Source organism: Tenebrio molitor, chromosome 7, assembly GCF_963966145.1.
Source record: "Tenebrio molitor chromosome 7, icTenMoli1.1, whole genome shotgun sequence".
Classification (NCBI taxonomy): Eukaryota; Metazoa; Arthropoda; class Insecta; order Coleoptera; family Tenebrionidae; genus Tenebrio; species Tenebrio molitor.
Genome location: NC_091052.1, coordinates 19,291,982 through 19,436,160, shown reverse-complemented (window position 1 = coordinate 19,436,160; position 144,179 = coordinate 19,291,982). Strand labels below are relative to the sequence as shown.

The 144,179-nt window shown below is 35.3% G+C and overlaps 1 protein-coding gene across 24 annotated transcripts; it reads right to left on the bottom strand.

Annotated features, from left to right (window-relative positions):
* Window positions 1-36,262: 36,262 nt before the first annotated feature.
* pHCl-1 (pH-sensitive chloride channel 1) lies at window positions 36,263-142,646 on the bottom strand. Of its 24 annotated transcripts, none has more exons than XM_069053306.1 (17): window positions 142,415-142,646; window positions 85,971-86,136; window positions 72,576-72,704; window positions 51,699-51,785; window positions 51,541-51,629; window positions 48,949-49,032; window positions 45,596-45,660; window positions 45,252-45,472; window positions 45,097-45,179; window positions 44,901-45,041; window positions 44,455-44,526; window positions 44,015-44,167; window positions 43,410-43,624; window positions 41,774-41,824; window positions 40,071-40,124; window positions 39,781-39,888; window positions 36,263-38,488 (listed from the first exon to the last, which is right to left on the bottom strand). In XM_069053306.1, exons 4-17 carry the CDS (start codon window positions 51,773-51,775, stop codon window positions 38,324-38,326), a joined length of 1,578 nt encoding a protein of 525 aa, XP_068909407.1. In that variant the 5' UTR covers window positions 51,776-51,785; window positions 72,576-72,704; window positions 85,971-86,136; window positions 142,415-142,646; the 3' UTR covers window positions 36,263-38,323. The 24 variants fall into 24 exon arrangements, with proteins under 24 accessions (XP_068909407.1, XP_068909408.1, XP_068909406.1 ...); XM_069053307.1 differs by having other exon boundaries at window positions 85,999-86,136; XM_069053305.1 differs by lacking the exon at window positions 85,971-86,136.
* Window positions 142,647-144,179: the final 1,533 nt, after the last annotated feature.

Sequence of the window (144,179 nt, the reverse complement as noted above, 5' to 3'; positions counted from 1 at the left end):
TGGTTCTTGAAGGCCGCAACCAAAGGGCCCACGGGTCACAATAGGATAAAAATATCCTTTAGTTCAATATATTTTATTACTCTCATAACCATAAATAAAAAATTAAAAAAAAAACGTGTCCGGCTCTGGGGAGCGGCATTGTGTAGGTGTATTTCCCAAAGTATTACAATTAAATCTGAATTTACTAAGAACGATCCCTGTAATTGAGGAAATGACTGTTCGTTCGGAGTTTCTACCTGATTTGACAAGAATTATGAATGAGACAAAAATGACCCTTATGGTAAAAGATTTTTAAGGTAAAATTACAATGAAACGGTCGGTACCAACATCTTCATCTGGTGTCCCATCGGTTTGTTAGTCTGGCCTTCAGAGTCACATAAATATCCTAAAAGATGTTTGCAAATTTACGTTTTTAATTTTGATGCAACGCCAAGAAAACAATTTGCAGATCCTTTGACGGCTTTCAATTAGTAATTTCTGTGATGCCACTCGGCACCCGCACAAAGCTTCCGTATTTACATAGTTGCCTGTCTACCTATGACACTTATCGCTAATTAACACAGCTAATATGAAGTACGAGTAGGAGCAATTGTATTAGCTGTTCACGGTTGATTTAAACACGTAGCAGGCCAAGATATTTTTTTGTTAGTTCGGCGTCAGGTCTCGTCATATGATGTTTCGTTATTAAATATTCGTCTAGTTGTCAATTCCGCAACTGATTTAGTACAATTCAATTATAACCTAAAATAGATTTATTATGCCAAATTACAATATTGATTGCCAACTAAAATGTCAGATTTTCATAGACATTTCGAATTTGAAATAATTGTGAATGTTGTACAGGATTATTCTAAATGATTGTAGTCGAAGTAGGCCATGCCCATGTTATTACGTTTTTGCCGCTTTCATGTGTACTGTCAGTTGTGTCGCTGTCACTGTCATTTTTTAGGTGAAAAGTGCGGTGATGAGGATTTTATTTATTTTTGTTAAATTAACGATTGAATCCAGAAATATTGAGTTGTTCTACAATCAATTTTAAAAATATTGAGTTGTTTGCGCCCAATTTTTAACACATCATTTTGATGATTTTTTTATGTGGAGCGGCAACCATAAATTTTACATTTAGTTTTCACGCCCACTTCGACTACAATCATTTAGAATAACCCTGTATAATAAACTGTTGGCATATACCGGGACATTTTTTTAACATTGAACATAGCCCATACTTATTCCCTATGTTCAGTTTTAAAAAACACAGGTCAATGCATGTATGTAATCACGTAACCAAGGTAACGAAAATAAGTACTTGACAGTTTAACAAAAGGGCCAAGTTGTTTGAAGATAATGCAGTTATTCTATGCCAATCAGAGCATTAGAAATGTGCGTGACATTTCCAATGCAACACATGATAGACCAATTCCATCAATCGGAACAATTTTTAACATTATTTCAAAATCTCTGGTGTTCGGTATAGTTGGTTGCATAGCAACTCACAATGCATTGATCTGTGTTTTTTAAAATTGAACATAGGGAATAAGTATGGACTATGTTCAGAGTTAAAAAAATGTCCCGGTATACGACAGTGCATGTGAGATTTAAGTCATACATAACTTCACATTAGTACAATTTCCGACATTGTCGATATTATTGATGCAGTGTCGACGTTTTATCGACATTGTCGACATTGATGACATTTGATGACTTGATGACGTAATGTCGACAAATAAAGTCGACGCGTCGACGCCCATCCCCGCATGAGTGGGCCAATTTACACACGGACGGGTTGAATACAAAGTTTTTTTGTTCGACGAGCCCCTTAAAGGCTCTAAATCTTTAAAATTAGCTTGACGTTTCGTTTTGACAAGTTGTGACTTATCAAAATCTGTTCACACAGGAAAAAATTCTCAAATTCTGACAGTGTCGAACAAAAAATAATTTAGTTTTAAGACACAGTGAAAAAATCAATCGGTAAAGACGTGTTTCATATCCAGGGCACATTTTGTTAAAAAATTCTTTCACCCGATATATCCAATGACAGATTGTTGATAGAGTTAAAGAGATTAATAAACAAATGGACAGGTCGGTGCAATGTAGACTAGGAGAGAGAAAGTTGCCAACTGTTTTACCTCAAAGTCCCTAGTACTTATTTATGATGTTGTCTCGGGAAGTTTTTTGTTTTCATGTTATGAGTCTATAGTTGGAAAAAGTGGGTGCAATAAATTGAGCAAATCAAAATTTACAAATAGATAAGTCAAGACTTGTATATTTTGCAATTATGGGATTTTGGTATGTTTAAGCGCAGGTTTTATTATTGAAATTAAACTAATTATCGAGAACGAACTGATTTATTTGAAAGCAGCTATTCGACTAACTAAGAAAAACGACAAAAACGCATGATGTGACAAAAATAGAGAGTCACAAAAACTCACTCGCTTACATAAGTCACAATGGAAATAATACACATCCGTGACATTGAAAAACTGTACTTTTTGTACAATAATAATTCAATATTCTAACAGCAATTATATTAATTAGTTTTTTGTATTGACATGAAATTCAATTTTCAGATTATAAAATCAAAATGCAAAATTGCCGGTTGCCACTCGAATCATCCAGATGCGAAAGAAACGATTTGGAAAAATACTACTGCAAGGACTGCAATTTTGAAACCGATCTTGTGGTAATTTTAAAGAAACATTTCAGGGAATATCACAGAATGGACACCGATTGCGTGCATGATCAACCAAAAAATGAAACAATTGTAAAAAGCTACATTTGTCAGAAGTGCACTTTTGAAACATATTCCGTTTTAATGTGGATTAAACACTTCGATGGTTCATGTTTTAACACAAACGAAGAACGTGAGAACGTTAGTGAAGAGGAGTGGTACCGATACGAATGTTGTTCCTTTAAGGCAAAGGAGCCAACAGTTTCGGAAAAACACCAAGCAGTAAAGCAGTCACTTCACCACTTCCAATGGTATAGCTGTGATAAATGCGAATACAAAACGAAACATAACAGAAACATTAAAAAACATAAGAGAATTCATCTCCCAGCAGACGCGGTCCAGTGGTATAGCTGTGATAAGTGCAAATACAAAACGAAATATAAGGAAAATATTAAAAAACATAACATAATTCATCTCTCCGCAGATGCCATTCAGTGGTATAATTGTGGTAAATGCGAATACAAAACGAAATATGACCACACATTAAAGAACATGAAACAATTCACCATTCAGCAGATGCCATCTAGTGGTATAATTGTGCTAAATGCGAATTTAAAACAAAATGGAACACCTCTCTAAAACGACATAATACAATTCATCTCTCAGCAGATGCTGTCCAGTGGTTCAGCTGTGATACGTGCGAATTTAAAACGAAACGAAAAGACAAACTAAAAGAACATAAAAAACGTCTGCTTTGTCTAAAACCAAAAGTATGTACTACCTAAAAACAACGTTGAAGAAAGAGTCAAATGAGAACTGTTCATAGCACTTCCAAACAATATAGGGTCAGATGGTTTCAGTGTGACGAATATAAATTTAAAACAAAGTACAGAAAAATTTAAAATCATAAGATATGAAAATAATGATTTCAGTGTTTCAGTTGTCATATGTATAGATTCTATTTAATTTTTGTTAGCAGTGTTAGTGTAGAAAAACGGACTTCTGCGTTAGCAAAAGAATTGTACACCAACCCTGAAGTTTATCTAATAAATGGATTATTTTCTGTTTCTTTCTTTTTTGTTTTGTAGAGATTAACTCGTGGTAAATAAATTTCTGTTTTTAGGATTATGTTTACTTTACATAACCTTTAATTTACACACCCATTCATTTGACAGGACCTGCACAACAGTCAATGTTGCTAATCTAATTTAAAAATCATAGGCTCTATTAGGCATTCACGATCTTTTTGGGACAGAGTTGGCTATGATTTTCTCGTTTCATGTTGGACTAACTGACTCAGTGAGGCAACGGATGCAATTTTTTTTCTGTCAGTCTGTTCGACATTTTCTTGCCACCGTAAAAATAATTTTAATTTTCGTCAAAGGTACAGTCAAAATTGCCAAAATAATTTTATTACGATAATCAATTTCTATTAAACGATTTAATTTAATTTAAAAAGGACAGACCAGATTTAAGAGATCCGGCAACAATGTACCTATATATATATATATATATATATGTATGTAGAAAGGGACTTTCGGGGAGCTTTTTTATTCGTTGTCGTACGAAGGTGAGGATTTCACTAAAATTCATCTAATTTTTACCTGAAGCCATTTTTATAAAGAAAAGTAAAGAAAAGACAATTTTTGCAAAAAAAGTATGCAAAGATACTTATGGGGTGTTTTTTTTGGTTTGTAGCAAAGCTAGACGTTTGAAGGAATTTTGGGGAACCTTCAGGACTTTCGAGGAGTTTCGCAGCAAAATTGGTTGCCTAAAATTTCAGAACTTTTTATACTCTATTGGGACTTTCGAAGAACTTAAGTTTAAGCGAAAATAGTTGCCTAGCTTATGCAGTCTTAACTTCAAGAAAAAAATCAGCAGTATCAATTAGCCTCTGAATTAATTAAAAATACGTCAGGCAATTCTCTGCCTATACCGCATTACATTTCGGCCAACTTTATAAAAAAATATTCCTCTTTGTGAATTCACTTTAAAAAAAGATACTTTTGGGGAATTCGTGTTCTTCAAAAGTACACCTACGTGATATCAATTTTAAGGTTATATTCTATTGGAAATGATGTTACAGACTACGCTGGCCTATCTGAGATTTTTAAAAAGATCTAATTATTTTGGAGACAAAGCTGACATTAAATTGCTATCCACAGGAATCCCGCTGCAACCCCATTCTTAAAAATGTTAAATATGAAACGGAAACGGGTGACCCTTCTAGTACAATTTGGCGAAATATTTTTTACAACCGATTTTACTTGATTGGTTATTAAAAAATACTCAAAATTCCTTGAAATTGTCCCAAACACAAACAAATAAAAAAGCCAGATTCCGAATCATTTTTCAATTCCCGCAAAGGTACCTTTGGGGAATTCGTGTTCTTCAAAAGAACCTTTACGTGATATCAATTTTAAGGTTATGTTCTATTGGAAATTGTGTAACAGACTATGCTGGCCTTTCTGAACCTTTTTAAAAAGACCTAATTATTTTGAAGTCAAAGTTAACATTCAATTGTTATCAACAGGAATCCTGCTGCAACCCCACTCCTAAAAATGTAAAATATGAAACGGAATCGGGTGACCCCTCTAGTATTTGGCGAAATATTTTTACAACTGTTTTTACTTGATTGATAATTAAAAAATACTCAAAATTTCTTGAAATTATCCCAATCACAAACAAATAAACAAGCCGGATTCCGAATCATTCTTCAAATCCCGCAAAGGTACTTTTGGGGAATTCGTCTTCCTCAAAATTACCTTAACGTGATATCAATTTTAAGATTATGTTCTATTGGAAATGATGTTACAGACAATGCTGGCCTTTCTGAGCCTTTTTAAAAAGACCTAATTATTTTGAAGACAAAGTTGTCATTAAATTATTATCAATAGGAATCCCGCTGCAATCCCATTCGTAAATATGTAAAATATGAAACGGAATCGGATGACCCTTCTAGTTTTTGGCGAAATATTTTTACAACCGATTTTACTTGATTGGTGATTAAAAAATACTCAAAATTCCTTGAAATTATCCCAAACACAAATAAATAAAAAAGCCGGATTTCGAATCATTCTCCAATTCGCGCAAAGGTACTTTTGGGGAATTCGTGTTCCTCAAAAGTACCTTTACGTGATATCAATTTTAAGGTTATGTTCTATTGGAAATTGTGTAACAGACTATGCTGGCCTTTCTGAATCTTTTTAAAAAGACCTAATTATTTTGAAGTCAAAGTTAACATTGAATTTTTATCAACAGGAATCCTGCTGCAACCCCACTCCTAAAAATGTAAAATATGAGACGGAATCGGGTGACCCCTCTAATATTTGGCGAAATATTTTTACAACCGATTTTACTTGATTGATGATTAAAAAATACTCAAAATTCCTTGAAATTATCCCAATCACAAACGAACAAAAAGCCGGATTCCGGATCATTCTTCAATTCCCGCAAAGGTACTTTTGGGGAATTCGTGTTCCTCAAAAGTACCTTTACGTGATATCCGTTTTAGGAACATGTTTAATTGGAAATGATGTTACAGATTATCCTGGCCTTTCTAAGCCTTTTTAAAAAGACCTAATTATTTTGAAGACAAAGTTGTCATTAAATTATTATCAATAGAAATCCCACTGCAACCCCATTCGTAAATATGTAAAATATGAAACGGAATCGGATGACCCCTCTAGTATTTGGTGAAATATTTTTATAACCGATTTTACTTGATTGGTGATTAAAAAATACTCAAAATCCCTTAAAATTATCCCAGTCACAAACGAATAAACAAGCCGGATTCCGAATCATTCTTCAATTTCCGCAAAGGTACTTTTAGGGAATTTGTGTCCCTCAAAAGTACCTTTACGTGATATGCATTTTAGGGGTATGTTCAATTGGAAATGATGTTACAGACTATGCTGGCCTTTCAGAGCCTTTTTAAAAAGACCTAATTATTTTGAAGACAAATTTGTCATTAAATTATTACCAATAGGAATCCCGCTGCAACCCCACTCGTAAAAATGTAAAATATGAAACGGAATCGGGTGACCCATCTAGTATTTGTGGAAATATTTTTATAACCGATTTTACTTGATTGGTGATTAAAAAATACTCAAAATTTCTTAAAATTATCCCATTCACAAACGAATAAAAAAGTCGGATTCCGAATCATTCTTCAATTCCCGCAAAGGTACTTTTGGGGAATTCGTGTTCCTCAAAAGTACCTTTACGTGATATCAATTTTAAGGTTACGTTCTATCTAAAATGATGTAACAGGCAATGCTGGTTTTTCTGAGCCTTTTTAAAAAGACCTAATTATTTTGAAGACAAGTTTGTCATTAAATTATTATCAATAGGAATCCCACTGCAACCTCATTCGTAAAAATGTAAAATATGAAACGGAATCGGGTGACCCCTCTAGTATTTGGCGAAATATTTTTATAACCGATTTTACTTGATTGGTGATTAAAAAATACTCAAAATTCCTTGAAATTATCCCAAACACAAATAAATAAAAAAGCCGGATTCCGAATCATTCTCCAATTCCCGCAAAGGTACTTTTGGGGAATTCGTGTTCCTCAAAAGTACCTTTACGTGATATCAATTTTAAGGTTATGTTCTATTGGAATTGATGTTACAGACAATGCTGGCCTTTCTGAGCCTTTTTAAAAAGCCCTAATTATTTTGAAGACAAAGTTGTCATTAAATTATTATCAATAGGAATCCCGCTGCAACCCCATTCGTAAATGTGTAAAATATGAAACGGAATCGGATGACCCCTCTAGTATTTGGCGAAATATTTTTATAACAGATTTTACTTGATTGGTGTTTAAAAAATACTCAAAATCCCTTAAAATTATCCCAGTCACAAACGAATAAACAAGCCGGATTCCGAATCATTCTTCAATTCCCGCAAAGGTACTTTTAGGGAATTCGTGTTCCTCAAAAGTACCTTTACGTGATATCAATTTTAAGGTTATGTTCTATTGGAATTGATGTTACAGACAATGCTGGCCTTTCTGAGCCTTTTTCAAAAGACCTAATTATTTTGTAGACAAAGTTGTCATTAAATGACAATAGGAATCCCGCTGCAACCCCATTCGTAAAAATGTAAAATATGAAACGGAATCAGGAGACCCCTCTAGTATTTGGCGAAATATTTTTATAACCGATTTTACTTGATTGGTGATTAAAAAATACTCATAATTCCTTGAAATTATCCCAATCACAAACGAATAAAAAAGCCGAATTCCGAATCATTCTTCAATTCCCGCAAAGTTACATTTGGGGAATTCGTGTTCCTCAAAAGTACCTTTACGTGATATGCGTTTTAGGAGTATCTTCAATTGGAAATGATGTTACAGATTCTCCTGGCCCTTCTGAGCCTTTTTAAAAAGACCTAATTATTTTGAAGACAAAGTTGTCATTAAATAATTATCAATAGGAATCCCGCTGCAACCCCATTCGTAAAAATGTAAAATATGAAACGGAATCGGGAGACCCCTCTAGTATTTGGCGAAATATTTTTATAACCGATTTTACTTGATTGGTGATTAAAAAATACTCAAAATTCTATGCAATTATCCCAATCACAAACGAATAAACAAGCCGGATTCCGATTCATTTTCCAATTTCCGCAAAGGTACCTTTGGGGAATTCGTGTTCTTCAAAAGTACCTTTACGTGATATAAATTTTAAGGTTATGTTCTATTGGAAATTGTGTAACAGACCATGCAGGCCTTTCTAAGCCTTTTTAAAAAGGCCTAATTATTTTGAAGACAAAGTTGTCATTAAATTATTATCAATAGGAATCCCACTGCAACCCCATTCGTAAATATGTGAAATATGAAACGGAATCGGATGACCCCTCTAGTTTTTGGCGAAATATTTTTATAACCAATTTTACTTGATTGGTGATTAAAGAATACTCAAAATTCCTTGAAATTATCCCAAAAACAAATAAATAAAAAAGCCGGATTCCGAATCATTCTCCAATTCCCGCAAAGGTACTTTTGGGGAATTCGTGTTCCTCAAAAGTACCTTTACGTGATATCAATTTTAAGGTTATGTTCTATTGGAATTGATGTTACAGACAATGCTGGCCTTTCTGAGCCTTTTTAAAAAGACCTAATTATTTTGAAGAACAAGTTGTCATTAAATTATTATCAATAGGAATCCCGCTGCAACCCCATTCGTAAATATGTAAAATATGAAACGGAATCGGGTGACCCATCTAGTATTTGTGGAAATATTTTTATAACCGATTTTACTTGATTGGTGATTAAAAAATACTCAAAATTTCTTAAAATTATCCCATTCACAAACGAATAAAAAAGTCGGATTCCGAATCATTCTTCAATTCCCGCAAAGGTACTTTTGGGGAATTCGTGTTCCTCAAAAGTACCTTTACGTGATATCAATTTTAAGGTTACGTTCTATCTAAAATGATGTAACAGGCAATGCTGGTTTTTCTGAGCCTTTTTAAAAAGACCTAATTATTTTGAAGACAAGTTTGTCATTAAATTATTACCAATAGGAATCCCGCTGCAACCCCACTCGTAAAAATGTAAAATATGAAACGGAATCGGGTGACCCATCTAGTATTTGTGGAAATATTTTTATAACCGATTTTACTTGATTGGTGATTAAAAAATACTCAAAATTTCTTAAAATTATCCCATTCACAAACGAATAAAAAAGTCGGATTCCGAATCATTCTTCAATTCCCGCAAAGGTACTTTTGGGGAATTCGTGTTCCTCAAAAGTACCTTTACGTGATATCAATTTTAAAGTTACGTTCTATCTAAAATGATGTAACAGGCAATGCTGGTTTTTCTGAGCCTTTTTAAAAAGGCCTAATTATTTTGAAGACAAAGTTGTCATTAAATTATTATCAATAGGAATCCCGCTTCAACCCCACTCTTAAAAATGTAAAATATGAGACGGAATCGGGTGACCCCTCTAGTATTTGGCGAAATATTTTTACAACCGATTTTACTTGATTGGTGATTAAAAAATACTCAAAATTCCTTGAAATTATCCCAAACACAAATAAATAAAAAAGCCGGATTCCGAATCATTCTCCAATTCCCGCAAAGGTACTTTTGGGGAATTCGTGTTCCTAAAAAGTACCTTTACGTGATATCCGTTTTAGGAACATGTTTAATTGGAAATGATGTTACAGATTATCCTGGCCTTTCTAAGTCTTTTTAAAAAGACCTAATTATTTTGAAGACAAAGTTGTCATTAAATTATTATCAATAGTGATCCCACTGCAACCCCATTCGTAAATATGTGAAATATGAAACGGAATCGGATGACCCCTCTAGTTTTTGGCGAAATATTTTTATAACCGATTTTACTTGATTGGTGATTAAAGAATACTCATAATTCCTTGAAATTATCCCAAAAGCAAATAAATAAAAAAGCCGGATTCCGAATCATTCTCCAATTCCCGCAAAGGTACTTTTGGGGAATTTGTGTTCCTCAAAAGTACCTTTACGTGATATGCGTTTTAGGAGTATGTTCAATTGGAAATGATGTTACAGACTATGCTGGCCTTTCTGAACCTTTTTAAAAAGACCTAATTATTTTGAAGTCAAAGTTAACATTGAATTGTTATCAACAGGAATCCTGCTGCAACCCCACTCTTAAAAATGAAAATATGAGACGGAATCGGGTGACCCCTCTAGTATTTGGCGAAATATTTTTACAACCGATTTTACTTGATTGGTGATTAAAAAATACTCAAGATTCCTTGAAATTATCCCAAACACAAATAAATAAAAAAGCCGGATTCCGAATCATTCTCCAATTCCCGCAAAGGTACTTTTGGGGAATTCGTGTTCCTCAAAAGTACCTTTACGTGATATCCGTTTTAGGAACATGTTTAATTGGAAATGATGTTACAGATTATCCTGGCCTTTCTAAGCCTTTTTAAAAAGACCTAATTATTATGAAGACAAAGTTGTCATTAAATTATTATCAATAGGAATCCCACTGCAACCCCATTCGTAAATATGTGAAATATGAAACAGAATCGGATGACCCCTCTAGTTTTTGGCGAAATATTTTTATAACCGATTTTACTTGATTGGTGATTAAAAAATACTCAAAATTCCTTGAAATTATCCCAAGCACAAATAAATAAAAAAGCCGGATTCCGAATCATTCTCCAATTCCCGCAAAGGTACTTTTGGGGAATTCGTGTTCCTCAAAAGTACCTTTACGTGATATCAATTTTAAGGTTATGTTCTATTGGAAATTGTGTAACAGACTATGCTGGCCTTTCTGAACCTTTTTAAAAAGACCTAATTATTTTGAAGTCAAAGTTAAAATTGAATTGTTATCAACAGGAATCCTGCTGCAACCCCACTCCTAAAAATGTAAAATACGAAACGGAATCGGGTGACCCCTCTAGTATTTGGCGAAATATTTTTACAACTGATTTTACTTGATTGATGATTAAAAAATACTCAAAATTCCTTGAAATTATCCCCAAAACAAATAAATAAAAAAGCCGGATTCCGAATCATTCTCCAATTCCCGCAAAGGTACTTTTGGGGAATTCGTGTTCCTCAAAAGTACCTTTACGTGATATCCGTTTTAGGAACATGTTTAATTGGAAATGATGTTACAGATTATCCTGGCCTTTCTAAGCCTTTTTAAAAAGACCTAATTATTATGAAGACAATGTTGTCATTAAATTATTATCAATAGGAATCCCACTGCAACCCCATTCGTAAATATGTGAAATATGAAACGGAATCGGATGACCCCTCTAGTTTTTGGCGAAATATTTTTATAACCGATTTTACTTGATTGGTGATTAAAAAATACTCAAAATTCCTTGAAATTATCCCAAACACAAATAAATAAAAAAGCCGGATTCCGAATCATTCTTCAATTCCCGCAAAGGTACTTTTGGGGAATTCGTGTTCCTCAAAAGTACATTTACGTGATATCAATTTTAAGGTTATGTTCTATTGGAAATGATGTTACAGACAATGCTGGCCTCTCTGAGCCTTTTTAAAAAGACCTAATCATTTTGAAGACAAAGTTGTCATTAAATTATTATCAATAGGAATCCCGCTGCAACCCCATTCGTAAATATGTAAAATATGAAACGGAATCGGATGACCCTTCTAGTTTTTGGCGAAATATTTTTATAACCGATTTTACTTGATTGGTGATTAAAAAATACTCAAAATTCCTTGAAATTATCCCAAACACAAATAAATAAAAAAGCCGGATTCCGAATCATTCTCCAATTCGCGCAAAGGTACTTTTGGGGAATTCGTGTTCCTCAAAAGTACCTTTACGTGATATCAATTTTAAGGTTATGTTCTATTGGAAATTGTGTAACAGACTATGCTGGTTTTTCTGAACCTTTTTAAAAAGACCTAATTATTTTGAAGTCAAAGTTAAAATTGAATTGTTATCAACAGGAATCCTGCTGCAACCCCACTCCTAAAAATGTAAAATATGAAACGAAATCGGGTGACCCCTCTAGTATTTGGCGAAATATTTTTACAACTGTTTTACTTGATTGATGATTAAAAAATACTCAAAATTCCTTGAAATTATCCCAATCACAAACAAATAAACAAGCCGGATTCCGAATCATTCTTCAATTCCCGCAAAGGTACTTTTGGGGAATTCGTGTTCCTCAAAAGTACCTTTACGTGATATCAATTTTAAGGTTATGTTCTATTGGAAATGATGTTACAGACAATGCTGGCCTCTCTGAGCCTTTTTAAAAAGACCTAATCATTTTGAAGACAAAGTTGTCATTAAATTATTATCAATAGGAATCCCGCTGCAACCCCATTCGTAAATATGTAAAATATGAAACGGAATCGGATGACCCTTCTAGTTTTTGGCGAGATATTTTTATAACCGATTTTACTTGATTGGTGATTAAAAAATACTCAAAATTCCTTGAAATTATCCCAAACACAAATAAATAAAAAAGCCGGATTCCGAATCATTCTCCAATTCCCGCAAAGGTACTTTTGGGGAATTCGTGTTCCTCAAAAGTACCTTTACGTGATATGCGGTTTAGGAGTATGTTCAATTGGAAATGATGTTACAGATTATCCTGGCCCTTCTGAGCCTTTTTAAAAAGACCTAACTATTTTGAAGACAAAGTTGTCATTAAATTATTATCAATAGGAATCCCGCTGCAACCCCATTCGTAAATATGTGAAATATGAAACAGAATCGGATGACCCCTCTAGTTTTTGGCGAAATATTTTTATAACCGATTTTACTTGATTGGTGATTAAAAAATACTCAAAATTCCTTGAAATTATCCCAAACACAAATAAATAAAAAAGCCGGATTCCGAATCATTGTCCAATTCCCGCAAAGGTACTTTTGGGGAATTTGTGTTCCTCAAAAGTACCTTTACGTGATATGCGTTTTAGGGGTATGTTCAATTGGAAATGATGTTACAGACTATGCTGGCCTTTCAGAGCCTTTTTAAAAAGACCTAATTATTTTGAAGACAAATTTGTCATTAAATTATTACCAATAGGAATCCCGCTGCAACCCCACTCGTAAAAATGTAAAATATGAAACGGAATCGGGTGACCCATCTAGTATTTGTGGAAATATTTTTATAACCGATTTTACTTGATTGGTGATTAAAAAATACTCAAAATTTCTTAAAATTATCCCATTCACAAACGAATAAAAAAGTCGGATTCCGAATCATTCTTCAATTCCCGCAAAGGTACTTTTGGGGAATTCGTGTTCCTCAAAAGTACCTTTACGTGATATGCGGTTTAGGAGTATGTTCAATTGGAAATGATGTTACAGATTATCCTGGCCCTTCTGAGCCTTTTTAAAAAGACCTAACTATTTTGAAGACAAAGTTGTCATTAAATTATTATCAATAGGAATCCCGCTGCAACCCCATTCGTAAATATGTAAAATATGAAACGGAATCGGATGACCCTTCTAGTTTTTGGCGAGATATTTTTATAACCGATTTTACTTGATTGGTGATTAAAAAATACTCAAAATTCCTTGAAATTATCCCAAACACAAATAAATAAAAAAGCCGGATTCCGAATCATTCTCCAATTCCCGCAAAGGTACTTTTGGGGAATTCGTGTTCCTCAAAAGTACCTTTACGTGATATGCGGTTTAGGAGTATGTTCAATTGGAAATGATGTTACAGATTATCCTGGCCCTTCTGAGCCTTTTTAAAAAGACCTAACTATTTTGAAGACAAAGTTGTCATTAAATTATTATCAATAGGAATCCCGCTGCAACCCCATTCGTAAATATGTGAAATATGAAACAGAATCGGATGACCCCTCTAGTTTTTGGCGAAATATTTTTATAACCGATTTTACTTGATTGGTGATTAAAAAATACTCAAAATTCCTTGAAATTATCCCAAACACAAATAAATAAAAAAGCCGGATTCCGAATCATTGTCCAATTCCCGCAAAGGTACTTTTGGGGAATTTGTGTTCCTCAAAAGTACCTTTACGTGATATGCGTTTTAGGGGTATGTTCAATTGGAAATGATGTTACAGACTATGCTGGCCTTTCAGAGCCTTTTTAAAAAGACCTAATTATTTTGAAGACAAATTTGTCATTAAATTATTACCAATAGGAATCCCGCTGCAACCCCACTCGTAAAAATGTAAAATATGAAACGGAATCGGGTGACCCATCTAGTATTTGTGGAAATATTTTTAGAACCGATTTTACTTGATTGGTGATTAAAAAATACTCAAAATTCCTTGAAATTATCCCAAGCACAAATAAATAAAAAAGCCGGATTCCGAATCATTCTCCAATTCCCGCAAAGGTACTTTTGGGGAATTCGTGTTCCTCAAAAGTACCTTTACGTGATATCCGTTTTAGGAACATGTTTAATTGGAAATGATGTTACAGATTATCCTGGCCTTTCTAAGCCTTTTTAAAAAGACCTAATTATTATGAAGACAAAGTTGTCTTTAAATTATTATCAATAGGAATCCCACTGCAACCCCATTCGTAAATATGTGAAATATGAAACGGAATCGGAGGACCCCTCTAGTTTTTGGCGAAATATTTTTATAACCGATTTTACTTGATTGGTGATTAAAAAATACTCAAAATTCCTTGAAATTATCCCAAACACAAATAAATAAAAAAGCCGGATTCCGAATCATTCTCCAATTCCCGCAAAGGTACTTTTGGGGAATTTGTGTTCCTCAAAAGTACCTTTACGTGATATGCGTTTTAGGGGTATGTTCAATTGGAAATGATGTTACAGACTATGCTGGCCTTTCAGAGCCTTTTTAAAAAGACCTAATTATTTTGAAGACAAATTTGTCATTAAATTATTACCAATAGGAATCCCGCTGCAACCCCACTCGTAAAAATGTAAAATATGAAACGGAATCGGGTGACCCATCTAGTATTTGTGGAAATATTTTTATAACCGATTTTACTTGATTGGTGATTAAAAAATACTCAAAATTTCTTAAAATTATCCCATTCACAAACGAATAAAAAAGTCGGATTCCGAATCATTCTTCAATTCCCGCAAAGGTACTTTTGGGGAATTCGTGTTCCTCAAAAGTACCTTTACGTGATATGCGGTTTAGGAGTATGTTCAATTGGAAATGATGTTACAGATTATCCTGGCCCTTCTGAGCCTTTTTAAAAAGACCTAACTATTTTGAAGACAAAGTTGTCATTAAATTATTATCAATAGGAATCCCGCTGCAACCCCATTCGTAAATATGTAAAATATGAAACGGAATCGGATGACCCCTCTAGTTTTTGGCGAAATATTTTTATAACCGATTTTATTTGATTGGTGTTTAAAAAATACTCAAAATCCCTTAAAATTATCCCAGTCACAAACGAATAAACAAGCCGGATTCCGAATCATTCTTCAATTCCCGCAAAGGTACTTTTAGGGAATTCGTGTTCCTCAAAAGTACCTTTACGTGATATCAATTTTAAGGTTATGTTCTATTGGAATTGATGTTACAGACAATGCTGGCCTTTCTGAGCCTTTTTAAAAAGACCTAATTATTTTGAAGACAAAGTTGTCATTAAATTATTATCAATAGGAATCCCGCTGCAACCCCATTCGTAAAAATGTAAAATATGAAACGGAATCGTGTGACCCCTCTAGTATTTGGCGAAATATTTTTACAACCGATTTTACTTGATTGGTGATTAAAAAATACTCAAATTTCCTTGAAATTATCGCAATCACAAACGGATAAACCATTCTTCAGTTCTCGCAAAGGTACTTTTGGGAAATTCGTGTTCTTCGAATGTACCTACCTTTACGTGATATCAAATTTGAGGTTATGTTGTATTGGAAATTATGTTACAGAGTATGTTGCCCTTTCTGACCCTTTTTATATAGACCTAATTATCTTGAGGACATAGTTGACAATAAATTATTATCAGCATGAATCCCGCTGCAGCCCCATTCTTAAAATTGAATGAACGAATGGGAATCTGATTGGAATAGCATAAACATAACCGGCATAACCAAAAATCTTTTTGATGTCATCTCAAGTTAAAAAATTTGGTCATTGCCAATTACGAGACAAAAAAACACCAGTGCTTTTCAATTGTTTTATTGCCAACAGACTCTGTCATTGTTCATCACGTGAAAATAGAAATTGATGTGTCTGAAGATTTTATTCACAAATTGTTTGTTTACAATTTATGGAATTTAATCCACGGTTAATGGGTGCAGTTTACGTCCAAAGGAGTCCAGGGGTTCTTTTTTCTCAACAGTACCAGTCTGAATGTGCATTTCAACACCTTACTGTACTTTATATAAAATAACACACCGATACGTTTTAATTATTATTATTTAAATAAAACAAAATGCATATTTTATTTTCAGTAAACAATCAACTGCTTGTTAGAAATACTGCTCAAAACCTAAAAAATTAACATTTATTTCATCAGAGTACAAGATCGTTCCTAAAAATCTTGCCCGACTTACTCCTCCTTACAGCACCTAATTAGGCCCCACATTTTAAACAAAGGATACATTACATTTCGATTCTAAATCTATAAATAGTTCATTCTCTCGAAATTAGGGTCAAGAACCGATCAGGTGTTCAACATCGCCGTCCTTGCAATGGCTTGCAATAAAAAATATTATGGTTATTTACAAATTACTACAGCAAAAATATACAGCATGTTTGTTAAATATTCCGCCACATTATGTTAATGCAAAATACAATCAATTTTTCCTCAATCATTTTTGCCTTAAACCTGAATTTCATTCTCTATTAAAAAAATGTTTGCAAACAACTGATTTTTTTTGCTTATGACTCACATTAAGCCGGAAGCCAAGTATCAGTTTTACAATTCTTGAGGTCATATAGGTATGTTCTACTGGAAATGATGTTACAGACTAGGCTGGCCTTTCTGAGCCATTTTAAAAAGACCTAATTTTTTTGAAGACAAAGTTGACATTAAATTGTTATCAACAGTAATCCCGCTGCAACCCCATTCTATAAAATGTTAAATGTGAAACGGAATCGGGTGACCCTTCTAGTATTTGGGTAAATATTTTTTACAACCGATTTTACTTGATTGGTGATTAAAAAATACTCAAAATTCTTTGAAATTATCCCAATCAGAAACGAATAAAAAGCCGGATTCCGGATCATTCTTCAATCCCCGCAAAGGTACTTTTGGGGAATTCGTGTTCTTCAAAAGTACCTTTACGTGATATCACTTTTAAGGTTATGTTCTGTTGGAAATGATGTTACAGAGAATCCTGGCATTTCTGAGCTTTCTAAAAAAAGCCTAAAATATTGTAATTAGCATGTACAACATCTCTTCGGTGCAGGCGACGTTTTTTTTTTTTTTTTTTCATTGTGTGGATGACAGACAATGCTTTTTTTTTCTTTATCCTCGAACGCTACACTTCCGGATTTGCAATTTTTCAAGTTCGTACATTGTCAAAGTGAAATCCGTTAATTCGATAATTAAATACATAGGCTGCTGCAGTTCCGGATATTTTAATCATTTTACGGAAATATTCAATAAAATTCTGGAAGTGCCGCGTTCACGAAGACAAAGTTAACATTAAATTATTATCAACAGGAATTTCGCTGAAACCCCATTCTTAAAATTATTAAATATGAAAGAAAATCGGGTGACCCCTAATTTAAAATATCCTTTCAATGGTTAATTATAAGAGAATGCATGTTTTTTGTAACAGCTATTGGCTCCCATTTGCTATTTAAATTCTTTAAAATGAGGGTTGCCAATTGCTTCCTAATGACATGTTAAGGTCAACTTTCTCATTAAAATATGTCTTCTAGAAAATAGAATTTGATCTGTCCGAAGATTGTTTTTCAAAAATTGTTTGTTGGCATTTTTTCGAAATTAATCCACCTTTTATGGGCGCACTATACATCCAACGATACTTTCAAGGAGTTCTTGTTTCTCAACAGTACCAATCTGTATCTAGGGGTTGCGCAACAAATTTCGAAAATATAATTTTATGTAAAATTTAATATTTTATAAATTGACGGAGAATGGGGTGTGGAACGTGTGCGGTGGAAGTCCTAAAATACTTTTCATTTTGTTCATGTCATCTCCAATTAGACAGTTTATAAGCGTAGTACAAAAATAAATCAACAATGCTACATCAACGGGAGTGGTAAGAATAGCGTAAACATCGGGAAAGGCTCCATTTCAAGCATTCCCACAGCGAAACAAAAAAATCGCGCGGGAAAGTTTTACAACTTCGGCGAAAACTGATCGTTTGATTTAATGACGCTGGCTATACAATATGCACTTATCAGGCCTGGAATGAAGATTACGTTTTTAAGATAAACAGAAAACACGATCTTAATATTACTTGAAGAGCCGATTCTATGCACTAATATTTTTGTCGAATTAATTTAATTAAAAATAAATAAATTAATCCAAACACATTAAAACACAATCTTGTCCGCGTTAATTATACAACTAGTAATACTTCTTATAATAATGAATTAATAATTAATTGAGAACGAAAGACCAACAATCCCACAATTTCAGAAGAATTGGGATAATATCAATACCAAACGAATAATTGCCAATGACTTAATCTTTAAATCACCTAGAGACTTGGCTCGTTATAAGGCTTTGCAATGCTGAAAATCTTGGTTACATGCAATACCTTCTCCTAATATTGGTACTCTTTTAGATAACACTTCCTTCCAAGTTTGTATTCGTTTAATATTGGGTTGTAATCTTTGTACACCTCATATTTGCAAATGCAATACGAAAGTTGACTAAATTGGCATCCACGGTCTAAGTTGTTCAAAAAGCAGTGGTAGATTTTCCAGACACACTGAAATTAATTCTATTATCAACTGGGCTTTGCCTTCTATTCATGTTAATTCAACTTTAGAACCAAACGGACTGTCTCGAGATGATGGAAAATGCCCAGATGGGATGACTTTAGTACCGTGGATTAAAGGGCAACCTTTGGTTTGGGACGTTACTGTTGTAAATACACTTGCAGATAGTTACGTTTTGAAAACTTCTGAAGTTTCAGGTTTTACAACTGAAATGGCTTGCAAACGCAAACATAGCAAATATAGTTCAATTATTTCATCACATTACGTATTTAAAGGTTTAACCTTTGAAACCTTAGACCCTTGGTGCAAAGAAGCCATCGATTTCATTAATGTCATCGGAATCCGCAAAGGTACTTTTGGGGAATTCGTATTCTTCAAAAGTACCTTTACGAGATATCAATTTTAAGGTTATGTTCTATTGGAAATGATGTTACAGAGTATGTTGGCCTTTCTGAACCTTTTTATAAAGACCTAATTATCTTGAAGACAAATTTGTCATTAAATTATTACCAATAGGAATCCCGCTGCAACCCCACTCGTAAAAATGTAAAATATGAAACGGAATCGGGTGACCCATCTAGTATTTGTGGAAATATTTTTATAACCGATTTTACTTGATTGGTGATTAAAAAATACTCAAAATTTCTTAAAATTATCCCATTCACAAACGAATAAAAAAGTCGGATTCCGAATCATTCTTCAATTCCCGCAAAGGTACTTTTGGGGAATTCCTGTTCCTCAAAAGTACCTTTACGTGATATCAATTTTAAGGTTACGTTCTATCTAAAATGATGTTACAGGCAATGCTGGTTTTTCTGAGCCTTTTTAAAAAGACCTAATTATTTTGAAGACAAGTTTGTCATTAAATTATTATCAATAGGAATCCCACTGCAACCTCATTCGTAAAAATGTAAAATATGAAACGGAATCGGGTGACCCCTCTAGTATTTGGCGAAATATTTTTATAACCGATTTTACTTGATTGGTGATTAAAAAATACTCAAAATTCCCTGAAATTATCCCAAACACAAATAAATAGAAAAGCCGGATTCCGAACCATTCTCCAATTCCCGCAAAGGTACTTTTGGGGAATTTGTGTTCCTCAAAAGTACCTTTACGTGATATGCGTTTTAGGAGTATGTTCAATTGGAAATGATGTTGCAGACTATGCTGGCCTTTCTGAACCTTTTTAAAAAGACCTAATTATTTTGAAGTCAAAGTTAACATTGAATTGTTATCAACAGGAATCCTGCTGCAACCCCACTCTTAAAAATGTAAAATATGAGACGGGATCGGGTGACCCCTCTAGTATTTTCCGAAATATTTTTACAACCGATTTTACTTGATTGGTGATTAAAAAATACTCAAAATTCCTTGAAATTATCCCAAACACAAATAAATAAAAAAGCCGGATTCCGAATCATTCTCCAATTCCCGCAAAGGTACTTTTGGGGAATTCGTGTTCCTCAAAAGTACCTTTACGTGATATGCGTTTTAGGAGTATGTTCAATTGGAAATGATGTTACAGATTATCCTGGCCCTTCTGAGCCTTTTTAAAAAGACCTAACTATTTTGAAGACAAAGTTGTCATTAAATTATTATCAATAGGAATCCCGCTGCAACCCCATTCGTAAATATGTGAAATATGAAACAGAATCGGATGACCCCTCTAGTTTTTGGCGAAATATTTTTATAACCGATTTTACTTGATTGGTGATTAAAAAATACTCAAAATTCCTTGAAATTATCCCAAACACAAATAAATAAAAAAGCCGGATTCCGAATCATTGTCCAATTCCCGCAAAGGTACTGTTGGGGAATTTGTGTTCCTCAAAAGTACCTTTACGTGATATGCGTTTTAGGGGTATGTTCAATTGGAAATGATGTTACAGACTATGCTGGCCTTTCAGAGCCTTTTTAAAAAGACCTAATTATTTTGAAGACAAATTTGTCATTAAATTATTACCAATAGGAATCCCGCTGCAACCCCACTCGTAAAAATGTAAAATATGAAACGGAATCGGGTGACCCATCTAGTATTTGTGGAAATATTTTTATAACCGATTTTACTTGATTGGTGATTAAAAAATACTCAAAATTTCTTAAAATTATCCGATTCACAAACGAATAAAAAAGTCGGATTCCGAATCATTCTTCAATTCCCGCAAAGGTACTTTTGGGGAATTCGTGTTCCTCAAAAGTACCTTTACGTGATATCAATTTTAAGGTTACGTTCTATCTAAAATGATGTTACAGGCAATGCTGGTTTTTCTGAGCCTTTTTAAAAAGACCTAATTATTTTGAAGACAAGTTTGTCATTAAATTATTATCAATAGGAATCCCACTGCAACCTCATTCGTAAAAATGTAAAATATGAAACGGAATCGGGTGACCCCTCTAGTATTTGGCGAAATATTTTTATAACCGATTTTACTTGATTGGTGATTAAAAAATACTCAAAATTCCTTGAAATTATCCCAAACACAAATAAATAAAAAAGCCGGATTCCGAATCATTCTCCAATTCCCGCAAAGGTACTTTTGGGGAATTTGTGTTCCTCAAAAGTACCTTTACGTGATATGCATTTTAGGAGTATGTTCAATTGGAAATGATGTTACAGATTATCCTGGCCCTTCTGAGCCTTTTTAAAAAGACCTAATTATTTTGAAGACAAAGTTGTCATTAAATTATTATCAATAGGGAACCACGCGCAACCCCATTCGTAAATATGTAAAATATGAAACGGAATCGGATGACCCCTCTGGTTTTTGGCGAAATATTTTTATAACCGATTTTACTTGATTGGTGATTAAAAAATACTCAAAATTCCTTGAAATTATCCCAAAAACAAATAAATAAAAAAGCCGGATTCCGAATCATTCTCCAATTCCCGCAAAGGTACTTTTGGGGAATTTGTGTTCCTCAAAAGTACCTTTACGTGATATGCGTTTTAGGAGTATGTTCAATTGGAAATGATGTTACAGACTATGCTGGCCTTTCTGAACCTTTTTAAAAAGACCTAATTATTTTGAAGTCAAAGTTAACATTGAATTGTTATCAACAGGAATCCTGCTGCAACCCCACTCCTAAAAATGTAAAATATGAAACGGAATCGGGTGACCCCACTAGTATTTGGCGAAATATTTTTACAACCCATTTTTCTTGACTGATGATTAAAAAATACTCAAAATTCCTTGAAATTCTCCCAATCACAAACGAATAAAGAAGCCGGATTCCGAATCATTCTTCAATTCTCGCAAAGGTACTTTTGGGGAATTTACGTTCTTCAAAAGTACCTTTACGTGATATCAATTTTATCGTAATCACAAACGAACAAAAAAGCCGGATTCCGAATCATTCTTCAATTCTCGCAAAGGTACTTTTGGGGAATTCGTGTTTTTCCAAAGTACCTTTACGTGGTGTCAATTTTGAGGTTATATAGGTATGTTCTACTGGAAATGATGTTACAGAGTAGGTATGTCCGCCTCTCTGAGTTTTTTATAAAGACCTAATTATTTTGAAGTCCAAGTTGACATTAAATTATTATCAACAGGAATGCCGCTGCAACCCCATTCTTAAAAATATTAAATATGACAGGGAATCGGGTGACCCTTTAGTATTTGAGAAATGTTTTTACAACGGATGTTAATTGATTAGTGAAAAGAAAAATACTTGAAATTATCCCAATCACAAACGAATTAAAAAGTCGGATTCCGAATCATTCTTCAATTCTCGCAAAGGTACTTTTGGGGAATTTATGTTCTTCAAAAGTACCTTTACGTCATATCAATTTTGAGGTTATATAGGTATGTTCTACTGGAAATGATGTTACAGAGTATGTCGGCCTCTCTGAGCCTTTTTAAAAAGACCTAATTATCTTGAAGGCAAAGTTGACATTAAATTATTATCAACAGTAATCCCGCAGTAACCCCATTTAAAAAAAATATTAAATATGAAATGGAATCGAGTGACTCTTCTAGTATTTGGCGAAATATTTTTTACATCCGATTTTACTTTATTAGTGATTATTAAACAGTACTAAAAATACTTGCAATTGTCCAAATCACAAACGAATTAAAAAGCACTGATTCCGAATATACCTTCGATTCTCGTAAAGGTACTTTTGGGGAATTCGTGTTCTTCAAAAGTATCTTTACGTGATATCAATTTTTTAAGGTTATGTTCTATTCGAAATGATGTTACATAAACATGAATTTATATTATTAAAAAAACAAATCTTGAAGACAAAATTGACCCTAAAATGATATTAGAAACTAAAAATTATAAATAGAAAATGGAGTCGACTAACCTTTCGTTTAAAAAGTCTTTTCAAAGTTTTTGATTCAAATCTTTTTTCTAAGTATAGACCACCTGGAGTCTCCTTGACATAGATTAAAGATTGCAAAAGTGGATAAAGTGTCTCTCAATAATTGAAATTTATTTTAATTCTTTACTTGCAATTTTTATTTTCTTAACAGTTTTCACAAAAATAATTTTTAATTTTACAAAATTTACAAAGGGAGTAGTTTTTTAAATAGTTGAACGCAAAACGACAAAAAAATATCCTTTCCCGTAAGGGAACAGAAACTCCTTGAAAGTATCATTAGATACAGTCAATGAAGATTATGTACCTAATGAAACTTTCAGGGAGTTTCTGTTTCTCAAAAGTGCCAATTCGTATGTAGGGGGTTGCGGCACAGATTAGTAAGCCAGTTATGAGGAAAACAAAATTTTTGATTAGCCATTAATGTTGTGACAGTTTTTAAGATGATCGCATCATTTTAAAAAACTTCTACGAGATTTTGGATTTTGAAAAAAAAAGTGGGGGGTGAAACTTGAAAAAAAGTTACTGTTTGTTCGTCATCTGAAATTAGACAGTTAAGGTTTGTAGTATTTTGCTTTTTTGTACATAAAAAAGTTTGGGGGTTGAAAAGGGGTGGGAGGGTATTTTCTTGTCACACTGTTAACATTAAAACTAAGAATTCTTAGTGTGAACAATCAATGCTAAAAAACAAAAAAATTATGGGAGCAAATTTACAAAAGGGGGTAGTTTTTCAAAGGGTTGAGCGTAAAACAACAAAAAAATATCATTGCCCTTGATAATAGAGTTTATGTATCTAATGATACTTTCAAGGAGTCACGGTTTCTCAAAAGTACCAATTCGTGTGTAGGGGGTTGCGGCACAGATTTGTAAATAAGCCAGTTATGAGCAAAACAAAATTTTTGATTAGCCATTAGTGTTGTGACAGTTTTTAAGATGATCACAACACTTTAAAAGTTTTACGACATTTAGGAATTGTGAAAGTAAACGCAGGAGGTGAGAATTAAAAAAAATACCGTTGATCATTATCCGAAATTATTTAAAGGCAGTTTTTTATTATGCCAAAATAAGGATTGAAAAGCTAATTTAGAGTAATAATAATAATTTATAAACATTTTGTCAATTAAAATAAGGGTTGAAAACGAGTTTTATGGCAATGAAATTGCTGTCCATATTTGAAAATAATTTCGTAATGTATTTCACCATCTAGGGGACAATAGTCTAGTTAAACTCATTACAGTGTCGATACAGTGTTAGTTCATGTAGTGGGCAGCACATCCCAATGAGATCTTGATACCTCAAAGGTACCTTTCCGTTGCATGGAATTTCGAGGAGCTCCTCGAAATTCCCAAATTCTCCTCGAAAGTACCATTCCGTGCTACAAATCTCCTCAAAAGTATCTTTCCCCATACATATATATATATATAACCTTAAACTGAAAACAACCTAACCTAATACAAAAAGAGTCAATTTCCTCTTGGGGAATTTACTTATCACCGAGGTACTGCCAACAAAATCACTAGATAGTCATAACCAACTCGGTCCCAAAAAATCGTGAATGCCTAATAGTCGTTGATCAAAATAAAATGGGACAAAGCAAATTTCCATTGTGTAATTCGATATTTTTGTGAAATCCGTCAAAAATAAATTACTCCCTAGGATTTATGGATATTCGTTACTAGGTTGCCATAAATTTAGTTAGGTTGGAGGCTATGTGGTTTCTGGTGACAAACAAAAGATATCGTAACCGTAACGCTCGCTAAATGGCAGATGTTTTTTCGTTCCACAATCAATTTTGGTTTCTGGCGGCATATTTGGCAAATTTTAAATTTACCATCAAAGCTTCATTTTTGTAATAGCATAAACATAACCGGCATAACTAAAAATGTTTTTAATGTCGTCTCAAGTTAAAAAATTCAGTCAGTACGAATTACGAGACAAAAAACACCAGTATTTTTCAATTGTTTCATTGCCAACAGACTCATTGTTGGTCACGCTGTAGTTACACACAACATGAAAAACGTTATTTCCCTGCAAGTTCGAATTCTAGGGAGTAACACACAATAGTTATTTACATAATTAGTGGGATAATAAAAGCAATATTACAGGACTCGAGTGTGAAGATTGCAGATGACGAGGGCGTTAGCCCGAGTTCATCTGTAATCACACGAGTTTCCTGTAATATGCTTTAGCCCACATGTTATGTACAAAATTTTATCTAAGACCGCCCCAAATTAAAAAAATAAATCTTATCTATTAATTTTCGCCAGTGAAATAAATGAGTTTCATTACCGCACTCAGTGGGATAAGAATGTACTTATCCCATTGAGTGAGGTAATGAAACTCATTTATCCCACTGAGTGCGGTAATGAAAATCATTACCTCACTGAGTGAGATAATGAAAATGCGTGAGGTAATGAAGTCCTTATCCCACTCAAAATTAGTGGGATAAGTATCATTTATGCTACGGGATTAGATAAAGTTAGTTATAAGTTATAACATAAGGCCAGTCACAAAGAAAATCATATCGAATCATAGGCCGTCATTCAGAATAGAACGGTGTCTATTTTCATGTGAGTTTTTGAATGATTGTCGATAATATCATGAATCTACTTAACTCACATTTGAGTTTTGAGGTTATACCAAAATTCGCGGAACAACTCATTGGGTCAATGTCAACTCATGTTAGAAAATAATGAGAAAAATAATTTAAAAAATTCTATACCTACCTCTTAGATTTGAAGATATGGGGGCTCAAAAGGTGCAGATTTGATTTCATTTATTTTAAATATTAAAAAAGATTTTTTCTACTTCGGTGTCACAATGAGCATTTTCTTGTTCGACACTGTCAGAATTTGAGAATTTTCTCCTATGTGAACGGATTTTGATAAATATCACCACTTGTCAAAACGAAACGTCAAGCTAATTTTAAAGATTTTAAGCGATTCGGAGCCTTTAAGGGGCTCGTCGAACAAAAAAACGTTGTATTCAACTCGTTCGTAGGTCAATTGGGCTTTTTTGGCACTCGTAGGCCTTTAAAACGCTCGTTTCACTCGCGTTTTAAACTGGCCCACTCGTGCCAAAAAACCCCAATTTACACAAGAACTCGTCAAATAAACTACTATTGTGACACCGAAAACAGTTTCACAAAGATCAATTTTATAGCATCGTTTCTAGTGGTAATTGAATTTGGGATTGGTATTGAAAGTAAATTTCAGTGTTAAATGTGATGTCATTTGAACCTGAATTCATGTTTTGGATCAAAATCAACTATTAAGGGGGTAGATTACACAGGAGAACACTGATTCTGCGGCGTGGATTTTGAAAGTCGATATTGGGTAATTTTAATCTTGTGAATACGAATAGTCCATCATATCGGCCGAATTGACTCTAATTTTTGAGATAAAGGCAACCCTCTTATGATGAACATAGAATAAAATAAAAATATTGGATATGTTTTAAAACTTTAATTTTACAACGGCAGCAGCGTTATAAATAATAATTTAAATAGAATTAATTTAAATAAACAACAAAAGCAAGCATATCTTTTAGATATAGCTGTTCCAAATTCACACAATATAACACAGACATACAGGGCAAGTCACATAAGGCTTATTTCTTAATTTATTTTGTACGCAACCAAAAATACTAATGACGCTGACTACTTGATACCATTTATAATGTGATTTAATTTAGTAATCAACGTAGGTATGTAATTTGGCTAAAAATGTCACAATGACGTTTTCCTGTTCTGATTAATGAAATCAAAAATTAAATTCATCAACTGTCATTTTGACATTTTTAGCCAAATTACATACCTACGTGGATTACTAAATAAAATCACATTATAAATGGTATCAAGTGGTCAGCGTAATTAGTATTCTTGGTTGCCTACAAAATAAATTCAGAAATAAACCTTATGTGACTTGCCCTGTATAATACAAAAATTAATAAATATTTAGAACTCTCTGTTGCTATGAGAAATCTTTGGTGTTTAGAAAAAATTTCGATTTTACCATTTATAATTTCAGCAACAGGAATAGTACCGCAATCTCTTTTTAAAAATTTAAAAATTTTGGACTTAGAGAACACATTGGTGGTTGAAATTCAAAAAGGTATATTACTATACTCATGTCACATCGTGAGGAAATTCCTTAACATTGACACAGAACATAAAACACAAAAAAGTCAAAATGTGGAGGCCAGACGCCGGTAATTATGTTGACAAGCACTGCACTATTACTTGATAGTATTATCCGCTCCCATTTGAAAAAATTTTTTTGACAGTTTACCCTTGAAGCCCATAGGGCTGTACTCGAATTTATTAGGCCATTTTGTAGCCTATTAACAACCATTTAATTTGGTGTATAGATAATTAAAATCTTCCGATAAATAAGGGAGCTACGGACTCGTCTTTTTTTTTGGGGACACCCTGAATTAAAAAAATTAAATGAATATAGCCGAAGTAGAAAAAATAGCATGTTACACTTGTTGCACAAGACATGTTGTCGAACTCGTTCCTTTAGAACACTCCTCACTGCGTTCGTCGTGTTCTAAACCCTCGCATTCGGCAATAGACAACTCGTATAACAATATACTATTAACCATTTGTCTTTACTAGTCAGTGGCATAATAATTCTGAACGATTGTGATCACTGATCAGGTTTGCAATTATTTTCTTCATTATTTCCACCATTTAAGCATCATTATTTTGACTTTTAAGTGAGTTGGTATAAAATTTGTTCTATCTACATTTTTACTTGCTGACGGTCGGATCGTCTATTTTCCCATTTAAAACAATATAAAAAAAAATTGTTTCACAGTCTAGGACTGGTTTACAAATCTATGAGGGGCATGATGACCAACTCAATAGACCGGGACCAATGGCTTAACGTGACTTGCGAATCACGAGATAAAATATAGCTTTTTTTTTTAAATTTCGCCCTTGTCGGAATCGAACCCGCAACCCTCGCGTCCCTGAGCCGAAACGGACTTCCTGAGGCTATATTCTGCCTAAGGGTTTTTTTAGAGTTCGTGAACCAGAATGGTTTGACGTTAATTTTCTTCCAAATCGTTAAATCTAACTATCACTCAAAACGCTGTCGCTAGCTTGTGACAATCTAAGCGATCTCTAAGCTATTGAATCAATTTACAGAATACGAAATATAAAAAAACTCACTAAATACCGACCGACTTTGTTTTACCGATGTAGTCAGCTAGCGATATGCGATACAGAATCGACCTAATTGTGTTTTGGTATTTAAAAATTAAATCAAGAATCCAAGAAGGTATTCTATTAGTTTGAAAGGTGTATCTGTCATTGCATTTTTCGTTCATATTGAGAATTGGATAGTGTTTTCGAATGATGACAGAACCAATATGATCCTACTTACCCATTACTTTTGTGATTTGTAATTGCTTATAAATGTTATTAAATCATACTTTGTTGAGAGAGGTATTTTTCTGTCAGAACTTAACATTCATTTTTCATATTTTATAGTTTTGTGAAATCATGTTTCATTATAAAAAAAAAGATTAAGGGCCGATTGCACCAACGCCAGTTAAAGTTAACTATAGGTTAAAATGCTTCCTTACTTTAGTTACCTATTGTTATAACAATGTTTTCGTATATTTTATCTGTAGTTAAATTTAACTCATGTTGGTGCAACCGGCCCCTAATCATATGTAATCAAAATTTTTTTTTTAATTCATATTAAAATTGTTTTTTGTTCGACACTGTCAAAATTTGAGAATTTTCTCCTGTGTGACCGGATTTTGATAAATTTGACAACTTGTCAAAACGAAACGTCAAGCTGATTTTAAAGATTTTTAGCGATTTGGAGCCTTTAAGGGGCTCGTCGAACAAAAAAACGTTGTATTCAACTCGTTTTTGTGTAATTTGGGCTTTTTTTGGCACTCGTGGACCTTTAAAACTCTCGTTGCACTCGAGTTTTAAACTGGTCCACTCATGCCAAAAAAAGCCAAAATTACACACGAACTCGTTAAATAAATAACTATTAAACAAAATAGATAATTACTTTTCAATACTTCCACTTGTCACAAATTTATCAGCTACTTTTTCAGCATATTTGTTTCGCCGATGTTTTCATCCGGAAATTTTCTTAGGATACCATTTCGGTAATGCGGGTAATGTCACATCATTATGAACGTGTTTTGTTCTAGTATTAAAACCATTGCAGTTTCCTGAAAATATTGCTTACTTATAACTTTCTTCTGGGTTCCGAATAATACATTTCTTACCTTTACGACTTCATAACTTGTGTTTTAGTAAAACTGACGCGAGTTTCGACGGCGAAGCTGTCATCATCAGAGCGACGATTCATAAACTAACTTTAGTTTAGTGATAAAATGTATTTGATATAACGGAATCAATAAAGTGCTAGTTGTGTAATGCATCAGTGATATGTCAGGCATTTTGTGAACAAATCTCACAAATCATTATTTCAAGTTAGGCAATACTAGGTTTCGTTTATCGTAATTGTAACAAGATGGGTTTTTATCTGCCAAGAGGTTTATAACCATCAAATAGTCTTGAACAGTTTCGATTATACAAGGTGTGGCACAACTCACGCCCCAGAGGAAACTGACTTCTGCCGACAGCAATGGTTGTCATCGTATAGCCCGCAACTACAGGGTCTCCCAAAAATTGGGTACTAACGGTGCATTGCGGTGTAGAAGAAATTACAGTAAACGCCAGAAAAATGTTAAAAAAATTCTATTGGACTTATTTGCTAATTAGGCGGTCTTTAAAAGTGGCATTTAACAGGTCAATTATTTTGAAATACGCTGCCGCTCAAAAAATTCCGGACACTTTTTTAAATTTAAAGTACTTAATTTATTTTTTGCGAAAATTTAAGTCAAGTAATCAATTAACTAATGCTTTAGCAGGGTTTTTAAAGAAACAACACCAGCATTAAGTCATTTCCCCACTTTATGCGTATCTAAAACTATTCATTTACAAAGTTGCTTTATGTTTGGATTGTGGTTTTTTTTATCAAAGCTACATTTCAGATGACAGATTTAACTCATTTGTGTACCATGTTACCTGAAATTGCTGCCCAAATTGTAGCTTTAAACAACGATGGCCGAAGAGTGAGGTACATTGCACAACACCTCAATATACCGCGAAATATTGTGCAAGACATACTCTCTCGGTTCCGTGAAACACATGGATACACGAGAAGGCCCGCATCTGGTCGTAGTCGGACAAACTGATCGAGATTACCTTTTTCTGTGTCTTTCTGTGTTGCTGGACAATTAGTAGATGCTCGTGGAGTTATGATTTCAGTCCCAACTGTCCCAAAGAGACTGAAGGAAAGAGGTTTGTCTGCGAAAACACCACCTACAGGCCCTAGATTAACGGTAGAACATCGAAGAGCACGACTTGAGTTTGCACACCAGTATGTGAAGTGGGGCGACAACGAATGGAAGAACGTGCTCTTTACGGATGAATCTAGATTTAGTCCTAGATCACCAGGGGGTCGTGAGAAGGCGTGGCAAAGACCAGGGGAGCGATACAGTCAATGCTGCATATCTCCCAGAACTAGATATGAGGCGGTATAATGATCTGGGCTGGTATATCTTTTGAGGCCCACACCGATTTGGTGTTTGTCGATAACGGCGCAATGACGGCACATAGGTACATCCTGGAATGTATAGAACCTTATGTGGTTCCCAATGCGCCATTTATTGGCGATAATTTTCTTTTTATGGATAACAATACTCGCCCGCACATGGCGAGAATTGTCGTTCGATATTTGGAACAAGTTGGTATACGACGTCTTCCGTGGTCAGCCAATAGTCCCGACTTGAATCCAATAGAGCTCGTCTGGGATTTTCTTGCCAAAAGAGTGAGACGTCGCCAACCCCGATCGGACACGTTGAATGGCTTAAGAGTGGCTCTGCAGGAAGAATGGGCTCAAATACCTCAAGATTACATTGCCACTCACATTCAAAGCATACCAAATCGTTTAAGAGACGTTATAAGAGTTCGAGGTGGTAACACCCGTTATTAATGTTGAATTAGTAGTGTTATTTTAGGTCTTCATTGCATGTTAATTTATTAAATATTCCATTATTTTTGTTAATTTATCTTTTCTGCATTTTGTTTTTTCATTCCAAAGATGGTATTCCTTATTTAAGCACAATTTAAGAGATTTCATGATTTTTCATATATCACAACAACAATTTTGTAGGAATTTTTTGAACGGCAGTATGTATGTATGAAATTGTCATGACAGCTACGTCTAATCGTACATATTACCACAAAGTACAAGATCACTCACTACCAATATCTAATCCTGCGTAATAGAGAATTTAGAAGCTTTGGAAATCGAAAAAATTATTTCAAATCCTCTACGGCTACGGTAACATTGCAAGGTAATAATGTATGAATATATCTTTGTTTACATTGTAATATCGTTAATAATAATAATAAAAATAATTAATTTTATTCTCGTATCCCACCTCCACCCGGCGGCACGGCAATTTTGCCGGAGTACATACACTATTACGGATATTACTATCAAGTAAAGCTCGATTTATAGATTGACGTCCGTACGTACGACGCAACCGCTGACGCTACCGCCGGGACATGAACCAGCGGAAACGAATTGGACCGTTTATAAATCGACGTATACGTTTTCCGTAAACGTCGTCCCGTAAGCGTACGCGAGAAAGTTGGCCATGTTTCAACTTTGGCGTCAACGTCTTGCGTCAGCAGTTCAATTCGACCAATCACAAGCCAGAAACTGCACACAACCGGACCTGCGTACTCACAAACAGAAGTTGACAGATGACAGAAGTGTTTTTTTTGGTCGTTGGTCGTGTTATAGGCGTTTTCCACCGTCTTGTCCTTCTTATGTTTGTTCCAGCAAAATGAGCTGCACCTAATCGACAATTATTCAGATCAAAGAAGGGGTTGAAACCTTGACCGTGTGTTGACAGGGATGGAAGTATTTCTGGTTGCGTATACCCGTTACAATTTAAATTTCGATTTTTTTTCTGAATCTCGGCCAAACAGGCAATAGCGCTGTATGTCTATTCTTCGTTATTGAAAACACCATTACGAAAGTAAAATTAATCTTTTAAGTCCTGAAGTAGTGACAGTTATTTGACGTTTATTAGCTGAGTTAGCAAAGATACGAAAAATCTGACACTGTCAAAGTCATAACCGCCCGTTATCTAAGTAATTGTTGATTGCACCGTATGAGCAAACTTGTAGCTGCTACGAGTAATAATAATTAATAAACAATAAATAACAAATTTGTGTCTTGGGCGGCCATCACTGATTTTTTGACTTTTGCGCTTGCGTACCGAATGCGACAGGCCAATTTATAAAATGGTCTGTCGTCGACTATGACACGTCAACGTCAGCGGTACCGTCAACGTTTGCGTCATACGTACGGACGTCAATCTATAAATCAAGCTTAATAGTGCAGTGCTTATCAACATAATTACCGGCGTCTCGCCTCCGCATTTTGACTTCGTTGTGTATTATGTTCTGTGTCAATGTTAAGGAACTTCCTCACGATGTGACATGAGTATAATAATATACCTTTTTGAATTTCAACTACCTATGTGTTATCTAAATCCAGAATTTTTAAATTTTTAAAAAGAGATTGCGGTACTATTCCTGTTGCTGAAATTACAAGTGGTAAAATCGAATTTTTTTCTAAACACCAAAGATTTCTCATAGCAACGGAGAGCTCTAAATATTTATTAATTTTTGTGTTATATGTATGTCTGTGTTATATTATGTGAATTTGGAACAGCTATATCTAAAAGATATGCTTGCTTTTGTTGTTTATTTAAAATTATAAATGCGTCAACTGTTTATTTATTGTATAAAAAGTATCAATTAATTGTTTATACTATTACAAAAATTAATAACATAATTACATAAACATTTTTGTTTTATAATACAAAAATTTCCGATAATATTGCGGAATCTGGAAAAGTGCCCCGAATGCTTGCAGCGTTTCCACGTTGAATGGCAAGGGAAATCCTCTCGAAAAGGAATTTCTTTGATTTTGAATCGCCTGATTCCGCGATAAGTCGGTTTCCGATGACATTAATGAAATCGATGGCTTCTTTGCATATATAATATAAATATATTATATAAATTATATAATAATTTAATTATATTATAAATTGTATAATAATTTAAAATAAAAATAATTAATTTTTTTGTCGGAAACATTTTTTCCATATTTTTTTCATGTACATTAAAACATCCTCGATAAGGTAGTAAGTAGTTTGTACGCCATTTTTGGGACAGCCTGTATATTAATACAAATTTATTATTGAGCGGAAGTCGTAAATCAAACAACAAATGGTGGTTCTAAAAAGAACCGAGTTTAACAGAATGAAAGCAAATAATAAAGCGAAACACAAACAAAACTCAAAAAAAGAAGAATTAAAGGAGATGCTCAAAATGTCCACCATTCATTTCGAGACATAGTTGTGCACGCCGTAATTTAGAGGCCCTGACCATTTCAGGTGTAATTGTTCCAAAAGCTTCTTGTAATCTGTTTCGAAGATCCTCCTCGTTATGCATGGGTCGGTTGTAAATGACGTTTTTCACTTGCCCCCATAAGAAAAAAATCCAGAGGATTGAAGTCCGGAGATCGTGCAGGCCAGTGGCGTAGACCACCTCGTCCGATCCAGCGATTAGGATATATTTAATTTAAAATACCTTGCACATTACGCCTGAAATTGGGTGTTGCCCCGTCATGTTGGAACCACTGATTTATGAGAAAAATCAATGGAACATCTTCAAGTAAATGAGGCAGTTCCATGTTTAAAAAGTTTGCATACACTGCTCCTGTTAAACGCATAGGGAATTCAAAAGGTCAGATCTGAAAATAAAGAATACCTAAAGAAGCTTTCTTTATTTTTTACAATCTTGACTTACCATTGAATCTCCCACTAGTTCTGACCACAAATTTACGGAAAATCGACGCTGAAATGCACGCGGATAAGTAGCCCTTGGATTATCGTACGACCAGACATGCAAATTTCGAGGGTTGAAACATCCCTGACGACCAAAACTTGATTAGTCCGAAAACAAGATCCGCGAAATAAAATTTTCATCTTCTGCCTCTTTATTAAGCAACCAAACACAAAAATTTCTTCGAACAGGGTAATCTTCTAGTTCGAGGTGTTGCACACGACTATAGTGGAAAGAGGATGACTGTTCTCGTTCAAAACGCGATGTACCGATCTGCTGGAGATATCTAACTCTTGGGCAATTTCTCTTATACTCCTAGTATCATCTTCCTCAACGAAATTCAGTATTGCTTTTGCATTAGGCAAGGTTCGTGCCGTTCGTACATGTCCGCCAATTTCATTCCGATTTGGCAAAACATTCCCTGTTTCTTGAGCCCTACCAAGTACTCTCAAAATTGTTTTGTGGTCAGGAGAAGGTCGCTCAGGGAAACGATCAGAGAAAACTCATGCTGCCTCCCTAGCGTTCCGCCCGCATTTTCCAAAGATAATAATCAATATCTCAACATAAGCGGCAGCTCAATACATTTCGGCAAAGTTTTGCAACACGATTTCAGATTTTGATAAAACACAATGACAATGTTTAAATTGTCAAGATGACACAAACGTCTGTCAAAAAAAGCAGTGGTCCAATTGATTATAAAAAGTTTCGCGCGGGTCGGTAATGCTCGATTGCGTAGCGACCAATTAAGTCCTCGATGGTATTCTCGTCTGATTGGCCAATTTCGCAATGTCTTTTCTCGCTTATTTTGAGAGTAAAAAAAATATAGTTCTTAATTTACATTTCAGCGTAATCCCACGAATTTGCCAGTCTTCTGTGGGGCGTCAGTTCTGCCATTCCCTGTATGTGGCTGGAGTCCGAAGAATCTTTAATTCCATCTTTGTTCAGGATCCTCCAAAATATTAAGTATCAATTGTCTTCGTTTTCTAAGGCGAATATCATATTTTCTTTCCAAAACCGATAAGAGGAATTACCTTATACAGGCTATTTCACAAGTGATAATGAACCCGACGGAATAGAAAATGCAACCCACAATACATCAGTAGAAAGAACCGGATATTTATCGCCTCCATGTCCAGGTTTACGTCTCAGTGTATTGTGGGTTGCATTTTCTATTCCGCCGGGCTCATTATCACTCGTGAATTACCCTGTACACTAATTTTACAAGCCTTTGAATTTAGAAATGCATTTTGGACAGTGTTCAACGATGATCTATAATATTATATCTTGCTGCAGTGGAGAAATTTTTTACGTGTCAATAAAGTGTCAAAAAATTGAGAAAAAAATGACAATTAATGTCATCTAACATGATGATATGTTAATGATATTTACGACTGTTTTACAATGGAGCATTTTCGATTGCTTCAAAGAAAGACCTTGACGACCAAAATTTATTGCTCGCGACTGTACAGTTAATTTCAAAATGATCGAGTACACCTCAAAAATCAAGAAGTCGATTTATTACAGTTTTTTCCACATGTAAAGATCCCTTTTGAAATTTGAGCGTCATATTTTTTATATAGGTTAGGTAAGTTTGACAACATAAAATGTCGCTGATACTTTTGAACACCATAACATTGTCTGTTGTATTCTCTGCACGGTGTTCTTCGCGATGTTATAATACTGTGCTACCCTCCGGATCGACTACCCTTCTTCTAATTTGGAAAGAATGATCACTTTCGCGTTTTTGGTTAGATTGGGCATTTTGTTTGTCAAAATTGGCATTGATCATTGACAAAAAATGTAAGTGCATTTCACACTGTAGAAAATTAGGTGTACTCTATAATTTCGAAATTAACTGTACCTATGTATTTATTTAATCTAATCCAAAATTCAACATGTCATTGCTATTGAATGGTACTTAATTCCTAGGTGAGAATAAAGACTAGTTTGTTGCAGATGAAAATATTTATTGTATAATGTAACGAATTAGAACATACATTGTGTTTTAATTTAAAATTCGATGTATGTACATTATAGGAAATATGTACAATAAAGTCGAGTCAACATTAGCTACAAAATTTATTTTGAGGGTTTCTTTTTTGTTGATAACAGGATTAAATGATTATGGTGCATTATAGTGAAGGCAATAAAGCCAAAGGTCTAACAATGTTGGCTCTAACGGTACAGAATGGTAAAATCTGACTATATAGATAGATGAGGTCACTTTAAAGCCGCTGTTAGCTGTGGCAATGGCTATTTGAAAAACAAAATCGGAAAACAGCATATTCCATAAAAATGATAATCGCCATCGGTAACATCGTATGGAATATGATGGGCAACATTTGAGCATGGAATTTTTTTTTAGAATTTCATTTTGTAAAATTACGACAGTTAGACTATGTACAGAATAGATAGAGGAAAACGGTGCATTTCTTAAAAGTCGTGAAGTCACACAAAATTCCATGCTAACAGGAAAATCAGAAATTGAACAACTTTCATTTGGGAAAAGCAGAAATGATAAAAAAAACTGTCTACTAGGAGCCGAAAGGTCATTAGTGGATAACCAGTTCTCGGCACGGAAGTGATTCTCTCTTAATTACCTTTGGGCGTTGTCAACAATGAATGACTAGAATATCTTGTAATAATTAGATAATTATTAAAATTGGTTCAAAGCTGTTCAGTCTGTCATCACAGTGTCTGCTCTATCGTGCATGTTGGCATGCTACGTACTATTCTAATCGATTACGATTATAAATACTTAGATTACAAAACACAATTTTTGATCCTTATATTATTTACAATATACATTGAAATTCATCGAGTCGACGTTAAATAAATAAATAAACTTCCGGATAGAACTAGATAATAATAGACAACAAAAAATTCAACAATAATCACTTTCTATCCATTATACAAAACTGAGCTTTTTGCATTATAAAATCTCTTGGAATGTGAATTAAATTCATTGAAAATGGACAACTGCCAAAATCGATAACACACCATTAAATATTTTATTTGAAATGTCCTCACTTGTCTTAACAAAACATTCAACAACCCGTCAGTTACGACATATAAATAAAAGAATCTGTTCTCGATTAAAACTAACATTTAATATAAGACAGCAGTGTGAAATGTAAGTGGCTTAGAATGTAATCCAACTTTCAATACGGCGTGTCCGAATAACATACAAATTAGGACACCCTGTACAAGTGCTGAAATTTTCAGGTACGCTTTACACAAATATCAATAATCACAGAGGTGGTATGCAACACATTTAAATTGCAATTAAATTAATAATAATTATGCTTAAAATGGCACGAATTTTTTGGTCACAGTTGGTAGTAAGATTCCAGTACACGTGGTTGCCGATTTGGTCCATAATCATAACGATTATTGCTATTTTTGATTCTGATCTTTTTAAACTTACAACTGCAGATTTTTCGGTACGGAGGGGTAATGTGTGTACCAGAGGTAAGCATGAAATTAACTAAATGTTGCTTAATACGTTAATAATATATAAAAATATGAATCCTCGACCCGTTCCTGATGTAATCTCCACAAATAATGGTGCATTCTGATGAACGTTATAATTGTTGTATGTCTCTAAACATTAACGAACAGTTCAACTATTTAAATAACAAAACTCACCGCGTCGTGTAATATCACAATATGTAATGCACAAATTGATTGAAAAAATGTGTGTAATGTGTGTGTGTGTGGTGTATCGTGTGTGTAAGTGAGTGTGTGTATCTGTATACATTACAATTATCTGTCAAAATATCAATGATTCTCAAATATACTATGTACAGTGCTTTTGCAGCTACACGTTTTGCGAACCTTCATGTTATAAATTGCAACAAATTGTTATAGTAGAAGTAGATAAATATAATTATGAAATCAACCACACTAAGTCGTCAGCACAGTTCTCCATATTCTTCCTGATCACACTGTATTTTAAAATGCTTGATATGTACCTCGTATTAATGTCACACGTCCTTCCGCGATCGTTGCCCATTTCATGTGTGCTCGTCAGAGTGGGTGTAACTGCTGTAGTGGTAGAAGAAGAATATTAAAAAAACTGCAAAGGCGGTCGGGAAAGTAATCCGAGCTATAACGTCTATAGTCTTTGCCACTCGTATCGGATGCGGAGGTTCCTTTTTTCGCACCTGCAATAAACAAGACTACTCCAGGTTAGACTATTGTGGAGAGAAATCTGACGACACAAAGCTCTAGTGCTAGCAAGCCCTTCGCAATTGCAACGGCCCTTTCCGTGGACACGCGACTTTTCACTTACTCAACTTATCGCACCTTCGCGTGTGCAGTCGAAGCCACCGAAAATTATAACATTGCGAGATGGATTAGAAAACTTTCGACGAGCATGAAAGAAATTTTTGCACGACGCGAGCTTGTGGATTTTTCATTTTCATTAAGCGATTCTTGTTATCTTTACTTATTAGCGAAACAGCGGCCGTCACACTTTCGATCTTTATTACATTACAATAATCGGATTTTGCAAGTTGTTTGACGTTTGCCTAAACCGATAAGAAAATTCCTTGCGGATGAAATCCATATCGTTGAGTTTCTAGTTCGTTACTCAACCAAAAAATCATCGCTATTCCGCAGGATTGAAGGCGAAACACTCTCCCCCCAAAACTACCAAGTTCTTATCTCTTGTATTATTTGATGCGAATGTTGGCAAAGTTACGTAGAGACAGGTCCCGTATATCGGATATCTTTCACATTTTCGAAAGTTCGAATGTACTTTAATAAGCAACAGATGCGAGGTACGCGTCATCTTATCTGAAATTAATTGACACAATTTGGAACTCAGTTGTGTATCAACATTTTTGTTTAATAGTTATTTGTATATCAAGGCCGCGAAACCATTCTTTAACGTACCGAGAGAAAAATTGTCGCCGAGGCCACTTGCGGCCGAGGCAGCCCAATCTCGAGGATGTTAAAGGATTTCGCGGCCAAGGTGTACACAACATTTTTTGTTCGACCGAAAATTTGTAATTATTATAGAAACCCAAACGGTTTCCCCCCCTTTATCCAATCCAAATAAATGCGGTTCAAAATGAAATTAAAATACATGTGACCACAATCTAGATCTGTGATTGCGTAAATTAGCGCTTGCTATTTAACCCTCGGCTAAAATTTAAATATTTTATGAGAGAAATGTGCAAATTACATGTATAAATTTCAATGATACAGTTTTTTATTGCCTCTTACGTGTTCAACTCTTCGACACGTATGAAACTTATAAAATCTGGAGGTTACGAGGTAAAATGTATCAAGGTAAAGTCGTGTAAAATATTTATGCGAATGTTAAATTCAGTACAATTGCGCAAATCCATTCGACCGGATTTTGTGGAGGATCCGCTACGAGAGTTCCAGGGAAGAGCCCTGCAATTGCAATCAAGTTTATTTCTAGTTGCAGCGACACAAATCGAGAACTTTGTGTAAATTTTACCTCTGCTGCACAGCCGTTGTTGGCCGTGTGAGTGCAAGGATTTGGTCCACAATTGGTGCAGGAAACGATTTCATTCGCTACCCCCGTCGAATCTCTTTTTTTATCTCCCTAGGGAACAAATATATTTGCCACATAAATACAACTGGATAACGCAATTTTGGGTTGTTTATATATTTATATAGCATTGTACAAAAGAAAAACCACAAATAAGAAAATTTCTTTTCAACAAAAACAAAACCAAAACTAATGAAATAACTGCGTATGTTTTATAATTCCATCTGTAAACTTACTCTATATTGAGGACTTTCACAGAATGTGGAATAATATTCTTGTTCGGCTGTTTCCTAACAATTAAAATAAAAACAATAATGAAATAAAGCAAATCAAAATAATCAAGTAATTGTAATCGTTATCAAGCCAACAAACTGCTGATTATTAAAAATTATTTTATATTTGATGTGAAATTATAAAACTTATAGTCAAAGACGGTTAGGAGACATGTTTAGTTTTCGATTTATCATATTAGTCTTTTATTATTGATACTTTTTGTGCAGTCTATTCTAACATAACAGAGACATGCATAAGCAGTGTTTTACGTTTTACATATTTCAAAAAATATTCGCATGTACTGCCTTTTCCTCAATCGGATAGCATGAGGGGACAGAATAGCATGGACAAGGACAACGATGTAATGAAAATGATTTCTTATTGTACAGGCGCATTATGCTAAACTTACTTACCACATTTTGCTAGGCGTAAAATATTTCTACTGAAACAAATCAAACAATTTTCTTTCCAATATATAAAAATTTGTCAAAAAGTAATGAACAGATGATTTTCAAATAAATCATTTTTATCGATTTTCTAGTTGTATAATTTTATCATAAAATAATTTGTAAGTTTGTTCCTAAAAAGCTGTGAAGAAATGAAGACTCAGTGTTGGGCGCTTGATATATTTTACGCCAACAATGTAAACAATGTATGACACAAATTGCTGTCAACTAAATTAAATAAACAAAGAGCTCTCTTTTGCCGTAACCTTTTCTACTTACTTTTGCCTGATCGCATCCTCCATCTGCCAATTCAATTAGGTGAAATCTAAAACTCTTCTTTTGAAACCTTTGCCGTAAAGGGACTACATCCATATGTTAATTTTTCTAAAACTTCTTCCGTGTCTAAAATCCGATCTGCCTGAAATTTTAGCTAAAACCAGCACAAAACGTGTTCGTTATTGTCGAATTTTTATATGGAAACGTTCAATCGACAGATGACGAAACCAGCCAATTATTAAGAATGTTTCAAATTTCAGTGGACATTACTGCTAGAGATAAAAGAGAAAAAATCAAGAAGATGCTTGGATTTGGTCTTGATATCTAAAGCCCAAAATAGATCACTTGCATCTACAAGAAATATATTTGTTGAATATTTTGTAGAAGATTTAGAGTTTTTGAAGATTATTCAACTCTTTGCGAGCTTTGTTTACATTGTTGCCGCCTATAACTCGGTGTATGACCGTGAACTCCCAGCACTGAAGAAATGTATGAGAGTCGAATGCTTTGTTATTGCTTAAGTAACGTTATCGAGTTAGTGGTCGTACAAATGAAAAATGTGTTCGGTTCCATGCACAGAAATTAGAAGCTATAGCTTCCAATTTTTGTGAAAAGAACTGCAGCGATGCGAAGCTGTCGGTGATGATAAAAATTAGTGTTGTTACACTTGTAGGTAGTGTTCGAAAGAGATGTATGTCGTAAATAGAAGATAGAATGATAGAAAGTCAGAGAAGAGAGATAGATAGATAGAGAGAGAGAGAGGCTTGTTGTAGATTATTATCTGGAGGACCTAGAAGCTGTCGAATTAAGACACATATAGCTGGTTCCTGTCTTTTGGAATCATGCGCATGAACATACCACATGCGCATGCAGGGCGGGTCTGTCGCAAGTGCACAGTGAATTAGGCTAGGAGGGGTATTTTAGCTAAAGTATCCTAGGCTTACCAAGGGACTGGCCAGAATAATGCCTATCCTGCTGAGAACAGCGGGCAGTCGCTGCAACATGACAGACCAAACAACGTACAATCTTATGAGGAGCCACTGGTAAAAGCGCGGGCCATTTCTGCCCTTAATAATCAAAAACAAATTTAGAACATCATGCTCGATTAGACGCCAATTCATGTTAATTGTAGCTAGTAGTAGTCGTTTTATTTCTTGCGTTCAAAATAAATACAATGTTACAGTGTATTTGACATACTCTCTTAGTTCCTGCACGCTGTTATAGTATTGCCTTGCATAACAACACCAAACAAAGTGAAGGAAAAACTAGATACGTGTCTCGATCCGAATATACCTAAAAATGTATGACAGGGGTAACAACTTGTACGCTAACTAACTAGTTCTAGTTTCTTCTCTCGACTAAACCTGACAAACTCCTTCGAGTTTACCATGCCTGGAAGCGCAGCCGACTTCCAAGTTCCGTGGTTTTGAATCACCACTCTTTTTACAACTGGTGTGCATTTAGCTATAAAGTAATTGATCTGTTTTCCATCGGCGAATTTGCTCAAAGACTAATTTTCGAACTTTCAGAAATATCCTTGGCATTTTCTTTGCTTAAAAGATTTAGCGAGGAAAATTGAACTGCGCAAACTTGAACCAACATTTAATTAATGACAAGTCTCAGAGTTTTCGGCTCGTTTCTCTTTTCTTACATGGAAACTTTATTTTCATTTTCCTAACAAACATTTTGCAATAGAATTATCAACTGATGTAGTCTACGGCGAATGAGTTAGATAGTTTTAAAAACTTTCCCATGTCAAAATTAGTTATGTATGACGTGAACGAACACATAATTATGTTATAATGGAGTAGATGTTAGCCTTTCAGTAAATTCGCCTTTATTTGGTTATGTAATAATAATCCTGAAAGCATCGAAACAGTTAGTTTTAATTGTAACAGTGGGAGTAACCAGAAAAGGACAATGCTGATTTGATAAGTTTTTATCTGGAAGATACACATCACATGCTATAACACATTTCCAATTGCGTAATCCGATTGGTGCGAGTTAGTGTTACGTTTAAAGCTTCTCTCCCTCTGTTTTTGGTTTAAACTGAAACCGCATTTGTAGCAATTTACTTGATATACGAAGCAACAACTTCTTTAGTTTTAATTAAAACGATGAATAATTGTGCAACGTTTACAGTTTGGGAAGTCGTGTGTTGTTACATCATAGAATTTTTAGGTATATTGAAATAACAAGCATGCACTTTCTAATTATACATGCAGAATAGAAGAGAAGAAAGTAGAATGTAGAAAATTGCAAGAATATGAGTGTATTAAACAAACACTGTCACACAAACTGACACAAAAAGTGATAAATTTCCGCTTTAGACAATTTTAAACGTATGTACATTATTGTTGTTTTTTTATTTGTAAAGAAATATTTATTCCACATATATGTATATATGATCTTTCTGTACACAGATTTTGGGGCCATACAAAATTATACAATAAGAAAAAATTAAAAACAAAACAAAACGAAAAACAGCGACAATCTGAAATCATAGCGTTCTTTCGTTTCTTTGTCAATTTAGTAATAATAATTCTGGCTCAGCAGCTCTAATAAGATTATAAGACTGACCTGTATTACGGGATTTTCCCCGGGTCGATAGACGACGTTATGAAGGGGTCGCTTTCTTCCTACGTAATTCACACATACGAATTCTAATAAGGACGCGTAAATGAAACACATGCACACACCATCCCACACATTCATGGCAGTCAGGTTCGATACCACCGGCAACGTTGAACGGAATCCGTTTGAGGTTGTGAAAAAGTTGAGCATTGTTGTCACACCTGCGAACAAAAGGAGTGAGCACAACTTTCCACATCGAAACCACACGATTCATGTCTAGATGCTGGGCCTGAACCCGCCCGAATGCATACTGGAATCCGAAACAGCACCTTGGTGGTGGATTTTCTCGTGGGCTATGGGTCATATCTGCGCATATCGGTCTCAAGTAGGCGCTACAAACCGACCGAAAAACATCGTCATCATTTGAAAGTACGCGACGTTTTCTGTTTTCATTTACAGATTTTTCGCTCCGCCTTCGCGCAGATATTTCCAAGGTCACAGCCCATGAGAGAATCCAGCACCTCACCTCCACTCGCATTAAAAATGTTGTTTTCGTGATTCGGAGTGGTTCAGTTGCAGCATACAGACATGTTTTCTTTTTCTGTGCTTACCTATCATTACACGGGCGGGCACTGCATTCCACTCTAACCAAAATGTGATAAACGATGACGTTACTAGTATAATTCCGGGTATGAATACTGTAGTGAAGTAGAACGCTCGATCCCGTGTAAATATTAGTTTAACCCCCAGGCAACTGTAGTTTCCTAAATTTCAGAATAACTAAATTAAAACCGTTGCGGTGCACTCGAGAACTGTGAATGTGTACAGTGAATTTTAAAGAATGAATTGATGGAACTTAAATTTGAACTAGATGAGGTGAAACAGGCAATTAGTATAGTTTTTCGCTGTTTAGAGAGAGAATGAGTGAGAATTTTGGCAAGTGTATGTATATACCTACAATTTAAGACTGCAAATCAAATAAGAGAATTAAAGCAGCGTTACGTAATGCAGTAAACACGATGCACAACTCAAAGTAGATGTGGACTAATACCTTTGAATTGATTTTGACAGACGTCACAACCACGGTCCTCATCATTGATTGCCGTTACGTTGCCATCTTCTGCTGCAACACATACATTCTAACCAGCTACTCGTAACCAAGCCAAGACCAAAGCTGCTAAAGCTCATGAGAAAATTGTTAAATAAAGTTTCACAACATAGATTGGTAAAGAATAAAATTCTGACCGGGGCCAGCTGGGTTATGAACATACAAAGATGTATCTACATGGAGTTGTGCATGTTTGTGCTTAATAATCCTTGATTAAAACGAGTTTAAACGAATACAAGATGTCTGTATCGTGCAAATTGATTACGAAAGGACTGATGTCAATGGTGACGATAATGGTGCTGGAACGGGCGAATAAATTGTATAATGTAAATGTGTTGCTATGCGAAGTAAAAACGTTCAATACTTAAAAACGTGCAGTTGAGACTTACCCCTCCAGTTATTGTTCCAATTACATTCTAACGTTTGATTCTTAATTAAATAAGCATTGAGTGTGGCCAGACTTGCCGACTTCTTTAACACATCCTCGTCGTTTTTCCACACATACTTAATACTCTTCATTTCATAAGAAACTGAAATGGAATCATTGTTCAAGCAACCGGACGAAGTGTTCATCCTTCGACTTACTACTTTCCAAGGAAAACGAACATTCGGGATCATCGAAGGGGAAAATATTTAAATGACCCTGACAGGACAAGATGAGGTGTCTCCTAAAATTGAAAACTTGGTATTCTCCTAAAAACGGCTCAACACTCATGAGATAAACCTCGACAATTACATACCGCATCGAATAAAAAACCGTTCCGTTACGATAGATTCGTAGAGAAAAGTGCATGGGTATGAGGGGGTCTTTGAAGTCACCGTGCATTATAAAGTAGGTGTCAGGCAACCAAATGTCATTGTGATGGTGGATGGCGTTGAGGAAATCGTATCGACTCTGGTTTGAATATTTCAACCGAGGATCGAACCATTGCTGCTGCAGGAGGAACTCTACTTCGTATTTCTGAAATGGGAAATTATTTAAACTTTCCTTCCAACAACCGGAAAAATTATTGCACCGAACTGATTTCGTTTGATTTGATAATGCTAAGTATCGATTTTGTTACCAGTCAAATGATACACTTACCAAGCTGGATTCGTCCGGAGAGGCTAAACTAAGCAATAAGACGCTAACGTCTACCTTGACGGTCTCTGAAAATAAAGTATGTCCTTATAATAGAGGCAAAGACGTCGGGAAGCAGACACTCTACATTTTGCTATGTGCACAACTGGAGAAGCTAAATCTAATTTTGAAAGGTGGAAATTAAATTAAATTCGGTTGGACCCTACTTTGACCAGTCGATGCTAGTATTTTTCACTTTCACGGGGTACACATACATGCTAGTAATACAATAGGGAAAAACAGGCCACCATTAACTTATGTCATCTATGTAGTTTCCTCTACTTAGGTACATTAAAACTCAAAACTCTCATTTTTGTTTGGGTGCATTTCTTCTACGAGATCAGCGACCTATTAAAATGATCTTTTTCTTTTTTTCCTCGACCACCATAAAAAGATGCATTTTTCTCATGGTTTACACGACGATAAAATTCATAATTGCCCCCAGCGTGCTGAAGTGGGCGTTGGCACAATTTACCACTCTGCGCATGCGAATTTCGTGCGTGTCAAGTGACAAATTAATCTGAATTATCATTTTTATTGGTTATGCTGATTTAAACATAAATCCACATTTACTTTATCAGTCATTTAAGTGGTTGTAGGGAAAGTATGGTTTGCAATACGTGCGAAAAAGCCTAACACTCACTCGTGTGATTACAACACTTGACGTTATCTCATTCGTCACACTCGTGAGAAATTGGCACATTTCCGCACTTATTACACAATATACTAGGGTCATTTGAGCAGAATATTAGAAGTTTATTTCATAAGACGTATCAAAGTTATTTTACTAAATCCACATAACTTAATAAATTCATAAAGATATAAAATTTTATACTACGAGTTTACGACTGCGGTCTAGGTCTGCCGAGATATTTTACTGGTGATCTTTACTGTTTTCACCGTAAGTTTTCCTTTATAACCACCAAAAAGTTAACGAATAATACCGAACATATAAAATTTCTACACTGGTTGAAAAAATCTGTTCGATTATCTTGTTAATTTTGTTTAAAAGCTAGATATTGATCGCTCTGTAATAATTCATGACACGTTTTTTTACATCCATCAGTTAAATTTGTCTATCACGCTAGTCTAATTATAATTGTCATTATTAATTCATTATTGCCAAAGGAACAACTGACATTTCCATTTAGTAATACTTAATATTTTAGTTCTTGAAAATCCTACAGAGAATGTTTTATGTACAAATACGTGATCTCATGCAATAACACACGAGGCATGCAGAAACAAATTCGTGCAAAATCTTTCCTTTGTAAAAATTGTATTTAACAAAATGTGTACAATTGAAAAACTGAATTTCGAAAAACCACATTCATTCAAATGTGTTTTTATTTATAAAATGAAAAATCCTAGGACCATTTAATTGCTTCAAAATTCTTGATTTCTTGTAAATTAATTACATACCCTTCTGTTAGAACAAAAATATTTCCGTTCTATTTGAGTCCAGCTTGTAATTACTTATTGTTTAAGTTTTCTAATGATGTTGATATTTATTGATTTGTGCTGGAGGCCTTGACCCCAAAAACAAGCTTTGAATTGCACCACTGCCTTAAATAATGATCTTATCGATTTATATGTTTATTGTACAAATGTACATTAAATTCGTATTAGTGTAAACAGTCCTAGCTTTCGTTATACAAAAGAGAAGATCTGGATTCATCACATGATGTATTAATACAGCCATGGAAACCTGTATACTAGGCAAACTACAGTACAGTGTACACTGTATGAAATTAACAACAACATTCTCAACAACAAGAAAATACTATATGATGGAACGCAATGCACATAAAGCATTCAGAAGAATATTAACCGAACTACAGAGTTAGGACCGTGACTACTAAAATCGAAAATTGTTTGATATACAGGGCATATTCAAGGAGTGTCAGAGGACACAGTGTGTTTGTAAGGATGGCTTTTTTGGAATGTTTTTACAAAACTTAACCATCACATGAGTAAATGGGGTGAACAGATTGTTAAAATTGGAACATTTTGTCAAAATTCGAACATGACATGCCGCCGAAAATTGATAATACAGATTGTCTATAAAAGAATGTAGGGTGGCAGATGGCTCTGGAATTTAATAATACAGATGTTACAAGAAGATGTTCGGTTCAGAGCAAAATGGACGACACTTTGAGCCATTTCTTTAATTTTCATTGTTACTTTTTTAACTGAATCACTGATGTTATTTACCTTCTTTATCTGTACAATAAATACGTAATTTGTTGAGTGTTGAGACGTATCAGTAATGCATTTCATTATTTTATTTTTATTTCATTTTCTTTGTAAAGCACCAATTTTGTCAAGCTAGACAACCAGTAAAACCAATTTGTTCTGAGGGTTGCATATCGTAGATCATACTAACTTTATTCGATTTCTGGTGAAAAGGTCGGCAAACTTTCAACGCTTACTGGGATCCCACATTAATTTATAGACACTCTGTATAATGAAAGTGGGCATGCAAAGAATGAAACTGCGAAAAACCAGTAGAAAATTCTTTCAATCAGATTTCCTTGTCAAAGAAATTGTTCTTTGGTTGCCTAGGTTTATTTTTACAGTTGGCAACCTTGTCTCTAGTGCAATCAACTTAATTAACACAAGTCTACTTTTGAGTGAATTAAAAGTAGAAAATGCGAAGAGAGGTTTTGTTGACAATAAAATTTCATTGAAGCTCTTGTTGAATTTGAGTTGCAGAGAACTGGAGAAGGATCGTAAGTACCATCATAAAATAAATATGTACGTGTGTATTTGTAAACAGGTGATGATGACACTTGAATAAGACCAGAAAAACAGAATGCATTTTGGGAAATTTCTGCAAGTAAAGTTTACGTTGTACCAACACACGGTATATAGCTTAAAGCTAATTCCAGTTAATGTAATAATGCATGACAATTCCAATCGTCTAATGGATTATCGATCACGTTCTTAAGAGATTGCTATTAAAATTCAGTTTGGCGCTTGGGTTGATTCCAACATTAGACGTACGACAATGTGGAGCTAGCCTTGAATTAAAATTAGAAAAATATCGTTGTTGCCACAACAAAAATAACAAAACAAACTAAATTATGGATGTGGTGGGATGCGATAAGTTGCCCGTTTGGCAACTGATGATAGATGTTCTTTAATATCCATCGATTGTCATGATAGATCGTCGTGCTAAAAAAACTACCGTGGAATACCCTGCATAACATCGGAATAATTTTGCAAGAGCTCTGTAGTTCTTTAATTTAAGCGGAAGATAGAGAAAAATGTAATTTTAGTGAATTTTCTAACGGTGAAAGAGACAAATAACGGACCACGCTGTTTGCTGCTTGACGGGATGTTGTGAATTTCAAGCTTGGCATCCTCGGGTGACTGCAGGCCACAGCAGAAGTCCGCATCTGTAACAGCAACAGCCACATGACAAATGTGCAATGGTCTCGTATTACGAAAAAACTGTCATTGAAACGGACGATCTTCCACAAGAATATCCTTCATAAATTTACTGAAAGATGCGGTTTGATTGAACTCTCTGAGGAATCCCCAAACAACAGCAAACTTGCACCGGAACGTTAATGCTCTGAACCATCAAACGGATCCGACTGAAGTACATTTTTAACTGCCTCACTCTTATGATCCCAACGAAACAAAAAATATGTCATCAGTAAATGCGAGCTTTTTCGCAGTTTAAAGCACCCGGAACGTTAATTAAATCAGAACGAGTCACAAGACTAATTTAAAATTATTTCTATAAATTATGTCTTGGAAAGTGAGTGGAACAGGACCCGAGAAAAAATGGGCAATGTTATAGCACTTGTAATCTAATCTTTTCCAGCATAATGAATAACAATTAGATGTAATGGAAATTCAGCTAAAACCGATCTCTTATTTGCATTAGCTGGAGGTTGTTTCATATTTCGTTTGAGCAAAATGCACAACGACACTCATTAGCTTCGTACAAATACGATTTCGATGCATTCCTCATTTAATACTGTTTTCATCCTGAAAATGAACCTATTGTTTGTTCCTCCCAATATATTTACTTTGTGGCCGTCCATTCTACTTCACAATTTCTTTGTTCCAGTGTGCCGTTTATTGATCTATCTTCTCTTAATCGTCAGGTTCCGGTACGTTGCCGCCTCATATTGTTCTTTTAAATGGGCACTACCCTTATAAATTGAAACAACGTCTTGTGGGTGCTCGCGTTATCTCGTTCGCTAACGATATTTTTTGTTTGTCTTTTAAGAGAATTTGTAAAACCAGCAACAAAGCCATCAGCACGCTTTACAACATCTTTTTTAGCAATTGACGATATCTACAAAAACTTTGTTCTAAGAGAAAATTGGCCGTTAAAAACTTTTTTATTTTATTTATCGAATCAGTTTGCTGAGGCTTGGGGTAAGACAACGAACATGATTTTAAGAATCGAGTTTCTCAACTTCACTTCGTTCAACAAAATTATTGCCTTTCCACCTTGTCTTTTGACACAGCTGTCTCTAAAATACCATTGCGTGAATTCAAGCTGTTAATAAACATCTTATAGTCTCTGATTTATTACACCAACTGTTTTATGCACATACTTGATTTTCATGTTCTCTGATAGTTCTAGCTTTTGTTTTTAAGCTGTCTTGTGACACTATCACAACATAATACATAAAAGAAGACATCCCCCTATTTCATAAAACTCTGTTATATTTATAGAAAACCTTGAAATGGTAGTATGTACAAGAAAATTACAGAACATTTGAATCTTGCTCTGGTAATAATAGTGTACATTCCTTTTCTTTACTTTACATGAAATAAATTAATATGATTTTTTTTTAATACTTAGAACAGACATCTGCGCGTTTTAGAGTTAACAAAGAATTTAAAGAATCCAGAATAGCAGTTAACGGTTTTCATTTTCTTTCATACGTTTGAATGATATTTACATTTGATATTTGATGAACAATCTGAAATAAATTTTGCTAGTTGCGATGCATCTCTTGAGTGAAGTTGGTTTTGATATTAACTGCTTTCTGGAAGATTCTTGAACTTCCTCGCAAACAATCAAGGGTCGTAGGAAAATCCGTCTTTTGTCGACATGAGCTTCAAATTAAGTAATCTTTGTTTCGTCTAATGCCTTTCCGTCTTTAACACCGCAAAGCTTCTTGTGAATGTATAGTTTCAACGTTGTGTGGTTTTTTAACGCGTTCTTCAGCCCCGGATTGCGTCGATGGCTGTCGTAAAATAGAACCGGATTGAGGAACGATGTAAAAACGGTCCAGAGGCATTAAACCTAATCTGTAAATTTAGTCGGCGTTTTATTTAATGTGGAAGGTCTTTACGGGTTGGTATATGCATATGGTAAATTTATCTAATCCGCGTTCCGACTAAGTACCAGTCCCTATATCGTTTCATTGGTTATTACGTGAAAATATATTTATCAGCCTCGTTCGCGATTCCAGGATTTATGTTGGTAATAACACTTTCGTTGGATAAAAAAAAACCTGCGCTATAATCTGTTTCAGATATATTTTCTTTCAGATATTCTAGTAGTAGAGGTAAAATTGTTTTTTTAGTTCTATTTTTTTAGATAGAATATCGATTTGCTAAACGTGATACCATCGCATTCCTCATCGCGGCCCTTATCTATGTAAATCTCTCCCGAAATGGAGGATTCCGGTCGGATTCCGGGATGGCATGTCTCGAACAATCCCAATGGTTGCCTTCTCCTCCTCCTGTTAGTTTAGGTGACGATACACACAGTTTCATAATAAAGAAGCGAATTTTAATTACGGGTGAAATTGCAGGTACACGAAGATAAGAGAAAGGAACAGCAAAAATTCATTATGTAATTACACAAGCATTAAGCTTTCTAAGTCTGAAAGTAAGCAAAAAATCGTGCAAGTGAATAATTCTCCACTTACCTTGCACAGGAGGCAATAGCCTCTTGTCGTACCGGGTAGCCCGCAAGAGATTATCCAGGATTTCCTTGTCGGATTTTCCGTCTTCAAAGCTGTAACAGATGTCAAAAGCGGACGTCCACATCCTGGCAGAATTGAATTTTTATATTCAAACAACTTACATGTCGGACAGGGCCAGTGTTTGCCTTGTCACGAGTAGTATAGCAGCCGCGCGAACTAGCATCCAAGGCTGACCCATATTAGGACATCTGGAAAGAATATCAAGAAGTTAGAGGTGCTAGACGGAGACGTGTCTCGAAATCTTAACGCCATCACCGATTCAGTTCGGAAGAAGAACGCTCACGTGGATCACGTCGGGCTTGTAACGACAAAATACATTCCGGTAAGTGAAAGGTTCACGTTGAAAATATGTACGAGTATTTTTGCAATGTTTCAACGTTTTTTGCAGAAGAAAACTAGCATCAAATATCAAATTGCAATGTAAAATGCATTCACGTTGTTTTTGGATACTGGAAATTTTGCATTAAATTTGATAGTAAAGCTGTCTATTGAATTAGGTTAGGTATGTTTTTCTAAGACTGAGGTTATAAATAGCGTCAATGTCTAGTTCATTGTTGTCAGTTTTACTAGTTTGCGATAGACAAATACTCAGACATGTTATGTTCATTTTGATAGGTCCTCATGTCAAACACTTTAGTGTGTTCAACGTTAAAAAAATAAATCACAGCCTCCCATTATACCAAAACAACGTGAACGGTGTTTACTTAAAATTTTTGGAAAATATTATCTAAATGTGCTGAACCCCTTGATTAAACTATGAATATGTTTTATTAATAAGGTGACCAACCGTCCTGATTTAGTAAGGACAGGTTTAGATTTTGTCTGCTCTGTCCTGTTTTACGTTCATGTTCTGATTTGTCCTGATTTGAACGTTCATATCCTGATTTGTCTTGATTTTAAATTTGCCGCGAAAATGTGCCTCTCAAATAACAAATTTCACTACAGTTTTTATGGTTAAGTTAGTACTATTGCGGCCAAAAAATTTCGTCCACCCTTTTCCTGTCATTTCACAAAAATTGGGTGTGGTTTAACCTTTATTGTCATTTTTATTGACGTTTTCAAATTAAAGTTTGAAATTTATTACTGTCACCCATAAGAACATTGACACAATATGCCAACATGTGAAGTGAGGTTATTCGTTCCTAAAGGCTGATTTAGAGCATACGTGAGTGGAATGACAGTTGTGGACGAAATTGTTTGGCCGCAATAGTACAGGGTGAGCGAAACTCGATGTCTCAGCTCTATTAAAAGAAAAGGAAAGACGATGGAAAAAATCTGAAAAGAGGTTCTTAAATGGGATTGAGTAAGGTCCATTTTAAACCAAATTTGCATTTTTTCCATATTTGGAAACTGAAGTAAAGACGGCATCGATTTTTTTCCCAGAAACACCTAAATTTTGGCATATTTAAAAATAGCTAATTTTTCTAAACAAATTTTGTAAAGAAAAAAAAATTGCTATCTTCCGTTAAAAAATTATAAGCAAATTTCTAAAAAAAAGTATTATCAAAAATCGTCACGATTTAATCATCGCCATCACCAGACAATGTCCTGATTTTCAATTTGTTGAATTTGGTACCTTATTTATTAATCGTAAAATTCACGTGAAAAATACACGTAATACAAGGTGATTCAGGAGTATAATGAGCCCGACGGAAATGAAAATGCAAGCAACAATACATATGGAACGTAAAGATGGATATGGACGCGGTAAATACTCAGGTAATCATTCGATTTATTGACTTTTAATAGTTGGGTAATTTACGTTATTTTTATCGTAAGTCATAAGAACAGTTAAATCTATCGCTTGCGTAATAAGAACGAGCTCTGTAGTTGACAGACCAGAGACCCATTTCGTCCTATTCGAATATCTACACCTAAATACATAAAAATATTTAAAATTAAAGCGGAAGTAAGGAAGATGGGGAGATATCCGCAAAAACAAAACAAAAAGTGAAGGTGGGAGAGAAAGAAGGTGAATGCTTTGAGACGACAAAGGGGTGAGACAGGGCTGCCCGCTTAGCCCCTTGTTATTTACAATATATGTGGCAGATATACAGGTTGTTTCCTAAAAAACACCGCAAGCCATATCTCCGTTATTTATGGCTCGATTTAAATCAAACAAAAACTGTAATAAATCACTTTAAAAACACTATACTTAAGCACAACATTAGGATTGTTTTCCATAGTATACTTGATTTTTTTCGAAGAAAAATTTCCAATAATGCTATTTTATTTATTTATTTTCGCGGTTATAGCCTGTAACATGTGGCATATCGTTGGATTCAGAAAAATAATCTCTTTCAAAATCGGAATAAAAAAATATACCAAGCTATTTGAAAAAACAAAATTGATTATCATCTGACCTTGAATGACTTTTTGAAAAAAAAATCTATGTTGTGCTTATACAGGGTCATTATAAATGATTGTCCTATCGTAGTTGGGGTTGAAAACCCACACAAATTTGGGATGTGCCGCTAGCTTCGCAACGTTAGACAAACTAGTAGACAAATTTACACTACCGCCAGCAGCGCTACCTATCGGCGATGCTAGTCTCACTCATGTTATAAAGCTTGCGGCACATTCAAGTACGTCATCAACGTCTGCTGCGATGAGACAATCATTTATAATGACCCCGTAGTATTTTTAAGGTGATTTATTACAGTTGTTGTTTTATTTAAATCGAACCATAAATAACGGAGATATGGCTTGCGACGTTTTTTAGGAAACAGCCTGTATATGAAACGTTAAAGACAGCACAAGCGGATGGGCGGGGGAATGTGGTAGGTAGAGAGAAAGTTTGGAACGTAGCGTTTGCGAATAATTTGGTAATAGTGGCAAAGAGTGGAAGAGAAATGAAAGAAATGATGAAGAGCCTGGGAAAGTATGTGAGGAAGAGAAAGCTGGAAGTGAATGTTGAAAACACGAAAATGATAGTGTTCAATAAGAGAAAGAGGAAGAGTGAAGAGAATGAATGGAACTGGGAAGGAACGAAAATAGAACGAGTAAACGAGTACAAATACTTGGGTTACACATTCAAAGAAAGAGCCACGGATAAGGCACATATCAGAGAGATAGTGAGGAAAGCAAATAAGGTAGTGGGATGTTTTTGGCAAATAGGAGAGAGAAAGTGGGGAGATGATTTCAGGAGAAGAATGATGATGTTTGAGAGCATGATATTGATATACGGGGCAGAGATCTGGGGATGGAAGGAACAAGAAGACGTAGAAAAAGTGCAAGAAAAATATTTGCTAGGAGTGGACAGAGAAACGCCAGGTTACATGGTAAGGAAGGAATGTAAGAGGAATAGGCTGAGAGTGAAAACGGGAAAGCAAGCGGCAAACTTTGAAGACAAAATGGATGGAAGGGAACAATGCAAGATAAGAACCGCATGCTGGAGAGAAAAGAAAAAAAAACACGGAGAAGAAGGAGAGAGAGAAATAATATCAGAGAAACGGGCAGTGAAGGAGTGGAACGATTAAGAGCAAGAAGAAAATGGATGAATGTAAGGCTGAGTGAAAGGGACAAACACACAGAAAACAAGAAAGAAGGGAAAGAATAAAAAAATCCACATACAGCAGAAAGTATGAAAGCTGTATGCTAGAGGAAATTCTGGAGCACCTGGGGATAGAGAGCGCAAGAGAAGAAAAATAGTAGCCAGATTTAAATGTGAGAAGGAGGAGAGAGAAAACAGGTATTGGCTGGAAGAATAGGAAAGAAGGTGCAGAGAATGTGCTATGAGGAGAGAGAGACAATTGAGAACATGTGGAATTGATGTAGGTAGCGAAATGAGAGAGAGGGAGAGAAAGGAACGGGAAGAAATACTGAATGAAAATGGAAGGGAGATAAAATGGATGAAGGGGATATGGAAGATGAGGGAAAGAACAGAAAAAGAAAGGAGTGGGGGATAGCATATCCATCTATTTAATTAAAAAATTTTCACTGAAAAGCTGGACCTTACTTTCGAAGCTTGCCGTAATAAAAAGTTTCAGCGAAAGCATGACCGAAACTCTTGGCTCGCTCCACGCTTTGCGGTTTTTTATTCAAACCACAAAGCTCCACTAAACTGACTTATGGAACCTTATAAGTGGCAATTACATCGAGGTTACGGCCCACTTTTGTTAAACATTGAATTAATTATAACAATAACAAAGCGAGCCGTTAAGTTTGATTAAATCCAAGAACATTAAGTTCAGACCCACTGAGGTAAATAAACGGTTCAATTATTCCAGTAGATTTGGGTAACTTTTCTTTTAAGCAGCCGACATTACAGGCTTTATAGCACTGAGAAACTTTCAGAATGGCATTAAGTACAGTGGATAAGATAAATTCTTCAACAACAACAGTGCATAATGCGTGAAAGATGGAAATTCACCCATAAGGATGTCACTGATCATTTATTTTCGTCTTACTTGACAGGGTTATATTTATTATTTCTAGACGTCTCCCAAGGAATGTAAATTCTTATTTATTCTATTTTCTGTAATACAAGAACGGTTATATCCTCGACAACGCATCGATTTTTGCCGCAGGTCCAAACGATGATATTAAAGAAACTGAATTTTCGTCTTTCGCCATTGCGCGCATGAATTTTTATTACTCCTATATTGCTCGAACCAAAATCACCGTTTCCTTTGCCAAAAGTCGCGTCGAATTGCACGTATTTGGTGTATAAACTTTGAGACTTTTTACAACACTATAAAACCAAGTAAGGAAGATAATTTCTTTTGAAGCGACTGAATTGGTAATGTATTTCACGCGATTCGTCCACATTTCCCCCACTCTTTTTTAATCCTCCATAAACTGCTGGAATAATAGTACATTTATGAGCCGAATCTGTAGCTTTCATTTCTGATCGATTCCGTGATAGACAGGCAATTAATTCTGCTTGACATTTAAAAAACCGTACGCGTATAGGTCGAAGCTCACACAGTTGCCACCAGAGCAAATGATAAAATTTGACGAACCTGAAAAAGCTAAGTGAAAACGTCACCAGAAGTAGATCGCTAAAAAAATGCTCAGAGCTGAAGATACACGGTGATTCACGAATGTGAATAATGAGCCTAACAATTAAAATACATATGTATATATTTTTTAAACCACATAATCGGTGCAAATGTAATGTTGGCTGCATCACAAATTTCGTTAGGTTCATTATTACCCGCGAATCACCCTGTATGTATTCTTCACTCTTATTTAACTATTCTGTTTTTACTATTCGGGTCAGGACTTATGTAGGAAAGGTCACCAATCTGCTGAAACTGAAACTATTAATTCAACCCCGGTGACATTTCAGTATTTGTATTTAATTTCAGAACGCAGTGTGGTGATTTGTGTAATGAAATTCGTATTTTTGGTATGGGATTATTTCGATCTGAATACCAAATAATCGTTCTGGTGTTCAGTCCCCTTTCCATTTCCGGTAATTTTCTGCTTTGGATAAATCGATAAAAGCTGCTCTAAATCATTACCTGGACAGGGATGCCCTGTTGGTTTCAGACTAATAAAAACAGGTATTTTTACTACTGTTTTTTTATTAAGGAAGATCCTTTGTGCTTATAAATTGCGTTTTCAGTTAAATATTAAACGCTGGAGATAAAGTTCGAACCAGATGTATAGGCTGTTCCGAAAATATACTTTATTGTATTCGAGATACGAATGCTAACCGGGATGCTTCGATTTGTTTATCGGCAGTTAATAAGCAAAAAATTATTTAGCGAAGACAAAGTAGGTCCTACAACTGTAACTGGTCAGACTTCTTCATCGCCATTCGGCTCATTTAATTTCTGGAGTCTCCAAGAAAGTTAAAAATAATCATGAAGCCACTAAGCTAATTGGGGCGGCATCGCATTAACCTTTCTTTACTTAATATCTGGAGTGGAAGTTAGCAACCGTTTCTGGAACAAACGTCGAGGTCAGGTTGCGGTCGGAGGGAAATCGTCCGCGACACAAGACAAAAATCTCAGATCTGTACGTTTCCCAACCTTGACTGTCGTCATTTTGTGCGTGGACGGAAGGATCGGTCGCCATCACTAATCGAATTAGTCCTTCCAGCAGGAAATGGCCGAGATTTGACGACGGAGATAATGCAATTCCGATTGGAATTAAGCTTCACAGGGTACGAGACCAAATTGTATTATGTCAAAACTGCATGTGCTAACGACAGGGTGCTTAAGGAGTTTCGCTTGTTTCAAGTTAAATAAGACGCGAGATTTGTATCTCCTAAGTACTGCGAGGGAATTAGCAAAGTTTCTTATTTGGTGGTGGATTTTTAAAAGCAACCGAGACTAATCATTATCCATGTATCACAGTTAAATTTCTTTGCAGTTAACTTTAAGGTCTTCGAAAATTTCGAAATAGAAAAGATTTTCCTACAGACACGCAGAACTGTACGAAACTTTAAAAATAATTTTAGAATTAATAGATTTTCGCAAGTGTTCCTATTACGAATTTGAATCGGTAGATGATGGTGTCAACCGCTTGTAAGGGGGACTATTAAAATTTTCACTTGGAGTTGGCTTTGAACGAGTTTACTTTAGACACACGCAAGAACGAACGACAAATGTCAGTCAGTATTATCTCTGGTCAGTACAATTAAAACATAACCAAGTTAAGAGAAAAAACATTTATTGAAATGTCAAACTTGTCAGTGTCTAAGGTGCAAAGGAAAACAAAGAATGATCCATAGCCAACCCTAAGTGAAAATTTTAATAATCACCCGTTAGTAAAAAGTAAGCGTCACCCGACACAACAAAAGAAATTCTTGGTTAATAATGGTAGAAAAATTTATTAAGACGTTTGGAACAAGTCCAAATAACCTGCAAAATATGTGTCTTGTGTTTACATGGATATTGGCTAGCTTCTAGGTAATAAACCTGCATTAAAAACTAATTTTGTTGCTGAGTTTTCCTTAAAATGGCACCCACCGAGACAAATATAATAGATATAGGGTTCAGAGACACATTAAATATTTTAAGCTAATTAGGTCAACCTTTGACATCAAAAGTAATGATTTTAACTAGACTCAAACTTTTAACTCATAATTAAAATGTACGCTTGTATCGGGTGTTAATTTAAATATATCCTCAAAGTTGTCAGAGTCGATTATGAACGCAACACCAGATTACTAGATACTGTCGCGAGCAAAAAATGCTGGTCGTCAATGTCATTTCAAAGTTTGGTTAGATTGTCACAAATTAAAAAAAAGTTCCCCGCCTGATTATGCCCATGTTAAAAAGTGTCAAAATATGAGAAAAAATTACAATCATTTTGACGACCAGTTTTTTTCTGCTCGCGACAGTAGATACTATTGGGAGCACGGAATTTCGGGCAGACTTTAAATTTGACTAACATAAGATGTGAAATAGGCTTTAGGTTCTAGACGTATTAATAACCTCATTGTCACATATCATTTTGACAAATTGCATTCATCGATCCTAAAAAGTTGCGCAAGTGATTTGATGTGATTTTCCGAAAACTAAACAGTCTTCGATTAAACTTTGGAATTCAATAACTAAAATGTAAAATAATTGTGATAGTTTATTTTGAAGTTCAGTCAAAATTAATTAATTATGATTTATGACATTTATGACAATAAAGCTTAGACTACAACGGGTTTTTTTTGCTGCCCGGAATTCCATGCTCTCAATAGTATCTACTCTGATCAGCTTTTTAAATCTAACCTCACTTTTTGCGTTATTTGTGTTTTTAATTTGCAATTTGAAAAATCAGTGTTTTTAAGACGAGTGGTTCATTCATAATCGACTCTTCAATGTCAACTTCGACGCTAAATTTTAAAAAACACCCTTTACAGTCTAGCGCTATTCTGTGTGAAACTGAACAGATGTAGATACAGTCTAGAGATAAGCACTAGCTTTTTATACCTCCCAGTTTCAGAAGAAAATTCTTGAAAGCTGAATACAATCCTTAGATGCCACAAAAACAGAAGTAAGAATGGCGTTACGATGAACTTTTACTATTTGTACAATATTCTGTTTTTTTTGCCAGTATATCTAATCTGGATTTCAGTACATTGCACTGTTCATTTTAAAATATTTAATCTAGAAATGTAAATTATGTCTCTCACATGTTGGCATTCTCACATAAAATGAATTCATTGCTTCTTAAGAGAAATTTAAATTTTGGGACTTATCTAGGATGTGCCGTAATTTGTATTGTGAAAGTTCACACTTGAGACGTTGTTCAAGGTAAATTATGTATGAAGCTTATCACAGGAGTTTAATATAAATGTATGAGAAACACTTCGCAGATGTCGTCTGTGAGATCGCGGTGACGATATAAGCTCCTCGTCTATTTTTTTCGACAGTTCAAACCGTCTGCACCGAAGACTTCACAATTAAATGGAATGTTAACCTGTTTTCCTGTTTTCCCCTCATACCACTAAATTAAATGCAGCCGATTACAACCCATCGACGTCTTTCTTGTACTTTCTCAGAAATGAAATTCATTGTCTGCACGCCTTGCTTTCAACCCCCACACCTTTTAATTTTTAATTTCAGAAGTACTATGCAACCGATGGTACACCAACGTATTGTGACTTGTATGTCTGAGACATGTTTGGATTAATTTCGCATTCATTTATTATTTCGCTGCCAAACTGGCTGCGTCGAAGTGAAGGCATTAATTCTCTTTTTCGGGATAATTAAGCGAACGGTTAATTCTAACCGGAAACGCTTAATATCCTAAACTGCGCTCGGGTCCTGGTTCGTCGGTGACTTTTCTCGGCCCCCAAACCGGCGTTATGTAAAAACGTCTCCGAGACGAGGTCTTATGTCATTTGCGCGAATTGCCAAAGTTTCGTTAGATTTAATGCGAACAGTCTCTGGTGTATGAATTTAGGTGCAGAGCCAAGTCGTGGTTGTTTGCCCCTCGGCGGCGTGTATAGTCGCGACCGACCTGATCAATAGTGTGCTGCGGAACACCACATGTCTGCATAGACAACATTGTTAACTAGAATTCTTTGTCGATTGACCCCGAATTACCGTCTGGCACACCTCCTAGATCGTCCCTTTTGGAATTATGCAGTATATAATAAATTCGGGGGGATTAACGCAGCCAGGAAATATTGTTAAATCTGCGCTGCGAATTAAAAACATGCAGACGTATGTATGTCGTTAAAAATATTAATTGCATCCGGAAATGTATCGTTACGTATGGCAAATTACGTTTTGCGATAATTCATCAATGTGTGGAAAGATGGAAAGATTTTTGTCACGGGAATTATCCAGATTCGACCGATTTTCTTCACTTTGCATATTTAACTAGCCCTTAATAATGTAGGAGAAGAGCAGGACGACAGTTTCTGTTTCATGTCTTCGCTCACACCTGACTTCACAATTTAGCTAAGTGAACGGAGAAAAATTTGATTTGATTCTTGTTACTTATTTACAAATTCAGTGAAATATTGCAATTTTACACCGGATACAAATTTGATGTTATTGAGATATTGCTGTAAGCAATCAACAAAAACCAATAGGTATGTTTTATAATACTGTTGTAAAACCAATAAACCATTTATACAAGGTAATCAACAAGAAAACAAATCAAGAGTGCTACCTCATCTTTTGCTTTATTGAAATGTCTGTCTTAGCTTGATCGTACACATATGTATACTTGCTATGCACAGCCGTTTTATTGATTGAGGTTTCTTTGACAGTTCACCGCAAAATCTGCTTAGCACTGGCGTCGCGTTTGGGAATAAAGCTGGTAAATTATTCTACCCATTCTTATGAATATAAAATGTTGCTCTTGTTTATTTTATAATTTTTCCCCATTACCAGATAATAATAATAAAATACACAATTATAATTCCAAAGTGTGAAATACATGAGGTATGATTTATTGTAAAGTAGGTAGCGTTTGAGACCACAAATTGTCTACGCCCATGCGTTGAACGGTTAAATTTGCATATTATTCCGCTATGACATGATAATTAGCAACCCCTGTTCTGATTTGTTTTCTCTTTGATCACTTTGAAGTCGTATTGTGAAAAATGAATAATGAAAATTAAATAACGCACATTTTGTTATGCGTATATGATCTATTAAACAAATTTACATAAAATCATACATTCAAACCTACACAGCAGTTACCTCCCAAAGCAGCACTCTGTTATCAGCTTCTGTATCAGTTCTGGGCTTCTAGTATTTTAACCCTTTCGCAACTGTTTCAAGGTTTTCCACCAACTCAAAATGGAAACCTCTAATAGATTTCAAAAATCGTTTATTCGGTTTTTCACTTAATATAACTTCCAGCAAATTTTACTTTATAACATTTGTTATTTCTAACTCCCACTCCTACTTTTTTTTATCCCTTCCGTTCTCCTCCTTATCTCTTTCATCCATCTTATCTCCTCCTCTCTCATTTCGCTACATTCATTTCACATGTGCTCAATTATCTCTCTCTCTCTCTCTCTCTCTCTCTCTCTCTCTCTCTCTCCTCATAACACATTCTGCACCTTCTTTCCTCTCCATCCGTCCAACACCTGTTTTCGTTCCCACATTTAAATCCCGCCAACATTTTTCTTTCTTTTGCACTCTCTCTCCCCAGGTACTCGGAATTTCCTCTGTCATCTCTCATACTTTCTGTTGTATCTAGATTCTTTAATTCTTTCCCTTCTTTCTTGCTTGTCTGTGTGTTGTCCCTTTCACTCAGCTCTACATTCATCCATCTTCCTTTTGCTCTTAATCCACTTCTTCATTGGCATACCCGTTTCTCTGATAGTATTTCTCTATCTCCCTCCTTCTTTCCCGTGTTTTTTTTTCTTTCTCTCCAGCATTCCGTTAGTATCATGCACTTTTCCCTTCCATACATTTTGTCATCAAACTTTGCAACTCTTTTTCCCGCTTTCACTGTCAGCCTATTCCCTTACACTCTGCCGTCACTATGTGACCTGGTCTTTCTCTGTCCACTCTTAGCACCCCTCTCAAATATTTTTTTCTCTACCTCTTCTCGTTTCTTCTATCCCCATTTCTCTGCCCCCTACATCAATATACTCTCTATCATGCTCTCTCTCAAACATCATCATTCTCCTTGTGTGTCTCCAGGGCACTTATATCAACCGATTGTTGATTATAAGCCTACCTAAGCGAAGAGCTGTGTTACGGGATTCGCGATTCAATAAATTCAAAAACGACTTACCGTTGGGGCTGGAAGTCTGAATTTCGTTCGTGTCTCTGTGCGCGGTGGAACTCACTTCGTGGTCGAGATGATTGAGTTTTGTAGTTACCGACGAACGAACTGAGACTGACTACTTTCTTCTTTTTTTTTGGCCTCCCCGAGAGGGAGGGTTTTATGGTCGTTTTCGAACAGACGAATCGTGAATCGAAAAACGCGCCAATGATACACGATGGTAGAGTGCAACCACTTTCAATGAAACTAAATGCTAAGATCTAATAGATAATAGAACTAAACTGACTAAAATGTAATGAAACAACAAAAGAAAAAGTAAAGAAAGAAAAAAGGAAAAAAGATCGACTATGTACAAATTCAAACACTCCTCCTAAAATCACCTCCCCACTTTCTCTCTCCTATTCCCAAACATATCCCACTACCTTATTTGCTTTCCTCAAAGACATCACAATTCCTTCTATTTATTCTTATTAAACTTTTCTGGTTGCCAATAATGCAATCGACGAGTGACACACAATCTTACTACCGTGAGATTATTTAAATTTATAATTAAAGGAGGCTATGACTTTAAAATTATATTGGCAACACCGCTGACACCTAGATTTGAATTGTCAAAATGAGGCTTTAAAATTCAATATAAAATATGAAACGGCGATTTAACAGTTGTATCCAAGTCAGGTGTTTGATACAACTGTTAATTCGCAGTTTCATATCATCGATGGATTTTAAAAGCTGGGACAAGATGACAATTGAATGAAGTCAAAAATTACAAAATTTGTATCGGTTAAATTTGGTTTTTTACGAAAAGGTTATAAAAATTATGACAGGGTGAATGACGTTTATTTCTCAAAACCATCAAGTTAAAGTTCAGTTTGTTTTATATTGAATGATATTATTTATTGTCCCGATTAAATAGTTGGTAATTATTCACAGAATCGGTTTTTTGGTGGTCAAAGGAGGTAGGTATAATTTGTTTCAAAATCAAAAACCCACCAACAGTGCATTCTACCTCAAAAATACAACCGACAACGTCGCCGACTTTTGTTTTTAGTGTGTCTGCAAGTGTCAGAAAAAAGTGGGTTTATGAAAGAAAACTGTTGGACAGTCGTTTTGGCCGTAGTTCATCGTGTTTTTCATTCTCATTTTATTTCAATCAAAAAGTATGATATGGTAGCTAAAACCTTTTTGTACATAATATGTAATTATTTTGTTTTTCATAAATAAACTAAACAGTTCAATGTCAAATTTTGGCGGGAGGTTGAGCCAACCCAAAAAAATTAAACTTTTTCTAGGGATTTCTTTTTTTATGCCAACATAATTCAACAGGTGGTGAATTTTTGATTTTGAAACAGATTATAGGTAACAAAAAACCATGAAACTCGACGGGGTAAGAATTGATTTCAAAGATGTTATGTCAATGTGATAATAATGAATGTTTGATACACAATGAAAACTTTTTGGATGTCCTACCTTTTAATGTCCACCGATGGAACAGTTACGGCCACGGAATTTCGTTAGTTATCTTACTGACAATTCGAAAAAACTTGTGTAGCCTAAGCTTTATTGTCATTATGACTGACATTCAAAATTTTTGTGACAGAAATTCAGAAATTCTGTCACGCACAATAAAAATCAAAATGCCATCAGTAGCATCCTTTGCATCCATGTCAAAAATCCAATGTGAGGTTAGAAATATATAAAACCTGGTTTACAGCTAATGTCAGTTGAATGACAACGACTGACGAAATTCCGTGGCCGTAACTGTACATACATTCTAATATTTAAGATTGAATTTTGGTAAAAAACTAATAATTCTTTCAAATTTGCTTTGCAAATATCGCGTGTGAAGGTGCCATATTTTTGACAAGAATAATTTAAAATTGTCATGTACACTGACATTAATACTTGATTTACATTTGAAGTATCAAAAACTGACGACCAATGTATTTTGGCCGCGATAGTAAATGCACAACTCATCAGTCTGCAGGGTAAAAACATAAACAATGCAAAAAGTGAAGTTAGATTTAAACAGCTGATCCGTGGTGTGTTCACAATCGACTCTGCAACGCCAACTTTGAGGATAAATTTAAATGAACAGCCGATATAATACATTTATACTCCACGGAAAGCTGAAGTTTTATGTAACCCTTACAGATAAATAATAGTAGATTACATACCGAGGTGGGAAATGTTTCATTCCTGTCGAGAGCTGAGATAGTTTACCAAGGCGTAGCCGAGACAGGAATGAAACACATTCCCACCGAGGTTTGTATACTATTTTATTCGGAATCATTACATTTTTAGCAAATAAACAATTAATTTGATGCAGTTTCATTTCTACTGTTTTTCGACTTTTAGTAAGCACGCCACTGGAAAAACCTTATTATAGGGCGGAAAGTGGCCTATTACTGACCAAGAGAGGGGGGAAGTAAAGATAAAAAGAAATGATTAACTTCCCGCCCTCGTATAAGGTTAGGAATGTGCATATTACAATACGATTCCGAATAAATCTTATATCTATCTTATACAGGTGTCCCTAAAAAAGAAGACGAGTCCATAGCTCCCTTATTTATCGGACGATTTTAATTATCTATGCACCATATTAAATGGTTGTAAATAGGCTACAAGATGACCTACTAAATTTACGTATAGCAGCAAGGGCTTCAAGGTTAAACTATCAAAAAAATTTTTTTCAAATGGGAACATATTCTTTTTTTTAGAAATTCTGATAGAGATTTTTATTCTGAAAACAACAGTGTATCACAAGTATAACTTCGCATAAAAAAATAACACTAACTTTTCAAACAAATGACAAGCACCAAGCGGGAAGCTATCAAAATGCATTGCGTTACAGTGTAATAACAAAATTAAGTTAGCTCTATTCATAGCACATGTTAGTATCGATATATGCAATATCTCTCTATAGCTTAACCTATTACTTAAATAAAGGTTGAATACAATATCTCTCTATTAATATTGGGATTGCGCAAAGATTGCCAATGTTTAGCGCAAAATCGAGCGCACAGACGATAGTAGCGTTTTTTAAAAAAAATTTTTTGTATTTTTGTTATGTAAGTGTACTTGTGATACATTGTTATTTTCAGAATAAAAATTTATATCAGAATTACTAAAAAAAGTATTTGTTAGCATTTGAAAATTTTTTTCTGACAGTTTACCATTGAAGCCCTTGGGGCTAAACATGAATTTATTAGGCCTTTTTGTAGCCTATTCACAACCATTTAATTTGGTGTATAAATAGTTAAAATCCTCCTATGAATAAGGGAGTTACAGACTCGTCTTCTTTTTTGGGGACACCTGTATATTCAAGGAATTTGTACTGTAGTTTTTTCAATTTCGTCCCAACATGTATCAGTGTAAGTCCATTCGTTACTGGGAATAAATACATTGAATGTCTCATCGTGCAGGTTTAATATTTTAACTTTAGCATTTGAACTTTCTTTGGACGTTCGCCACGTTCTTACATCCAGTGTTTACTTTACTTTTCGATCTTTGAAACCGCGATTATCTACAGGGTGTTTGAAAATTGCTAGTACAAAAAAAAACTGTGGCATCTGGAAGCCCTAAGAAATCCAAGAAACCAATTTTTAATTTTTTAAAACAAAATGGATAAAGTAACCCTATCCCTGCATATTCTACGCCTCAGGCGGGGCAATATTTTTTAAACCTTGGTAACCAAGCGTGATAACGAAGGACTATACAACAATATGAAAAATTTATATTTTTTTGCAAGATCTTGGCAACCACAGATTGACAGTTTAAGAACATCAAATTTTTTATTTCATTATTGCTAAACAACATGAAGTATCTTTTTAAGATACCTTAACTCAGTGCCGCACTAACAATTTTAACCCAATTTTTAGTCATTTTTATCTCGAAAACTAGAGGATTTTTATTAGAATTTTTTTTTGCCGATGACTTCAACTCACCATCACCAATTACCAGTTTTTTTTTGTACTAGCAATTTTCAAACAGCCTGTATATCGTAAAACTCTCGCACTATTTCTACTTAAATTTGATCACAGTTTTCTAGACGTGATTCAATTATTATTCTATCGAAAAATAACAAATATATGAATATGAACTTGTTACAGACATACCTAGTTTTCATGCAACAAAAAAAATCTTCATTCATTGTCAGCAAGCCCTATATACCATTTACGATTGTTTCAAATTCGGACTATCTATGAAAATCTGACATTTTAGTTAGCAGTATTGTGATTTGTCATAATAAATCTATTTCAGGTTATAATTCAATCGAACACTGCTCCCAGGTTGTTACATTTATTAAATAATTGAACGCATTAGGAACAATAATCGTAAAATTTTAATTGAAATGAAACATACATATTTGTAGGGCAGTTCTGGGTAAATTCTTATTAACTAAATTAATGACGGAATTGACGACAATGCGAATATTTAAAAACGAAACGTCATATGACAGGACCTGACGCCAATCTAACAAAAAAATATCTTGGCTGCTGCGTGTTTAAAACAATCGTGAACGGCTTACATATCCGTTTTGTTCAATTAACAATTAACAGTTGTCGTTAAAAATATTTGGTCAACCTTAATTACTTGTTATGCCGGGTGACTGACGAAAAACCTTTGACGCTGTATCTCGCTTATTTTTTTTATCGGATTTGACACATCAGATGAAATACTTCAACATTATCTGATTCGATATTTTTTTAGATATTTATTTTTTGACAGACGATAGTCAACTTTTTCTTTTCAAATTACACTGTACATATTATTCTATTATTTCTTATAGGGAACTTTCTTCTGAATATCTGTACATTAAAAGAAAGTACAGAAACAAATTTATTTTAATTAAAAAAAAATGAAAAATCAAAAATCAAGTAACCAAATTTATAAATAATAAAGAATCTATTCTAATCACTCAAAATTGCCACCCTGCTGTTCCAGACACTGTCGATACCTTCTCGAAACGTTACAATCGGTAAAAAATTTTGGGGTATTTCCTCAGAGACTTGCACTGTCCTTCTTCTTAACTCTTACGGGTGAGAAGAGTTACGTGGGGTCATCTCGAATGTAACCCCATAGAGAGAAATCCAATGTTTTCAAATCTGTGGGTCTAGGGGAGCATCGAATAGGTCCGTAAATACCGATCCATCGATCATCAAAATGATTATTTAAAAATGCAACATTAATACGTGCATTATGTAGTGTGACGCCGTCCTGACGAAACGACTCTGTTCAACACTGCTAATGGAATGGCATTTCACCAGAAAGTTCCTTATTTTCTTTGATAATAGAGCATGATATCTTGCTTGATTAAGACTGCCATTAATAAAAAAGGTCCCACTAGTCCAATTTATCTCCAAAAATACCACACTATACGTATGTACGTTAACACTAAATCATCTTTGTAAATTTTCTTCCACAATAACATTATTATTATTACAAACTGTTGTGACAAATGGCGTGACTGACAAATAACCAGAGCTCACTTAATTATTTCGCGCATTTAGAATAAACTTTTCTCTGGTTTATTTTGGTCACTTGATTTTTAAATATTTTACATTAACTCCTTGACTTTGTTTAATGTATGGGTACAGTTCTTTGCATTTTTATATACAGAAAAAAATTTCTGTAATATTGAATACAAAAAATGTACTGTGCTATTTGAAAAAAAGAAGTTGATGTTTATCTGTTAAAAACTGGATGCAAGAAAAAATTCATTTAATTGGTATTGAAATCTTTTGAAAATTATTTCATTTGATGTGTCATTTATTCAAATTGGATAAAAAATAATAAAGGTTTTTCATCAGTCACCCGCTATATTTTTTGCAACATTTCGATACTCATTCAAATCTTCAAGAAAACTCTAATCTGGGACTTTTAATTCTATTCAGGCTAATATTAGGCATAAATCAATATTTCAAAAGAAAATATCACTCTCTCGTATTGATTATATCGAGCGATCAAATTAATTTGTAATCGAGTCATCGACAGATTTGAATCCGTATGTCTTTTGCGATTGATATGTCTAGATCTAACCTGTGTTTCAAACGTGTTTATTGGAGCGTGAAGTTCAAGTAATAACATACGATTTCCGATTCATGGATAACTCGATTACATATGAATTTATTTTTTTTTTTTTTTAATGCCATTCCCGTTTTTTGCCATACGGCTTTTATGGTACCTTTTCGGTCGGCGGTTTTTCCTTTCCAATTCCTTTTTTTTGCCTATCCTCTCCTTCCTTCAGGTGGTGCGACGGGGCTCCGGGGCACTTTCCCCGGCCACCCACGCCCATTCCACCTCACATTCACAGACATACACAACACTTATACACCCATGGGCGCCTTTTCCCGACGGTACTCGAACCCGTGCTGACCTCGCTGTGGTGGTCGAAAGAGTGTCGCTCTTCCTTCCACCACCCTACCGTCAGCCCCTAATAGACATACACACACATCCATGGCTCGGTGGAGGTTCCTTCCTTCGAAAAAATCCTCCCCCTTCGGTGGGATTCGAACCCATTAGCGCCGGGACCGCGACTTCGGAGCACATATTAATTTAATTGCTCGATATTTAATCTCACATTACTAAACACAATAAAATATTTCGAAATATGCATTGCACTTTATTATCAAAATTATTCTGTTCCCTACACATTGGTCGTTTATTTATAAATAATGTTTTTTGCATTTTGTATAAATTATAATTATTATTATTTTTATTTATAGATGTGCATGTATGTTTCAGCTGAAGTATCGACTTCAGTATGATTTAAAGTGTGAATCCGAGAAAAGTTACAAATTACATATGTCCGTTTCAAGTTCAAATGTCAACCGAATTTTTCTACGCCTACTTATTTCCCACAGTAGCGACATTTATTTTTAAACTGGTAGTATAAACTGAATTTTTAGATCGTCTGAGACTACAACTAAATTTTTAGAATCATCTGATCACCAATCTGCGAGCCAGGTTTTTAAAATTCCAAATTGTTTTTACAAGGACGAACTAAGTGATGTCAATTAACCAGATCTGTTAAACCTTCACGTTTTAAAAGTAAATGATAATTTCCTTTGATCGGCCGTTTCCGTTGATATTTAAATAATATTGAAGTGTTTTTAATTTTAAGCAATTTAAACTTAAGCGATTTATAACGTGACATTAGTTTATTCGTTAAAATCTTAAATGACCGACATAGTTTCAGTTTTAAGTTAAACTTTCAGTTAGAGAGGTGTTCTACTGCTTATAGTGTAAATATTGTTTTTAAGGGTGGACTGACGTCCCGATTCTCAGCGTGTTTCTCATGTTGTGCTCTCTCGCAAATTTATTTTCTACTCGAATTGAATGCAAACATTGATGGAACACCAAAGCTAATAAATTAGCAGGTACACACAAGCAATAAAAAACAATGCCTGTTTATCGTATAAACAGATCTTAAATGTATGTGCTGTCTGCTTCTTCAGTTCGTATTTTCAGAGGCGATGCACCAAATTGCAACGAATTATTTTTTGTGCAACCGTACGCGAAACGAGCACTTCGCGTACCTAGTAAAACTGACCGCGAAATCCAACTTTGCGGCCGTTGATTTTAACGACGGCCGTTAAAGTAAACGTCATTTTAACATTTGATACAAATCAAGTTTCCATGTATGACCGGCGTTTAGATTTTTCGGGTATGAAATTAGAAATCGCAGAATCTATAGTACGTACTTTTTAACTCTAAAGGAGTACCCACACGAAACGGAAACATCACTTTCACTACAATTTTCTTCCTAAATTTTTACGATTATGTAAATGTCGTGTACACCTTAGCCGCGAATTCTTTAATATCCTTGAGATTGTCTGCCTCGGCCGCAAGCGGCCTCAACGACAGTTTTGCTCCCGGTACGTTAAAGAATGATTTCCCGGCCTTGATATACATATAACTATTTCAAACACTAAACATAAAGCGACTAAACATGACACGATCAGATTAAACTCTTCTGAAATGCAAAACTATAATTTTATAAATTCTCCATCTTCTCTGTAACATTTGTCTCAATTTAATCAGACATAAATCAGTCGTCTCTGTGGGATACAATGCATGTATATAAACAGAGCTATTCTCGAAATAGCGATCAGTATCAAAAGGTGTTATTATTTTGACAGGCTATTATAACATTCAGTTCCCTATATTCCCCGAGGAAAGTTGTTATTAGAGATACGGAACAAAGCCATTATTTCTAATTTTCAACTTGGTCTCCTTTACGAAACACCAATAATAATAGCATCAACTCGATCGGTAGCGATATTCAGAATGATTTCAGTTATCTGATGACGTTGCAACGAACGCAACGTCAGCTCGTTTATTGCATAATCACGGGTTAAACGTTAGTATTGAAAGGTTCGTTCCATAAATGTTTGCAGAACTATAAATCACAAGCAATTATTTTTTTATTAAAGCAATAAAAATTCACCATTTCTCGTTGTTCACGGTCAAAAGCGTTCGTGGTGGACGTTAAAGCATGGCCCGACTATTCGGAATAGATATCGATTATTTTTGTATTTGGAAACAAAACTAAACAGTGTCAAGGTGCAGCTGGAAGCGACACCAACTTCAAGAGGGATGACAATGTATTATTGTAAATTAGCATTAAGTGAGTCTGGCTGAGTGTTAATTAAACGGTTTCAGGATGCTGACAATGTAATAAACGAAATTAATTTGTACATTATTTGTCTTCTTGGCTGTTTGATTAGTATCCACATTAATGCAGGTAGTTCTATAACCCAAAGCAGGGGCGTTTGATGTGTTGATTAATATTACCCTCCTGAATCAAAGGGAAATCTCTAACAATTAACATGTCCTACGTTTGACACCGCTGCATGCGCTATGATACAGTCAATTGGGATGTTATTACTTATAAATTGCCTCGACATTGATCACGCCGCCTGTAACAGCAGATATTTTAGCCATTAGCAAAATGCAGGTTGTGCTGCGCCAACCCGAAGAAAAGTACCGAGGTAATAAATTTATCAAAAATTTTCATCTAACTACGCTTTTATAATAATTGCACGATTTTACGTTCGTGTAGATTGTTCAAACGTAATTTGCATACAACGAAGGCTGATATGAAATAAATTTTGGCCTAATTTTCGTCATAACATAATTTATTGGTATAATCAGTCCCTTGAAAACTGCGGCTTGCCGTTAATGACTTTTTCAAATGCCTCCACCCTGATCATAAATTGATATCTATTTAACTTGACAGGTATTTAATTTAACTGCGTGTTGATGTACATTCAATAATAATTTTACTAGGATGTCGATATGTTCAGAATATAAATAATAGAAAATTCAGTAATAACTAGTTTTAGTGTTGTTAAAAAAGCTTTATCCCGGCGCATCCACCATTTCGCATGAATTTGCAGATTTCTCTGTCCCACAACAAGCAAATAAATCGTGACGCTCACTCAAAAAATGCACAGCTGTGAACAATGTTGAACCGCTTTTGCCCAATTTACAATTTACAATTTACAACATCCCACAATTAGTCGTTTTCGGAGCGCCACGAATCCGTACGAAGTTGAAATTCCATTTGTTCATATTACTCGAACAGGATCATTTCCTTTGGTTTATTTTTCTTCGAGATAGCATTCCGACTCCGGAATCGTTGTTGTTTCATCCGGTCGGAAGTTTTTGCAAAAATAAAATGCGGATAACGTTGCGTTCCTGCACAATTTTAGCTTCTCGTTTTCAGTGAAACAATAAATTCCCTAATGGAGTGTGTTGGTTTTTTTCTCGACGGCAACATGCTAAAGATGATATGGAATAATCTAATATGATAACTTTGTTACCTTTCCAGAGATATGGCGGCGCTGAGTGCGGTAAGCTCAGCCCACGTGACTGGCGTCTTTCAGCATCTCACCGCCTTCCCAAGAACGACACCTCCTGCATTCCATCAAGCCGGTCCAACGCCATAAACCCTGAAAATTACAGAACACAAACTTAATTAATCGTCCGGTCAATTCTCATTCCGCTCACAGCCGGCAAGGATTAATCGCGAATCAAATTTGAATTTAATAAGTAAGGTGAGGGGTAACGGGCGTGAGGTGATGACATATCACGTGATCCAAAAACGGCGTCGGCGCGATAACAAGCAACATAATAGTTAAGAGAAACAAGTTTTTGGAAAAGTTGAGAACTGAAAAGCTTGAACCTACAACGTGGTTCTTTTACTTCAAAACATTTAATCATGCATGTTCAACTAATGTGTATATTTAATTTACAAGAAAATCTACTGTACCGTTGTTTGTATTTTTACACGAGTGGTCCGTTCACAATCCACTCTTCAATGTCAACTTTGACCGGAAATTTGGCCTTGAAGAGTTGATTGTGAACGCACCACAGATTACGGATTACAGATCACGGATCAGCTGTTTAAATCTAACCTCACTCTTTGCTTTGTTTGTGTTTTTACGCTACAGACTGACGAGTGGTACGTTCACAATTGACTCCTCAACGGCAACTTTGACGGGAAATTTAAATGAACACCCGATATATTCATGATAACTGAGTGGCGTCAGAATAAAAATAAACAAAAAAAACCATATTGGACTAAACGCTTTTATTTTGAGATAGAATCATAGAAACATGAAAATTTATAAATGTAATAATCGGTTAGACCCATATCCACAATGGTTACTTTATATAGCTTACTTGACTGAATCGTGAAAGAAATTCAGTAAATTCTATGGGATTTAATGCTAGTGGTTAGGTTTTCTACGATTTGATGTTACTATCACTGGCATAAACCTTCCTTGAAAGTCATTTCGAAAGGTTTCAAACTGCTTTAAAGCAAAGGAAAAGTTAAGCTACTCCTAAATTGATTTTGTAACTTACCGAAAACATTCAGAGAAAACTAACGAAAATATGTAAATACGAGTATGTATTACGCAGTAGATAAACTATGTACATTTTTAATAAAAAGATACATACAGGTGTTCCAGAATGAACCAGTATCATTTTAACCACGAGCTGGCTTCATCTAGATCTCGGAAAAAATATTTAAAAAATTCTGTCAAAAAATAAAATGACATTTAATTTTTGAGGTACAATTTTTTTTTTAATTGCTTTTAGTCTTCTACGTTGTCCCACAACCTCGTAGGTAAAAAGGAAACCGTATTGGTGTACATTTTATAAAATATGATATACAAGGGTGTATTTTTAAAATGTGCCGAAATTTTACCTACAAAGTTGTAGGAGAACGTAGAAGACTAAAAGCAAGTAAAAAAAATTCAACAAAATTAAGTTTTACTTCTTTGTGAAGATCATTAACGATGGTTTCCTTCTGCCAACGTAATCCCTTAGATGCTCACATATTTCCTCATTGTAAAACATGTTACAAATAACAACCCTCAAACAGAATCATTCTTCTTACTATTTTGTTTATCGTTTTTTAAGTCTTTCTCATATTTTTGTCCATATTAGCCTACATCCTTTGCAAAATCCTTTTTCCTGTAAGGATTTAATTTTACCTTCTTCGACAATATTCAGTGCTTCACTTCTTTCTTTCCAATGGGAATCATAAGAAAACAAATATCACCACTACATCATCTTCTGTCAATGTATTAACTGATTGATTGATGTCACCAATTAATATACAGGGTGTTTCTGAAATACGTGTGTTAATTTTAACCAGTGGAAGAACGCGCCAAATCATGGAACTTTTCTCTATAACATTTTTACGAAAAAGCAATACAAATTGATTTAAAATTTGGAATAAATTAACCATCAAAGTGTATACAATTTTCTGTTGTGATAGAAACAGAGCTTTGTTAAAAAGTTCCATTGTTATAGAAAAAAATAAATAATCAAAATTTAGATTCTCATGGTTACAAAAAATAGAAACTAGTTAATCACACAAAACGACTCGTTTGGTAAAAATTGTGGGGCAATTGTGGTTAAAATTAACACACGTATTTCAGAAACACTCTATATAAGGTGCTGAAGTGCTATACATTTTTTTCTCTTATAATTCCTTATAACTAATTTTATTAATTAATGTTGACTAGCAGCCAGCAATCACTTACGAACTTACGTGATACATAACGCACGCGTACTATAAATAACTATTAAATCGATGATTTAATAGTTATTTATGGTACGAGTGTGTTATGCTGAATATAAGCACGCGAGAAAAAGTATAATTTTCTCAATAATTGCAATAATTGGAAATAAATGTAAATGTAACTCAACAGTTAGTTATAGTTATAATTTACACGTGAGTTATGACTTATAACACACGCGTAACTTATAGATCACTTTACTGGTCTGAAATGAGAACAATTATGACTCAAGTGGCAGGTGTTGGATAAAACAATGGATGCAAAAGTTTCTTGGCAATTCAAAATCTTCATCATAACAAAAGTCAAGTACTCGCTTAGGATCATATAAAATGTTTCAATTTCTTTATGAATTTTTTACTATACTTTGTATTGCAACTTATAATACCACGAGCAGGCAAAGTTATGTCGATAATTTTTGTGGTGCTGTCACGAATGTCACCCACGCTTGAATTTGAATACCACGAGTGCGCAGCACGAGTGGTATTTTCAAGCGTGGGAGACATTCATATCCCTTTGCGTTTTAAGGGAAAAGATCGCATCGAAGATTAGTCTTTCTATGACAATACTTGAAGAAGGCAATTTTTAAAATTGTCAAAATCAACGTGCAATGATAAATGATAAAAAAAAATCAAATGTACGCTTATAAAATGTCATACAAATGTCAGCTGTACCCCACCCACACAGTTGGCACATAAATTTTCGTACGTAGTTGCCATATTTATCCACAATCATTTTGAATGACCCAATACATCACTATATTACAGTAAAATGAGCATTTTTCTAAGAAATTACCTTTTTTCATGAATTCTCCAATTATCCGAATATTTGATTATCCGAATCGGGTCAAGTCCCAATTGATTCAGATAATCGGAGTTCTACCGTATTTTGTATCCACAACTGTTTTTCCGACTTTGTATAGTCAAACGTGGTGGTTTTTTTGTGTAAAGTAGTAAATTTGTCTGTTAGCTGTCAATATTAGTCAATACTCATTGTTACAAGCAATCATAATAAATTTGGACTAAACGTCAAAAACCTGCATAGAGTTACCAACATGTGAACATCGAAAAGCTCTCCGTGTTCATGCTCCTATTTTTAATAATAAATAAAAAATAAACCAACGGGAAATAGAAAAAATAGTATATTAAAGTATAAGTGAATATTAAGGTCTTTAAAACACGCGCGAATCTATTGCTAGATTCTAGTTAAATAATCCTAGAAATAGTAGATTGCTAAATTATAAGGTAACCATCAGTCTATTAGTTAGCTACAACTTGTAAAACTAGAAAAATAAATCATTCTTAGTTAACTTTAAGTTTATATTTAACTAGGTACCTAGCTATTGAAAATCTGGCCTAAAATGGCAAATAGGTATATGTTGTTCACGTTAAGTTGACAATTTCAAGGTCAAATAATTTTATTTTTTGGCTCTGTAATTATGTTTCGTAAATAGTGACATGCAGGTAAACACCGTTCACGTTGGGTCAAGCATTGCTAAATCGCATTATGTTGATTAGCTGCATGTCACTATTTACAAAACATAATTACAGAGCCAAAAAATTAAATAATTTGACCTTGAAATGTTCAACTCAACGTGAACAAGGTTTACTATCGAATTCATGAAAAACTAGTACAGCAAAATGTTGTTGGAGTAAATTGGGCTACATGAAAATGTCAAATGTAAACGTTTGTCATTATGACATTTCGAATTTAGCAATGCTCAATCCACCGTCAAACGTATTTTAGGTTATCTACTTGACATGTTGGACATTAGTAACCAGTTAACATAAAGTACGTAGAAACGTTACACTACAACATTTTCGAAAAGTTGACATAACTACGACGTTTTGCAGTGCTAGTTTTTCATGAATTCGATAGTACATCATTAACATCGTGTAAAAAGTAGAATCTTCCAGCAAGGTGACGACAAAATAACCCACCATCTACTAATTTTCTTATTATTGTTCTTAGAGTTATTCCCACAGCACCGAACTCTTCTAATTTTCCAAGAAGAAACTTTGTTAACGACGAGAGCGATGGCACCTAAGATAAAATGTGAAACTGACGTAATTTTCGTATAGCTTTCCGTGGTTTCTTTGAAACTGCCTTGATGAAATGTTTCACTGAAATGAAACCTTTGTGGTGCAAGTTCGGATTGTTTTTCATCAATTCACATTTCTAACTTGCGTGAGTGTTGTGTTGACTTTGTTAAATTATAAATAAAGGGTATTGTTGCCACCAACACTTTGAGTTTCGGATTGGCACACTTCAAAAAATATAGATAAGATACTTACTTGCAACTTGACATAATACAGGGTATCTATAAATGATTGTCGGGTCAAGCCAGGTTTGGAAAAAAAATATTATTATGCCCAATTTTAATTTATTATTAACTGTCACTTCTAACATTAATGGCATTTTATTCGCTCTTTTCAATCCAGTTTTCGTTCCTGATATTCGTTTTATCACAGTTAATAAATACCAAAAATCTGTATTTTTCAATACAAAATATGACCGGTTTTAGAGCTAAACAAAATTAAATATAAAGCGGCATATTCAAAATTTGACAAGTTTTCATAGAAAGCTGAACCAGACAATCAATTATAGATACCCTGTATTTACAAAAATAAAATTCTTATTGCCTTTTAAAATATCATGACACACTGCAACATTTATCTTATTTTTCTGGAAAATTATTTTACCGTCGTAACGTATATTGTGAGTTGTTCTACCTACTATCCGTTTATTAAACTCCCGCAGATCAGTTCTTTTTTTTTTGGAGTGTACCTATGGTGACATACCTTTTCAGCTGCCTGTACACAAAATCAAGTTATAAAAACGTCAACAAGAAAAGTTTGGTTATATTAATGGAGTGAATTCTCTTCTTTCCAAACAATAATTAACAATACCCTGCTTCTCTTTCGCATTTCATATCTTCTTCTTGTTCAGCCATTTCGTGTAAGTAATTCTTTGAATGAAAGAAAGCGAATTTATTAAACTTCAAATTTGAAATTTGAAATTTTTGCGTCAACTTTAAAGTAAAAATTACTAGCCTCAGAACGGCAGTGCGGCAACTTACAAACACTTTGACAGTGCGGGAGTTTAGTAAATGGATAGTAATATGAAATCGGTTTAACCTTTTCAGGGTATGATTCTTTTGAATAATTGTTATCCAGTACAGAAAATCAGGTTTTTTGCTTGTTCTAAGTGAAACGAAAAGAACACCTGTAATAAACGTCAGTTCGAAACATTCAAGACCACTTGAAAAGTTTTTCAACCATTCCGAAAGAGAAAAACAGCGAATATTTTACTTGCTCCGTCACAGTTGAACTGGATTCATCGTGATAATGCACGCGCAGACAAATTTTTGACAGGAACATAAATTATGGTCCTGGTCTGGCTCCTTGCCATTTTTCTTTGTCCCGAGGAATAAAAATTTATATGGAGAAAACTTGTTTTGCATCGATAACATCATTCTGTGAACTTCTGGTTTCATAAACAAAGACACGTTCTTGGTTCAGAAATTATTTAAGCAGAAATCGTGACGATTCGTAAATAATTGAGGAACAAGCTTTGCTATTTTATTATGAGCGAGAGAGCAGATTTTTCTTCTGGTTTATAACCAAAACGTGTTGCCACGAAATAGTACTTTATATCGAATAAAACGAAATCAATGCTCCATAATTGCAGTAAATGTTCTAAATGACACTTTAGTAGCATTAAAGCTACCCAGCATTTGTAGATCTAAATTTTAGCCGCTCACTGGTCAAGAACGAGAGCTGAACAGAATAATTCAGTCCTGATTGGCTCCGAATGTACAAAGTCATTGAATTTTCCGATTGAAATAAGGGGAAAGTTCCAGTGACGTGCATTGTTCAGTTCGATCATGCTCAAGAGCTAACTTGCGGTCAAGTTAATTAAGTTCCGAAGACAATTCAGTGGTATCGGTTTCCAACGTCGCGGTCATAAATAATTCATTCATGGTCTATCGACTTCAAAAGCTAACTTGAGAGGGTTGTGACAGTCTGAACGGTATTGAATATGAGCCGACGTAAAATTTCAATAAGATATCGTCGGCGAGAATGGCTTGTAAAATCCGCCAATACATTATGTTGGAATCAGTAACCGGTCCATACATGTAGACGTCTACACAGTATATGCTTTTACAAAATTGATAAGGTCTACTTGAGAATTACATTTCCTCGGAGAGCCATGGGAAACGTCAACTACTGTTTTATGTAGCCGTGATACGGCTACTCTTTTATTTATGGTAAAAAGCGTCCGCTCATGAACAGGAAAGCAGACAACTCTTCATTTTTTATGAATACTGGAAATGAATAAAAATTCTGTTAATGAACAGGATTTTAAAACCGAGTTTTTCAAAGACTTGCAAATTATCTTCCAGTGGTCAATTAAGAGATTCGATGTGACGGTGGTCTTGAAAGGATGAGGTTATGCTCCCGCATAACAGAGATAATATGTGCGCGTTAATTCACAGGGCGTATCTGTTTGGGGTAGTTTAATAATTTCTCAAGAATCTGTTTCTGCATGCGGCGGCGTCTGGAATACCCATTCTGAAAATTAATAATGCAGACACCGGAAAAACGCAACGCCGCGGCATTTAACACAGTATGCAATTGTACAAACATGAATTCTGCACTCAAGATGGCCGAATTAATTCGTTCATTATTATTCAGGGAACATTAGAACGAGGAAAATTTAAACTTACATCAGACGGTCGTCCTTGTTTTGAATATTTAATGGGGAAATAATCTAAAGAGCGACTGGAAACCACCCAACAATCCCCCTTTAGAGTTAATGGCCACTATACCGACCGAATTTTCAAACATCCCTCCGCATTAACCCCGCTTGTTCGACTGTGAGAATTGACTCGAATCGATCGGATAAACACTCTTTTAACGGCCGTCTAACACGTGTCTGTTTTGATGAGACGAAGAGTTCTTTGATTTGGCGAGCAGTCTCGCTTCGGGTATCAGGGGAAATTTAATTCAATGCGTTTTTCCCCGAGAAAAGTCTCACAAGAAAAAGTTGTCGTTTTAATGTTAACATGTGGACCGGAGGGGCTTTCCGAATTAGTTGAGACTTTGAAATTAATAAATTGATGGTCGTAACACCACTTAAACTGCAGTTGCGGAAGTTGTTCGGGACAAAATTTCGAATTAGCAACATCAAACAGCCAATTTGGAATTGGTTCTCTGGCCTTGTTTCAAGTCTAGGACGCTTGGAAAATCAATAGCGGGGCAACTAGCGCAGACATTTGGGCATTTTGAACCGGGTAGGGGTTTTTTCGCGGTCGGAGGGCGCACGTTGCTTTGCGGCGCTTTAACTACCCCAACAGATGTCTCCGCCAAAAACGATCACTCACGGCGGATTTATGCTGTTCACTTTTTAGGTGTAAAGCAACAGTCCTTTTTTTTTCAAAAATGGAACAAAACTTACACCATTAACTTATACAGGGTTATCATAAATATTTCTAACAACGTAGCTGGCAAAGAAAACCACATACATTTGGATGTGCCGCTATTCTCGTAACAGACAGACTAGAATAATTGCAGATAGATAGCGGAATTGGCGGTACTTTTTACCTGTCAATGTGTCAATCTGTCATGTAGGAATGTATGTGTATAAAGCGACACACCTAAAATTAATCGTCAAGCAAACTACGATATTAGAAACGTTTATAATAACCCTGTACTTTTCTAACTACATAATTTATTAAATCAAACACAAACAATACAATTGCGGTTAAATACTAAATAATAACCTCAAAACCACTAAATACTTAATGCCCAGTTATTTGGGGTTTGGCAGAGATGAAATAACTAGGAAGTTCTAGTCACGTACTATTGCGGGCAAAAAAAGTGGGACATTAACGTCATTGTCTTGACTTTTAATGTGAAATAACCCTTATCTGATTCTAACCCTACTTTGAATTGATTGACATTGTCATTAAGTATTGTAGGTTGCAGGGAATTTTTCAAAACTGACAGAAATTTGATGCCCCACATATTTTGCCCGCAATAGTACCATTACGACCATTAAATTTTGGACATCATTTTTCTGTCACATCAAAAAAATTACCATAAATCATGCTTTACTGAAATTGTCACATGAATGATGAAATTGTTGTCAAATTTGTCTACAATTTGTCAATATGCCACCCGTTTAAAGTATTAAGGTTTTCATTTTTATTTATTTATTTTATATATTTTAATTTTGCTTTGTGCCTAATGTAGCGAGGTATCAGTAAATCGTACGACTTCGATTTTATGCAAGGTGTATCCGAATTCGACTGACAAACTTTCAGGGCAGATTCTATGATCAAAAATAAGCATAAAACTCTTAATACATATGAGGTCAAAAACGCTTAGTTTGCGAGATAATCAACAAAAACGTAAAAACAATTACGACCTGAATTCCTTGGATTTTATGGGGTTATCAGTGCATTGAACAAGGGAGCGAAATTTTGACAATTTTTGTAAATTGTACATAGCTCCTTTTTATTTTTGTACTTACGTTTCATCAAAAAATTCCACCCGATTCCTTTTGTTGCTGGTAGAACTTTTTAGTCGATTATCTCGTAAACTAAACATTTTTGACCCCATATGTATTAAGAGTTTTATGCTTATTTTTGATCATAGAATCTGCTCTGAAAGTTTGTCGGTCGAATTCGGATACACACTGTATACTACGAAAGTCTTTTGATATTTCTGTGTGAAAGTATCGACGCTTTACACATGATCCCAGAGGATCAATAAATCGGGCTAAAACAAATAGCGCACTTTGTACACTATGAACGTTTGTTTCATATGATACCGAGAAATCAAAAATTATCTTGATCAATGGTGATCATGGATTGTCAAATAATTGTCGAAGCATTTGTGTCAATCATTTTTATTTTTTATTTTTTCCCACACTGCAGTAATGTCGAAGGATTTTTATGCGTGTCTTACAAATTGTGTTGGTGTGTTTCACGAAACTGACTCTGTGACTCGTAAAAAAAATGCTGGTAAGCCAATCGTTCGTACGAATAAATTGTCACACGAAATAAATTGAGACGTTTTCCAATCCATGACTACCTTTGACCAAGATAATTTTTAATATTAGATTTATTGTAATGCCTTATTCTACAATTCTACAATTTTTCTTGGAAAGCAAAATAATTGCCCCAATTCTCCCACGTACTCTTAACACCAGATAAATTTAAAATGTTATAGGTACTTGAAACGATACATTTAATGTGTATAAATATATATTTCTAACACATTTCATTACAAATTTTAAACTGTAGTTTATAAAAAATTCAAAAAAGGAAAAATTCCCTATTCATTTTTGCCTAGTTTATTTGACAATTACGAGTCAACAGTCATACAGTGTTGGCTTGCAAGAATACATTATCAAATATCAGGAAACGTCTTTGGTGGTTTATAATCAATACAGGGTTATTCAGGTAAGATGACGAGACTGACGAGGTAAAAATGCAACCCAAAATACAATTTATAAAGCTATCTCGTTCCCTATTACATTATCATAATGCACATAAAACATAGATAGCTCTTAACATCAGCCTAATGAATGTCAAGTTCTGTCAGAAAAATACCTCTCTCAACAAAATATGAACGAAAAATGCAATGACAGATATACCTTTCAAATTAATAGAATACCTACTTGGATTCCTGATTTAACTTTTAAATACCAAAACAAAATGAATGCTTTGTACAATGTATTTTCGGTTGCATTTTTACGTGATCAGACTCGTCATCTTACGTGAATACCTAACCTTGTAGATTTGTTCAGGCTGGAAATGTAAATAAACGAAAATTAACTGGAAATCTTACAGAATCTGAGCAAGCTTTTGAGGACAAGGAACGACGAAGGCAACCCACAAACATTTTGCAATATTTGGATATTTTAAAATGTTTAAATAGCAGTTTAAGGACTACAGGGAATTACCAATATTGATCAGGCAATAATATGGCAAAACATGTTTGAAAATAATGAAAAAAGATTAGTCAAAGTCAAGTGTCTAGAATGCTGCAGTGAAATTTTTTCTTTGAAAACAACACCCTTATACGGTGCGATCAATTTAAAAATATATCGAGTCGGCGTGTTACCTATGGCAACCCATGCTATAGCATAGGCTCCAAAGCAAACTCGATTTATTTTTTAAATGATCGCTCGGTACTATTGGGAGCAAAAAAAGTGGAACATCAAATTTCTGTCAGTTTTGAAAAATTCGATGTAGTTCAAGCTTTATTGTCATTTTTTTGACACTATTCCAGCTGACAGTTTAAAAATTTATTTTATACTTCTATTTTCCTTTTCCAAATGCCCTCTTCTCTTTATAAAGGTAGATTTTGATTGGGACTTTGCATTAAATAAATATTCACTACGTGCTTACTTACATACCTATACAGGCTGTTTGATAAAAAATGCCTCAACCGATAACTTTTTTATTTGTTATCCGATTTCAATGAATAAAAAAACCAAAGATATGCTTTTTCATGGGCTATGAAGCCGCCATAAAATATATTTTTTTGGCGTTATTTTCAATAGCTAACGATAGTCAACTTTTTTTTTTAAATGGGCACATGTAGTTTTTTAGGCTCAGTTTTTTTTTTCTAAATCTAATGATGTATTAAAAGTTATCATGTGGTCCATAGCTAAGTGAAAAAAAAATAAAACAATTTTTAATTGTGGTTCAGCTTGTTATAAAATTTTCAAGTAGGCCGTGAAAAACAATTGGAATACAAATAGCAACAAATGTCAAGTGTCAGTTTGAAAATTTTCAGGTGCAATCTTGAGGTATTTATTATTATTTTCTTGGAAAACATGAATTATTAAAAATAAAATTTTATTTTATTAAAAATTAAAAAATTTGTTACACAGTCTAGGACTGGTTTACAAATCTATGAGGGGCATGATGACTAACTCAATAGACAGGGACCAATGGCTTAACGTGACTTCCGAATCACGAGCTGGAATCTAGCCTTTTTTTTTTAATTTCGCCCTGGGTCGGAATTGAACCCGCGACCCTCGCGTCCCTGAGCCGAAACGGACTCCCTTAGGCTTTATTCTGCCTTATTATTTTTCTATTAAATTTTTGTTTTTGACTAATTACGATTTTTATTACAGTCGAATATAAAATAATAGTCAAATGACTGCTATCCTGCATGACTAGCAATGTTGTTATTTTATACTTAAATAAAAAAAAGTTTAAATAAGCAGATGAAAATTTCTAAGCTGACGTTTGGATGACATTTACCGCACTTTGTATTCCGATTGTTTTTCACGGGACTCTTAAAAATTTCATAAGCTGATCCACAAAAAAAAAAATAATTTTTTTTTCAGTTAACAATGGACCAAATGATAACTTTCAATACATCATTAGATGCGGAAAAAAAACCTTACCAGACTGAGCCTAAAAAAACTACATGTGCCCATTTAAAAAAAAATAACACCAAAAAAATATATTTTATGGCTCTCTTGTAGCGCATGAAAAACCATATCTTTAGTTTTTTTGTTTATTGAAATCGGGTAATAAATAAAAAAGTTATGGGCTGAGGCGTTTTTTATCAAACAGCCTGTATATTCCCTACAACCTACAATACTTAATGACAACATCAATCAATTCAAAGTAGGGTTAGAATCAGATAAGCGTCATTTCACATTAAAAGTCAAGACAATGACGTTGATGTCCCACTTTTTTTTGCCCGCAATAGTAGAGTGGCGAGCAATAAATTTTGATCGTCAATGCCATTCTTTGACGCAATAGGAAATGCTCCATTGTAAAACGGACGTATATATCATAATTCATAAATTATCATTATGTTATATGACATTAATTAAATATCATAACTTATCATGATGTTGTATGACATTAATTATCATTTTTTTCTCATTTTTTTGACACTTTGTTGACAGGGCTATAATTTGGCTAAATTTGTTGTGAAGTAATTTGCATTTAATTTTTTAAATTTAAATTAAATCTTAAAGGACTTTATTTTAAGGCAAGAAAGTTATCTCACCAATTTACAGTTGGCCGCAAAAACACGGAAACTGTCAGAATAAAATTTGCACATTTTTACAATTTTTAGTGTGAAAACTTTTTACGAGAGATAGGTTAGAATTTGGTCAAAATTTAATCACATTTACAAACAGTAGGTATTTGTGCAAAGATAGGGTTAGATAGGTCGATTTACAGCCAACTTACAAAAAACGTTACTATTCCTTTAGCTTGAATGTGCAAAACAAACCAGAGTAATAACACGTATTTAATTAGTAAAATGATTTATAAACAACAACAAAAAACCTAACAGCTTTACTAATACTTCGTCATAGCTCCGTTTTTTTCTACCACTGAATGTAAACGCCTAAGCACAGAACCAATTAAATGTCTGCAGTATTGAAATGTTAAATTATACCATTCGTCCCTTATTGCATTTATGAGTTCCTGGCTATTTTGAGGTCGATTATTTGCCCGGCGCATGTTTTTGATAATTAAGCCCCATTCATTTTCAACAGGGTTAATGTCTGGAAGGTCATGGTAAAACGTTTTAATAATATGTATTGAGCAATTATCATGTTAGAAAGTAAAGTCCTTGTGAGGAAAGACTTCGATGAGCGATGGCAGTATAATTTCCTCACGGATGGATCCTTATTATACAGCCTGTAATCAAAATACACGGAAAGATTTAAAGACGTAAGTACTGAATACTCCCGCGTCAATAAAAAATTATGCGTTTTTTGAAAAACGTAGGGATACGTTAACAAATGGCATGGCAATTTAGACAATAAATTGTCGACACGCCACTGTCTTGGTTTCGTAGTAGAAATCATAAGAGCAATAGTAAAGAAAAAGTGAATTCTCGCTTTTTACACGCTTCATACACTTTTTGTATGCCAAAAAAGGATCTTCTTATCGGAGGTTGGGTTGGCGTAGGTCAGTTATTAGTTGCAGCCCGACAAACGGTGCAGTGTATTAATAATCGTGTATTTGTTATTACATCGTTTAAAATGGCAAATTTTACAAACGTGGAATTAACGGATATGGTGCTCTTGTGCGATGCAGCGGATGACAACGCAGTCCAAGCGCAAATACTGTACCGGGAACAGTTTCCACAGAAGGTTGTACCTAATTCATAAACTTTCATGGTGCTACGGTTGAGATACACAGGAAATTTCCATCCAAGAACGGAAGATTGTCGTAGAGTTCGTGCCCACAGGGTACTGGCTGTTGAACCAGAGATTTTAGAAGCAGTCGAAGCACATCCTGGAACAAGTACGCGAAGGCTAGCACTCCATGTATCAGTTTCACACTATACATACACGGTGTTATTGAAATGCGCGGAAAAATTTTAACCACGAGCTACTAGCTTCATGTAGAACTCGGAAAAATAAAAATAAACAAAAAGAAAAATTCTATGTGAAAAAATAAAATGACATTTAATTTTTGAGCTACAAGCCCTGCAACCCTGCGGCGACGACAACTTTGTGAACAACTACTATTCTCAAAAAACGGAGACAGACTTCACTGTTAAAACTTATTTTGATAGACGGCTACGGCAATATTTTAACACTTAAAAACCCTGAAGAAATCTAATTCAGAAGATTTCGTCAAAAAGCAAGGTAATGCGTGTTTCATAATTTCACGAGATAGGCTGACATCACAAACTTTTAGGAAAAGACCAGATACGAATCGAATCGAAACGTTTTGACAGCAGAAATGAATTAAACATTTCAGGAATTTCAGATATATTTTGACGATTTAATTCAATTCCTAAGATAATTCTATAATGTGGAAAAAGCTTTTTCTTATTTAGTAGTAAGTTATTACAAGATATCATTTACGTTTCGTTCAAAAAAAATGTGTCCTAATCCAACTTGTCATTGTCAATGAAATGCAAATCCTTGCTTAGATAATTTCTTGTTTTGCAAAATCATATATTTATACATACCTATGTGGCTAAACATAGATTTTCAAACTCTTTATTTTAATTTTCTATAGACATACTATCGAATTCATGAAAAACTAGTACAACAAAATTTCGTTGGAGTAAATTGGGCTACATGAAAATGTCAAATTCAAACGTCTGTCATTATGACATGACGGTTCAATTTAGCAATGCTCAATCCAACGTCAAACGTATTTAGGTTATCTAATTGACATGTTGGGCATTAGTAACCAGTTAACTAAAGTACGTACCTACTTAGAAACGTTACACTACAACATTTTTGAAAAGTTGACACAATTACGACATTTTGAGTCTATTCCATTTAAGTATGCAGTGGGGAGAGAAACATTTTGATAACTACTGTCAAATTTTGGTACCTATTTGATCGATTTTTTGGTTAGCAGTGTCAAACTTATCGAGTTTTTGTATCAAACGCATCATGAAAATACAATTTTGTTATTACAACACCACTACCGTAAGGTCCTTTATTACTTTTTTTTGTTAATTTTGTTTGGTATGTATGTTTTCAAATTTGCCGCGTTCGCCAGTGTAAAACGTTCTCCATTCGAAGCGACATCTATTGCATTCTTAAATGGAATAGCGTGTAGTTTTTCATGAATTCACACTATTAAAACCCTAGGATCTTCACACCAATTGTGAAAATCACGTAGGTAAAGTTTGTCTAAACATAAGTGAATTTTATGGTTTTAACATCTAAAGTACTTTATGAGGGATTTTAGGGTTGTTCACGACAAATCCATCACAACAGAATATTTAGCTACCCTGTCGTAAATTTTGCAACGCGTGCCTGTCTTTGTTAAACGAAAAGCTGCAGATTTGGTTATTGCCACTTTTACAACATCCCTCATAAACTACTTTAGTTGTTAAAACCATAAAATTCACTTATGTTTAGACAAACTTTACATTCAGTTTTGCACTATAGATCCACATGAGGGCAGAAATGCCACGTACAGTTTAAGCACAAAGTTGAGTACGCCACTGATATCACGTAAGGACGAATAGTAAGATTAAAAAGTTATCGAGTACAAGACAAAAAAGGTGCAAAAAGTTTTGTTATCGCCGGTGCTAGTACAGCATGCAGATTAGTTGCTTTCAGTGCGACCTTCGGCTATTGTTTGCTTGAAATTTTGTATCTCAGTGTGTCATTACCATGGAAAATTATACCAATAGTGAAATGAGCGATATGGTACTTTGTTACCAGACTGTGTTGCCTAAAAGGCACAAGCTATGTATCGCGAAAAGATTCCGGCGGGTCGAGTTCCGCATTCGCAAACATTTCTGGCTGTTGTACATTGTCTACGGGAAAATAGTAGTCTTCGACCGAAAAATGTGGACAGAGGCCAAGAGCGGACGCCACAGGTGTTAAACCTCGAATCTCAAATTGTAGAGACTATGGAAGAAAACTCGTCAACAAGTAACCGGCAGTTAGCTTGTGAATGTCAGGTTTCTCGGTTTGTGGTACGTTGCGCTCTTAAAGAGCAAGGTTTGCACCCCTATCATGTTCAGCGGATGCAATCATTGCAACCAAAGTGTTTTTCGGCTATTTCATTCGCCGTAAAGTTTTGTCACTTTTTGTTTTTATAGCTTTTTTGCGGCTATTTACGTTTCGATTTATTAGAGCTTTCAGAAGCGTTTCGAATTGGACTTTATGAATTTAAAATGTTTAACCACATTTTCGGTTAATTCACTTATTGAAGATACTGTAGTTTAGCTACATATTGTGATGCATTTCAATTTCACCCTGTGTACATACAGGGTATTTCACGAGTAATAATGAATCCGGCGGAATTGAAAATGCAACCCACAATACATTTCCAAAGTTAACGTAGCTATTTAAATATCGTATTGTTTTAAAATAAAATTAATAATCCATTATGGCTTTTCTTTGAAACAACTATGAATTTTTGTCGAGCTATTATTGTCATTAACATTAATGCCAAAAGTACAAATATATAAAATAAATTATGATAATTATGATAAATATTTTTGCAACAACCTAAACAAACAAAAAACAGTACAAAACAATCGTTAAAAGGAGTCATTGTGATCAAATTTAACAAATAATTAGCTCTTCGTACAAAATGTAGTGTTATTTTCAAATTATGAGCTTCAAGGCTCCCACAAACCGTGCTAATTTCAATTACTGTGAAGATAATTCGCCGTTATCGTCGAGAAATGGTCCATAAGTGGCTCTCGGAAGCCCAGAGAAGACGTACAGTTCACGGCAGTGGCCAAATTATCGTCAAAACAGGTTAATTGAGCCAGGATGGGCAAATTACGTATCATTAATCACACACTTTCCGATAGGGTGGGTTGTGCGCTCCTCCATTCAGAAACCGCTTAATGTGAATCGTGCTTTTAATAACGGCGTCCTTGATGACCGCAGATAGCATTTTGAATGTACATCGGGTAAGATGGGGCAACCAGACAAGCACGTTAAGTTGAACACAATATTAATGGTGTTCCACCGACTCTATTACCATCATTCAAAATTCCCTCGGCCTTAACTACAAAACACTGCGTGAATTATTCTTCCTAATGTCAAAGGATAACGGTGACAACTGCACCGAGGGATTCAAACAAAACGACTTTTACAAATTAGTCTGACGTCGGAGTTTGCAATAATTATTGTAATCATTAATCAAGAAATACCTGTGATGGAGTTTTCTTTGAATTGATTAATAGCTAGCGGTTTGCACAATGACAGAAAAAAATGGATCGTTATATGCGTTTGTTATGAAGAAATGTAAAAAGCTCATGACATGCAAAAAATTCGATAGTGTACAGGGTTTACTGTGCTCTAGAGTCGTTATTTTAACGAATTCAAAGAATTTGTTACACAACAATCATCCACCCATGGCGTTTAAGCGTCCCCACGTCGTTGCACAGTCTTTCCATTTGTTCTACCTGTCCGATTAATTCCAAATGTCAAAACTAAAGTTAGCTCTGGCTGTAAAAACACATTTTTTAGTGATAAACAATTGTAAAAATGTCTAATACAAGCGACTAACCTAATCTAATTTTACAATTCTCACTCGCAATAAACTGATTATAACAGCAATAAACCAAGTAAAGTGTCTTTCAAAATTCTCACAATAAATTGAACAATTACATCTACTTATAATTCAGAGAAAATACTGGAAAGTCATAGAGTTGTTAATATTAACCTATTTCTGAAGCACTGAAGCAGTAAAAGTGGAAGCGGGAATTAAATTTAATGTTCCATTCGCACCTTGGGTGTGGAATTTGTAACATGACAATTTTTGGATTAAATTAAAATTGATTTTTCTACAACCACTATCTTGAAGCCAGTTTACATAGATCATCATTGCTAAGAAAGTTGATTCTTTTGTTGCTAAAGCAAAACAAAAAGGAAAAATGAAGTTTCTTAGTGAAAATGACAGTTCTGTGTGAGAACAAATTGTATTGTGTGTTGCCTAGAGGAACGAAATTGCTCCAAAATTAGAATTTAATAATTAATTTTAAAAATAGTATTACAATTAACACAAATAATTATTATTGTAAATAGTACTGCTATAACATGAATTATTTGTTTGTTAATTACAGAATTTTTTGTACTTATTAACACATATATTGTTTTAATATGTAATTTTTTTTTTTGTAAATTGTTATAATTTATTGAAAGGTCGTGGAAAAAACATTGTGTTCTACTTGTGCGAAAAGCTTTCATCATGCTCGTGTTAATGCGCACTCGGCCTAACGTAAATACGTAAACACCGCTTGAAAATTTCGCTTTTCAACACTCGTAAAACAAATAACTATTACCTACTGTCATATTCATAAAAAAATTCAAAACATGTGAAATAATACTTTGCACTCAAAGTGTTTGTAGTGAAATTATTTGTTTTCATGTTTTACATAAGCATAAACATGGAGGGACGCCAAAATTTCCGAAATTGTTTTCACAACGTTTTTGTGGAAACTTCGAATTAGTATTATTAAGGAAAACCCATTTATACCACTGTAGACATGTTCTTCGTTCCATTCGCTAAATTAATCCCCGAAACATATTTTGTCAGGGAGTCGATAAGGCCGTGATGCAATAACGAAACCGAATAATCACGTCTTATCTTTGATATCCGCTCCCTAAACCCATCCAGTGGACGTTTGCATGTTTCCAATAACAAACTTCAATACGAAGCAGCAGACAACACAAAGTCTATTTTTGTCTAGCTCTAGGACAGTTGGCAGCAGTTGAAATGATAGAGTAGTTACTCATCTCGTCCTATTGTCTATTATCTTATTTCGGTAACGTTTTGTCCTGAAAGAGAAGCTGAATGCAACTTTTCCCCCTTATTGTAGTAAACGTTAAACACATTCATTGGCGCTGATACGGCGACCGTTTTGAATATATTTTGAAAGTCAAATGTACTCAATTTGAGAGTTAAATTTGCGAGGGGAGTTCGAGCGGTAACATTCTAATGCACCTTTAGATTATCCAAATGTATACCCTTGTAAGACTGTTTAAACGATACATTAAACGGTTCTTCAGCCAATTAGGGGAATTCTTCGTTAATTTGTAACTGTGGACATTTCGTGATCGTTACGTTTGTTAGCCAAGAATATCGTGAGATAGTGAGTGTTAACACGGAAGTCCCCAGACACTAATTAGGAGATCAACACACTTTGGTACGAACATTCTGAAACAAAGAAAGATTGGTTTGGGACAATTCAAATAATTTTTTACCAATCCCACATTTTATGACCTGTCAGGAATCTCAGGACTGGTGTATTTGACAAATGCACCACGATCCACGAATTGCACTGTACGAGGACACAACTGAAATCATTTTCACGGCTGGTATATTTGCAAATATTCATGTTTGGATATATCGGGTCTTCAGTTAAATTTATCCTCAAAGAAGGCGTTGAAGAGTCGATTGTGAACGCACCACGAATTAGAGATCACGGATCAGCTGTTTAAATCTTACCTCACTTTTTGCGTTGTTTGTGGTTTTATATCGGGTGGTGTTTTTTTAAATTTCACCTCATAGTAGGCAGTGAAAAGTCGATTGTGAACGCACTATACAGGTTACGGATCACAGATTAGCTGTTTAAATCTTAAGTTTTACACGAGTGGTGCGTTCACATCACAATCGACTCTTCAACGCCTACTATGAGGTGAATTTTAAGAAAACACCAAATACTTCGTCCAACGAGAGATTGGGAGATTTTAAATTGTAGGCTTGGAACCCAACACTACAAAATGCACTAGAATACATTAATTAGAGTATAATTTCAGGGCAAAAAATGTTACTGCTCGAAGGATATATTTCAAATTTTACGCGCGCAAGGTATTACTTTCTCTGCGTACAATTTAGTGATTTTTTATGTCAACCAATCTCTCGCTGGACAAACTATACTCTGCAGACTGCCGAATGGTGCGTTCACAATAGACTTTCAAGTCCCAACCCCAACTTTGAGGATAAATTTAAATGAACACCCGATACTTGTCAAATATCAAGTCCGCCTCAGTAAGTTTCTTGCTTAGTTTTATCGTGTGTGAAAGATATACAGGGTGGAACAAAAGTATCAAACATTGGCTGTAACTTTTTAATTTGACAATTTATGAAAAAATGTTTAATATAAAAATTGATTGGTGTATTATCCTGCATCATCTGGTCTTTCTAGTTTGTTCCTATCTTCTTTTGTTTCGCTGCTATGGCAACCAACTTTGGTTTTTTAAATAGCACCCATACATTTTTTGTGTGATTTTCAAACAAGCATATCTTTCTGTATTCATAAATACAGTTTTGCCATTATGGGGAAAAAGAATAAAATTTAAAAAAAAAGCAAAGGTGATAAAATTAACTTACTAAGTAATAAAATGCAATATCAAGAATGTTGACCATTTTTGTTGAATGTCATGCATGATAATAAACCAAACAATTTTTATATTAAACATTTTTTCATAATTTTTCAAATTAAAAAGCTACAGCGATTATTATACTTTTGTTCCACTAAGTATGTATTGGGTGATTCAAAATGATTGTGGCCAAGTATGGCAACTATGTACGAAAATTTATGTGGCAACTGTGTGGATAGGGTAGAGTTGATATTTCTTTGACAGTTTATAGTCGCGCAATTTTGAAAACTGTCAAATCAATGTGTAATGATATCAAAAAAATCAAATGCACGCTTATGAAATGTCATACAAATGACAACTCTACCTCATCCATACAGTTGCCACATCAATTTTCGTACATAGTTGCCATACTTGGCCACAATCATTTTGAATCACCCAGTATATCTCCTCATTCAACGGTTTTATACCACGTGTGTGCGCGAAACATTGGAATGGATTTTATGCCTGGTATATTTAACGCCACAAATCTGAAATTTTAAAATGGAAGTCAGCTCATAGAGGAGCTTAATATAATTGTCATCAGTTTCTTCCCAGCAGCCCCTAGCCTTCCTCATTTAAAAATTTTAAATGATATGGTATTATGACGAATTATCAAAAAGGGTAATTTTTTAATATGTAAACATGTTTATTTGTTCCCTACTTGTAAACATCAGTTTATCAAGTCACTGTATTCACCTTGAAAATGTCTCTTAACTGGCTAGCATGTAAAATTATACTAGCAAGCATGTAAAATTTTACTGGCTAGCCAGTAAAATTTTACACCCGTGCTCATATGAGTGATGTGCGTTTCCAAAGCAATACGTGTAAAGCTCATACGATTTTTTTTCAAATACTGGAATTTTTAATAGTTTGTATAAGTACTCGTAATTACAAGTGAGGAACAAATAAAATATTCAACAATAGACGCATGGTAACGGGTTTTACTGGCTTCAGAAGGTGACTGGCGAACAGGTAAAAACCCTTTTACCATGCTAGTAATGTTAAATACTAATTCTTTCGAATGTGTGATGAATATTTGTCAAATACACCAGTCGCGAGATCCCAGATTACAAATAAAAATCTACTAGGACAATACGAGTATGTTTACAATATTTCTATGTTTGATGCTGTTCATTAAGTTTTGCATTTATTCCAGTACTGTTTTGTTTTCGTCCTGCTTTTAGTGTTTAAAGAGAAAACAACAAAAGACGGAGGACAATCAAATTTTAAATTGAGCTCCCCCAGAAATAAATTGAATCTTGGCGGAAATCAGCACACAAGCCGAATAAATGAAAATTTAAATAGAATAAATAATACAAACGACGAAATACAGGAAGAAAATTAGAGGCGAATGTTGATAATTCGAAATATGTGTCGCAAGTGAACATCCTTCTCTCCCTTCCTGTCGAAATTTTCCGGCTGAAAGGATGAACCCGACGGCTGGTTTTTTACGAGTTCGCTATTTAATTAACCGTACAGATAATAAATAGCTCATTTAAGCGTTTAATGCTTGCACGCGAACGATTTTCTATCGTGCTTTTGTAACCATTCATTATTAATTAGATAATTGCGAAATAATTATCGGCAATAAATTCGTTCGCAGTGTCCGCAAACTCCCACGAGTGCTATAATGTGCAAGTGCACGTAATGGAATGTCAGCACTGGAAAAATTAGTCTCACCCTGTATACAAGGGCGGCTGAATAATCATGTCATGTTGATTTTAATTAAAAACACAAACTCATTTTCGCTGACTGTGTGTGATTACTATATGGGCCTGTTCCGTACCAAAGTTAAAATTTTAAGGATTCTGCCCTGTTTTTAAGGTATTGGGTGATTCAAAATGGTTGTGGATAAATATGGCAACTGTAGCGTGTCGTTTGAATCTTGGCGGCTTCGAGAAACTGTAACTATCCTTATCAGATGTCAGGACCACCTTACAGTTTCTCAAAGTCGCCTATGCCCAAAACCATTTTCCAAAATGCGCCCTCGACGCTATAAATAGCACCGCAACCCAGGCCTCGGCCTCTTTACCATTTTGTTTCTTGTCTAGAATAGTCGATTTACTTACCACATGTTAGTTAAGTGTTGTTTGCAATTATTGTAAGTTATTAAAGTTTAAAATTATTATTGCAGTGTGTTAAGAGCTATAGTTTCATTAAAATCTAAATACAGTCCACTAAATCAAACCCAACAAAATGCCCAACGGCATCACCAAATTGGACACCGCCAAGTGCCACGTAGCAACTATGTACGAAGATTTATGTGGCAATTCTGTGGGTGGGGTAGAGTTGACATTTGTATGACATTTCATAAGCGTCCCTTTGATTTTGTTTTTTATCATTGCACATTGATTTGACAATTTTCAAAATTACGCGACTATGAACTGTCAAAGAAATGTCAACTCTATCCTACCCACATAGCTGCCACATAAATTTCGTACATAGTTGCCATACTTATCCACAATCATTTTGAATCACCCAAAAGTAGATTATGCACCAAGGGAGTGCAGTGCATGATTTTTACCCACGGTATAGTCTGTTTCAACTCTAAATTTCCACCATCTGTCGATTTATGTTGGCAAAATAAAAATATTTCTAAACTGGGGATTGTGATAAACAAAGTTGCCAATATAATTATTTTATAAACATGATTCGAAAACAACGTAATTTATTTTACGCTAAAATGAAAAATGCTCATTAATATAGTCTAATTTTTACCCTTTTGCGATGACGTTATTATCTAGTAACTTCATGTATGTTTGAGCTAGGATCAGAAACAAATTTGAATTGATCATAAATAATGTTTCAAATTTGTTGACAATTGCTTCGAAAGATTATGTTTGTAATCAATGTAATAAGTGAAAGAAATTGAAAATTGTCAAATTGACAGGAGCATAAGATAACCTCAAAGTAACCAACGATAAATAAACGTGCCTTTTTTTTCTGTTTCTGTCGTTTTAATAAAGAGAAAGCGAGAAAGGAAATCGTGACGTCACCTCAAAAGGGTAAAAATTGGACTATAGTTATTAAGGTATCAAGGGTGTTATAAAGTTGATAACGCGCGAGGTCGGCAGAGTGAAACCCGAGGGCCTCCGACCGAGGGCGTATCATTATAACACCCGTGGTGCCTTCAAAACTTAATGTCCCACTAGTTTCGTGTGTTTTTGGATTGATAATGATTTGATTAATTTACACCAATCAGTGAAAATTTGGTCGTAACTACGCAACGAAGACCTTATAACGCCCTAGAGCCTGTTATTTGAAGATAATGCCCTAGGGGATTATTTCTCTAATAACGTATCAGAAAACTGTGTCATTATCGTTCAATAACAACACAGTAGGACATTAACAAGGTTTTCGTTCTTCTCTTTTATTATAAAATCTTGAGTTCTAAAAACGGAAATTGACAGACACAGAGAATGATAACCTCAAAATGCAACCTGGCGCATTTTTCACCAAACAGTGTTGCCGGTTGTATTTCTAACATAGAATGGAGCGTTGGTGGAAATTTAGAATTGAAATAGATTGTACCCACTATTTTTTTCACGACCCCAATGATTTTAATTGAAAAAAACCGGAAATTTGTAAATTATTTTTAATTGTTAGATTAAGTTTAAGTGTCATGTTGACGGTTAATAATGTTTAACCGTTCGGCTTTTTTCAATTAAAATTTTTGGATCGTGTAAAAAATAGTAGACTCCAGTCGCTTCGCGAAGGGACATTAGGTGGGGTTGTCTAGCAACGCTATTTCGTTCGACCCGGTCCATTATTATTAGTAAATAAGAGTGGTTACTATTGGTTGGATATTTAGACCGCCGCAAGTTTACCCCACCAAATGTGGGTAGGTCCCATTTAAAAAAACATAACTTTAGTGTTTTTATAATATTGGGACACCTGTATATACAGGATGCGTCTGCTTAAACTTTATATTTGAATATCTTCGTTATTTTAAATGACTGCTCAATGATATTTAGTCTTAATAAAGGCTGCATTGCCCTCTTTACATAGGCACTACAAAAATTAACAAGGATCTGGACAGAAGAGGAATATTCAAGAAAAAAATTAATGAAAAAAAAAATATTTTCAGCTTTTTCTAACATTATAACTTTTAACATGCATATCAAATGTTTCTGTGTAGATTTTCTGCCTAATAATCATCCTAGTGCTTATTATTGACCAATAAATTAATGTTAAATAAAGACAATTTCCAGACTTCATTCACCAGTGTGTATTTACGTAAAAAAGTACTTCACGGCTTACTGATTTACAAAAAAAAAACATAATTAATTTATTATTTGACAACGTCAAAGTAAAAAAGTTTGTGAAATCTTTGAAATAATCTTTTATACAAGATGTTGTTCTCACAGCAAGAGAAAATTAATATTATTTTTACGTATGGAGAGTGTCACAGGTGCTATCGAGCCGCAGCAAGAATTCTTCAGGCCCGTCAAGAAAATGATAAATTTTCCGAAATGAATATCAGACGAATTGTAAAGCTGTTTGAAGATACTGGCAGTGTTAAAGAATTGCCACGAGTAAGGGATGCACTCTCCAAAAATATTAACTTTCAAAATGCCGTTGTTGATTAGGTAACTGAAAATCCACACACAAGCACAAGAGCAGTAGCGGCTGCCCTGAATGTCTCACAAAGCACGATTATTAGAACTTTAAAGTCTTTGAAATTTCATCCATATGAAATGATCCTGCAACTGCAACTTCACGGAGTTTTTATTCCAGAATTGAAAGGTATGTGGAAGTTAATGGTCGAAATAAATTTTGAGCATCTTATTTAGTTATAATTATTTTGAGTTCATTTTTTAAATTTTCTTTGGTGCTAATTGTGTTACATTGTTGAATTTATTGCAGATATTTTAATTGTTATTATTTATTCACCTGCACCCCCTCTTTAAGCTTGACGCACCCACTTCCATGATAGCCACTTTTATAAATAAAAACAAAAAAATTAGGAGGGTACCGGGTACCATGATTCATTGTTTAAAAAATAAAATTAATAACATTTAAATTCGTTTTATTGAAAACTTACTTTAAAATAGTTTAAGTAAATTTTTCCAGAGAAGACTATTCCTAGGATGCAGACGTACCTACACCGGGATTTGTACATACATACCTATTTAATTTTTATTGTATTTTACTGAATAGTTCAGAAATAAAAGAATTTTAAATAAGATAACAATGCCCCGTCAAATTGACGTATCTAAATTATTTGCTGAAAAATGAGTAATCTGTGAAACAAATTCGTAACAACTTTTTACGCATAAACTCTGTTTTGAACACAGCTGGAAAATTAGTTCTTTTTAACACTAATTTATTGCGTAGTCATCAGTAAAAGTGTAATAAAAACAATACAGGGAGATACAGAGGCCACAGCTGAATATGTTATACTCCGTAATCTGAGAAAAAGCCAAAAAAAAAATTTACTGCGGTTATTTTTCAAATAGCTCTGTATTCTTGCAGGTTTCGTTAACTTTTGTTAAGCACATGTCAAGAGGTCATTGAGATATATAATATTGCTAAATATTGTTTACAATAATTGATAATTAAAAAAGATATTCGGATATAAAGTTTTAGTAGACGCACCCTGTATACCGCAAGGTTTTCCAATTGTGCAGTAGAAACGCAGTTATCATCTAAAAAAAAAAAAGAAAAATTTGATATCTTTAATAACAAACAAGTTATGAAGCTTTTTCGCAACTCTGGGACACCTGTACATATAATTAAGATGTAAGAAGCATTTGTTGTGATTTGGTGGTATTTAAATGATTCAGAAAGTAAAAATTCCGCAACAACAATAAATACACAAACTTAACCTCACTTGTAAATGACACATTTTCGCGTTTTACTCCAAGAGGCAGTAATCGTAAAACCTAAACACATCGTTCTACTAAAAAAAAGAGTGCTAACCAAAAATCTTTATTTTTATTAAATCCTGAAGGTTTTAGGGCCGGTTGCACCAACGTGAGTTAAATTTAACTACAGATTAAAATATACGAAAACCTTGTTATAACAATAGGTAACTAAAGTAACGAAGCACTTTAACCTACAGTTAACTTTAACTGGCGTTGGTGCATCCGGTCCTAACCTAAGTCGTTTTTCAATGAAGCCTTTACTGTGACGTCACGATCAAAAACAATTGCTGCCTTAAGGCTTTGTGTTCTAGATGGCAATGATGTTCTAAAATATCAGCGACAGTTTATGTTACTTACCTAACCTATACTTATAAAAAATATGACGTTCAAATTTCAAAAAGGCATCTCTGCATGTGGAAAAAACTGTAATAAATCGACTTCTTAATTTTTGAGGTGTACTCTATAATTTTGAAATTAACTGTACATATTTTTAAAAAAGTTAAAATTGGCCTTCGGCTCATGAAGCTGTGCTGAATTTCAAGGCATTTCGAGTTGTTTCTTAAGTGTGTACTAAAAGGGTCTGTTCAGCACACAACACTTTTTTAAAGTACCTATTTCAACTTGTTTTTCAAGCTAGTTTTAAAAAGCAAATATTTCGAAGATTTCGCCTTGTTTCTTAAGCTAGTTTTTATAATCATTAAAATTAGCCATACTTAAACGAATTCTTTAAATAATAACCAAAATTATTTAAACATACAAAAATTTTCGGGACGTGTCATTCAGAAAGAGAAAAGATACATTTTTAGAATACAGGTGGTCCCGATATAACCTGCCAGAAGAAATCCTGTAATAGGTGAGGATGAGTAGAACTAATACACAAAAATTGTTTCTAATAAAAACCTTTTCGTTTTCGAGATAAAAATAATTGAAAATTTGGTCAAAATTTGCTGTACGCCAATGAGTTAATCGGGTTTAAAAATATAATTCTGGTTGCTTGGCTGCAATTTCTTTAGTAGCGGTACCTGTAACACCTATGACATTTGTCCAGTTTAATTTTAAATTTGCGAATTCTACAAAAAGTTTTGAAGTTCACAAAACAAGAATACGCCGATTTGCATTAACTCTATGGCGAAGGACACGTGATAATCCAAGAGCGGCAAGGCGACTATACGGTGAGCGTTTCCTGAAGGAGTCCTTCCGTCCCGTTCTACTTTTGTGGAGGTACTATCGGATAGCAAAAAAAACTGGTACAGTATGTTACGGGAAATGAAAATTTTCCTAATTTAAATTTGTTTCATGCCGGGATACAAGTGGAGTATACTTTTTACATCCACGAGCAACCGCCGTGATTTTTACATGTACATGTTCATTAAACTGTATATTTTTTTAATATTAAAGTGCGCACTGCCTAAAGTTGCCTATTTAAAAGATGCAGCCGTTAACGTCTTACGCGGCAAACCTTGGCGCGCTCCGTCATATCTATGATTACCCCCATGGGTCTCGGTAAACCTCATGGTTATAATCTCCTTACCTGATAAATGGGGTTCTACATTAAAAAACAACTAGAAATTCTAGAAAATAAATGTTCAAATAATATAAAAGGTGGTCGTTTCTCGATTTCCCAAAACTCAAAGGACAAATTGTTCCAGCCTCTTATATCGAAAATGAAAATGAGATGGAATAATGCTCCTCGAACTCTTCATGTTATTTACACAAAAAATGAAAAATGACTTGAACAAAATGTCTCTATCGAAGTTAGTACATGTTTATTTCGCTTCTGTTATTTTTGTTTTCATTTAAAATTGTTCACTGATTATTATTAATAAATACGATTCCATTTTGAATTTGATAAATCTGATATCAAATTCGTAATCAGAAACCCCGAAAATCTTATAGTACATATTTTCAGAGCGATACACTCACTTTTCGAGTTCTGGCCAGCGAAATAGGCCATTCGCCCCACTGTGCGTCGGTGCTTTGTAGGACCCTCGGGGTTCACCTTCGGGCTACAAACTGCACCTCGAGTAAAAAAAAATTAATATGAAATAAATACCTATGTATCCAGGTTCCACCGTAAAGAACAATAATAGTATCTAACCTCTATAGCTAGCAAACTAAACATCAACGACGCACATAAAACTTTTCATTTGAACTATGTACATATTTGCGTAGGCATGTTGGTGTGTACTTGTAAAAGTAACTATTAAAAATTGGTTAGAATGTTTCCTTACCTCATTAAAGGGTGATTGTATGATAAACGTACGCCCAATTTTGGAAAAAAGCATGATATTGTGAGAGGTCCATAGAAGGAAAATCCAAAAAAAAAATTGGATAGGCAGTAAATTTCCAAAAATACACTTCTGGACTTCTTAAGGGACCACCAATAAAAATTATAATTACTTGATGAAAGTCTCATTGATCTTAATAAAATTGACACATGTCATAGTTAAGTGTATATTACATTATTTTTATAGTGTGCCATGAAAAAATGAACAAAGGTAATGCACTTGTTTCCAAAATAACAAATGTCAACAAAAAATTATACTTGTTAGAGATACGATTTTGAGTTGTTTTACTGTATTAAAGCTTTTATCATTTTAAAAGTACAAAATCTGTTTTTCGTCACACATTAAACCAAAAGTATGCCTAAGCGGCATCTTAGAGTTGAGGAAGTGTCTCAAATCATTATTCTTCTTCCCAAAGAATACAGCGTGTCCCATAAGTGCCCGGCAAAATTTTAACCACGAGCTACTAGGCTTCATGTAGAACTCGGAAAAATATTTAAAAAAATTCTGTCAAAAAATAAAATGACATTAAATTTTTGAACTACTTTTTTTTAATTGCTTTTAGACCCGGTTTATTCGCCTTCAAGTAACTTTATTTGAACCGTAATTACTATGAATCTACCAATAGCAGATTCTAAATCATAGCAACTACTGGTCAGATAAATTTACTTGAAGGTGAATAAACCGGGCCTAAGTCTTCTACGTTATCCCACAACCTCGTAGGCAAAATTTCGGCACATTTTAAAAATACACCCTTGTATATCATATTTTATAAAATGTTCGCCAATGCGAAGTAACCTCTAGGAAATATGCTTTAAAACAAGCAAACCGACGCTAGGACGGATCTGGACCTGACAAGTAGGATTTTCTAACCTCGAAAGCCGGTCGTAATTTCATTATTTTTTTTTATCAAAAAGTGAACGAACGGCGTTCATCTATACCTCAATCGATTCGTAATTTTGTGTGGAATGCATTGGTGAAGCTATTTTGACTGTAAATTACTGTCTTTCGTGCGTACCTTTATCGTACAATCGCCCGTTAAAGCGCTAATGTGAGTTAGAGCCAGGTTCCTATTTGTCATTTTTCTAAATACATATTACGTACCGGGTGATCAAGAAGGATTGTTTAAGTTGGCAATACAATTAAGAACATTTTTTTATTCGGCTATTTACAACACTGCAACCGGATATGATTTGTGGGTTTATTTGACAGATATCTGACGTAGCATTAATAACGACAAAATGGTAGGTTATGAGAGTAAAAATTAACGGCAAAAAGAAATCAAAGTTGGAATTCGGAATAATAATAATCTAAAAATTAACTAAAGGAAATTCTCGAAGTGCTCCCCATTTTGTTCTAAACATAAATTAACTCTTTTCTCGGACGATTCACCAGCATGTTTAATTTAATTTGAAATGTCAAATTTGACTTGTCACTGATGCGGCTGTCAGTGTGAAGCCGTCAGCAACCGGAAGTTACTCCAGTTGTACCATTTAAAAATAAAATTCAGCATTACCAACTTAAACAGTCCTTCTTGATCACCCCGTATTTTACAGAGGGGTTTACTTTTATTTTTGAAATTTAACACAATGTCTGTTACATCGGGATCAGTGATTGTGGCAAGCTGTCGGATACCGTCAAGGCGAGATTCAGTAAAATTAATATGCTTTATCATCTTCTGGATAAATCACAATTTCCTCTGCAACAATTTTCAGAGTTGCATAGAAACTTCATTACTGTAACTTATTCGGATGTTGAATTTACCCATCTTCTTGTTTGCGTTGGTTAATCGCAACTGCATCCTTTCTGTTCAAGTTTTTAACAACATGTCCATCTTATCTATGCGCACGGTTACATTTTAAATGCTATTCGCAACTTTCAATTTTCGAACATCCCGCGCACGACCAAGAAAAGGGGTTTTTGTCAAAAAACCCACGTGAGATGAACGAAAGCTGAAACGAGAAGAGTCAGTGGTGGACGAGCAGTTCGAGTGTGAAGGTCTAAAGGCGTGATGGGGTTCCACGCAGGTTCGGGTTCTAGGGAGGATCGACGCCAAGCGCTGCGACGGATAAAGGGACCCATCACGGGAAAGGTCCGGGGTAACTAGTGGAACGTGCGACTGGACCACCAGTGAGATGCAGTCTAGTTTAGGTCTAGTTTAAGGCTGAGGTTAAGGTTTAGCCGTAAGTTAGTTTAGGTGTAAGGTTTAAGTTGTTTTACAATGTAAATAGCTCTCGACGAGAGAATAAACCCAGTGTTAATAAATGAATTTATTAACGTAACATGGGGACTCGTTCAGGATGGTTTGATTTCGATCGTCGAGAGCTACACGTGTGAGACCGTGAAGTGGTTCGCCACGGTCCATGTTTGGTTGCCATGTTGTAGAGAAGGATTAACGAGACGAGACGAGGTATACCGATAGTGTCGGAGTTCTGGTAGGTGCACGTCGAGTTGACGGATATCGAACTAGTACCCCCTGACACCATCGATAGACCTGGTGCAGGCGGTGAGTCGTACGTTGTCACCAGACTACTGGTATTCCACGTGTTACGGGCGCAACGGTTCCCGAAACCCCAAATAAGGGAGTCACAAAAAAAAATTTTTGGGTGGAAGGTAGGGCGAGAGGAGGTCACTCGGGACAGCTTAAAACATCTAGGCATGGGTAAGTCCCTACAGAAACACGGCTGATAGGATGGGCGTAGTGGAGGGAAAAGTTTAGGGAGGTTGGTTGGTCAGCGAGGCAGCACGCTACGTGCATTTTACCATCTCGTTCGCTTCAGAAACGGGAATCGCGTACGGTGGCGCAATAAGTCAGTACGTAGTGGTCCCGTACAGGAAGTGAGTCTTCGGACGTTTCTCGATGAGAAATAAAGTTTGAGACGTTTAGGTCGTTTGGTGCCCACCGGAGTGGAGACACGAAGGGTGCGGTTCGTGGACTCGTGGCCCGGTTTCGCGGAAGGCGAACAGGCAGAGTGACGGACGGGCAAAAGGACCCGATGTCGTCAGGGTTTCGTTGAGGGGCTGCGGCTCGCCAGATGGTTCTTGCCGTGAAGTCGAACCCCAAGCGCTGCGACGGATTTGGAGACCCCACGCACGAGAGGTTGTCGTGATGATCGAACGCCTTGGTGGCGGATTTCGTTTTCCGCCCGGCGGCCCGGATGTCGCTTGCCTCGAGCACTCGAGTGGACGGACGCAGGGTTGACGGTAGTTGTGAACGTCGTCGAGGAACGCGCTATTAGAGATTTTATTTTACCGGATTTGACTTATGTGACAGGGAGGTTGGTTGGAAAGCGACGCAGGTCTCGAACGCACGTTTCAACATTTCGTTCTGTTCCGCAATGCGAAGGACGAACGAGGTGCGGACAGAACACAGTGGTGCTGGGGATCGGAGGTCGTCGCGACGCGACGAAGAGAAGGTCTTAGGACGCGGTTCGACGCGCTGGTTTTACGTTTTGAGGAACGAGTGTCGTTCGGCACCACAGTTGCGGTTCGTGAACCCGGGCTAGATTCGCTGCAGGCGAAGAGAAAGAAAGGTGGACCGGCGAAAGATCCCGAAGTCTTGGAGGGGTTTCGTTTTAGGGGTGCGGTCGCCAGATAGTTGTTGTCAAAGAGTCCGACCCCTAGCGCTGCGGCGGATTTGGAGACCTCAAGGATGGGAAGTTGTTGCGATGACCGAACGCCTTGGTGGCAGATTCCGTTTCGCGCTCGGCCGCCCGGAAGCCGCTCGTCACGAGGAAAGTTTGTTTGACGACGGGATTGTTGGTTTGTTTAGACCCGGGGGACGAACCCGCGGTCCCCGGTAGTCGAGGACGCAGTCGAGAAGTGAGCTGTAAGCTTCTCCAAATTTTATAACTTGAAGTTAACCTTAGACTCGTGTTTATGATCGGAGATTGTTCCAGGGCAGACGTGTTGTCGTCTAGCCAATTTTTCCAAAGTTATTTTACCTGGAGTTGAGATTCAGAAAGTGGTTCCCGAAGCTTCTCTCCGACGAACTGCTTTAATTGCCCAGACGTGTTAATTTACTTCTTTTATTTTGTTGGGGGCTGCGAGCCATCTACGACTAAGATAAAAAAAAAATGTTTACAAGCTACCAGGTCAGATCAAATAATAAAAATGTTGTTTCTCTCAATTTTTATTTTTTTTTTCTAACACTAATATCTTATACTGTTTCCATGGTGCATTTGAGCTCACACCTTATGTTTCCCATAAAATACGCTTGTCTCTATAAGACACGTCGTCAATAGCAACGTACCTTATAGAGTCATAAAATACGCTCACACACATCATTCAAGTAACATTTTATTCATCATTTTTACAGTAATTATCACAAAAGTGAAAAGTACAATTATTGAATTGGAATTGCCATATTAGCTTCGTGCTCTTGTTCCTAACATCTTCTTCTTTAACTTCTGCTGTTTCATCCAATGCAAGTGCCCGGCCATCGAAAATGGCAATCTTTACATTTTCTTCAAATGATTCTTGCCGTAGTGTGAATTAACTTTTAATGAAGTTCTACACGCTTACCCCATATCAAGAAAAGCCAAAATGACATCTTCCGTTACCTCCGTGATGCTTTTTTTTATTGTTCCGGCCTTGAAATGAAACATACACCTTTTCGTATGCATTTTTAGACTTCATTGGTAACAAATTGCCCCTTTTTTCTTATTTCTTCTGGAACGTTTTGGTACATTTCAACGATGAAAATTGTTTTTTTCCAAATTTGTTGATATTATTACCATAGTACCCACGGCAACCTCCGCATTTTGTGTATTGTGATGCGCCTCGAATAATTTCTGAATTTATTAAAATTTCTGATAAGATGTTAGTGTTAGAAAAAACCTTGAAGACAACGCGTGTTTTATAGTTTAAAAATCTCGATCTATTAAATCCTCGCTCCCTGCGGTCGCTCTGATTTAAACTACGATCTCGATTTTTAAATCGTCTATAAAACCCTTGTTGTCTTAATAGCTATAAAGGGGGGTTGTGTTTTTAAATTCTATACGAAACCTTAAACTGCGCGCACGACCAACAAAAGGTGTTTTTGAAAAAACCCCACGTGAGAAGAACGAAAGCCGAAACGAGAAGAATCAGTGGTGGACGGGCAGTTCGAGTGTGAAGGTGTAAAGGGCGTGATAGGGTTCCACGTAGGATCGGGTTCCAGGGAGAATCGACACCAAGCGCTGCTGCGGATGAAGGGACCCTTCACGGGAAACGCCCGGAATGACCGACGCCGAGCTGGCAGAAGAGCTCCTTTCCCGGATCACTTGGATGCCGTCCCCCTCCCCCCACTCAACCGAAGAAAGCCTCCACAACCCCCGCACCACGCTAGGAAAATCTGCTTCTCCGGCCATTCGACGAAGACGATGGTCGGCGCCGGAGGGAGTTTCCCAGAGGGACTGTCCCGGAACGAAGCAGCTGGGTACTCCGCGGATCGCGGCCGCGGTAATCGTGAGAGCTGGCGGGTAGAGGTGCAGGATCCAGCTCCGCTAATGATGCGGTTGTGGTCACCCTTTTTGGGCAGTACTTCGGCGCGGGTCAAGGAAGAAGACGAAGGGTGACCAGTGGAAGGACGTGCGACAGGACCACCAGTGAGGTGCAGTGTAGTTTTAAGGTCTAGTTTAAGGCTTAAGTTAAGGTTTAGTCGTAAGTTAGTTTAGGTGCAAGGTTTTAGTATATTAAGTATAAAGAACGGTAATGACAATGTACGGATCGAAGACAATTGTTTGGAGGAGGAGCTTGCGACGACTCCAATATTGTCTGAGATCCGTACATTGTCATTAACGTTCGTCACGCTTATGAGATTTTTTGCGCGATTGAATATTTATTACAAAACATTCCTAACTAGAATGCAATGCGATACGACGCCCTTCACATCGTGTTGCCACAATGTCGATTTTTGTATCGCGTTTCTAAGGCAATCTGCAAACAACTACCGCCATTGCAGTTTTTGTGCGCAAATATCGCCAGTTGTGCTGAAAAACAAGCAGTAAAATGAGTGATATTAGTGATTCCGAAAACGAAGGGGATGTTGTAGAAGAAACTTTGAATGTGGGGTGCGTCACAAATAAAGAATTTTTGAAACTAACGACCTCAACGTGTAATTATGAAGACAAGGAAAATTTGGGGTATGAAAATTTTGATAATACTAATGTCGCGGCAAGTTCGCTAATATTATTTCATTACAGCGGCAAGGAATGCCGACCACAAGAGCCGTGTGAGTTTCCAGAAAGTGCTAACATCTTGTCTTCAACTTCTGTCTACATAAATCAAGAATTTTCGAAACCAGCGAACTCAATATGAAATCAAGAAGACAAGGAAAATCCGGGGTATGAACATTTTGACAATTCTAATGTCGCGGCAAGTCTTACTAAAATTGTTTCATTGCAGCGGCAAGGTAGGCCGACTACAAGAGCCGTGTGAGTTTCCAGAAAGTGCTAACATCTTGTCTTCAACTTCTGTATGCATAAATGAAGAATTATTTTCGAAACCAACAACCTCAATGTGTACCTAATCAAGAATACAAGGAAAATGCGGGGTATGAAAATTTTGACAATGCCAATGTCGCGGCAAGTTTGCTAATGCTATTTCATTGCAGCGCCAAGGAAAGCCGACTACAAGAGCTTTATGAGTTTCCAGAAAGTGCCCCCACATCTTGTCTTCAACTTCTGTCTACATAAAAATTATTATAATAATCGATTAATTTTGAATAAACTTTACTTACCGTTCTAGAACACCAAAAATTACTTACCATCGAGCTTATCGTTAGCAACGAGTAAACAGAGCTTACCATCTTGGAAACAGACATGGTAAACAATCAAATAGAGTACAATCGCGCAAAAAATTTGTTTAAGAATGTAAATAGCTGTCGACGAGAGAAATCTCTATCTAAAAGCATTACGATTAAAGATGGTAGACCAGGAATAAATCGCAAATCATTCCATGTGCTTTGGGTCTGTATAAGCACTCGTCTAATTCTAGAAAATAGAAGTTATCATAAAATATAAAAGTAATTCCAGTATAGCTATTAAAGATACAATTAATTTTCTTTTCTTTTGGAACCCCAAAAGCATCAAAATGACGATCATGTCAACTAGATTTTATAAGAAAGGAGTGAGAATCTTGACGCACGAGGCGCCAGCCGAGTGAGGAATCTCACGAGCAAACGATAGACACTTTCCAGCGAGTTTTGTACACTATTTTTCCTACGACTTATTTGTTATTGCAAAAATATGTATTTTTTAGAATCAATAAAATTAATGATCGGATTATTAATTTGACAGTTATTGAAATTGAGGTTTCTTAAAGAATTGGATTTGAGAGTATGTGTTACTGTCCGATGTTGATATTGAATGAATCTGAAAATGAGAAACCGATTATTTCCGGTTCTGTTCTAACGTTTGATGTGTGATCAGTAACCGCATTTAATATTTTTTAAATTTTACGCTTCAACGGTGCCCTTTGTCACCGGCTTTGAGAGAATTCAGTAATGAAGAAATGAAGGTTTTATTTAATTCAGTCAACAAAAACAAAAGTTGTTAATACAAAAATTAGAAAAAATAAAGTCAACTTGACAGCGACCGCGTGCTGTTTGATCGGTGCCTAGCGTCTCGCTTACTGGTAACACTTTAATGTCAAATATTTCGTTATATCTACGTTATGATGAACGGAAAGGGTACTTCGAAGAGTAGAATACTGAGTTTGAGTTTTTCAGATAACTCTCCAATGTAAGCTATCAAGTCATTTTCAGAAGAAGACAGTTTTATTCCTTTTTTGTTTCGCCAATCCATAAATTGTTTGTAGGAAAATTCGTACCTCTCCGTGGATTTAGGATTACCTAACCTATTAAGGTTGAGATAATTATTTTTTGCGGCTTCAAGTACTTCATTTATAGATACCCTGTATAATGAAAATAAAAGGTAAACGCAACTATTAATATTTACGCTAATTACGATTTTACGCAGTTTTGATTATTTATGTTAATAGTGCTAAATAAATCAATAAATAAATGGATGTATCTTTACCTATTCATTTTATTAAAGCAGATGAAAAAGAGCATTTTAATATTAGGTAATAAATTAGCGCCGAAGTGACCTTTTATATTGCTGTAGAAAATGTCGCAATTCGATTATTTCATTCCTCATTGAAACATCTGATTGAAAATATTAAAATTATAGTGGATTCCGAAAACATCCGTGCTCTCAAATGTCACAATTGGTAAAAATTTATTATTCGCAATATACCCGGCTGAATGTTGAAACACAACTTTTGATTGAAAGTGTACCATGCTTTTTTTTTGTGAGGTTATATATGATTTGGATATTTCTGTCAGATCAAAATTTATCTTGGCTGTTGTTGGGTTTTTTTATTTAAAAAGGACATGTAACATTAAATACAAAGACCAGAAAATCTCATTAGAACAGTCCATTGCTTGCTTTTCTCTGGCTTTAAGTACTGTTCTCTTTTGTTTTTCCATTTTTTTCGAATTGTTGACAAATTGTAATTAGCACTATGTCATAAAAATTTGGCGGGGTTTGTATTGTTGCAGGGTGATCAACCAAGTACATTGAAAATACTAGAAGAGCTTTGTCAATAATAATCAGTGTGACAACATGACGGGACTTTGATAGTTCGGATGTTTTTGGAATTCACTATAAATGAAAATATAGGTATTGCAAATTTATTATAAATATAAAGATTGCTGTGTATAGTACCATTCACGAAATAACGCAACTGCGTCACTGACGTAGAGGGGTCACCGATCATACTCGTACTATTGCGAGCAAAAAAAGTGGGACTTCAAATTTCTGTCAGTTTTCAAAAATTCGATGTAGTTCCAGTTTTATTGTCATTTTTTTCCTATTTTCCTTTTCCAAATGCCCTCTTCTTTTGATAAAGGTAGATTTTGATTGGGACTTTGCATTAAATAAATATTCACTACGTGCTTACTTACAATCATTCCCTACAACCTACAATACTTAATAACAACGTCAATCAATTCAAAATAGGGTTAGAATCAGATAAGGGTTATTTCACATTAAAAGTCAAGACAATGACGTTGATGTCCCACTTTTTTTGCCCACAATAGTACATTATGAATTCATCAATTTCGACATACGTTTTAAAGATCTTTTCTTTCAACATAAGCATAAACGGTTCACCGTATGTCGTAACTTAACAATAAATTGATGACGCGCTTGCGTTCTTTCGTGAATTACATTATAGAAAATGATTTCAATATTAATATATTCATAGCTGCTCTTACAACTATCGGATGTTTTTTTAAATTTCACCTCAAAGTTGGCGTTGAAGAGTCAATTGATCCAGTACATCAGCTGAAGTAGTTTCAAGCTTCAAGCTGAGAATGTGATAATAGATATTTGTGTATCAAGGCCCAAAAAGTGGATCTTTTTCGTACGAGTCTGGGTTTTAGTCGAAGAGGAGCCGAGACTTGAAAGCAGGCGAGGACAAAAGGCACTTTTTGGTCGAGTTGCGCACAACGTTTTTCGTGCTCCGTTAGGCAAAAATTTTGAACAATATGAATTAATTGTAAATTTTGAGGTTATCTTTGACAGATGTCAAATTAGGTATATAAACTGAAACATTTATATATTTAGTTATTTACCACTTTTCACGTTGTGTATCTCGGGAAACGAACAGGAAATAGTATATTGTTATACGAGTTGCACAAGACAGTCTATTGTCGAACGAGAGGGTTTAGAGCACGACGAACGCAGTGAGGAATGCTCTAAAGGAACGAGTTCGACAATATGTCTTGTGAAACGAGTGTAACATGCTATTTTTTCTACTTCGGCTTCATTAGTTTAATTTCTATAAATATAAAATAATTATCTAGTGACTTTTATTTTAATGAAATTGGTTTGGTATTGACGAAGCAATGTCATTTCATTGAAAATTAAATTTCAAATTGTCTCTCAAATGTTGTTACAATAATAATCTACCCCCTTAATAGTTTATTTTGATCCAAAACATGGATTCAGATTCAAATGACAACACTGAAATTTACTATCAATACCAACCCCACATTCAATAATCACTAGAAACGATGCTATAAAATATATTACATCTAGGAAGAGTGAAAATCCAAATTAAGCAAAATCATTGCAAGCGAAAGAACCAGAAGAATGTCAGATTATTTTGTTGCAAAAGACAGGGTCATTATAAATTATTGTGCCATCGCAACTGGCGTTGAAAACCCACACAAATTTTGGATGTGCTGCCAGCCTCGCAACGTTAGACAAACTAGCAGACAGATTTCCACTACCGCCGGTAGCGCCACCTATCGGCGATGGGACAATCATCTATAATGACCCAGTACTTAATGTCTATGTATTTCTTTTCATGGAAGATAATAAAATTGAGTTGAGTAAACCGGGCTTGCTATAATAAATAAATAAATATTTTTTTCCATTTTGCATCTACAGGGTGATCCAATTTATTTTTAAAATGCTCTAGCAACTTTATTTCTTGTCCGATTTCAATAAGCGATATATCAAATGATAAGGCGTTTAAGAGACTATGAACTGCCATATAATATTTATTTTTTAAAGAAGCTGTTTAAGTGGGGTGATATTTAACTTTCTTATTTTAAATTGTGACATATGTTTTTCATTACTTATTTTTAAAGTCACTATTTTTCTAAGCATTGCTGTATAAAAATATTATTTGTTTTTTGAAAAGTTTCGAAGAAATAAAAATGTTTAATAAATAATAATTGAGACATTTCAATGAAAAAGCGAATAAAATCAAGTTGCTTTGTGAGACCTGTCAGCTAGAGCATTTGTTACGCAAAGAATTTGACAAGTTGTTAAAATTGCATTTCCTCGTTATCCTGAATAAAAATGAATACCTTTGAAGAAATGACCAACATGCTACATGTCAGATCTAAACTCCATTCGAGGTACGAAAATAGCTTGTCCGTGTTTTTCACTCACGATTACGAGTTGGTCACTGCACTTCACGACAATTCAAAACTTACAATTGTTCGTCTATTTACCAGCGTTACCAACCCTTATATTTGCTAAATATAATTTTCCTAGCATTATGTTTTGAATTTTTTTAAATTTAAGGGGCAAAATAGAAAAAATATTGTATTTTACTTGTTTTATAAGCCATTTTGTCGCACTTATTTGCTCGTCGCTGCGCTCCTCGTGCTCTAACAAACGCGTGCTACAAAATGGTGTCTTATAAAACTCGTATAATAAATTACTATAATAGTAACCTTAGAAATAGTAAACAGATTTACATTTCTGTGCAATAAAATTAAGCACAATTCTTATGATTATTTTTCACGATATTTTAGTTGTATAATACGGGTCTATAGTAACTGATAAAACATTTGAAAACATTTTAAATTGTTGTCTAAATGATGCGGCATTGACTAATTTACATAAATATTTTTGATGATAGAAATTTCATTATGTCCCGTTTAAACTATAAAATATTTGATGTGCTTAATTTTATTGCAGAGAAGTGTACATTAGCGAAAAAACATGGTCCTACTTTTTTCTGTGCGTGACTGTATTTACTATTTTGTTTCATGCATACACAATACGTATGTAATGACGTATGTACATACAATTGTATAAAATATGCATTTTTAAAGATATTTGATTATCCGTGTTTTTCAATTATTCGGCAACGCTTCGGTCCCAACCAGAACGGATAATCGACTACTGTAGGTATACGGGGTGTAACAGAAAAAACTGCATTTATTTTAACTGGTAATAGGACTCATCTACTACAACAAATTTTCCAAATATGTTTTTTTCGAACACAAATTTCCTAAAGATTTGCTTAGCCGTTTATGGAACGATTTTAATTTAACTACATTTAATAAAGAAACAAAACAAGCACGTAACAAAAAACAAACGAAAGTGAAACCTTTTTATTCATGAAGCGCAATTTCGTGAAAAAACTTTACTGCAAAACATACTGATTGGTAAAAAACAATGAATGAAAAGTGCAATACGAAGGGAATAAAAACATTCAGTTGTTACGCTTCCTGTTTAGAAAAGTTTTCAGATTTTAAAATTGCTTTCAACGTGAACGACACGTCAAAATAAAGGGGGGACAAATGGCAATTCAATTTTGCAAATTCCAATAAACTTTATTTAGAAACATTGTTGTACTTAAAATAAATGGACTTTTTCTGTTACACCCTGTATTTATTTTTAGGCACCCTTAATGAAAAAAGTAATTTTATGTACTCCCATGCGGACGAAAAGTACCTAAGTCTTTTTCGGACTTACTTTTTCGGACGCACTTTTTCGGACGCACTTTTCTGACCCTGGACCGTGGCGCCATCTGTTGGTCTGTGCTACTTTATTTATTTATTTTCGCAGCTAGTATTAATTGCACATGGCATATCATTGGATTCAGAAAAATATTTTTTTTCAAAATTGGAATAAAAAATATACCAAGCAATTTGAAAAAACAAAGTTGACTATCATCTGACCTTGAATTACTTTTTTTTTAAATCTATGTTATACTCGTACTTAGTGTTTTTAAAGTGATTTATTTCAGTTTTTGTTTTATTTAAATCGAGCCATAAATGACGGAGATATGGCTTGTTTTTTCTTGATATAGTCGTGGAGAAAGTATCGTCTTCAACTCGCGTATAATGACTATTATTCGCTCAGATGATTCCACCACTCGCCTACGGCTCGTGTTGGAATTTTCATCTCTTGAATAATGGCCATCATTATAAGTTCATTGAAGAATGTACTAATCTATACTCTAAGTCGAAAAGGAATGAACTTAATTTATTACCGGGTAATGAAATAACTTTGTTATGCAGAGCGTGCAAAACACTAATCAAAGACGCACTAGGCCTTTTCTGACACTTCGTGAACTGTGTGTTCTCCATTTAGTTAGTTAATTTTTTATACAAACAGACCGAAATGCCTTGAAATTCAGCACAGCTTCATGAGGTGAAGGCGAATTTAAACTTTTTAAATATACCTTATTAATAAAAAATAGGACAGAATCCTTACAATTAAAACTTTTTTTAATACACCTTAAAAACCTCAAAATTTTTAAAATTTTAACTATTGTACTGAACAGGCCCACACATGTGAAATAAATATGATTCATAACTGCTCTACATTTTTAGATTCAGTTACTCGTAGCTCAAAGTACGTCAATTTTTTAAAAATTCGATTTGTCTCATCGAACGTGACAATTTTTTTATTTCTGCCCGGGTTTATGATGTCAACATGACCTGGTTGTCTAGTTCAAATTAAAATATATATGTCATTAAAGTTTTACGAGTAAATATTTCAAAGCGGCATCTAGAAAATAGAGCCGGACACCCACACATTATTGCGTCCTAGTCCAACGTCAACAAATTTGTCTAATTGTATTTTTCTAAACAATATAGTGCTTTAGTATTTTACATCGATATAGTAATTCCACAGAGAATCTAAAAATAGCTGTACTTGTGCTACTACAGCAATTATTTAATCGATGGTCGATATTACATAAATAGCTACGCATAAAACTTTTAAAAAACAGCAATTTGTTCTCTCTATCTGGATATCAATCAAGTAAATTGTGGTAAATTGGAGGAAAGAATATTGTTTGTTGTAGGTGATACTTGTGATACTGAAAAAGTCTACAAATTGCCTTGAATGTTAAACAATAACTTCAAAGGAGATAACATTAAACCAATATTTTTTTAAGAATGTTTGTATGGGGAGCACTTTGTAAACATATTATCCAGTTTCCTTTAGAAAATATTAAAACTGTGTCTTCTACATAAGAGAACCAAAGATCGATACATATGGCTGGATGAGTACTTATGAAACAACGTATAATATCTCGGGAATACTCTAGTATCATCGTGTAGGGCTCTATTAGCCTTTGAATGTTTACACTTTTTAGCGTCAACATAACACTAAGACCGTATGAAACTTCAAATGTCAAGAAAGCAAAAAATATCATTAGTGAAAACTTCCCTCTTAATATTTAATGTAAGAGATGGAAGGCACACAAAGAAATGTAAGTTTTCATCTCACCTCACGTCAACGATAAGCGTGATTTGTGTGTCATAAACATGTGCATCGTAAAGTGGAAATGCAGTTGAAGCATTATAAGAGGACCTCAACATAATCAAATTGACGTTAGTCTTCCCATTTCGCAAACTTGTCACCAAGCAATAACGACACCAGTTCTGTCTGTGAAGTGGTCGGTCTTTGTTCAAGTTGCAAACCACTCTGTCACCACCACAACAGATCGTTTAGAGGAGAAGGTGTTCAATCTTAAGCAATTTGATATCCCCTTGATTAACAGAAACATGTCTTTCAAGTCAATCAACATTCTTGGGAAAAGTATATAGATATTGTTGAGTAAAATGTAACAAAATCATTTTAACAAGCTTTTTATACTTATGAAATAATTCTTATTTAATTACTTAATAAAACCCATTATTAGTTCTTTCTTGCCGAGGCGACCTTTTCTAAAATAGTTTTAAAATATTTTTCATTCATTATTCGTTCCTTGAAGCTCTCGCGGTCGGGGATGCTCCGTCAATGTCCATCACTCTCAATTAGCTATGGTTCGGCGCAGAGCACAAAATGAAGCCACACCATCAATTAATGGGAATGTGGATCGTTGACAAAACAACTAACACGTTAAAACAGTTTCTCATAGGTCTGATGACACCTTTCCTTTTACGACTGCGTAAAAATAAAAATTTTAATCTCGATTCCTATAAATAACGAAAATATCTTCCATATCTTTTAATCGTAAGTGTCAACACTGTAGATTATGTAGATGCTCAACATAACTTCAGTGATCAAATGCATGGGTTTCTTATATTATTGCATAGAAAAAGTGTAAAATGGACGCACATTTCTAAAAGAGTACCTACCTAATTTTCGGAAAAAAAATTACCTATTTAAAACTAATTTCGCACAATAAATTATAATAAAAAAAATATTATAAAAAAAAAATGTTTTTTATAATAAATATCTAATCTATTGTCAAACCGATTGAATAATACATAATTCGTTTAAAGTCTTTTACATAAAATCCCAATTTATTATCACTCTAAGCCACCAATTACTTAATTACTATGACGTGAATATCACTTTTTTTCTTAAAACGACTCTTGTAATTCATTATCAGTGACTGATGATTTGGACTGCTTCAGCCAAAAGTTCTAAGAGGATCCCACGAAGTGCCTTTTTTAAACGAAGAAGGCGGCAGTTCTCCAGTTACATCGATTCTTGACGGCGAAGAATAAAAAGCAAGATAATTCTTAGCGTCGGAAATCAATTTGATTGCGATTCCACGGCCAATTATACCGGAGCCATAAATTCGTTTGATTGCCTAATCGGGAAATTGTGTAACAGAAAGACAAGCGGCGCCCAGATACGAAGCGATTTGAATATCTGCGCTCGGCAAAGTGCTCACTGTAAATCATGTTGGTGGTTATGACCAAAAGTGCGGATCCTGTACGACGAAACACTTTAAATGCCCATATTAATGAAGACAAACGCTAACCGAAGAAGGCGTAAAGCCATACAAATTCCCCATGTAAAATACGAAGCGCCCCCTTCAGGTCCCCATTAAGAGGCAACAGCTTTTAACCTATCAAAGACAACTAGTGGCGGCGAAACTGAAAGTGCCGCCGAGCACATCCATATAACTCGAACGGGGAGGGCTGTTTTCGAGAAATGTGTACAGAATTTTATGCAAATTATTCTAAAACGAACTCCGGAGAATGAGAGGAATAAGAAGGGGTTGAAATTTAATACAGAACGTGTACTGTTGACCAATTTTCTTTAATATACAGGTGCACGATAATTATGCTTCTGTTAAAGCTTGTTGTTTTGTGCCAAAGCGTACTCTTTGTTTGGAAATAATTAGAAACAAAGTGGAGCTTGGGAACTAGACAGGGCAGGGTCGTGAAAAATGCAAAGTAAAGGTTTGGCAGAAATTTATCCGGTTCAATGGTCTAATCATGCGATTCTATCGATAGAAGAATCTAGCCAACAATGCAATTATACGTCTATACAGCTACACATGTAAATAAAAACGGAGTATCTATCTGTCTAAACAATTTTTGAAGTAAAACCTTCTTTAGGCGCACCAACACTTTATTCAAGGGCAGGGATTTAGTTTCACCGTCACGTTACGCGTCATGTCACACGCTCCGAGGTGAAAGGCTCATTCGAGTGAGTTCGGGGAGCCGAGTTTAGTCGAGCGACCGAGAAACAGTCAGATTTTGAGCGGACATTTTAATATCGATTTCTCAGACAGAAAAATAAAAGTCCTTAATTGTTTTTTTTTTTAAACAGCATTGGATTTAAATATGTCAAATGATGCAAAAGAGAGTAGACACATGAAGTTTTCTTAAGTTGTTTAAATAGATCTGAATCCAAAGTATTTATTTCGTATTTAGAATTTATTTGACGCGATACAGAAGACATTTTAATAGTTTTTTTGAATTTCTGGCTGGTTCTCTGTTTGACTTAGGTCAAAAATTATTGGATTGATTTTTCCTCAAACAAACTTTGTTAGAGATTGTGTTTTGTACTTAGTTTCACATACTCTATGTCGACTATATTGGGGTGTAGTGAGCTCGCTTCGCATATTTCTGTTTCGTTGACTCTAGCCCAACCGGCGCGCGATCCTTTTACTCAACGTGAAGTTAATTTCTTTATAGTCTAAGGAAGGATTATTTGCTTGCTTTCTTCTAATTTCTCAATTCCTAATCACTGAATTATTTTATTTCTTCCTGGTCTGGCAGCGATAGTGAGCAGACGTGTTTGGTAAAAAAGTGCAGAGATTACTAACGTAAACAGCGACGAGGACGTGAGAGGTGATAAACAGAAGGCAACAAGAGAGAAAGAGAAGAGGGTAGAACGTCTGAAGAAGGCATGAACCCATTCAGAAAAAGTTCCAAAACGGGAAAATCACCAAGTAAAAGCAAAGAAGGAAATAAAAGCAAGAAAATGGGTAAGGAAATGAAAACCATGAATAAGAGAGGATACGGCGGGAATAAGAGAGAACAAAGTACTAAGGAAAGAACTAGAAAAATGACAGGAGAGGAAGAATAATGTTATAATAACCGGAATAAGAATGAATAAGAGGAAATATAGAGAGAGGGCCTGGAAGAATGGTTAGAAAGGGAGATATGGGTGAAAGTGAACGTAAAGGAAGCTTTTAAAATAAATAAAGATAAGATGATGCTGGTAAAAATAGAAAGTTGGGAGCAGAAGAAGAACATTATGCTAAATAAGAGTAAGTTGAAGGAAAGAAAAGGTGAGAAGATGTATGTAGATGACGATTTGACAAACGAAGAAAGAAAAACACTAAAGAAGTTAAGAGTGGTGGCTAGAAAAGAGAGGGATAGAGGAAAAAGGGTGAAAATGGGATACAGCAAGATACAGATAAACGGGGAATGGTTTATATGGGATGAGAGGGAAGTGAAACAGAAGAAAAAATTTTAGAAGAAGAGAAGACGAACCGATGAGAAAAGACATAAAGAGATGGTGAATAAAAAGATAGATGGACAAAGAAACCGGAAACCGGAAAAGCTACCGAAAGAGTACAAATGGGAATGTCAAAGGGCAAAAAGAGAAAAGAAAAAGGAAAGAGCTACCGGGGAAATAATAACAGGGATGAAATTGGAGTTAAAGTAAAACGACAAGAAAAGGGAGAAAAAGAAAGATGCATGGAAAGAAAAGCATGGGAAAGAGTAGAAGAATTCAGAATAGGAGAGAGAATAGAGTCGGACCTGACCATCTCGAAATAGCTTTGAGGAAGCGCAGGGGAGAGAAAGAACAGAAAAGGAACAGGGTGGGGGATAAGAATAAAACTGTTTATTTTTTATTTTTTTGGAAGTGCTGCTTTATGTTTAAAGAAAAATGTAACGAGAAATCCTAAAGCCCGTAGAGAAAAATAAAGCATTCATTCATATTTCTTAATATTTGTCAGGTTTGATAAGTTGAATTCTTAAAGAAATTTAAATTTGTTTAAATTTACTGTGTATATTTATTTCTCTTACACAACCTTCAGTCATTGACAGAGTAGAAAGTTACACGACCGTTTGTAAAAAAGTCAATTGAGGTTGATATTAACGTTGTCACATTCTTTAATATACGCGAACAAAGCCGCAGGCAAATGTAATAAAAATAAATGTAAAGCGGCATTAGGCGTAACAGCAAGTAAATCTTAAGTATCGGCAATAAAGAAGAGTAATAAAAAATTTAGGCAAGTTCCGAACTGTCACTGATTTAGCGTTGGACAAGCAGAAACTCACGATTTTTATGCGTGTTAACCTGAGGATAATAAACCCTAGCATCCATAAATCTGAGCTTTGTACTAATTCCTGGCTGAACATTTAGCCCTCTTGATGATATCAAATGTTGTCTAATACTCATGCAGCTTTAGTCACGGAAACCGTTTAAATTTCTGTCTGCATTCGAGGAATCAAACCCCCACGAAATCCCTAAAATAAATTGAACCCAGCAGAGCCTTATTTGTAGTACCTTTAAGTAGTCAACAAGCCGTATTTTATCCAAGGCTCAGTTTATTCGCTACAGTCACGTGATCCAGACGTTTGAGGTAGGGTAGATATCGATTGTTTTTTGTCCATTTCAAGTTTTCCAACTTTACCTATGGTCATTAACTAGATGATATCGATTTGCTTCGTGGAGGTCAAACGAGAAACTAAAAAGTGTTTCGGATTTTTTGAATAAATGTCACGTTTCCGATTGACCTAACCAGCCCTTTACGGCACAGAATTACGAATAACTTGACTGATCGACATGTCAGAATATAAATTTACAATTCGGAATGTCATTCGTGTTTTATAACCGTCAGTTACATCACTGTCACGTTGCAAATGCTATGAATTAAAATTAACAGAGGGAAGCTTTCTCATTTTTGCAGCTCTTCGAAAGGCCACCAAAGGATACTTTACGACGGTCAAAGGTGGAAAAAGAGTAGCTTTGCAACTTTTAATAGCATACTAAAATTGCAGAATGAAGTTTACAAAACAACAATGTACTTTTAATTTGAGTTGGAGGCAATTCTGAGGTGATGAAACCTTGCCCCCCTCTTTTTTAATTGCATTAATTAAGTCCTGAATCGATATAACACAGAATCCATTATTTAAACTGATACATTGACTTGTCAAGATGTCGCAAAAGAGTAATCACCAAGCAATTGTACGAGGTGTGCCCCGCAGAGGGACGCCCAAAAGCCGCCAGTATTTTCGCAAAAACACTTTTTTATTATTGTTAAATGCGGATCATATGACAGAAAATCAACTGACAAAAATAGTTACCTTACCATGCCCCGTAATCTATGCCGATTTTTCTTCGTTTTCTCACTTCAACAAAAATGGTGCTATTAAATATACAGGGTGACTTTGAAAGTTCTGCTGATATTTTAACCAGTGATAGAACTTCATAATAGGTAACGATTGAGCCAATAATGAAAAAAAACGAGAAGAATAAAGACGGCGTAGGTACCAAGATATGTTTCTTGAAAGAAAATTATGGTTTTTGTTTATTTTCCTTTTAATCATTCTTGTAGAGAGAGAAAAAACAAACGTTTTATTCGTAGCGCCTACTTGAGATCGATATTCGTCGTTTGCGCAGATAGGGCTCATAGCCCATGAGAAAATCCAAATTTTTTTACTGAAGAAATTCTGTGATTATTGTGTTAAATTTAAATGTGGTACGATTCTATAAAGTCAATCTCAAATGTTAATTGGGATCTGACGAGAGGTTAAGAAACAGTGGGGCTGACGCCAGTAATATGAAACGTTGAGGGGTCGAGCTGTAAAACTCTAAAATTCAAACTATCGGCAAAGAGCCAGCAGTCGTCTTTTACATATTAGACAAATCTATTTGAAACACATCTTAGCCTAAATGTCATTTTTCGATAAAATACATTCTAGTGGAATTTAAGTAGGAAACTTAAAGCTCCGGTTTTTAAATGCTCTACTGTTCAATCCGTGATCTACCACGAGCGGCGCTAGCAATATTCAAGTTTAGCTGTAGTACACTAGCCTCCAAAAGTGTAAAATTCTGCTTGCTTGATTTGGTGAATATTATAATTTTATATCTAGACCCATCAGAGTCACATGAAAACACTATAAATGTATACAACGGGTGCGAAGGGAATAGCGCACGACGTCTAATTGGCACAGGAAAAAACGGGACAGCCACGAAACGCTTTTTATAGATTTGAGGATTTTTATATCGTGGTAAATCGGTTGGTGGGCACTTTTTAAAAGTTTTGCAGGTAGAGTTTGTTCTCTTCTGGAAGCAGATAGTAAAATTTATGAGTAGTATAATGCGTTGTAAATACGATATCGTAGTAAACAGGATTTTAAATGAGATTTATAGAATTCACAATTAAAGGATTTAATAGTAAATCTTTAGTTTGACGCTGAACTTTATAGTTTTATGATGCATCTCTTGTAAGGGTTACAGGGATTAGGTTTGTCTGACGACATTACTTGAAGAGTATACATGAGAGTAGCGACATAAATATATTTTTTAAACAATAATAATTATTATTATTTCATTTCAGTATTGTCTGTAACCCGTAATATCATATGAACAAACTACAATGTAAATGTCGTGTAAAGAGGGCGTAACGTAAAATAAATGATAATATAAAAAATAGTGCTTTCAAAGGAATTATCATCACTTGATATGAATACTGATAATGATAAATAAATCTGACCTTGATGCCGTGCCTCCATTTTTATAACCATTTATTCCTTAAATTTTTGTACAAAAGTTGCAGAAAAATCTGATAATTAATTTTAATATTAATATAAACAAGCAGGTTTTTAAATTTTAATATTTTTCTGAATATTTTTTATGTGTAATCTTGAGGCCTGCCTAAGTTGTTTCCCAATCTAAGAAATAATTCTCCCAATAATTATATGTTTTCAATATACATAATATAGTCGTTTTCAATGACATCCGTACTGTCAATATAACAGTATGTTGGCATCCTCACTGTTTCAGTTTAGTAATTTTGAATTTCCTAATTTGGCAATTTACCTTGATGCGGCAAATTGACAAATTCAAATTTTATCTATCATTTCGGAAAAATCAAAGAAAAGTCTAATTCGAATTCCGAGGATGACTTAGTTTAATCATGTTTTACACCATCTTGAAGATTGAGTTTTTTTGTTTGTTTTTGATATTTCACGAAATATACATTTTCTTTTACCATAACCTCAATTTCTTGTTTGACATTTTCTTAACTAGGATGTGCTTATACATACTCTGAATACTAATTATGAATTTGTGCGTACAATCTGCAACAACATATTAAAAATGATACTGACAGCACGGATGTCATTGAAAACGACAAATTACAATTAGTTATCTAATCTAATTAAATTAGTTTATCATACATGATAAAGTACAGGATTATTCTAAATGATTGTAGTCGAAGTAGGCCATGCCCATGTTATTACAATTATGCCGGTTTCATGTGAACTGCCAGTTTTGTCGTTGTCACTGTCATTTTTTAGGTGAAAAGTGCGGTGATGAGGTTTTTATTTATTATTTTTAAATTAACGATTGAATCCAAAAATATTGAGTTGTTTTGCACCCAATTTAACTCCCGTGTGTGAATGATGTGTATGTACTTACTTATTCACATTATTTTCATATTTTTTTATGTGGAGCGGCAACCATAAATTTTACATTCAGTTTTCACGCCTACTTCGACTACACTCATTTTTAGAATAAGCCTGTATATATGTGCAGGTGCTCCAAAATTCGCTTCACAGCTTAGCAGTACGTGACTAAGTAGTCATTAAATGTCAAGTAAAAATATTTTTTTAAATCTATCTTCTTTTTTCTAAAAGATGTGAACCTTTTTATTACACCAAATGTAGCAACATTTAAAAACATTCCGTGTAGTAGTCCTTGACAACTATCACAACTTTCAACAATCGACAATCAGGCCAACTATAGTTGTCCCCACCTAACTAAACGTGTCCTGCCAGCTACGGTACCTAGTTAACTAAAGATTTGCTACCAGTGTGTAGTACGGAGCAGTGCATTGGATACAAAGTATAGCCGAAGTTACCGTCCAGGTCTAGCACAGTTGTCGAAAATAAGGGAAAGTTGGATAGACTAATTAAATTGTCATTATAGGTGAAATCAAGTGCGACAACTGGAGAACAATAACATTACTATCCAGTGTCAAAAGTATACTACTAGAAAGAATCAAACCAGAGATAGGGAAAAAGCTGATGAAAAATCAAGCAGGGTTCCAAGCAAGATGCTCCACGTCCACGATAGACCACATATGCACCTTGAGAATAATTTTGGAACAGGCCAAAGAATGGCAAAGCGACGTAAACACTGGATTCATGGATTTCGAAAAGGCCTTCGATATTGTTAATAGAGAAAATTGTGGAGAATTCTAAGATTATGTGGAAGATCAACCAGTATGATACGCATGATAAAACTATCGGGCCTTCAAATAAATATATATTTAGAGTAGGCCTAGGCGACATTCTAATTCTGTTAACAGTGTAATGTAATTTTTGTAGGTAACCAATTATTCTCCGGAGTTACACAGGTTACATAGTAAGCTTTTTCCAAATTTCATATTGTCATATTCCGTGGAGGGGGAATAGGGAGAATGCACTACAAAAATTAAAAATATTTTCTAACCTAATTTCATTTCGTTAAAATGTCAGACGTTTCTTGTGTCATTTTGTACGCTGGAAAAATGTTGCAAACAATTTCCATAGGTTGCTCTAAATATAAATTTATTTGAAGGCCCTTTATTTTACAACGACTACAAATCGAGGGTAGAGCACGAAGAAAAGTATACAGTCCCGATAAACATAGAAAGCGGAGTAAAACCAGGTTTCGTCATGTCACCCACGCTATTCCTTATCATAATAGATTGGATAACGAAAAAGCTAACAGACAACAGAACCGGAATAACATGGAAATTGCAGAACAAATTGGAAGATATAGAGTTTGCCGACGATGTGTGTTTACTAACTGAAAAGAGAAACCATATGCAGAGGAAATTACAAAAACTGGAGGCCCGAAAAATAGGGTTGAAAATAAACGTCAATAAAACCAAGACATTGAGGAATAAAAACGAACAAATAAGCTAGGGAATGTCGACATCGATGAGGACCAAAGAGTGAACTATTTAGGAGCAGTAATAGAAAGGAATGGGGGAAGCAAGGCAGATGTACTAACAACAAAGCACAACAGGCGTTCAACCAACTGGGAAGCATATGGAAAACAAATGTAGTCTCAACAGGCACAAAGGTCAAAATATTTAATTGCACAATTAAAAGCGTATTGCTATACGGTGCTGAAACCTGGAAAGTTGACAAAGAGACAACTCAGAAATTGTAAACCTTCATTAACAAATCACTAAGGAAGATACTAAAAATACACTGGTCAGACAAAATAAACAACATTGAATCGTGGAACAAAACAAAACAAGAACCAGTAGAAACCACAGTAAAACGTGGAAAATGGAATTGGAATGAATATACATTAAGAAAGGCCAATGAAAAGATTGTAAGACAAGCACTAAAACATCAACCGGTAGGAAAAAAATGGAGAAGAAGCGTAACAAGAGAACACGAGGCAATCGGCTTGAGCTGTACGGACATAAAGATGATAGCAAAAAATAGAGAAGAATGGAAAGACACAGTAACCAAAATCTGCAAAAGATAGAGCGATAGAGGATGCGTTGAGCTAGCCACTCCACCACACTAAATCATTGGCCAAGAAACGCGAAAACGCCCTATGCTCCAATAGGAGTCAAAGGAAAGAAATAGAGAGAGAAATAGGTGAAATCAAGAACAATGATGAAAACAGAATAACCTTAATAACTGTTCGATCACACATAATCTCCGGCAACGATGATATCAATACATTATCAACATAGTATCAAAACAACGACGCTCTAACAAATTTCGGTGAACATATCAAATCATTCAAAACTCACCATATCAGATGTGTTTTAATTATGGACGTCATCAAAATGAATAAACTCGCCTTAGAACAGAACCAGTCTGCTCCGTGACACACTCACCTTGTGTAAATTAAATACAACTTTTGTACAAACTTTAACAACAAATTTTTAACTTAATGTTCTTTACTATTTCACAGTTCGCATTCGACCGGTTGGGTCCACTCTTAAAACACCGAAAGAACATAATAATTATAAAATGCGCCTCCACTGTTAAAACACTTGATATCTTTGATGGTCTCATACCAGGCACTCACTATGCGATACTTGCCAAGTAGGTACTTGGAAGTAGCGCGTAACGATTTTCATACCGCCGTACTTCACCACTGGGATCTCCACAAGTAACCACCATGGCTAAAATTTCTATATCTACTACAGAATGTATCACTGATACCATGTTGCGATTTCTGGATGTTTAGAATAGAGAATTTATTTTCTGGAACTCTTCACATAAAGATCACAAAAATTGCAATGAGGTGGGACACCTCAAAAAATGTGACTCTGGAAAAATCTATTATTAATTAATTAATTATTAATAATTATGGCTTCACCTTCAATGGTAAAACCAATTTTGCCACTTATTATAGGATAATTGTTGCTTACAATAGCAGTAAACGTCTGTAAATTTTGCCGAAATCGAAAAGTTATTTTTTAGGTTAACAACAGCACATCGTTGACGTTTCTTTGACATCATAGCAAAAAATCTGCTTACCAGTGGCGTCGTGTTTGGCGATAAAGCTGGGAAATTACCCATTCTTACAAATGTAAAATCTTGCTTTGGTTTATTTTATCAATTTTCTTCATCAGTAGGTAATATTAATAATATGCACAATTATAATTCCAATATCTAGACTTCATGACATAAAGGAGCGTTTGACCCCATGCATTGAACGCTTATTTGCATAGAATTCCGCTACGACATGACCGATAATTAATTTGCAACGCCTGCTCTGATTTGTTTTCTTTTTGATCACATTGTATGTCCAAGTCAAATTGCTCGAAAACTACCGCATTGTAAGTATCCGTCATTAGATTCTGTGTAAAAAGAAATGGGGGTTGTAACCAAAAATCTCGGCCCACTTTTATTAAACCCAAACTATTTACGAGTATTACAAAATAAACAATAATCTATTTAACAAAAATATGTAAATGTCAGTCGGAATTAAATTGAAATTTGAAAAAAAAGATAGAATTGTGAAAATGCAGTCTGACGCAATTCTATTTTAAATTTTTATTACCTGCACATAGTCGTGATTCTGTCCTGAAAAAGGCAAACAAATATGTATTTTTTTATTTTCGCTCAGAAATATTGACATTCTCATTGATGATGAAAAATCTCTTCCGAGGCACTAAAGAGCAAAAAATAATTTAAAGTCAGCTTTTAACGTTGAAATCGCACCTTTGTCAAATTATACCTGCGTCAAATGGAGCGCTGTCATAATTAAATATTCTTGTCGGACGGATCATCATAACCTCCTCCATAATTTCAAGCGTCAGTCTTGAAGCTGTGATTATTGTTTCGAACAAAATTACAGTTGCAAAGTATGGCAGTAAAAAAGCAAGACCGAGAACTGATTCATTGTGGTTTTTAGATCTGGCATTGCAACTGAAATCCGAATTAATTATTGTGGAATGAGTTCCCAACAAGACACATCAAAACTGATTTCAAATAAACAAAAACATAACTTACAGTGGTAATGAACAAAAGAATAATAAATAAAGAAAATGGCGATCGTTAACGGCTGCCATAAGAGTTTCCCAACATTTTTTTTGCTGATTTATCGCCATTACTTCGTTACCCGACGTACACTCCATTTGAGACAGGTTGTCCAAAAGAGTAGTTTTATAAAACATACTTTTCACTTTTATTGCCTCATTTTCTGAATGGGCGAAATGAATAATTCTGGTGGTGCGGTTTTTGGAATATTTGTCTTTGTAATTGCAAACTTAGTTTAGTATTCTGCGTCAGCAACGTCAAAAACGAAAAATGTTCCAGTCTCTAGTTTCAAAGTTTGTCATCAACAAAGCACATGCATTTATCACTCAGATTAAAGTTGTAACTTTGCACAAGAAACTTTAGCAAAACTATCAAATCAAATTGAGGTGAGCGTGGACAGATCTAGACAATTTTCTCTTGCAAGTCTCTACTGCTCCTCTCTGCGACGAGTGTTCCATTTATTTTACTGTTTAGTAACAACAAGTTTGTAGTGACATTTTGCGAAAGTCTAGTTTCATCGATTGACAATGTTGGAAAACAGTTTCCCTAATCTGATTTGAGTACAATCACAGCTAACCCTATTACACCGTAGCTGATCGTCACCTGTTTGGAATATCAAGATAAACATCCCCGAGGGTCGATACTGTGCAGTGGTGGAGCAGTTAATGCAGGCGTGGCTGCAGCAGCATCTGCAGAGATATCAAACCTGAGCAGTTCGTTGAAAAAGTCCATCCCTTACGTTTCACTTAAGTGCAACGAAACGTAACGCAATAAATCGAAAGGGTAGTTCGCTGGCTCGTCTTATTTTCATCTAGAATTCTATTAGATATAAAAGCACGATGACGTAAAGATTGCTTTGTCAACGCTAAGACCGCGTCAAATTTGATTAGAGTCCTGGCACCGGCGTTGCTAAAACGGACACAACGAAATAAAAATTTACGACGTTTCGTCGCTCTTCCTTTTAATTATTTTATGCCCAAACGAAAATCGATACCCGAGGGTGGTCCTCGAATAGTTTTCTTTGGAGTGGCCGCCGTCTTATGTCTCAATTCCATCCATTACTGTCCGCCGGTTAGTTTTAGTAACAATCAATCAGCCCAACGGTGGCTTATTTATTCCATTCTACCCCATTGCGTCCCTGTTCTCCGTTTTCCCTTGTTCGCTGTCATTCTAACTATGTCGTCACTTCGTCTTGTAACACGGGAAGAAGTGGACCGATAGCGAATAAGTATCGTGTGATTTACAAAATTTACGAATAATATCGGATCCAAAAAAAAAGTTAATTTTTATTTTACATAAAGCATAAAATAATAGTTATTTATTACACAGGATCATTATAAATTATTGTCCCGTCGCAGTTGGCGTTGAAAACCCACATAAATTTTGGATGTGCCGTCAGCCTCGCAACATTAGACAAACTAGTAGAGAGATTTTCACTACCGCCGGCAGCACCTCCTATCGGCGATATTAGTCTCGCTCATGTTACGAGTCTTGCGGCAGATTCAACTACGTCACCAACGCCTACTGCGATGGGACAGTCATTTATAATAACCCTGTACAAGACGATAAAATTGTATTTTATCTTCGAGAGCTTAAAAAGGTAATTAGATCGACTAGTTGGACGAAAATTACTGTTATTTATACACGAAGTAAATTATATTGGTACATTCTTAAAGTAAATTGGTGGTTTAAGTATAATTACAATAATTACTAATTTACATTACTAGCAATCTTTTATCAATATTTTATGTATATTACAGGTACACTACGTTCATTTTCAAACGTTTACCAACAGTTTAAGAATACAAGACATACAATTTAAAACGAATCGCCACAAAAATTATTATTTAACCCTGCATCGCACGGGTTGGGTCTGTGAGACCCAGACCACGTAAAAATGCGCTATATTTTCGTTATGTTTTAAGTGATTTAATTGGGCTCTTCAGTACCTTCTCAACTTTGGTGTATTTTAGATTGTAGGAATTAATTAAAATAATTCCTGGACCGTTTTTGGTCTGGAAGGCATTTGGGCCTGTGAAACTCAACCCGTGTAATCGCGTAACTTTTTTATTCTTATATTCTGAAATAAAAAAATTACAAATAACAAATAATAAACACAAGACGAGAGCCTGAAGTAAGAAATATAAACAGGGAATGATCTACACCTAAAACGAAGCATTCGAGAATCAACAATGTGCTTGACTGGGCTTCCGGAGGAATACCACTCGGAACCACCTGAAAATAGTCTAGGACGCTGTAGCAATGCAAAGATTGTAAAGCAAAATATTTTTGTAAATTTTGAAGGGTTGGGTTATGATTAGAACACACCGCGTGGTGTTTTGTTTTGTTTGCGTGGATGATTTTCGCAGTGATTTTTGAAATCTTTGAATTTCTGTACAAATTTTTGTTTATGCCTTTTGAAGACTTCAGAGAAGGGTGTCGTGTATTATCTAATGTAAAAAATTAATAACACTATTTCACAAAATGTTTTTTAATTGACTGGAGTCAATTGGATGCACTAGTTAAGCCCACTTTATCAAACTAATATTAGCCACTTCTAATTTGTATCAATTTTATTTGTTATTTGCAAAGCAAAGTATGTACTTCATAAGTAATACATACACTTTGAAGCACATTGTATTTTTAATAAGAATTTGAATGATACTTTCTGCTCCATATTTGCCCAACTTTTTAACAAAAGTTAATTAACTAACCGCAAATGATAAAAATACAAATATGCTATATGGGGCGCGGGTTAACAAGTATGGTGCAGCTCGTTGCACGCAGCCGAAATTTCCATCCATTCTTATTTTTGGCGCCCAACGTGAGGCATTACCGCAACTGTTTCGTTCGTGTCCTTTTCCTTCCCGATCCCTCATCTTCCCGTTCGCTTGTCGTTGTCGGTGATCCTTCTTTCCACCTTGCCTTCCCTTTGAGTTTTTCTTGTCGGTTTCTCTTCATTTTTCACGTTTGACCCCAGCCGATGAGGCGGCTGGAATGGTGTCTTTATCCTCGCAATTTCAGCGAGATGGTAATTATAATTACATACTGTCAGGTTTGTCAGACTGCGCCTTCGCCCTGCGCCAGAAAAATTTCGTTCTTCTTCTCTCTTCACGGCCTAGAATTTATCGGAATTATCTAAACGTACCGTTAACTTACCTTTCCCTTTTCCCTTTGGACTCCAACTCGATAAATCCCCTTCGCCTTCTCGACCCTCAACATTTTTTTCCTTCCTTCGTGGATCGCTCAGTCCTACCTGCTTCATCCATTGACGGCTCTCTTCGTCTCCCGGAACACCTGGAGACGGTCTCCGTCGACGGTTCTCATCGAAAATTCTAGAACGCACGCACCTGTCGGTTCTCGATTCTCCTTTTGTCGACAGCCGTTAAGGTCCATTTTCCTTCGCCGAGACTGGGTAGACTTTTTTGGGGTAAGTGATAAATTCTCGTTCCGATCCCGCTCTTCCTTTTTCGTAAAAGAACCGTGACTGGGGAAACTTAGTAGCAGCGTTTTCTTGAGTATCGCACCGATTTTGAGGATTTTTACGAATTATCCTGTGTCCGTCTAAAGAATTTTGTGGTTCTCCGTTTCGTGATGGATACCGTACCTTTTGTGAGCCCCACCTCAATCGCAATTTCCGGATCCTGGGACTCACGGACTTTTTCGACTTTTCGTCGTCCCAAAAAAAAGACCTCACGTCGACTGAATAAGTCTAAGTTTTTCCGCCGTATGTTATCCTAATTGTGTTTTCCTCTTTCCATAAAAGGGTCTTTTTTTTGTGAGAATTCCTCTAAGAATGTCTCTTGGGAGTCTTTTCTTTCCTACCCTTCTCTTTCTCGTCCTGCCGAACTGGACCAGCGCCCGGAGAGGACACGCGCCGACCTTTCGCCTCTCCCGGCACCAGCAGTGGCCTCAACTGCAGCAGAACCGCCGAGTAACCCCCCTCAGGACCCCGAAGGACGACCCCGAGAGGCTCAGGTCAGATCGTTCCGACTGTAATTCATACCCTCCGGAACAGAGCCTCCATCTTGTTCGCGTGGAGGTGCAGGTTATCTCCGTCTTTCGAGGCCGCAGCTGGCTCCGGGAGAGGCGAGAGGTCCACGCGTGTCCTCTCCGGGCGCTGGTCCAGTTCGACAGGGCGAGAAACGGAGAACGAAAAGGAAAGAGAAGACTCCCAAGAGAGATTCATACTGAGGAATGCTCATAGAAAACTAAAAGACCCTTTCATGGAAAGAGGAAAAGACAATTAGGATAACACACGGCGGAAAAACTGTGACTTACTTAGTCGACGTGAGGTCCATCACAAAACGGAGAACCACACAACTCTTCAGACGGGCACAGGAGACTTCGTAAAAATCTTAAAAATCGGTGCGTTACTCAAGAAAACGCTACTGCGAAGTTCACCCAGTCACGGTTCTTTTACGAAAAAGGAAGAGCGGCATCGAAACGAGAATTTATCACCTACCCCAAAAAAGTCTACCCAGTCTCAATGAAGGAAAATGGACCTTAACGGCTGTCGACAAAAGGAGAATCGAAACCGACAGGTGCGTGCGTTCTAGAATTTGCGATGCCCGAAGCGGAACCGAGGTTAGGAAAATCAAAACAAAAGACCAAAGTACCTACGCTGTCGATCGTCGATGAGAACCGTCTCCAGGTATTCCAGGAGACAAAGAGAGCCGTCAATGGATGAAACAGGTAGGACTGAGCGATCCACGAGGGAAGGAAAAAATGTCGAGGGTCGAGAAGGCCAAAGGGATTTATCGAGTTGGAGTCCAAAGGGAAAAGGGAAAGGTAAGTTAACGGTATGTTCAGACGACTCGCCCAACTCCGATAAACTTTAGGCCGTGAAAAGAGAAGAAGATAGGAAAGAACGGATTTTTTCTGGCGCAGGGCCAAGGTTCGCAGGCTGACAAACCCGACGGTATGTAGCTACCGTCCCGCTGAAATTGCGAGGATAAATGCAACATTCCAGCCGCCTCATCGGCTGGGGCCAAACGTGAAAAACGAAGAGAAACCGACAAGAAAAACTCAAAGGGAAGGCAATGTGGAAAGAAGGATCAACGACAAGCGAACAGGAAGATGAGGGATCGGGAAGGAAAACGACACGAACGAAACAGTTGCGGTAACATGCGGTTACTCTCAGCCTAACTGTGAGCGAGAGTTTACTGAGTTGGTTACTTTTAGGGTTACTTTCGAGGCGTTCGAGTAACGATGGTGCATCCCCAAGCATTAGTGGAACCCATGGGCCTTCCACTCCGGCCAAATCCGCAAAAACGAGGAAACGAACGGAACGGGATTTTCGAACCCTGACAAGTGGTAAAATTTAAATTTCCCGCACAAAACTCAAATATGGCGAGGCACTCTAAATCAGGCTTTTCATAACGCCGCTGCGAACTATCACGTGAACACCTCGTGACTACTCCACTGGTTCGCTGCGCCAATTGTAGAGATTCCTTCAGAATGAGCAGCATAAAAAATCTCACTGTAATCTCTACTGTGCAACTGTATGCTGTTTAAGAAATAATAAAGTCCACAAATTACTTCTTTATTAATTTATTAAGCACCCACATTTGCCCTGGTTTATAGAACAGTTTTGGGGGTAGAACGTTACCTTGTTTTTGCTTTCGTATCATTTGTTTTCTCGTGAAGAGGGTTAATCACCTATAAATGTTAAAATTGCACTGAATTAGTATTTAAACAGGGATTACTCGAAAGGGTCCGTTTATCTCTTCTCAAAGAAGAAGTTAATAATAATTTATTGAATCAGTTACCGCAGACATATTTATAGAGTCTGTCCCAGAATTGCCTCTCCGTAGAAAACAGGCATGTGCCGACAGAAAAAGAGACGCCAAGATGACTAAAATAAATTGGCCTGTAGCTCACATAACCGAGTTATAAAGTTTTCAATTTCACCAATCCCAATTCGAAATTCATTTTCAGGCACAATTTTGCTCCACGTAACAAACTTCTTGAAGTAGAGCTACGAATCATTTCTGGAGTAAGTGACACAAAAGCCTCTTGAATGCAAACTCTCAAATCGGCCTCCGAATTTATGGGCCGCCGATAAATATTAGACTTCAAATGCCCCCATAGAAAGAAATCCAGTGAATTCAAATCGGGAGATATGGCAGGCCAAGGATGCTCCCCCTCCTTCGACCGATCCAACGCTGTGGATAAGTATTTGTTATCTAAGATTTCCCGAACGTCTCTACTAAAATGCGGTGGAGCACCATCATCTTGGAACCAGTCAGTGAATCGATACGCAAGAGTTGTTGAGGAAATTCAAACGTTCCAATCTAAAGCGGGGAATTCGAAATTTTAGATCCATCATACTCATACATACCAAACGATCACCCAATAGCCCAGCCCACCAATTGACGGAAAACCTGGGTTGAAAACCTCTAGGAAATAACACGCTGTCCAGATATGAAGGTTGTGATAATTGAAACAACCTTGCCGACAAAATATCAGAAAATAATATCCGTGACAAGAAGTTTGGATCAGCATCGTTTTGGTTGATTAGCCATAAGCAGAATTCTCACCGAATTGGATAATCCTAATGGTTTTATGATCAGGATGGTTTTCTCTTGGTTTGGTACTTCGCGCGCATTTCTCCCACATTGTCCAAAAATAACAATCATATCTACGTACTCAGAGAAAGAATACGTATCAAATGGTCATCCTACCTTGATGGTGCTCAACTCTGATTGATCAAGTTTAGTTTTGTCCATTTGTCAATTAATTGTCTACTTGACAATACCTATCAAATAATTTTTTAAAATGTCATTGAATTTTGACGCTCGTAAGAAGGTTTCGCACTATGGAAAAATTGTAAAAATGTGTCAATTTTATTCTGACATTTTTTTTGCAACCAACTGTAGGTACTTCCCCCATGAAATTAAAGGACACTTATCTGTTAAAGATAACAACCTCGAAGTATAGTCCAATTTTTACCCTTTTGAGGTGACGTCATGATTTCCTTCCTCGCTTTCTCTCTATTGAAACGACATTAACAGAAAAAAACAAAAAAAGCGGCACGTTTATTTATTGTTGGTTACTTTGTGGTTATTTTATGCTCCTGTTAATTTAACAATTTTTAATTTCTTTCACTTATTACATTGATTACAAACATAACCTTTCGAAGCAATTGTCAACAAATTTTAAACATACTTAATAGTTATTTATGATCAATTCAAATTTGTTTCTGATCCCAGCTAAAACGTGAAGTTACTAGATAATGACGTCATCGCAAAAGGGTAAAAATTGGACTAGACTATTTTAGCTGTAGCTGTAAAGCAGGTGTTTATTGTATTGATACCGATCGTATAAATGTTTTGTTATGAATGGCAAATCATCATGGCCCAACAAATTTTCATAAATCAATAAATCATTTCAAAATATAACCTTAAAATTCTATTTGACTTACAAATGTAGTCTCTTCTCTTTTAAAGCGTTTTCTACAGATCCTCATATAATTAGATGAAGGTTTTCCCATTAATTTCTCATGCTTTCCTTCTCTCTAGTCGATCTTTAGAACCAAAAACATTTTCGATGAAAACATATTTTGGTTTTACGCCACAACGTGGAAATAAATGGAAACATGCACGTGTTACAGCCAAAAACACTACAATTTATTTTGTCGATCTTGTTTTTAGTCATTTTTAAATAATAAATTTCAATTAAGCCGTCGTTTTGTTTTAAAAACACAAACCCCTTGAATAGCCACCGACTTGAGTATGCCTTGTAATTAGTTCATATAATTCGCCCCAGATGTCTCACTGTTAACTGAAATCGCCAATAGAAGTAACTGGTATAACATAATTGTCAGACTTTCTAACATTCGAATTTTGTTATTATCACGTAAAAAATTAATATTTTTCTCAAATGTTAATTAAAGAGAAACAAAAATAAAACAATTTTTATATCGAGTCTCATCAGTGTAGAACTCGAGGGAACAAAAATATTATCTGTTTTATGAACATCACCCACTTCAGCGAGTTTTTCATAGCATTAAAAAATTGTGTTAAAAAAATATAAAAAAGCAATTCAAATCCTTAATTAAAATTTATCAAACAAATTTCGTTATCAAAGATTTTGGATTTTGGTGCACACTTGGAAACTTAATAAGATGCAATAGATACCGCGTACGATTTTTACGACTGCTTTTCTTAAAATAGATAAATTTACTACTCATATCCCCACATTTCATTTCTTGATGAAATACAAATACTTATAATAAAATAATGTAATCACTAGATTTTCTAAATGTACTCGAATTAGCTTATTGTTTGATTTTATTAGAAAAGAAACACATACGTACGCAAGAATACAATGTATACCTACCACGACAAATAACGTTATTGTTAATTCATAAGGATTTCACAGGTGTTGGATTCATAAAAGCCGACCCGTTAGGCGTTCTTATTAATAAATGAAAATACACAGAACGGATTCCATTTACTCGTATTTAACTGAAAAGTGCCTATAACTTATAAATAAACAAGCTATAAACGTGTAAAGCTGGAAATCTAAAAGTGGATTCATTGTGTACGTACACATATGTATGTAGGTATACCATTTCTAGTCTCTTTCATTAAACCAAGGCACAGATGCGTGGCTTCAAAAGAGGCAAAGCAAAGATAGGTTCATTAGAGTAGTAGTTAGACAAATAGATTTTTCCGGAAATAGTCTTGGAAACAACATTTTCCTGCTTATTTACGCGCAGGAAAATTGAATTTTCCGGACTAGTACTGTAAAGACTTTACAAGACGCAAAATAAATTTTTTCGATTTTTTTACTTTGTAACTATAGTTGCCAACAAAATTGATAAACTTGATTGTTGTGGAATTTGTACGATTTTTACGATTTCCGGAAAAATGTTATACAAAACACGTCAGTAAAATCTCTTACTTGACTCGGAGCTTTAAAATACTCGGCACAAAGGGCTTCGTATTTCAATTTAGCTCCTCTTCACTAATGTGAGATTTTCCTGACTTTAATGTAAATAACCATTAAAGTAGTTGCAATTCGAAATAACAATAATAGGAAAATGCTGCTCTACGAATGTACGTTCCATTTAATAAAATTTTTGGGCAAGGTGTCGTTTAGAGAATTCTTCATTTTATGTGGGACGAATCTTGTACTAAAATAATTAAAGCTGAAATTAACATTTCGTATAAGTTTTTCTTCTCGAAGAAACATTAATAATTTTTACCACCCTACAGAGACTTCGATCTCTAATTAGGAAAAACCCAACCCCAAGCTCGGATTTAATTTCTCAATGAATTCTGTAATTAGCTGCTTTACTTGCCTGGAGAACTGCCAACAGGTTTCAAGATTTCTTGATAATCTGTTAAAACGCAAATGAGAAGCAGGCCTAATAAATTACAGCCGGGTTGCGACCACTCTTGATATTTACTTTGTTTATTAGAATAGACCTCATTAGCGACGTTGCAACGCAATTCTTCTGTTGTCTAGACTGTCGGGCTACTTAACCGCCACCAAACAGCTGAACGTCTCCGTGTAAAACACGACAATGGATTGTTAAAAAGAGCAGCGTTAAAACTCCACGTGTCTGCGTTATTTTTACACGAATCAATAAAAAACACAACCAGCGAAGATAATTAAATGGACAGGCGGAGTACACAAATAAATTCGAGAAAACCGGGACCTCCCTCCTGGTACCCAATACGAACGACTCAACCTAGGTCCGTGTCGATATTATATTTTATTAATTAGTCAAATAAACAGACGGCTTCATTCAAGTTTAAAAGTAAGATGGTCTACAACACATCGATTCGGCAGTCACGCAAACCACCTAGGTTACCCCGCTCTAACACACGCACCCCATTTGCCCCAGCCTCGACCAGACACAAATTATTTTGTATGTGACCTGATTTTGACCCAGTTGCACACATCACTCTAATCTCTTCTACTTCTATTGAATCGACTGATCAATTTTTTCAATGGAAGGGAAAACGCCAAAGCCAAAGTAAGGACGTCGGGGATTTGGAGGGTAATAAACGCCACCATTGTCGACAATTCGGAAAAAGTGCCAACAACCAAATTAATAAACCCACTCCACCGTGCGTATTGATTTTATTATGGATGAATCATGTGGTGCATTGGGACTGTTTTAAACAAAAACGCTGCCAAGTCTGTTCCGTTTTAATCGAAGTACGATGGAAAAAATAATTGTCCGTTTTAATTTGCTGGCAAGCTTTCAGTACGACTATTTACAGCTGATACATCTTTTCCACCGGGTCTCAAGGAAGTGAAGAGAAGTTCCTTGAGCGTTGCGTAAACCGAATGGCATACTTCACTACAACTATTCCCTGAGACACTGCTTTGTGCCACACAGGTCACTAAAACTAAATCATCACTGGCTTCTCGTACAGGATTGGGCCTTGTCATCAGATGCAGAGAGAGAGACAGTGTGTTCGTCGCTCGCAAATATTCAAATTATGTGCTATTAGTTGGGCAGAGTGCCATGGTGGAATTGAATGTGGGCATGCAACTTAGGGAGACCATCCTGACAAGCTCCGTATCACAAATTGTCTATCGACACGGAATATTTTATCCGAGACGATTTCCTTGATTTATGAGCCAAGTTTATTTGTTTACAGCCGGTGTGGAAGGTCCGGAGCCTCGATTCTGTACGGACCACGAAAGGATTAAATTCGAACCTTGTTTACCCAATTCTTGCTCGCAGACTTGATTCAGGCGGTGTGAGTAAAAAGTTTGTTGAATAACAATGGCCTGGTATTATTTTTTAATATTCAAGGGGCGCACGTCCCAGTTTAATGAATATTCACCGTTCGAATAAAGCTGTACGATTTGCATGAACATTTAAACAGCCATTTACAAACGTCGCTGAATCTAGTCTGCATAAAAACGCTTAGTTATGATATTTTGAATAAATTTCATCCGAGGCTACGAAACAGGAGGGCTACCTGATCCGTTAGCCCCTAATGATTTTCTCTTCACCCATGGACTAGTCGGAGTGTCGCCAGAATTTTTGGCGCAGTTTCAGATCAATGAAAAGTGGTTGGCCAGGCTTGCGTTGCGGATAAATAGACTCTCATAACTTCCATATTTTATATTCATTCCATACAGCACCGTTCCCAATTTTCAATTGGAAACCTCGTTGCCCTTCCGGCGTGGTCCAATTTTTCCACTCGAGAAAATCCTCTCGCACAAAACTAACATCAACTTCATTAATCTTATTACGTTTTCTTCATTCCTTTGCCTCTCCATTATTTTACATTTATATTTACACTTCTGAGCTCCTTTAAGATGGTGAAAATTTATGCTTGTGGGTTCATACTCCGCCATACACACTTGCCTCTTGCCTTCTCTCTTATAAAAACGCCATGTTTTATTTCGCACCCTCTAAACAAAATGGCTTCATGCATCACTAAGGCTTCCAAATCCCGGAGAACTGTGGCATTTGACGGGCAACAATAGCAGGTCTAGTTGTAAAAGTGAAATTTTAAGGACACAAAAGCGCAGGAAATATTTTAAAAGCTTATCATGCGAGTCGCAGGAAAATGGTTGTGTCGCATTCACTTTATTAAAGGAGTAGGCGCGAGAGGATCCCTACAAATACCCAACAAACACATTTGCCTTTTATCGGATTCGAAATGTGTAAATACGAAATGTAAACTTGATGGCCGATATTTCTGCACAAAAATAGATTAGGGGAGGTGCCGGACAAATTCTTTTCATAAATATTAATAAAAGAGGATTCCTGCGATCAATCTCCACTGTATTCGACTATAGTCGAGGCTTTTATCGCGTCCTGCAACATAATTTATAGTTGGCCGAGATCGGGATTGACCCTAATAAAAAATTATGGTGGTTGAGACTCCACTTACTCATCATACAGAATATTCACATTTAGAACTCCTCACATGCACAGCACGAGTCAAATTCTCGGTTGTGATCAAGAATAATTTTATTCGTGAACAAGTTATAGAATTGTGCAGTACGAACAATGTATTTAAAGCAATGTATTGAAGATGAGTGAGTGACAGCTGAGAATTTGTAAATCATATCTATTTCAGATGTTTCCAAATTTACATAACAAATAGAGTCGTTATCGAAGATTCCACATTGAGATAGATACCAGAGTGTAAGACAAAGGTTTAAATTTATAACAATACGTCTGGGGAGAAACAGTACTGTTAAGAACAATGAACACCGAAGCGGAGCCTTGCAGCGCACCGTTCGGAAACACAGAAACTTTACCGCCGCGACAACCTAATCTAATATTGACCTCAGTTGTGATCTAGTTTCTTGGCAAGTTTCGAAAAGTCTAGACGTACGAATTTACCGAACCGTCTGCCCTACAAGCTTCCAATTCAATTCAAATATTCGAAATTTGTCCTCCGGCGTAGGATCCCCCAGGATCAGCTGTTGAGTCAGGTAAAAGTGGTAGTGAAAATAGCGCTAATGATAGTGACAGGTCGAAGTTGCGTGTCCTTGACCGGGTTTAAAATTAACAGCACTGGGGTAGGAAAGACGGCAGCCAAGTCGTCGAACACGCGACTGCAGAACTTTTACGAAAGCTGCATAATTGTGAACCACCTGATCGGATCGATCGAAATAAGGATCGGGGCTCGAAGCAGACAAAGAGGCGATAAAAATTGTCATTGCAATATAATTTTTTATCGTGAAGTTCGGGAAAATATCGGCGGAGGATGTCGGCAGGACGGCGCCGGCGAGCATTCTAACGGCGCTCCACGCAGAAAACTTCGTCCATTCCTCCTTGCACAAAAATCTACTCGGTAGATAAATAAAGGCAGCAATTATGTTTTGACGACTTTGTTTGCGCAGCTCTACACCGGCGAGACCCTCTTTTAAACTTGCCCACTAAAGAAACCGGGGAAACCTTTGAAGCTGGCGTCTTAAGATAAAAAATGTATGCCGGATTTTCTTTCTTAATGTAAATTTATATCAAGGAGTCCAACTATCTGACCTAGCCGAAATGTTTCACGAAAAGTGAATAGAAAATCATTATGTGGAATAATTAATAAAAACACAAACTAATAAGTAATAATCTATAGGGCACGTGTATTGTTGGTTGCATCACAGATTTTGTTAGGCTCATTATTACGTGTTATTAATTCAAATTAAATTGATTGAGTTAGTATCGTTAACATCAACGTTTGTAGCTTTCAGTGATGGCTTAAACGAAAGGTCAAGATTCTCACTGCCATGCCATATCGATTGTTATGATGCTAAAGCTACAGCAACCCTAAACATGCGTACGAATTACAAACAAGGGTTCGTTTGCTTGACAAGTCTTTGTTTTTGAGGATAACTGACTTATTCACTCGAGAATTCACTTTTGTGGAGAAACTTAATCTCCGACAACTTCATTTGAGTTGAAGCCATAAATAAAAATTACGAACGTAAGCTTTGGGACTAAACAAGAATTGCCTCCAGGTCAGACAGAAATCTTTGGAGCACAAAGAACTACAATATAACATTTTCAATTAAAGTGTCCGTACAAAGAGTCAGGGAAATCCAATAATTGCAATACATAAAAATATCTCCTCTTTCTTAGTGCAAACATTTTTCAATAGTGACACATCCTGCGCTTTGGGATAAGATACAACTGGACCGCAATAATAACTTTTAATTAAGGTTGTAAAATTGTTTTTTTTCGAAGGGCTTCTGGTGTAAAAATGATGCATCTATCTTCATTATAATGTCGTTAAAGCCGGTGGCGTCCATTTAACTTTTATTCCAAGAAATACGCAGTTTTATTTATTACCTTATCTCGTCGTTGTAGAAATTCGTGTAATTAAAACTTAATATAAAGAAAAATTTAAAGAGCCGAGACTGTTCGAGTCGAGTAATTAAAATTTTAATTAATGCAACATGTAAAAAAATACCATGTCGGCCCGCGAGAAACAAAATTAATACATAATAATTATTATTTTGACTCCGAGCAATTAATTCATCGCGTTACTTCCTTCAAAAGACGCGACCGCAGTGCGTCAAGACTTTCAACTCAAAGATACAGAATTTTAACAATTAACCAGTTAAATAACGTAATATCTCCGGGTTTCGTGTTTGAAACTCCATTATAATTTTCATTATTATTCGATTTGATTCAAATAAGAACAGTGCGGTTTTAATTAAGCTGCTTATAATTAATTATAACTTTTCCAGCAGGGAAAGGGGTGCTTTCTGCGTGCGGCAGCTAATCTAGAGGAAAAATTTTCAGAGTTGAACGTCACGTACGCTAACTTACGAGTATAATGAATAGCTTCATATACAGCTACAATTTACAAAGAATCGATACAAGATGCCGATGTATCGAATATATGGAGTAATATATATTATTTCTGGAAAGGTCACGTCTTTGTTTGTACAGCTGCAATTGCACCACACGTCGCCATACTGTTGTAAATAACTTATGGGCGTGATCGCCACTAATTTACACCGCAATACACACAAATTAATTAAATAATTACGATAGAAATTTTAAACATATTCCATCATGCTCCTGTTTTTCATCATTTTTAAATAAATCAGGACAGTGTGAAAATGGAGAGACTAAAAGACACCGTTGTCTAGACATAACGAGTCTCCTACCGCTTTTAGCCCGTCTTTCTTATTTTTTTTTTTTTTTAGAATATTTGACACATGCATAAGGAGTCTTAAGAACCACTGTCACGCAGACAGATGGCGCCCATGTATAATGAAGTCAAGGACGACTGTGGTCCTTAAAAAAGATTTAATTTACAAGGAATGTAGGTTATACGGGAATGACAAAATGTGATTTTCCTGAGACCGGAAACACACGACATACCACAAATATTAATCAACGTCGGCGTAATTTGAACTTTTTTAGGGACAACTCACTAGAAAATCCATTTCTGGCAAAGTTACAATTTTCAGAGTTATTATTAATCCGACGAAAACTGTGACTCTTTTGGAATTTATTCTGCTTTTAGTGCAAATGGTGTTGGAAAAAATGAGCGCAAATCGTGGAAAACAAATTGTTGTTGCCTCCAGTTTTCACGGATGCAGACTTGACCATAAATAACAAGAAAAGTTTTTATGAAATCTATTTATTTAAAACGCTGTTGTGGAAGTATTTTTGCATGGAACGAAAACTAATTTAAAAGAGACGTTGGCCAAGTGAAATTTTTCGTAGGATTACCAGCATAAAAACAACATCCCTGAAGATAAGCGGAATCCCCCATGATAGCCGCATATAAATCACCCTGTATATTTACATACACGTGAGGTATTATTTTCGAAATCAATAAATTTACTTTGGCGACCGGTTTAAGTGAACCGGGTGCTGTCAATGCGGTGTGAATTTTGATGAAAGAACAATAACCCCTCGGAGATGCGAGAAATCGGTACGATAATATAATGACGTAATTAAACGTAAATAAAAATCGAGACACTTGCCAACGTTCGAAAACACAACAATATTTTCTGTGGATAATTCACAACTTATTTTTGCTGCCGATAATAATCCAGTAATGGTCGGTTGGTAAAGCTAGAACTTGGACGAAACAAAAGTAATTTAGTCAAGTTTTCTCTTAGGAACATTATAAATTCTTAATAAAGACATTTAAGTACCGCTCGTTCCTTTCAAGTTCTGCAATAATTCTTCGGTGGTAATTTACACAAAGTCGGCTCTTGTTTTTTGGTGAATAGTTTTTGGCCCGAATGGTGTGCGTTAAAAATATCGATTGCCGTGGTTGATCAATAAATTTCGTGAAATATTGAAAGTCAAAGATCGGTCCAGGTTATCCTCGGCCAGGATAATGTGCGAAAGTGACTCACCTTCACGTGTACGTCATCTGTGGAAAAGCGGCATTAGTTCCATGTAAGTTCTCAGTATTGCGCGGACACTGTCTAACACGCGTTTTGTGTGATGTACCGGAAAAGCACTGAGGGAAAACTAGGAAACACTGTGGTGGAAAACCGCTCCGAGAGGTAGAGTCGTGGCGCTCGCGCCGTCGAGCCGATATACCTTGCACTCTGTCCACCAAGACTCTCCCGACTGACACAACGCTTTCCGTGTTAAAATAATTTCGTGCTATTTTTGTCATATACGATGTGTACCTACAATAAAGCTATTTTGATAGAGAAATACGGCGACCACTGGTTGACGTACAGTTTATTTTCAAGCTGCTTCTAGCCGCTTATTCCGTTGTCTAGACGAGGCTTAGGTAGATGTGGGGTTGCTCAGACTCGCGCCGATACTTTCCAAACCGGCAAACACCCCTATACGGTCACCTAAATTCAACTCATTACGGAAATATTTCAATAAAGCCCGTTGAATAATACAAAAACGACTTAAAACGTAACGCTTTTTCGCGAAAAGAGGTCAGAAATTATGTATAACTCGATTGCAACTCAAGAAGTCATGGGACCAGAGGAGGAACTAGGTACTTTGGCGCTCTCGCCAAGTGTAGATGTAGCATTTATTTTACAGATGAAGACTATGTGGTCTATACTTTCTAATGATGAATGATAATAACTCCAATGATATTTACAATCAGTCAAGATAAACCATTTTTAAGGCAGCAGCCTATGACTTCTTAAAACGGCTCGCTATTCTTGAAAGAATTTTGAAAGAGTCCAACATGTTTTTTTTTAAAGGTTTTCAGACTCTTTGCACAGATGTGAAATAAATGTTCGCGATCGTAAATATTTAAAAAAAATCATTCGTATGTTTTTAATTCGGATTTTTTTTTTATCAGAGAAGACACAAAGAAAGCAGAAGAGCAGATTTTTAAATTGACTGTACAGAGTCCCCTGTCTATTGACTCGTTGACCATTCGAAGAACTTTATAAAACCACTTTGAATCGGAGTTCCTTTTATTGTCTGATTCCGGGCGTGTACAGTTGGTAAAATCAATAGTATTGGCCAAGAACTTTCAAGTTTCTGTATTACCATAAAATGTTTTATGTTAACTTTGATGGCATATCTAAAAACATTTACTTTGTTACTGATCTCAGCTTTGAGATAGATCAAACTTTTTTTTTTAGATTTTTATTTTATGCTTTTAAAGAGGAACCAAGTTCAAAAATGTGTCGTTAAGTTTGGTTTATGAAGCATATATGCAGCGTTTCTTTTTAGCTTCTTGCAATAATCTCTTAGCTTATTCCATTTCTCTCGACACTGGTTTTCTAAAATGTGTGAATAAAATATTCATTATGTTCCTCGAGAACTTTTCTCACCATACTAGAGAAAAAGCCTGAGGGTAAATAAAGTTACAACCACAGGTTCGAAGAGTTTAAACATTTTCTCTGTAAATTATTTTTCATAAAAAGAATAATAAATTCAGTGCTTTTATGATTTGGCATTACAGACTTATTACCTACTTACTTTGTCTCTTTCTGAGATATATGTTGTTTCTGTAATATGTTCAATGGTGCTATAGTTAGTCGCCTCTCTAGTAAGTGATCATGAATTGAACAACATTTACACAAATTTTTTCACGAAATGTCAAAATTGTTATTAATAAGAAAGTGAACAGAAAAAGCAAAAAGACACATATTTAAACTAACTGAACAACATACACTGTGTATTAAGTCGTTT

Bases quoted from the DNA above. Each gene is read 5' to 3' on its own strand.
- pHCl-1 (XM_069053306.1), bottom strand. From the start codon at position 51,775: ATGGGTCAGCCTTGGATGCTAGTTCGCGCGGCTGCTATACTACTCGTG. The intron at 49,033-51,540 runs GTAAGTGGAGAA...TTGCTGTTACAG, and splicing joins GCTATTGCCTCCTGTGCAAG to ATGCGGACTTCTGCTGTGGC. The intron at 44,168-44,454 runs GTATTAGTCCAC...TCTGAAATTTAG, and splicing joins CTGTCAAAATCAATTCAAAG to GAAACTACAGTTGCCTGGGG.